The 144,179-nt window shown below is 42.2% G+C and overlaps 2 protein-coding genes across 4 annotated transcripts; both read right to left on the bottom strand.

The window, feature by feature from the left end:
* Nucleotides 1–81,832: 81,832 nt before the first annotated feature.
* On the bottom strand, nucleotides 81,833–83,009 carry LOC120895654. Its single transcript, XM_040299182.1, has 2 exons — nucleotides 82,690–83,009; nucleotides 81,833–82,608 (listed from the first exon to the last, which is right to left on the bottom strand). The coding sequence occupies exons 1-2, from the start codon at nucleotides 82,811–82,813 to the stop codon at nucleotides 82,259–82,261; spliced, it is 474 nt and encodes a 157-aa protein (XP_040155116.1). The 5' UTR covers nucleotides 82,814–83,009; the 3' UTR covers nucleotides 81,833–82,258.
* A 345-nt stretch (nucleotides 83,010–83,354) lies between these two features.
* Nucleotides 83,355–143,156, bottom strand: LOC120895653 (tyrosine-protein kinase Drl). 3 transcript variants are annotated; one of them, XM_040299179.1, is made up of 13 exons: nucleotides 143,083–143,156; nucleotides 141,363–142,019; nucleotides 126,763–126,890; nucleotides 119,218–119,455; nucleotides 116,914–117,082; nucleotides 114,255–114,403; nucleotides 113,666–113,823; nucleotides 103,907–104,108; nucleotides 102,974–103,133; nucleotides 101,169–101,318; nucleotides 99,342–99,558; nucleotides 96,780–96,859; nucleotides 83,355–87,212 (listed from the first exon to the last, which is right to left on the bottom strand). In XM_040299179.1, the coding sequence occupies exons 2-13, from the start codon at nucleotides 141,508–141,510 to the stop codon at nucleotides 87,101–87,103; spliced, it is 1,911 nt and encodes a 636-aa protein (XP_040155113.1). In that variant the 5' UTR covers nucleotides 141,511–142,019; nucleotides 143,083–143,156; the 3' UTR covers nucleotides 83,355–87,100. The 3 variants fall into 3 exon arrangements, with proteins under 3 accessions (XP_040155113.1, XP_040155115.1, XP_040155114.1); XM_040299181.1 differs by having other exon boundaries at nucleotides 143,102–143,151; XM_040299180.1 differs by lacking the exon at nucleotides 143,083–143,156 and adding an exon at nucleotides 142,975–143,068.
* Nucleotides 143,157–144,179: the final 1,023 nt, after the last annotated feature.

Genomic DNA, 144,179 nt, shown 5'->3' with positions numbered 1-144,179 from the left:
CATTTGGGACATTTTAAGATCTTATTGCCATGAACCATGGATTATGGATATTAACGTTCACCAAAACCCACAAAAAGCCCTGCACGACGCCATTCAACTAATTAGTTGCAGACACACTCCGTCACAGATTTAACGCTCCTTTTCGGGTGACTCTCAACATCTCAAAGTGATACACTGTATCGTTAGACAGAACACCACGCATGCAATAGTTAATCTGATAAACATCCATTCAACACCATGCCCATTGCTTGTGTGCAAGCAGCGGCATGTTTTCTCACTCGAAGCAAATCTAATCACCGTTCACCGTCGTTTCCTTTTGCAACTGGCATCCCCCCCTGGGTGTCATTTCGCATTCCGAGCGTGCACTTTCCGTTCCAAAAGCCAAATTCATCCCCCCCTCCCCTCGGAAAAAGGCAACGCAACGCGATAAATCGCTTCTGCTGCTGCTTCTCAGCGTATGTAATCGCATTCTGAGTACCGATTTTTCAACGATGCACACGTGTTTGCAAAACAAAACCTGCCGCGCTCTTTTGTGTACCTTACCCACTACCTTAGAAGTGTGTGTGTGTGCTAGTAGCGTTATCTGTGTTTTCACCTGCGATGCTCTAGCTTCCGATTCGATTCCTTGCGGGATTGGTGTTTTCCGTTTGGTGTTTAAGTTTGCCTTTTTTTTGTGTGTGTGCACTCCAAAACGTGTGTTTCGATGCGATAACAACAATGGCAATCTTTAAGTAAACGAGCACATGACAGCGCATCACCTGGGTGTCTTTCGCGTAATCCTTTTAGGTTTTTTTTTTGCTTCTGTTTGCTGGGAACAATCGTTCGCCGTCTGTCGAGCATTTCGCTGGCAGCTCCAGTTTCGGCAGGGCGTTGATGGGAAGATTGCGTGCCTGATTGCACCAGTGATCTCCAGCCTGACTTGACGTTGCACTTGACGACTTGCCAAAACCCAACGGTACCGGGTTACGGGGCGTCACGTACCACGGGACTGCACGTTAAATCATTATAAATCGCGGCAACGGTTAACGCACGGAAGAAAAACACGGCACAATCAATCCACCTTCGCAAGAGCGTGAGCGTGAGATGAATGCAATGAGAGCGCGTACGCCCAACTCACTCGCTCGCTCGCAGGGCGGTTGTTTCTGGAGGGTGCCAGGGGTTGTGGGTTGTTATGTGGCGGGGGTACATGAATGCGTATCAAATTACCTTCTTTTAACGAAGCGTTTCTTGTGCTCGCTTGATGGCAGGGCACGCGCTAGAAGGGAGGACAAAGACCGCCTTGTGAGTGATGCGAATTTATGCGTTTTTGGTGGGGTGAAGGGATTGTGTGGATGGTTATGGGTGGTTTGGGTGAAGGAAAATCGGTCGCAGGGTGTGTGTGTGTGTTTGAGCGTTGTTTAGGATTTCTTCCGGTGCGAGTGCACCCTACAGCCGTTGCTAGGCAAAAGGCGTCCAAGAATCGTGCATTCGTACAGTAGTGTATGAACAATATGTTCGGAGAGAATAAATTTATGTTAAAAAAGCCTTTAAATTAACAGAAATAGGTTTTAAAGAAAGTAGATGTGAACAAGAACACATTAGATGTGATGAAACACCATACATAAATAAACAAATAAATAAAATAAATACATAAATAAATTATCTATAAATTTATTTATCTATAAATCAATCAATAAGTAAGTTTTATGATTGAAGTTTGAATCATTATATTTCCATGATTCATCTTTAATCAACTAATCATTTCGTTTTGAGTTATTTAATAATATTTTTCGAAATTGCTTACTCTTATATTCGGGTTATTTGTGCACTTTCTCTTTTGATAGCATATTTTTACTTTTTGCTATATTTCTATTCTGTATTAATTTATTGGATTTTATATTTTACCTTTCTTAACTTGATTTAGTTCGTTTTTTGTTGTTTATTATATGAGTTATGTCTTTTAAAACTTTCTTCTTCAATCTTTTTTCATTAAGAGTATATCTTCGCTGTGCATTTGCTTTACTTTTACACTGTGTCTGTTTTATGTTTAGTATTATTCATTATTTATCATTATGTTTGTTAAATATTTCATTTATTGCAAATGTTTTATTATCTTCTTTCTTGTTTTTTCTCTGTTTCTTATTTTTAGTATCTCCCCATGCAATCGGAAAACTGCTTTTTTCTCGCCCCTAACTGTACCGGTCTTTTCACACTGTCAGCATATTTTTTTCTCTTCATTCGCCCAGTTGCCCTACACGTGAGGCAGAATCGACACGAAATCCCACCGTCACACCGTCGGCGGCTTTTTCTTCAACCGTTTCGTTGTTATTTTTTTTTTCTACTTCCTTGTGTACGAGACCCTCCACGTGTGTGTATGTGTCTGTTGGCGGCCCTGCCCAAGCATGGCACATAACAATGTCAACGGCAAACACGGCCTGGCTGGCTGGCTGGCTGGCTGGCTGATATTCGACCCTACCGCGTTTTTACGTGCACGGTTTGCGTTGCGATTGCGTTGTCGTCGCGTTGTTGCTAGCGACGCGTCCGAGAGGGAAAATCTTACGGACGGCCAAAGGTATGGCACACACAAGCACATAAGCGCCTTCTAATGCCACCGAGTGCCAAGGAAACGGGCTAGGGCAACTGCACTCCGCGCGTTCCGAGAGGGTTTAACCACACAGCAGCAACAGAAACCCGTGTGTGTGTGTGCGCGCACGCCTGGGACCGCCAATAGGAACCGCCAGCCCGAAGGTTGATGACTGTGTGTGCCGTTGTTTTTTCTTCTTCGTTCTTTCCGCCTGCCCATGCCGCTTTGTTGCTTTTGTTTCGCTTCGACTGGGTGAGTCTGTGGGTGGTGGTGGCGGTGTTGTTGTTGTTGTTGCTGCTGCTTTCCACCCTCCTTTGTGCCAACGGGAGGGTGTCTGGGAGGGTGGAGGAGCGGAACACAGTTTTAGTATCCAACAGCGATGAGTGAGACGATCGTTAGAAGCTAAAGTGCTTTTAGATTAATTAAAAATAAATCAAACAGAATGCTTTCGTTGTGTACTGCGCTGTAAAGTGTTTTTTTGGGGAGGATTAAATTTGAATTACGCCCAAATGGAGCACGCACTATAGAAAATTATAACGGGCCGAAAATGCGCCTTGGGTCACAGCAATAAGGGCTGTAAAGTATGATGAATCGGATGAATAAAATGGAGCGAAACCATAAAAAAACAACAAAATACAACAAACGTTGTTGTAGGAATATTATTACTTTTTCAGATGTGACCGCAACAAGCGAGTCTATCGCAAAAAAGTATCACTAACAGGTTTCGTACCCAAAATAACATTAAATTACAATACTGTATAACGGTAGGATAGTAGACTAGAGAACACTACTTGACTAATGTCCATGTCCAATTACACTTTCTTCTACGTTTTGTTTCCTACAATTTGATAGGCGTAGCAAAGCTCTGGACAACAATATGGACAAGAAAGAATACAAGGAACGAAGTCCAGGATCAGCATCTAAACCAGAAAAAGAATCAACCAGTAGGTGAGCTAAAGCCAGGACAAGTTTAAAGACACAGAGATAGCAGCTAGGATTAGAGTCGTAGCAAAACCAAAACCCTCTGTGAGTTAAAACTGATACCTAGAATAAGAATTGATAGCAATCATGAGTATAAATAGACCCTAAACATTACCCAATATAAGTCGTCTGATTGACAGGATGTAGAAAGAAGACAATGGAGATTATTATCAGATCTTAAAGGACTCAACTGTCATCCCGCGAGCTGACTAGTGATGGGAAAAATGAAGTTTTTGTCGGAATCGATTCCGGCTTGCTCCGCAGTTTTTTGGAATCGATTCCGGATAGTAGGTCCGGAATCAGTTTCTGGAATCGATTCCGGAACCGGCTCCGGAATCGGAATCGACTCCGGAATTGGTTCTGGAATCGATTCCAGAATCGGAATCGGCTCCAGGATTGATTCTAGAATCGGTTCCGGAATCGGAATCGGTTCCGAAATCGTCTCCGGAATCGGAATCGGTTCCGGAATTGACTCCGGAATCGGTTCCGGAATTGACTCCGGAATCGGTTACGGAATCGAAGTCGGCTCTCGAATCGGAAATGGTTCATAATTTAGAATCGGCTACCAAACGGAGTCAGTTTCGGCATCGCCATAAAAATAGGCGTTTGGGTCCAATCATACCACGTATTGATAACCGAAAAAATTCAAATTAACTTGTAAAAGATCCACTCTTATGTAGATTCCCGGACTGATTTCGTTCCGGAGCCAACTCCGGAATCGGCTCCGGAGCCAACTCCGGAATCGGCTCCGGAATCGGCTCCGGAATCGGCTCCGGAATCGGCTCCGGAATCGGCTCCGGAATCGGCTCCGGAATCGGCTCCGGAATCGGCTCCGGAATCGGCTCCGGAATCGGCTCCGGAATTGGCTCCGAAATCGGAATCGGTTCCGGAATCGTCTCCGGAATCAGAATCGGTTCCGCAATTGACTCCGGAATCGGTTACGGAATCGAAGTCGGCTCTCGAATCGAAAATGGTTCATAAATTAGAATCGGCTACGAAACGGAGTCAGTTTCGGCATCGCCATAACAATAGGCGTTTGGGTCCAATCATACCGCGTATTGATAACCGAGAAAAATCAAATTTACTTGTAAAAGATCCACTCTCATGTAGATTCCCGGACTGATTTCGTTCCGGAGCCAACTCCGGAATCGGCTCCGGAGCCAACTCCGGAATCGGTTTCGGAGCCAACTCTGGAATCGGCTCCGGAATCGGCTCCGGAATCGGCTCCTGAATCGGAATCGGTTACGGAATCGTCTCCGGAATCAGAATCGGTTCCGCTATTGACTCCGGAATCGGTTCCGGAATCGAAGTCGGCTCTCGAATCGAAAATGGTTCATAAATTAGAATCGGCTACGAAACGGAGTCAGTTTCGGCATCGCCATAACAATAGGCGTTTGGGTCCAATCATACCGCGTATTGATAACCGAGAAAAATCAAATTTACTTGTAAAAGATCCACTCTCATGTAGATTCCCGGACTGATTTCGTTCCGGAGCCAACTCCGGAATCGGCTCCGGAGCCAACTCCGGAATCGGCTCCGGAGCCAACTCCGGAATCGGCTCCGGAGCCAACTCCGGAATCGGCTTCGGAGCCAACCCTGGAATCGGCTCCGGAATCGGCTCCGGAATCGGAATCGATTCCAGCATCGGAATCGGCTCCGGAATTGATTCCGAACACGGAATCGGAATCGGGTAGGTCCGATTCCGAGCTCCCACCACTAGAGCTGACGCCTTTGGCGAGAGAACCCAAATTCATTTTCGTTTAGTGGAAGTGTAGTGTTATAGTTTGGTTCTACCCTTATTTAATGTATGAGAAAATACAATGTGTAAAATAGTAAAATTCTCAAACAGTAGTTGTGTAGTATCAGATAGGTTTCCCAATTTTTTTTTTTGGGAACACAGGGTTTTCAATGATTTTTACTAATTAGGATTTGTGGATGCTTCTTGATTTTTTTTTGTGTTCATCTCATAGTTCATTTACAGTTTTCTTAATTTGGTCAATTTGTCCAAAAATGTTTTTACATCCTTCGTTTATTTTAGGAACAAATTATTCTCAAAATGTCGAGAAACAGTTGACATATTGTGGGACCGATTGAAAGATGCGTAGGAAACACTTCACATATCGTAAGGTGGATTAAATAAATAAGGTAATATCCCGACATCCTTGAAAGTCCCTGAAGTGTGTCGTGCAACATGAAATTGAGTATCGATATACTATATCGCATAAATCTTCCATATAGGTACCTAATTACTCAAACAAAGTCATAAAGATCGGATATATTGAGTTCTCAATTGATTTTCAGTTACCGAATGAAAAAAATACTAATTAATTCCAACTCATTTCACCTTTCCTCAACGTATGCCACTTGCCAATGTTCTATTTTCCATTCCAAACCTTCTACACGCGATTAAATTAATTTACCAAACCGTTACACTTTGTCTCACTGAGACAACTGCACCAAACTTTCGATTAGAGTTCAGTTTGACACTCTCACCTTTCACAAAACACCTCCAGAACACTCTGCACCCGGCAAACGAGATAAACGCGAACGCGAGCACACGCGTGCAAAAAAAAAACGCAGGAACCAAAACAAAGTAAATGCCAATTTAAAATAGTTGAAATTAATTTGTTGCTCCGTCGACAAAACTTTGCCGACAACAAATCTATGCATTCAGCCTGTCGCCCTACCCTAATCCCTGTTCGTGCCATTGGAACTCCATCCCCCTTTGGGTTGTGTTGGTGTGATGGGTGAAAATATTTCAACACATCAGCGTTAACGAAAAGGATGCCCGGGGAAAATGTCCCCGTATTCGCAGCGCATTTCCACCAAACTGTTCTCTGTGTTTTTCTGTCTGACGGGGAAGAAAGTCTGCAGACACATATTTCGCTGCCGTAGCCCGGTTGCGCGATGATATCCTTTTGCAATAAGACATACTGAATAGGAAAGAAAAAACCCTCCCTTATCTTGCTGTATGTGTGCTGCGGCTGACTCATCGAGTTTCGTCGGGGATTGGTTTACGATTCTTTTCGCAAATTTGCATCCAAAATCGCGCCACAAACTTCATCGTTCGATCGTTGAAGACGAGTTTCCTTTGCTGCCGCCACCCAAGACTCAGTGTGTGCTGGGGGCCAGACCCGTGGGGTGAAGGAGAAGATTTCTTATCCGTTTTCTTCTACTCGACCGGCGGTTGAAAAGAATTGATCCCGGAGAGAGCACGATCTTTTACGACTTGCCCCGGCCGGTCTGGTGCCTGGTGCCACACACCGTTCGCTTTGCACCGTGTCCGCCAATTTATAGCACACTTCGTGCTGGAAGCGTGAAGGAAAGCGAGCAAAGGGGCACAAGCAAAAAGAGCAGCGTCTGGAGAAGCGTTTTTCCTTCGTCTCGGTGGTGTTTAAAATTTCTCACATGTGGTGTCTGGTGCCCCCTGGATATGCACCGAGCGTATTCGGCCCAGAAGTTGCTCGACACTGCCAGCTCGCAGCGTCATCATCATCATCATCGTCGACTGAAGGGCATCGCTTCTAGCATGCGAGCAAGCTGGGCATGGTTCAAATTTCACGCACATAAAATGGCCCTTTATGGAAGATGCGATACTTTGCGCCACAAAACGAACCATTGTGCTGGGTGAATCCAACTGCTCTTAACTCGATGATAACTCTCGGAGTTAGGATTTTTATTGCCGCTCGTGGAGTGGTTCTTATGCTAGGGGTTTTCTTTTTTCGAAATGATACCGCTCAAGGTATCATTCGTTTAACGAGAAATCTTTCGTAGAACGAAACTCCTCGCTGCTTTAGGTAGGAGCAGTAAGGTGAAAATTATAAACAGACTTAAGACAGAATTAAGCATATCGATGGTGGCTTTCCCGTCAAAGGTACGGTTAATAATTCGTCAAAGTAAGATCGCCAATCGCCGCGAGTGCGGGGAGATGATGTAATCCTTCAAAATGTTCACGGCTTTTGATGCGCGGCACACTTGGCTAACCCTCAAAGCTATCTTTGCGAGGCGACGACAGTGACAAAGGTCAGATTTATGGGCAAGCATGATCGTAAACTTGCTAGTGCAGCGTTCACGGTAGATTTACATGTACGATCGAGGGTGTAGGTTGGGCAATCTGAGCGTACAGAAATGACTTTAATAGCTGTTATGGTTGTTTTCTTGCATACAGCGAAGGATGGATTTAGTGAAGTAGAAGATATATTGTCATTGAATGTAAAAATCTGTATAAAGAACGTTGAACTTGAAGTAATAAGGTTATTGTGAGTTATTTTCTACCAAAGATCTAATGTTTATGAGCAGTAGTATAACACAAATTCTGAGCAAAACAAGAATGTTGGAGCATTTGATCTTACATTCATGATCTGTTTTTGACATATTTTCTTGAAGGAGATGAGTTTCATTAGCTGTCGTAACACTTTTTATCTCATTTTAAGGAATGTTGAAGTTGAAATGACACCGTTTCTGAAACTGATATACTGGTTCAGGTTATGAACTTCTATCCTATTGCATCATTCTTTTTCTGCAAAACATAGAATCTAGCATTATATCCTTGTTAATGTTTCACTGGGTTGATCACTGACCAGAACACTATCGGAGAATGCTCCGCTTTTCCTGTTGAATGCATTTGCGCATCCTGGGTGTAGGTTGAGACGTAGTTGTTACTTTCGTTAAGTGCAAGATCTATGCCTCGGTCACTGCCTCTGTTATATATCTGTATCTTATCACCCTGTGCATTCTTCGCTCAAATTTTGACTTTGGCCTTAAATCTGGCCTGTATTCTTTTAGGTCGTCATATTTTTGTCAAGCCATAATGTTTCAATTGATTCCTTACATAGGAGAATTGGTCCGTTTGTTTGTTCATCCAGACCTACAGCTCGACAGTAATCTATCTTCCTGTCTTTGTTTCTTCATCCGTAAAACCCGACCTGGTGTAATAAGTCTCGTCCAGAAAGTATATGGCTAATTAAACATTTATTTTTCCACAAGCTGGACCTCTAGCAGAAGGTCTTTATGTGATCGTCAATGAGATATCGTGTGTCTTCTTTGAGTCCTTTCGTGATCCATCATGAATATCTTTTAGGTGGGCTTCTTCATGATCACTAAGCAGAGCGAATAATTTATAAAAGCTTATTATATACTTCACAGAGTTTGAAGCAGTTGACCAGCTGTGATGTTCGGTGAATTAGCATTCAATCAAGCTGTAGTTTTTTATAATTCCATTGCCTCTTAGATGTTGAACAGAGCAGTTGAATAGATCAATCAATCGATATCGAGTAACATTTTATTGGGAACTGTTGATGACGATAGTTTGTAGGATCAGGCCACAAGGGTTAGATTCCCATCAGAAGAGGTGGTGTGTGGTACTGATGAGTATAGGAAACCTTTAATGCCATGAGTCATGGTCATATCTAGGACATAATGTCGAACGATAAGTATAAGAAGAAAGCAAAGGAAAAAACAAAAAACTAGAAAAGTTCAAATTTATTTGGTAGTTTTTATGACAAAATAAGTTGGCTTGGCTGCGTTGTAGAAAATGATTCGTCTGTAATATTATTTCAGACTCATTATCCTGTCAACCGAAACATCTGCTCAAAAAGAAAGAAGTTACACGCCAATCCTGCTGTCAGTCCGTCTTGTTTCTTTATTTTTGCAAATTATTCAAACTCTTTTGAGGGATTATGCGCCCTTCCCCCCACTTGTGAATTTGTGCATCTTTTGAAGAATTATTTTCATTACAAATCGGCCTAATGAGAATCCTCGCTTTGCATGTACGCTGTGTAATCCAGCAGCCATTTCTTTACCACCACTTTTTGGAAAATTTTAACACAGACAGCTATAAAGCATCCTTTCACAGCCTTGTCGAACACCGTGCGGCAAAACACAGCAATGTACCAGTGGTACCAACCCGTACAAGGGGAAAACACTGAACCCGATCCATTCCATGCCAGTGCTCACTTTCAATTATTGTTATTATTATTTTAATCCTATCCGCCCTCACCGCTGCCCCACTTGACGAATGCGAGATTGGAATAATAATGCCCAGTAATTAAAATTGAAATCCAACGGAATGCACCGATAATACCCGGCGAAAGGAAAGCCCGGTGCGGCAAAGAAAGCCGAGCAGCGTTGCAGTTTCGCGTTACGTTGGCGTTTTTGTTTTTTTTCGCATTCTTTCTTTATCGCTTTTCCCACTGTGTGAGTTAATTTCAATTAAATTGACGCCAATGCCAGAACTGTGCTGGTTTTTTTTCTCTGTGTGTTTGAGTGTGCTGCCCCTCCCAACCAGCTCGAAAAGAAAGCACTCGAGTTGATGTCTGGAATTCTTAAAACCGGAAAGAACCGTCGACGCGATTACGCGCCAGTAAGGAGCGGCTGGAGTGAAGCTTGGAGTGGCTCCCGGCAGCATAACCAATGCTGGTCAGCGCCGAAATGGAAGTGCGAAAAATGAGAAACAAATTGGATTAGCTTTCTTTATTGCATCAATCACTGTTGGCACCTTCTGGGCGGGTTACGGTCGCTCGCGTGTATGGCCGTCGGGCACTGATTTTCTTGACGCTTGATATTCGCGGAAGCGAAGCGAAGTGCTGGTTAATGAAATGAGGTCCAAAAATATGCTTCCGTTCGTTGCTTTTTTTTTGTTGCTCAGTGGCCGGGCAGAGAAGCAGATGCGAATGAAGGTAAAAATGGTATTCATTTATTAATTCAGTGATGAGGGGTCGTTTTGTAATGCAGTTTTAATTAAAAATATTATTTAAAAAAATGCAGTGCCTGATTGATGAAAGACAAAACGAGAATTTTATGCGTCCGAAAAGCTTTAAATTTCATTATAATTGTAAGAAGTAGTTGGACATAAACCCCATTTCATCACATGTTTGATTAAAACCTTTAGTTCGTTGTGAGATGCCAAAAACTACAAAACTTTTTGGGAAATTGACAATTTGATTTAAAACTAATGACAAAAAAAAAACAAATAAACACAAACGAACTCGTTGGTATTGCAATTAAACAAAAGTGAGCATGAATTGGAAACAAAGATTATTTCAAATGCAAAAAACTATCACTTCAAAGTTAAAATGAAAGATAGAAGTACAAAACTAAACCAAAGAATTAAAGATGTAACCATGCATATAAATAAAATGAAACAATCAATAACAGTAATAAAAATGACATTAATAATACTTTTAATATAGAATACGATACCAAATATCGCATAACTTTATAAGTTTACAAAAAACTCTCAAACAGTAAAATATCATTAAACGTGGCAAATCGTTTTCATACACTAACACTAGCTGAGTACACTGGAAACTGTTTCTTTAACACCACCGTCGATTACTTTCCCATTAGTTCACCGCTTCAAAGTAGATCGCGAAATGATTATCAACTCGCTGTTCAGCGGATAATCGTGCCTTGATCTCACCCTGTCTCTACCCATCTCTTCCCACGATCCTTTCCCTTTCCCCGTTGCCCACTGGGCACTCCACATCCACACGACGACTGTCCCTTTTACAAACTACAACTGGATGAATACGTAATTACTACCGACGTTAACGTGCTTTGACGATGTGTCTGCTGTCGCCCGTCATTTTCCACCCATTTTAAGTGGGTTGTGTCCTTCAGTGCTGGGTTTTCATTCTTTCTTTTTTTACTTTTGCTAGCAAACCTCCATCTTCCTTATCTATATACCACACGTACCACATCGCGCACATCATCTCTGCTATCTCATCATTTATTTTAATTGAATTTTCTCCCATCCTTCTTCATCCCATCCAGCGAGCTACTAACTGTTCGCCCATACACACGGCACAACAGCAACGAACGGATTCATTTCTAATGCATCAACAAAAGCTTCTAGAGGTTTGATGCGTCCGCAGCTCGAACGACACTATTCTGCTGTGTTTTTTTTTTGCTTTATTTTAAGCGAAGTGGCAAGCGATGTTGATAGTTGTAGCCCGAACTTTGAAAATGGTATTTTGCGTGCTTTTGCTAGAAGGTGTTAGGAGCGCGCACGGCCGTATCGCATTAAAACTTATCCCATTATGACGCTTATGAAGTTTGCTGCCGTTGTTGGGTGCCGTCAAAATGGGGCTCCAAGCAGGAACCCAAAACCCAACCCCGTTCTGGGTCGTTAACTGGTTTCAATAGATTGGTTGGCTCTTACTGCCGAAATAAAGGATCCAATTTCCCAAAAAACAAAGAACTTCTTTTCAAAACCTAACTCCCCAAACTGCTCATTTTCTTGCTCGATTTTTGCTCAAACCACTCAGCGTGTGAGTGTGTAGGGCGGGCACACCACCACAAGCAGCGTGTGAGTGTCCAATTCCACCTGTACTTAGCACAGGTGCATGCCAGCTTTCTATGTGCCAAGTTGAAAAGGTTAAATGGGGTTTGGGGCGAAGGGCGAAACAGGATTGGATAACATAATGTTCACCCACTCACCCACCCACCCACTCTCTGGTGCGCAAAACTAGTGGAAAATTCGTGGATTCGAATTTTGCAACGATTCCCACCGTATGTACAGGCAAAAGGCCACACCAAACGATGCTAATTTGCATGTTTCGCTCCGTGTTCTGTTTGTCTGTTTATTTATCCGTTCGTTTTGCTTGCTTGCTTGTTTGTTTGTGCTGTTTGTTTGTGCTGTATGTTTGTTTGCTTATTGCCTTAGTGGTTCGCTGGTTCTAGCTTTCGTTTGCCATTAGCGTTTTGACTCCGACCAAAAGCGGCGCTGTGCGGAAGGTTTTGTGCGGTGGCTTTGTCGCGCGGGTTTATCTTCATCATCTTGTGAATGCGTTTTCCCACTGTCCAACATTCGTCCCGAGCCCGAGAAAGGGACAACATAAATCGAGCCTCAAACTGCGACACTAAAGCACGACACGGGCAAGCAAAATCGCGCCAAACTGTGGCAAAAGAACAATTTGAAAGTTTACCCGCGGAAACACAGGCACATAATCACACACAAACACACAGACAGACATAAAGAGGAAAAACTATTATAATGCATGGAGACGGAATGGGGTGTGGATAGTAGAAAAAAAAAAACGACCCGCTGGTGGAAAACTGCAGACACAGCCGCAGTGAGCTGAGGATGAAAACGGATTATGCTCAACTTGGTCTTAATGATCCTAACCCTGCGAGCTTTAACGAGTTCATCAGCACCGTGCAAGCGACGGAAGCACACAATTTTTCTGTATGTATGGGTGTGTGTGTGTGTGTGTGTGGTTTTTTTAAATATATATTTCACATCCGATGTTGTCTGCTGTCTACTGGCAAACATTTAAAGGTAATTAAGCAATCGCAATCGTACGGAAAATAAAAGGAGCGCGTCGGATTGTTCGCGATTTAGCGTCTTTGCAGTTGAGTGCTTTCGCCCGGGTCGGATTAATGAGATAGCAGGGCATTTGGGTTTTCTGTTTTCATCATTTCATTTCCTTTTGTGGAACAATCCAGTGGAGTTTTGCATTGTTTGCTTTTACTATTCGAACGATTTTAAGTTTATTACTACATAATAACCTTTATAGAGAAAATTCATCTAAATTTTAGAAGAATAATTCACTAAATTTTAGTATAGAAATAATATGTTGTGCTGAACAAGCTAATGAAGTTTGTATAATTTAAATAGATTTTTATTTTAACTTTAACATAATTCAAAATGTTGCTGATTTATCCCTCTCTAATATATCCACAATTGAGATTGTTTGATTTTCGGAATAAGTCTCAAGATAAACACTCGGTATAAAAGCGGTATTTGATTGGGCTTATATTGAGTTTGTTGGGAACGATCATTCATATTGTAGTAAGTTCGATTTTGGATACGATCGCCAAGTAATCACTTTCAACTCGCGCTGGCAAGGATGGCCGTCAAACATCGTTAAGGAAGACCATCGTTTTTCCGAAATAGGCAGAACTTAGGGGAACACTGTTTCGAAGCGAACTTTTGACACTTCATCGTCTAGGCGTTCATATGACCCTATAAGAGGTTTCCCTTACTGGAAACGTTGGAGTTTAGAAGGCTTACTTTGGGTAGGGGTACATAACTAAACTCTTAAGATGAGAAGTCAATAGATTCTTCTACTCCTTCTAGTTTGCGAGAGGAGAACTATCCTCCTATGTCCTTCAAACGTTTGTTTGGTACAGCATATTCAGAGACTTACTCTCTCTATGGACTTCGACTGTCTAGTGTCATATGTCTTTACATTTTTAAAGTCTATAGATGTTGGATGGGTATAGTCCTATCCTGACGGTCCGAACGAATCTGACTTGTCATGTTCGGAGTTGGTTTTATTTATATTTGAAAAAAGTTATGACAAGAGCGATTATTCTTGTCACTAAGTTTCTGTTTTGGGTTTTAATACATATACTGTTCCTGTTTTGCGTTAAGAGGCATTAACTGTTCCTGTTTATGTTGGGCGTTTCGGTTGTGGCCTGAACTCTTCCGCGTGTGTTGCTGTGGTATGATCCGATTTGCTGAATGTGTTATAACCCAATGGCAAAGCTATCATATGGCTATTTTTCACAGCATTTCTCATTTCAACAGACGAAAGGCACATATTTTTCCAAAGCGTGGAAGACATTGCTTACACTTAGACGTTATTGTTCTATTTCTTTCTACGTCGGGTCTAGTGATGAGTAAAGTTGGTAAAAATCGGAGTTGATTCGGATACGACTTTGAAAGGTAGGTTCGCCCAACATAATCCAGAGCCGTCTGGAATCGCGTCTGGAGTTGGAGTTACTCAGAATCCTCCGAAGTCATTCGGAATCGTCCCGAGTCCAGAGTCGGTTCTACTCGACTGACTTCGCTGACTCTTCTCTGACTGACAGCTGACTTCGGACGGCTCCAGCCTACTCCGGTCAACTCCGGATGACTACGACCTCAGGTGGAACAAGTGGTTCCGATATTGCCAAAGCTAATCCAACTCTCGAGAGAGCACAAAACTAGTCTGGTTCAATATATTTAAGAGCTTCGACACCTGTGACTTCTAGGCGCTTAAGTATATATGAGATTTCACTCCGTTACGAGTATTTTGATAAAACATACGATGGGACCACATGGTTGAGATTGGGATTAAGGCTATTTTAGACCAATTTTAATGATGGAAAGAAATTGTATGCTATTGTATCGTTTACTTGCAGCTAGTAAGCAGTAGTTTATCTAAGCTTTTCTCATAGTTACAGTACGATTGATCCATAGAATAATTTATCAATATTCTAACACTCTCTAGTTGCCCAATATAAGTCCTCCCTAGAAACCCCTCTCCTTTGCTGTACTATTTACATTTTTCTATTCACATCTAACTATATCCCACAGCTGTGCTTTGCAATAGTAATGCACGTTTTTCACTTATTTTCACCACAGACAAAAAGGCTATCCATTTCACTCGGCAACAGATGGTCAGACTCGGGGTCAGACTTCAAATACGAGTCTACGGTACCAATTATGCTCCATTTTGTTTTCGATCGTCGGATTTTACACAAACAAACAAACCGTACCCGCAAGGGCCTTTTCCCTCCCTCGTAAGGGCGTGCATGTATGTATGTGTGCGTGTCCTGGGTAACAGTGAATCAAAACAGTCCCTAAAAGGGAAAGGAAAAAAAAACAGATATATTGGGAAAACCATTCCCGTTCCCGATCGCCAGCAACGCTGGGTGGGCTGAATCGATATCAAATCGAGCAGTGGGATCAATCAAATATCAATTCAATCAATTATTTTATTCAATTTTCAAATTCACTCCATTCCGTAGTCCTTTTTTGTGTATGTTCCTGGAAAAGGGCTCAGATCAAACTGTGTGTGAGTGTGTTTTTTTAATCGAGTCCTAGAGTCAGCAGTTAGGATCATGTATTTATACACACACACACACAAAAGGGAACGGTCCCAACTCCACACGCTTTTGGGTGTATTTTTTCAAAGCTTCAAATGCCCTTCTCGCTATCCCAGTTAGTCCTGTGTTACAATGAGACTTTCTGGGCCTGGTTTTTAACTACCTCCAAACCCAGTCGCCCCAGGCGCTACGTGTCTTTGGTGGAATACATTTCAGCGAATGATTACCATAATAATAACAAACGAGAAAGAGAGAGAGCGAGTGAGAGGGATAAAGCAAGTGAAAAATGGATGGAAAAGGGACAATTTCCAAATAGATATTCCACACCAGTCAGATAGCAGCGGCTGACACTGGAGGCCGCCGTAGTGTTTTTCATGCTCAGTTCAGTTGATTCTTGGGGAATTTTAACTCCAAACGGTGCTGTTAGTTATTGAAATCATTAGCAGGTGGGCGCAGCATTACCATTCGACGCACGTTTTACGGACTTTTTTTTATTGGGAGGGAAAGCAAAGAGAGATGCGCCTCCAAAGGCCTCCGCTCGGTCCAAAAAAATGGTTCATCAGCGTTTGGCAGGCTCGGGTGACGCTGTCACGTCGAAAGTAACACTTCCTTTCGAATGGAGTGAGCTTATTCCTTGTGGACATTGTCAGTGGAAATTATGTTGTCTTTTCCCATCCAGATCCCGGGGATCCATCCACGCTTCCGTCACACAAAGAAAGGACGAGGAAAATTCGGGGAGTACACACCGTCGAATTGAATAATATTAATTCACTTTACAATTTTATGTGTGCACGCTTGTCGTCCTTCATTTCTTTTAGGTCTTTTGTTTGCCTAGGTGAAAAAGATCCATCTGAACGTCCGCGTTCCAATACATCCTTCCGTGCAATTGTCATAAAGAGAATGCGAAAGTACAAAGACTAGCCAAATGGGGAGCAAAAAGAAAAAAAGGAAGTATCTCCACACTCGGAAGATAACAAATTCCGACGGAAATGAATCTGCCGGTACGCTTCCACCACTGCCAGGCGAGTCATGGGACACATAGAACAGCCACGCGGGACGAAAAGCTCTAAGCTTCCCATCCATTCTGGTTGCCAGACTTACTGCTACGGACACACAGACACGAACCATAAAAATGTCGTTATTATTTTACAAACATACCAACCGTGGTGGTCCATGTTCACTTTCGAGAGTTTGTCGTCGTTAGAGTGTGTGTGTGTATGTGTAAGTTGGTTTTTCGTCCGAAGCTGTCCCCAGTGCAAAATGCGATTTGAAAATGCATTCTCTGCCACGGCCCCGGTCTCTAATGCTGTCCCATCAGGCCGGAAAGCTGCATGCTGCAACAAAGTGCATTCCTGATTCAATTAAATGGCGAGCAATCGTTTTCGTTGTGTCGTAGTTTCGCTGTCGGCGTGTTGTGTAGATTTAAATTCTAAATCGTCCCCCCATGCCGCAGCTATTGGAAATGGTTTGCCGGGCTGCGGTGCGGGATGGTGCAAGGGGAATATGTAAATTGTGTTCAGTGAGCGTTCCGATCTAATACCGAAACTAGTGCGCCCGACCCGACCCAGCTGAATGCGGGTGGTGCGACTGTTTACGTTCACGGTTAGAAGTATTTCTAGTTTAAGTTCACCTGTTTTTTTTTTGTTCTCGGTTGGTATTTAGTTGGTTTCAGGTTTGCAATGCAAATAAAAAGGTTTTTTTTGTGTGCGTGCATTTGCTACAGTGCGATGTTTTGCTTCTGGGTTGGGTTGGGTTGGGTAACAAACTAAATTTCAGCAGCGATTCGATTGAATTTGACTCAAACGGTCCCGCTGCGTGTGCAACAATTGCGATTGCGTTGGATGGAAATCGTAATTTTGTCGCTCGGTGCCACAGCCGCGGTTGGAGCAAAGTGCAACAAAAACCCGTTTTCCGAAAGAAAATCAATTTAGAAAACATCAATCAGATTTTTGGCGATTTTGATTTTTCCTGCGTTTGTTTGCCGTTGAAAGCGCTGTTAAGATTGCAGTTTCAAAGAATCGTTAAAGGATTTAGAATTTGGCTATGAAGTGCATTAATTAGAAGAGATTTCTTTAAAATGTAATATTTTTCCTTTAATATCAAAACTTATATCGGCTATTAGAGAGTATTTTAACTTCGTAAGAGATGTTGTGCAAGTATCGATTTTGGATTGGGACAATTTAATTGCATGATCTTTTGCGTGTTGGCATGATGTATTTGTCAATTAAATGATCGGTTTAGTACCTTTTGAGATCAACATCTACTCAATTACAGGCTCGGTGAATGATTCCATATAAACTCCAAAATTAAAATTAAAATTTATTGTATATCATCGGATGTCTCATAGATCTTAAACGCTCTTTTATAACTTTAGGAAAATAGATCACAATTTACAATTTCTTCCAGTTACACAGCGTCATTGGGTTCGAGTTTCGATGGAATTTTATTATGTCATTTTCATTTTCAATTAACAACATTATCTTCAATGATAGATGGCTTCATTGCTTCAAGCTATTCATTGATCCAAGCTCCATTTTCTTTATAAAAACATTCTACATTCCATTTTCTACACTAAGCCGACATCATTTCATACAGCATAATAGCCTAAAAAGAGCCACATTTTATCGTGAAATTAATTTTCAACAGCTCCACCTATTGTGTGAAAAATAAAATAAACTTTCCATCCCCAACCTTTCCCACATCCTTTCCCAAAATTCCATTTAAAAATCGATGCTTGCTGGCCATCCCCAAAATACAAACCCTCTTCACAGCGAGCAGCGAACGGTCCGGAAAAACTTCTAAATCTTTGGTCAATTCAAACGCTGTTTCTCGGTCCGGTGGAAGATGCAAAAGCTAGCCAACAGAACGCCCCCTTGCATTCCAAGCTGGTCGTTGTTTGTGTGTGTATGTGTCTGTGTGACCAAATGCGAAAGCAAGGATTAAATATTATTGGACAAAAACGTTGGCAATAGTTAAGGCTAAACGCAAAAACCCCTAAATACGTTAAACGCTGTACAAGCTGCTGCTATATGCAACGTGATAAGGCGGGTTTGGCTGGGTACGTGGTACGACGGTGCTGTACAGCTCAAGTGGCCCGGATGGTTCTAAAATATTGGTTAGCACATGCAAAACTGCATGCATACACACGGACACCGCAAAAGCAACGCTTTAAACATTTTAAGCCCGTACCCACGGGAGACGGTAGGGTATTGGCCGGTAGTCTTAATCCACGTCTCGACCGCAAATGTATGTTTAACAGATAAAAACTTTACTTCCTTCCGGGCCGAAGTGAGCGAAACGCTTCAATATCCGTTGCACGGGTTTCCCCTCCGCTGTGGAACGAGCCAAGAACCAAGGGGTTCTGCTGTCCGAGGTTAGCTTGGCGTACATCATATGGCTAATGTGGCCACCACTCTGTTGGGACAACAGACGGGAAGCAGTAACAAGAGAGACCACACTAAGGGGCGGTAGTTGGAGGCTAGAAGCTTGGAGAAGACACTATGAAGGATCTTCGGGGAACTCTGAACAAACGAACTCGTTGCATCTCCGGCGACACGGAAGAGCAGTTGTTTCGAAAGCCTTCAGAAACTTGTGCTGTCCACACGAACGCATTCTTCCCTTGCCACTCTCCCGTGCACACACACACACACATGGTGCCGCGCGTGGAATGGTCAAATTTTAGCCGGAAGGATGCACAAGGATAAAGTTCCGCACAACAATAGTGGGTGGGAGTTTAGTTTTTGGGAGTTTTGCGAGTTTTCTGGAGCTTTCTTCACAAGTGTTCGCCCGGTACGTCCATAACGATGCTGCCAAGTGACGATTACATCCGGCTTGATCACGGATGACCGGCGCAGAGCAATGACGAGAGGGAGAGAGGAGGTGGGAGTAGGAGTAATTTATAAATCATGATTTCGACTTTTACGCTAAACTTTTTGACTCGATAAATCATGCATTCAGGGGGGTGAGTGCTGCCGGCACAAGGCAGGCCAGGATGGAATCGGGCTGATAGTGATGGCAATTATTAAATATTCTACGATAAGGGTGTGTTGTTTTGGGTTGTTGTTTTCGTGTCACTGCAGTTTACATCGGGCCAAGTTTTTGGGGCAGACGTGTGCGTGTGAGTGTTGGGTTTCATCGGCCGATGCCTGGTCTTTTGATGCCAGATTAAGCTCAAATCATTGTAAAACAAGTCTATTGAATGGACGTCACGCATCAGTATGACGTGTTAATCTTACACCCAAAGCCTGGCTTACAATTAATAGATATAGCATGGTGCATGAATGTTCTTGCTCGTATGGGAAAGATAATTATGATTTTAATAGGGACACACTGATTTATAATATAGTTAGCATTGCTCCGTAGTACTCCTGCAAGAGCAAGTTTCACGTAGTATCGGATTGAGGTGGTTAAAATCGAAGCATACTAGCATATCTGTAGACAGATAGATGTTGTTGTTGTAGAATTACAGAGGTTTTGAACCTCGTGGGTCTCTTTCGCCTCTTTGAAGGGGCTAGGAAGGAAAAAGGGTAGGAAGTTGACAGATAGATACTATGTACTATCGAAATAATTCATTACTTAAAAGCTTAAAATTGTTCCTTAAAATCACCCTACTGCTGCCTTGTTTTTCCTATCATAAGATATGCTTCTGTTGCTTGGATCTTCAATCAAACCTTCAGAATTAAGTGGTACTTAGAATACAGATCGGGCCGGTCTGGTGGTGCAGTTGTCAACTCGTACGACGTAACAACATGCCCGTCATGGGTTCAAGTCCCGAATAGACTGTGTCCCCATACGTAGGACTGACTATCCTGCTATGGTAACAATAAGTCACTGAAAGCCAAGCTCACTTCACCATGGGGTAGGACAGGCAGGCCTTGACCGACAGCGGTTGTTGTGCCAAAGAAGAAGAAGAAGAAGAAGAATACAGATAAATAATAACAGAGCCATACTCAATTTCCTCCTCATAGACACTTAAACAAATGTTAGGATTAGAAAGAGACGAAGACATCAGCGTGTATAGCTCTGTATATGTCTCTATGGTCTTCGTAGAAAACTTTTGTTTCTAACAGAATTCAAAAACCTGTCAATAGCTTCAGGTATTCAACTATCGATATTGTTTTTTTTATGACAAAAACTTCAATAATTGCGTAAGTGTTGTCGATATACCCGTCAACGATCTGAAATATTTTAGAAATGTGGATCCCATGTTTAAATAAATAAGATGATCATATTTTTATTTCTTTAAAACTATGTGAAGTAAGAATCCTCTGAAGTAAGGCATCGTATTTTTCCTCCTTCAACCCCTGAAAGTCTTGCAGCTATTGAGCCTATTACAGCCTTGGAGCCACGATGTAGACCTCAAACACAATGGTAAAACACAGGCAACAAGGTTAATTCCTTTGAAAGCGACAGTCAGGCTCAAAGTGTCCTCGTTTGGCTGAGATTTCGATCATCTTTAATTTTATTACGTTTGCCCATATAACAACCATCGAACTCTGAAACAGCAAAAATGTAGCCAGATAACAAAAAACTGCCATAAAATGACCGTTTGTGTGCGTTACACCATATAGGATGGGTTTTATGATCGGTATAGCATATCATATGAGAGCACAGGACTATAAACGTATTACCAAAGAGTGTAAAGCTAATTTCAGGACAGCATTCAATTTAAACTTTTTTGAAACGTTTATTTGTAATAAACCTAGGAACGGATAGTACGCATTCCTTATTAATTGATTCAAAAACAAAATTCTGGTTATTTGAAAAAAAAATGGAAACTTCTCTCATAAAAGTATGGATGTCACAAATGGCACCTCAACTCGTTACAAAATCGACCATAATGTGCCGTAACGATCGAATAAAATCTTTATTTCAAAATGCCCAGTTCAGCATCACACCATATCGGATGCATTTTTTTAAACCTTTTTATCTTTTTTTACACGCAACACACACATTCTTCTTCCTTCATTGAAGGCGCGCGCGTAAACAGCCCGGCCGCCGCCGCCGCTCAATAAAGTTAAGAGAAGCGACCATAAACATGGCTTTAACGAGGTGGAATTTATGTTTCCCTCTCTTCCATCCGTCATCACCCTTAATGTGCGGCGCATCATCCAGCCGACGTGCGTTTTTCTGGGTGCGTGTGCGTATGTAATTTAGCTTCAGCCCGAAAAACGAGGGGGGGGGGGATGAGTGGAGGTGGGCAGCATTGTGACGTGGCGAGTGTTCTCCCAATCACCCAATTTATGTTGTTCGATTAAATTAATTAATTTCATTAGACATCAGGCGACCTTCGATTGGTGTGCGCTCGATCGGTTCGATTACGGTGACTACGGTGTCCTCGCCGTTGTTGACGCGTTTGTTTGTTTTAATCTGTTTTCATTTATTTCTTTCCCCGCTCTCAGCACCACTCATCCCTCTTCGCCTTTGAAAAGGACGTTCAGGCTTTCCACGCATAAATCGGCATTCCTTCCATCAGCCTGCCAGCCTGACGGGATGCACGGATTGTTCCTCCGTTGATGTTGATGTGTGTGTAAGGGAAAATTTATCTTCTCATTTTCCCTGCAGCAGACTAGGAAGGATGAGGGGAGAGAGAGAGAGAGGACGAGCCATCACCTTCCAAGTGTAGTGACATTAAGCTGACACCATTCAAACCACCGCCTCAGGGCGGAAACCACTTTCTTGGGAGCAGTACATCACGCAAGAAAATGGAGCCAGCCTGATTATTTGGGGAGGGGGGCGGTTGAGAGTGGGAAGAAAGCCAGGTGGCCACAAAATCTGTCTGCCGCTGCTGACTTTTCACTTCCGATTAATGTGCATGCGTGTGTGGGTGTGTGTACGCCGTACGTTCCCCGAAGCAGCTGGGCGTGTGGAGTAATTAAATTAACTTGCCACCTTCGGCTAAGTAACTGGCTTAATAAGCCCGTACTTGTGCACATTACCGCTTTGACACCTTGGCGGCTGTGTCAACATACATGCAGCGCAATTTATTTATTCATGCCCGGGCTGCCAAGACACGGAGAGAGCGAGAGATGCATTACCAGAGATGCAAAGGGGGCACCGAAGGACAGGCTTACATCGTTATAACACAGCATCGATTCCCGCCAGCCCGTCGGACGCACACGTTCCTCACCCCGTACGCCGATATCGATGGCGAAAGATGCTGCTCGTTGCCGAACAGATGTTGCCAACGATGCTTGCCATAAACATTGCCGGCTGCTGCTGCGGCACAATGCGACAAGCAGCTCACTGGGCCGGTATAGATTAGACGAGTGAGCCGTTCCCAGCAGATAGCACAATGCATGTGTGTGCGAGTGTGTGTTTACCACCCCTTTGCCCTTTGCATAATGCAGCATGTACACACAATGTGCTACCCCAAAAATCCCAGGACTATCGGGAAGCCCCACATACACTGGAAGAACAACTCATTGTAACCAACTTTTTCGGCAGCCCCAAACAGCAAGCCAACCAGCAAGCCAACACAACACTGCTCCCCCCCGAAATACAATCTCCCAAATACAATCTCCCCAAAAAATCCCACACCCCCGAAAATGAGCCCCTCCTTCTTGTGCTGTGGGGAGGCGTTCTGCTGGGTGTGAAAGAAAAGTTTGGCAAGAGGCAGAGGCTGCAAACAGTTAAAAGGGGAAGAACGTTCTTAAAGTTTGTGTCCCCCTAACATTGTTGCCGACGGTGCCCCGTTCCTTCTTTTATTCTGCAAGAAGAAAAGCCCCGGGTTTTAAAGGAGCACGGGGCTGTAAAGAGGGTACGTCAAAGGGTGTTTAAAACCGCATCAAAGGACTTCTCTTGGGTAGGTGCGTGTGTGTGTGTGTGCCTAAGCTTTGGCACCAGGTTTAAGCTCCGGTAGGATAATAAATTGCCCACAAATGGGGTTTTCGGAGGAGCGTTGCAACGAGCAAGAAGCGGGTAACATTGCTTTAAGGAAGTGATTTGAAATTGTCCCAAAACGCACTAAACAAAGCTGAGAGCTGCTGCTAGGTTTGCTGGGTGCTGCCCAGCATCGTACCGGGAGCACTTAGCGCTATTAGTTTGGAGTTGAAATTTTGATTTGCTTTCTGTGGGTTTAATTTAAGCGATTGCGGGCAAAGTGTGTGTGTTTTTGGAGAGCTTTAAGGTTGGCAAGATGGTTGTGTGGATAAGAATAATTACATTTGTATTTCTTCCCTCATCGCAGCTAGGTCACGAGAAACTTTCGTTTTCTACTAAAGAATTTATTCTCATTCTGCAAAACTGTGCTGCACAAGGAATGAGAACATTAAAGCTAAAACCTAACAGAAATTGACAGGTCCAATAGTCAAGCTTAAAGATATTCACGTCAAACCAATCTTGCTTCTTCAATATTCTTCCCAGAAGGTCCCAGAAAAAGAGCCCTTCGTTTTGCAAAGGGAACATAATCCTTGTTGTTAAATGATGCATAAGAACATATCTTATATAAAGCTGCTCTCGGAGCTTTGGCAGCCTCACTTCATCTCGCAAAGCAAAGTGAACGTGCAGAAGAGCTGAAGATTTGAAAGGGGATCCCTTAAGTCCTGTAGCGTAAGTTATTTTTGGGGCAAGGGTTATTAAGTTCGTACCGTATTTGAATATGACTTGTTTAGCAACCGCTCTGTGAAGTGCTCTGAAAAGACAGCACAAGAAGATGCGTAAAGTTTCAATTAGAATTTTCGCCAAAATTTGAATGAAACAACCCTCAAGAAGGGAAAGCGAAATTGGCAAAGTAGACAAAGACAGGGGTCATTTCCTACGGTGCTGAAGATGGCTGTCGAGCTGGGAAGAACTTCAAGGACACTGCTATTAGTGTATGTCTTGATTTTAAAATAGAAAATAACATCAAGGACACGGCTGCTGAGAAGGAATTTAATTTATTAGCAAAAAGGAAATAAGGGATTTTCCAAAAGTTTACATGCAAACACTCTCATCAATCTTATTCAGTCACTTAATCAGCCACATGTTTGTTCCTGCCATATGGAGAACATTAACATTGAAGGGGAAAAAAAATACAGTACAACATAAAAGTATCTATTCCTTTTCCATAGTATAATGAGCAATAACGGGTTTCTGTGTGGTTGTGATACACACTTCATGAACTTCTCGTGACAGGATCTCATACAGAAACTGTACAGAATGCTTACCACACTCGTTGTAACAACTGTATTAGAAAGATATAAGAATTTTTTTAATATGAATATTTAAAATCTGTCCGCGATGTCAAACTTGTTATTCTTCTTATTTGACGCAACAACTTTCATCGGTCCTAGACGCCTACAATGAGCCATAAATGGACTTGGCTATTCAAAGCATCTTCAGATTTGAGACTCGGTCCATTCAACTTTTGAACTTATGTTGAATTCGTTGTTAAGTCGCACGACTGTTTGACTGTTCCATTAAAACTGCTGATTTCAAATGACTGTCCACTGTCGGACGAGTTTTACGACTAGTTCCCAAATTTCAAAGATAGCCTACTGTGCTGATAACTCAGTATGTGAACAACCACATCCTATGTAACTAATAAACAACAAACTCTATTTTTCTTTTGATGTTAACAATATACCAAGGTTCTGGGCATAATCCAGGTCCATTATATACATACGAAAATGGCTTTAGCCTGTACCTTTTTCAATAGTTGGTAGCCATTACGAATATCCCTATTCCTGTTCTGGTTGGTAACTTTATTACGGTCCTGGTCGTAAAAGATTTGCTTTGATTAAGCTACTAAGCTATAGTTAGCCCAAATCAACCCACTTTCTATTACTGACATTGGATCAGTACCGCTCTTGGTGTCGGTATTAGTTTTTATTGAAATTTTTGAGGTTGCAATATTATTCCTTTTTAACGAACAGTCTATTGCAAAAATACCATTTATAAAGAAATCAAAAGTAAATGTATTTAAAAAAGATAGCCTTAATTTGAAATGATCATTAAAATGAGCTTAGCTCAGTTAATCTTTTGCTCCTAATCCGCACAACAATCCGCATTATGCCGATTAACCTGTCTGATCAATAAACACTGAATACGTTATTCATTCATGTTTTCTACTTTAAAACCATTATCGTCAGCCACGCTTTAAGCTCTAAACATAAACACACACACACGCGCGGACATTATCGCGTGTAACAACACCCGCATCTAATGCCAGACACTCGGACACAACAACAACAAAAAAACACCCCAACAAAATCCTTCCTCCCCACAATAAATAACGCAGCTGATAACGCAACCGTGAACACAAAAATCATATCAAACGCAAATCTAATACGACAGGCTTTGCGGCTGCCGGATCGCGTTTGGTTTAATTTAAATGCAATCCTCCACTAAATCATGAATGAAACTTTTAATAAAATACCTTCCCAAACTTCTTCTCGTCCTCCTCGTCCTCCTCCCTCAATGTGGCAGTGAGTGGCAGGGATTTGTGTAGCGAAAGCGCATTTTAGAAATGCGAAACAGCGATGCGAAATGCACAGCAGCACCGATGAATAGGTGAGGCATAGGTAGCTATCGGAACAAACGGCAACACGGCTATAGAACACACAGCATCAAAAGCATGCTGCGCCATTCGCCTGTACGGTTGAAAAAGCTAACCGGGTTTGATGCAAAATCAATTGATTGAATACATAAATTGATTGTATGTAAATGGAGTGTGGGCAGGGTGTGTGTGAGCGTGTGTGTCTGTGTTCGTCTTCGGTGGACACAGGAGGAAATGTGCAGGCAAGCGTTTAATTCCCGGCTTTTTCCCGCTGCGTCTGTGTGTGGAGGGGTTTGATTGATGATTCACAGCCGGTGGTTGATTTGAATTTCAACATGTTGCTCTATCATTTCGCTTCGAGGTTCGCGCTTTACATGGAAAGGCGGAACGGAACTGTCCAGCTTCATACACGCGATCCGACTCAATCGTGCAAACCGGTGGCCTAATAAATGTTAGGTACGGGCGCGAGTTGTGCGACAACGACAAAAAAGAACACCGCATGAAACCGATCGAACGTGCAAATGGGTTCGAATTCTCGTACTAATTAAGAGCGCGCACATGTGGTCGAGCAAATTGTGACAGGATGTAGGAAGATGGGAGTATGAGATGAGCCAGTTATTTTTTTTTTGGGGTTTGGGTTGTTGTGCTCTACCCAGTCTCATCAAACTGTTGCACAACTATTGCATAAACCAACCTGCACCACGATGTCGCATGAACGTGACACCAGCATGCCAGAATAATCGACGTATTTGTATCCATTGGGCTGGGCGACGGCCGAAAACGGACCGAAAGCTAGGTAGGGACAGTTTTTCCAACGCCACACTGTGCCTGGTAGATAGAAAGTAATTTCAATCGTTTTTTTTCGCATTTTTTTAACCAATGTTGCCAGGTGAGGCCAGGAACAATCGAATCGTAATGCGACCAGGTGGATCGGGTTTCCGACATTCGAGCACGGGCGTCAGCGAGTATCCGGTTTTTAGTGCTGCCTAATTGGTGCTGGGTGTGTGTGTGTGTGTATTTTTTTCCTCCCTTTTTACCCCCTTTCAATCCCTTTTTCTATCGATTCGTGTGTGCGTGTGTGCGATTGGTGGACTTGTTTTGTGAACAAATTTGATTTAACTATGCACAGCAAACAGTGTGCCGTATGACTCTCGGTGCTGTTTGTGTTTGGGTGTGTGTCGTACGCTTTTTATTGAATTTTAGTATGTAACAGGTTGGAAAGGTTGTAAATAGGAGCTGTTGCACATAGTTGCACGTTACTTCTCAGTGTCTGAGTGCTACTGTTTATAACATATTGAATGATTTACCTTGTTTCTATGTACTTGGCTGTAATACGCATTAATCCTGGGTAAGGTAGAACTCAAGGAAGTCCATCAAAAACCCTGCTATGTAAGGGTGCCATTGAAAAAAGATGGAGTTTCCGTACAATCTTTAGTTTACTGTCTTTCAGAATAGTATTAATGAAGAAATTGCTTCAAAAATATCTTCCAAGCTAACTAATTTACTATACTTGGGATATTCAATGAACTCCATTTAATCCATAAGTTGTTTTTTGTGTTGTTTTTACGGTAAATTTCACTCATACGACTGCAACACTGGGCACTCTTCTCTAAAAGAGTTGGTTCACTGACTAATTATCGTCCTTCAATGTGAAGATAATACAAATATAGTTAAAAAGTAATACAACATAAGCCTAGGATAGATAGAGAGTATAGACCAGAAAACATCTTTTTCTACTTGGCGTAACGTCCTACGCGGACATGCCGGCCAATACAGGCTTTCGAAACTTATTCAAGTACTACGCAGCCGGATAAGTCAGTCTATGATCTATGTCTATGATGTCCAAACCTAACCTATCAGCAATATAATCAAGAATTGGGAAAAAAATAGATTTATGATTTCAATGTTTCATCAAGATGTCGAGGCTTTTAAATGTTAAATTAGGATTGCATCTGGTAGCTTCATAGTAAATTTCAAGAAAGCGAATAATGCTCCCATGATAATAACAATGCGAATAAAGTCTGCGGCCCAGGGTCTGTATCAGCTAAATAAACCATAATTCAATCATTCGCCCGTTAAGATCCTTTTGGAGACATTTAAATCCCAACTGATTGCCTCAATACTCACTCAAAATATGTGGAGAGCACATATTAGCTATAAAGTCTATGTTGTAAGGTTACATTTGAATGACGAGGTCCACACATCGGAGTGCGCAAACAGGATCTTACAGCTCGAAAATCTTATAATTATAGCCGTTCAATTATTTTGTGCCTTGACCTGAGAGACTCTAGTGACAGACGATCTTGGAATTAAGTGATTCCATAGAAGGGAAGAAAGGAACCTTTAGATCATCCAGTTCTCATTGATCGATGAAACTTCGTGCTGTTGTGGAAACTATAAGTTAACTATAAATTGAAATAAATCCGCTGATCTCAATGTAAGTGGTGAGCTAATATTATAGATGTGATTCAAATACCAAGAAGTCCTGTCCAACCATTTTTTAACATTGTACCTCATTTGTCCGGTAAATAAACAATGGCTTAAGATGAAATAATGTAACTATAAATGCATTTTTGTATTGTTTCTTAGGCCACTACGAGTGACTTTTCTTTGCTGGATATTCTTCAAAGAAGTTCTGTTCATCCTATCGCACAAATAAACAAATTACATTCAGTCCAAAAACTATGCTCAAATGCTGATGCCGATTTGGCTCATCCACTCTTATGTCATCTACAGTGTAACATCACTCCACCAGCACCAAAGCCGCACACAACCCGCATGTTTGTCCCGTTCCGATACCGAGCCCGCCGGTTTGCAAACCGTGCGGTTAATGTTGCGGTTACCGTGGATTGATTGTTTCGGTTCGAAACGATGGTGTACGGCAAGGTTTGTTTAAATGGCTTTTTTGTGTGTTGCTGCTGCTGATGCCACGACTCTTGAGATGCCCCCATTCATTTGCCGAAGCTTTACGCGAGCTTAACGCACAGCCACCGAGAAGAGCCGGGCCGGGCTTACGCGTGCGTGACGTTTGCATGTTTGCTCGCGCGGGTTGCTGTTTACGAATGCTAGTTTGAATACATTACTCGTTTTTTTTTACACCCCGTTTGGCATCAAGTCGGGGTCAACGAGTGAAACGAGTTGTGTTTCAGTCTGATGGGCCACCCAACGTTGTTTTTGTTGCGTTTGAACGCGTACGTCATACCTCAAGTTCACACATTAACCTCGGAGCAATGCGTCACTTTTCGCTAAAAACCGGTGCGAAGTATTTGTGTTACAACGGGCGTGGGATGGGAGGGGTTTCGCGTTACGTTTGCGTGCGTTATGCCCCGGAGCAAGATCACAATCCACCACCTCGCCTGGTCAAACTCTCCAGTTGAGCCGTTGGTCCGACTGGCGTGGCGTGGGCTGCATGCTGATAAGCAGTGCGAGAGAAGGAGTGCGAACGGAGCGTGTTTATTCCATTAAAGCTCATCATTTATTAATTTATCATCCAATTCCGATCGGGCCTCTGGTGGTGGTACCGAGTCCAGCCAGTGGACTCTCCGCTGCGCTTCGGCCCCCTTTACGCGCGCGCGTTTGTTTGTTTTGCCGCACCGGGCCCGGGCACGTCCGCGCACGGCGGTCGCGCTTACTCGCGCTTCCATCATTTCAGCAGGTTTCAGGCCCAAGCTTCTCACGGCCGATTGACTTCCCGCACCGCATGGGCCCACCGGCCGCTGTTCAGTTGCTTGTCCGCGGTCAATTCTGTGTCGTTTTTTTTTGTTGCTCTGTGTCTCTATTGCTCTGCCCTGACCCAGGCCCCTAACCGGAATGTCCTATCGTTTGTTTTCCGGCGCAGGAAACTCGACACCCCGCCGTTCGACCCAAGGGTTGGGATGCGTTTGTGTGTGCCCGTACGCTGGATGTGTGTGTGTATGCACACGCTGTCTGTTTTATGTTCTATGGGCTATCTCTTCCCTTCTCTCTCTCTATCACTCTTTCTGCCTCTCCAACGCTTGCTGCTCATGCCTAATTCTCTAATTTCGACGGCGGCCCTTCTATTTCGTTATTCTAATTCAATCGAGATACGGGATCTTATGCAATATAAATTATCGACAACCGGAAGCCGGACCCGCGCTCAATTGTGTGTGTGTGAATGTGTGAGTGTTTTAGGAGAGTTTTTTTACACACAAACACAAACAAAGCGGGTCCGGCTAGTGTTCTGGAGGTTATTTTTTTACTCTTCTTCACGTGCTATCCGATGTGCACGTTTTTGAGGGTCGAGTACTCCCGAACTCCCCACAGGATTAGGCCAATGGCGGTGGTGGTGTTGGTGGAGATGGTGTGGAGTCTTTCTAACTGCCCCACACCGGTAGCGAGGCTTTAAATAATTTAATCCGCAACTAGAACCAATGCAAAATGCAAACGGAACTAGTGTGCCTCGTTTATCATACATTTTTGTATTGCGGAGCATAACATTTGTAGCCACCGTGTGTAGAGCTGTATGGTGCTGTGCGAGTATGGTGCTGTGTACAAGTATGAACCACAATGCGCGTTACAATAGCCAACAAAAAAGGGGTAATAAAAAGGAACGACTACGAGATGATTACGTTCGCTAGCTGCCGCTGCTGCTGCTGCTGCTGCTGCAGCATGCTCATCCCTCAGTTCTAATCTCAGGTGAAGGTAAGTCCTCTACGTTGCTCTCAAGATTTATTGCTGTTTTCTCTTTGTGTGTTTTATGGCTGTGTTTGTGAGTGGGTTTTTGTTGGTGTGTGCAAATTTATGCAGCTAGGGAAAAAAACACAGCACATAGAGTAAGAATAGGAGGAGCATATGAGTTCATGGGTTTTTGGAATTATGTAAAATATATATGCCCCTGTGAAGGTATGTGAAGGTATGTGTGCTATATGGAAATAGATACACTTCTATTGAATTTCATTTGAATGATTTACATACAATATTTATTTTATTGTGCATTGGTTTGCTTACCTGGTATTTTAAAGGAAGGCACCTACCTATATTGGGTTGTTTCTTTTTTCCATGACGGTAAGATATAACGTTTGGATTTTAGTGTTTTTGAATACATTCGTTTACCTTAGTATTTTATTGACAAGTGACAGACAAATATTCTGAATATATGTCAAATTTATTTATTATTACAGTTTAAATTTAATAGTTTTTAGTTTGTAATAGCAAAAAAAAGTGAAGAAGACAAGGATATACACAGATTTGTAATTTATGTACATGACAATTTAGATGAATTGAACATTTGTTTGATATTTCATGACAAAATTAGCTTCTTGTATTGAACAATATTCTTATATTGTGTTGTAATTAGGCCTGTTCTAGAGTTTGCTTCAATTATATGGATACCAACTGAAAAATACAGCATTGAACGGGTAGAATCAACCTAAAGAAAATTCACACGCATCCTTTGGTAGCGTCTGAAATTGGTGTCGAGACGCTACTTATCCCTGCTACCGTACCATGTGCCTACTTTTTGGACTGAAATCCCTCGAACACAGGCGAATGCCGTCTCAGTGCACTTTCTTACATAAGCTCATTAGCGGATTAATTCACGCCCCGACCATTCTAAAAAAAATCCATTTTCCGGCCCAGAAGTTTAAGGCCGTGACCTCTATTTAGCACGAACTTCAGGACGACGGAATTTGACTCCAAAGACCCTTTACTTCTAATGGTCAATGCATATAGCTCGTTATACAATACTGTCGATCTTAACGTTAGTGTAAATAATCTTAAAATTCTTCGAGACACATATTGAAGATCAGAAGTATTAAGTTATTTATTTATATATTTATTTACCGTTCTCACTTTCGTCATAGCTACCTGTTTGTAAATCGTTATCTCCATGTTTTGTGTGATGTTAATTTCAGTTAGGTCCATTGTTAGTCAGTGTATTGAAAAATTGAGAATGGTTATGTAGGCCAGTATAGGCTACATATTAAATCAAATTACGATAAAAATCATTTGATTGAAGTTTTCTTGCTTTCGAATTGGTGAGTTCCTAAGCCTATGATTATATTTTTTCGGAATACACTATTTAGATGTTTTCCAGAATAATACAGTATCTACTTTATTGAAGAATTTGAAAGACTTCTTTGTTAATGAGAGTGCAATGTATGGAAAGGTTTATAAGTTCTTCTTGCCGGTTTATCTTATGAGATTCTATCAAGGGCATAGACATGGCAGTATGAGAAATAACGCTTCAAAACTTGAGACACTCAACGTTGCTTAATATTGAAGTCTTTCGGTTTTAAGCATTCTTCAAATGTAAAGACCTTCAAGATGAAAGAATAACGCAAAAATTAAAATAATCTAATTGACTATTTCACAACACAAGAAATGTTATTCTTCTGCAATATTCTTCTAGTGCTCAGCAGAAATCATTTCAAACCACAACCTCGCCGTCCCAATGATTTACGTACACGCCTCATTATGCGATCATTTTTAAGCCATAAAAAAGGCACAGCTTCACTTAAATCACGCAACAAGAAGCATCTCAGGAGTTGCACAATCCGAAGCGCGCAAAGATTCGCCAAATTTGGGGACTCGTTAATTGAATTTTCTGACAATTTCCGGCACGCTTTGCATCCAACACCGCTCAACCGCTTGCGTTGCGTTCTGTTTGGGGACTGGCTGTGAAGGACACTTGAAAGTGCCGTAATAAATTTCATAAATAGAACGAATGTCCCGAATTCTTTGCCGCATCAAAACTCTCTCCCTCTCTCTTCTTCTCTCCTTCTCCCACTCACACAATGTTATGCTACCCTTTTATTTATTCCAATGAAAAGTATTTTCTGCCGTAACGAGCATCTTTCCAACCAGCCAGCCAGCCATCCAGCCAGCCGACTGTGATGCTTGTCCGCCGTCCATCATCGTCAGCCAGGGATTGGGACGGATTTGGACGCTGAGCATACCCATCCCAACCGAACCACTGCCGAAAAGATGGGGTTGTGTGTGTGTGTTTTTTTTTTGTTGCAGGCATAACAAGATGGAAAAACGTGGCCGTGTGCTGCCGTGGTTGTAGCAAGGTGGAGCAGCGGTAGAATCCAACAAACCCCAACCGGTAGGTTCGGCTGTAAACTGTGTTCTTCCCGCGCTTAATTGAGTTATGAAGGCTGTGAGCAGTAAATCTCCGACACCGCTCTCCCTGCGCCAAGTTCCCGTTTCTATTGCCGACGCTTCCGGGTTTGAGGGAGTTGCTGGTGGGGCTGGTCGGCTGGGGGCAAAACTTTTTCCCATCTACACACACAAACCTCCACCATGGCGAACACCGACGCGTTCCAATTTCACCTTGAATTGCCACGCTCCAGACGACCGGTGAGGATCATTCCAATGTCTGTGAACTCTCGGTGTGGATTCTCGGCGTGGAGAAGGATGAGACTAGCAAGTTTAAAGCCATCCTCTGTTAAACCGATGCCGAGGCAAAGAACGAGATGCAACGACCCAGAGCTGCATTGGAAAGAGAGAAAGAAAAGCGTAAAGCACGGCGACCGGGCATCCTTTGCAACTTTCTAACCTCGAACGACCTTTCTTCTTGGTGAAACCGTAATGGACGCTCACACATCGCCGAGCCAGCGGGAAGGGAGTCGAAGCGTGAAACGAAGGCGGAAAAGTTCTGGTAGAAGAAATCTGCCATCTTTCCCACCGCCACCAACAGCACCACTACGAAGGCTGTATGGTTTAGGGGCTGCTGTCCAGAGCCCGCTGGTTCGACCAGTCCAGTTGGAATGCTGGCAGCGTAGAAGGGATTAATTTTGCTGGTGTTCAAATCTTCCGACACGGTTCCACGATTTCTTCGGAGCGGTTTTTGGCGGAATGCGCCAGCGCTGCCAGAAGGTGACAGAAGGCGTAAGAAATTATGTGCCAAAGTGTGCCCGAAGCAAACAGTCCAGATAAAGGTTTATTTTATTTGTGTTTCTTTAGCAGCTCTTTAACCCCGGGCAGGAGTGAAAAGACGGGGCTCCTACGGGAAGGATGGGGCAGTGGGCTAGCAAACTTTTTTTTTCTCCCACAGTTACTGCGCTGTGAGGGAGAAAGAGCGTAAAAGTTTGGTTTTATATTGGCGGTGTAGCTTAAGCCGAAGCGATAGAATTTTTAACGAGCAAAAAGGGTAAATAGACGCCTACGATAGGGATTGAACGGTTGAAGGCAACATCGTAACAGTCGTTACGATGAATATTAACGCTGTTTTGGGTAATTAATTTACCGCGTCATAACGAATTTCCAGCATAAAGTGTCCAGTTTTGAGAATAATTTTGATTTTATTGTATTTTTTAATTGCTCCAGAAAGTAATTGCGATGAATAGATTAATAGATGAGCATTAATAGAAGACTCTGGTGTGGTGGTGTATATAATTCACTGATCCTCTGTAGTCTAGTGGTTATAGTTCTAGATTAATTTAGACATCAAAAGTCAACTATAATTATGAGTATAATTCAGTCACTTTACCTTTATTGGTTAGTTGATTGCATCCTATTTTGTCATCACCATCATTCAGCCTAATTTTGAAGCTATATTAAAATTGTTCTAAACATTTTTGTAATTTTTTTAGTATATTAATGCTTCAAGCTCTCCCTTTGTACTACATATCATAATTGAAAGCTTTTTCTCTATCAACAATTCATCTGTTTTTAATATTTTCAGATGAAACCAACATATGTAACTATTGGTACAATTGATTTCCCATATCCAATGTATGTTTTAACTATCACACATTGATATCTTCAAAACAAAAGTGTTACGATTTGTATTTGTATTTTGGTGCTCTTTTATTCATTCAGTAAGAAATGTAAAGATGATATTGAAAATCAATTCCCAATAAGTTGTATCAAATTTCCAGGAAAAGTACACAAAATGTTAATTTTCCATACGTTACGTTTCTTTGATGTGATTTTTGATTATGTTCAATAATACTTTGGTGAAAAAAACTACTCCCTTAATTTAATTGAAGACATAGAAAAACTTAACCAAATAGCGTACGTTTGGAATAAGTTTCACATCGCTTGCTAAAACTCGCAACATCTTGTTGTCATTTAACACATGATTCACATGATGATAATTCCATCATACGGTGGCAGATTCAGATCTAATCTTATCCGAGTGCCTTAACTAATATTACCAAAATGCTGACCTAAACCAGTTATCCAAGATCTTCAAACATATGCCACATTGACCAAACCACTATGGTTATGTAAAGATAATAATGTCAAAATCATTTAAAAATACAAGAGTCAATCTGATTTCAAACAAACAAACAAATTCAACTCTACACTACCATTTTGACTTACCACAACAAAAACTTCAAACCTACCCACATCATTCGTCAAATTCAAATCATTAGCGCTGCGGCATCATAAAGCTTTCACTGTTAACTTAAGCAACTCTTTGCTCTTCGCAACAGCAAAGGATGCTAAATTTCATTAACTGACATGGCATTCTTTGCCCACGAGGAGGAGTTAGTCACAGATTGTGGGAGAAAACCCGCAGAAATTCGTGCTCTGTACATCTTTCACCAAGAGGGAAACTCGATCAGCTTAAAACTTTTGTTTCCCGTGCACTGTTTCAATGCGATTCGTTTGTTTACTTGACTTTTTTTTGTACATTGCATAGGAGAGAACAAAAAAAAAGCAAAATTTAACTTCCGGTTGTACCTGTCACTACTTTTTCCTCCTTAGACGTGCAGTACAAAAGCCAGAAATAAATGTTCTCTGTAAGTAAGACTAAACAAATCGAACAAACTTGTACCTGCCATTTAATCCTTCTACGGCCTTAGGAAACAACGCGTCAAAATTAGCTTTCTTTGTGCTTTGGTTTGGCGTAAGTTCTCTCCCTTCTGGCAACTGGAAGTTCAGACCACCCTGTGTCACCGTCAAACCAAAAAGGCAGAAAAGCTTTACTCGCACACCAAGAAGAAAAAAAACGACCAAACAATCAAACACTGCGCAGCGTGCAAACATAAAACCCTGTGTGTGTACACGGTTCTGTACCGCTTTTCGCGGTGTACAGAATGTTGCCTGCCTGCCTGCCTGACGGGATAAAAGTTGTGCAAAACTGGCACAAAAAGGGGCGCTTCTGTGGGTGAGCTCAGCTCACCGTCGTGCTTATCGTGCTGGTGCATTACCACCACACCACGGGCCACGGTGGAAGCATTTATCAGCGCACTTTATTTGCACCTGTAACGAGGAAAAAGCCACGTTTGTACCGCGTTTCGTAAAAGGAAAAACCTCACCACTATGGCACTGGGGATGAACTTTCCCACCCAAACCGTGGGTGAAACCGACGAAATATCGAACGAAATAATGTGATTGAAAAGTTTCGCATCAGGTAAGCGGGTCCGAGGACGGGGTAAAGAAAGAGGGATACATGGAGCATTCACCGCGCTGGGTGGCGTCAGTTCTGGTACTGGTACTTTAAACTTTTGCGTTGTTACGACACATTAGCCGAGCCGTGGTCTTTTTCCCCGTGGCGCTGTAGCCATACAATTACGGCCAACGTTCCCAACCCAGCTTTCCCCCGTTTGGTCGTGGTTTTATACTATATCGCTAGAAAAAAAACGCACACATTGAGAGTGATTATTTTGTGCGCTCTGGAGAGAGATTTTTGTGCCCTTTTTCCATCATCCTTCACATTGACGTACCGCGTACATTTTCTAACGGCAGGAGACGTGTTTTACCGACAAACTAGTTAATTAACTTCTGCATCCAGAGTATTATAGAATGTATGTATGTGTGTCTATGTACCAGTATGAACTTTCGCATTGGGACGCTTTTTCTCCCGATTTGCCACGCCACATGTGTGCATGGGCATGGGTGTATAAATTTCAATTTTCTATGCATTGCCTTTTTATTTTAATTATCTTGTTCACTTTAACTGCTAACAAAAAACGATTAAGTCCCACTTTTATGCTCATTTTACACCACTTTTTTTTTGTTCTTGCACCATTTTTTTCTTCTCACATCCACTCACTTCATGCTCGCTTAGCTCGCTCGCGGGGCGGGCGTTACGGATGACAACATTTTTGCCGAATGATTGCTGATGTGGTTTAATTTAATTTCGCCACGATTAAGCGGTAAACTGCTGGCCACGATGGGGCGTGCGATGGGGCGATAGAGGATGGAAAAGTAGTTTGATACCAAAACTGGGCTGGCTGGTTAATGTTTCAACACGCACGATGCACCATGCACGAAGGTACAATCGGATGTGTAACGTAAAGTGGAGAGTGGAAAATGATTAATTAGTTTCATTTACTTTTTTCTGTATCGTTGAGGGGTTTGTTTGTTTGTTTGTTTTTGTTTTTGCTTTTTTTTATCTCGTATCCTACCAGCCTGACTTCAACATCTACAATTTATCATATTGATATATTGTTGATAGATCTTTCACGAATTTACAAACAAATCATCCTGCGGTATGAGTCCATTGTGGGATGAATGATTTATGGCTTTAGTGTGGCATTCTTTTTAAACGCGCGTAAAGTGCTACAAATTTCATTCTATTAACAATACTGGGATGATCCAAAACTTAACGCATCTGCTACCAATGATTTATATTTGTTTTATGTAGTCATTAGTAACTATGGAACAGAGTCATCCTTTTATAATTTTTTTTTTATTTTTAAATGGGTTTTACATGAGAAGAAATAGCAAGTTATTGCTTTGCATATTGGTATATGATAAGGTTAACAACTCTGATGATGATCCTGGACTTAAAAATGTCCAAACCACCCATTAGGGTTGTTAAGTGTATGAGAATTTTGTTAACATTTCATGTAAGGCCTTTAGATTTTCAGAGGAGAAGATCTTCTTCTTGGACCAATAGAGATTTCCAACACTCATTTGTATCACGCTGCCGAATAGTCAAGTTCTTCCCTGGATACGATGATCCGATTGGGTAGCGATTCTGTTCTAAGAGCCATCCAATAGTCCACCGAACCCATGCTCAGGACCAGCAGCAGATTAACACGAGTAGAGGTCCAAAGCGCTGCACTACTGTAAGTCCTGTTCAAGTGTCTAGGTTCATGAAGAGTTTCGCATCCTTAAAAGAATCAACATTAACATGTGCTGTTGCTGGTGACCAAAGTGTGAATCTTACTATCGAAACGCTCAGACAACCACGGGCCGCTTAGTTTGGGTATTACTTGATCCGCCACTGCTCAGGACATTCTGTTAATGGTTAATATCTGTTGGAAAAGAATAGCCTGCTCAGAAGCTCTCTACGCATTCCTAGAAATTTATCATCGGTAAATCATATCCTTTTTTACTGAAGATTCTGGAGCACTGAACTGGAGCACATACAAGATGGAACTTGTCTCACATGAATGACCTGTCTTGTTTGTAACAATCAAAAAGGTGAAGTTCCTGAATGAAGAATGAATTTAAAAGGTCAAAAGCAAAAAACAGATAACAAGCGTAATTTGTGTTTCAATTAACCTCATTTACTATTGACAAGCGACAGTGAGACGAAGGACCTTGGACGTCGTTATCGCAAGCGGACTTGAGGATCTTCACAACTGCTTTGAAATTCTTTTTGTAAGACACTTTTTAACAAAGTTTCGCACTACTTTCTTCAGTCCCTTTCCTTAATCAATTATGACATCATTTAAAGTTTCACATCAACTCAACAGAAACCGCAACATCATTGCTATTCGTGCCATTTTGACTAATGGTTCCCTTTCCCAACAATTAGCTTCCCCAAAAACATTCTTCAAAACCAGATTGCCTTCAATTTAAAAACACATTTATCTACAACATTAAACAGCAATAGTCTGTCGTGGTAGGGGGCGCGCCATAATTTCTTCAAAATGTATGTTATTAATCACTCCGCAAACCGAGATCAATTGAAAGTATAATTGCATTACTCTCTCTCCTGCTCGTGGAACCAGAATCACTTAACACCATTGAAAACCCCCCAGTGCAAAAGTGCCCCAGCGATGATGTGATTAAGATGCTCTTAAATCTTCATCCCGCGGGAATCGTAAAAACAAAAATAGGAAACAACCACTCGAACGATGATTGTTTGAAACGCGCTGTGCTGTGCCAAAAACCGTGCACCAACAAACCCATACAAAGCGATCGATCTTTGCCCATCTTTCATCGCAACCAGGTTTGATAGGGTGGCAAATCATTCCCGAGCAGCGCCACCCGAGTCGGCCGAGCAAACCTAATGGCAAATCGCGGATAAAGCAAGTATGTACCGGAGGAGAAAAAAAAAACACACAAAAACAACCTCCATCAAATGAAAAATCGCGATACAGCACACCCACGTAGAGTGGAAGATGAGGCAAAATAAATCTGCTTCCTAATGCAATAAATCTTCCGCCCAAACTCCTCTACCCGCAGGGCTGGACGAACACATATCGCCCAGCAGGCCACTTTCCAGCAGCCGCAATGCCTCCCTCTACCTCGTTCGCTAGGCACGAAACAGCAACAAACAGATTCGAGATGCTCTTTCATGTCTTGATTTAATGATTTGTCTTAATTATTACCTTCCCTGCACAGGCGCCTGCCCTTTTGGGTTTGTAGAAAAATGCCGTTCCGTAGTTTTTCACTCCGGATGCTTCCATGGGAACGTTCGTTTCGATCGTTCGTTACCAATCATCGGCTTAGAGTGGAGTTGTGTTTTCCAATTTCCATACCATTCCGTACCAGTGTTTGCCACTTTGTATTGGCATGAAGCGAATGTGTGTGTGTGTTTTTATATCAAAACGTTGAAGTAGGATCAAACTCGCGAACATCCACTCCAACGAAACGAAATCGATCAATTTCAATCAAACCGCGGGACATTCGGGACACACCCGGAACACCCGCCCGTGCAGGAAGCGAAGCAAAAACGGGAAGAGCAGGCAACACTCGTGCAACAACCGGAACGACCGGAAAAGTAATAGCTTCAACCGGAAGCTTTATCCGACCGGTTCGCAATCGCTGTGGTGTATGTCCTTTACACACCGTGTTTCGATGAGTTCTTTGAAGATGGATGCCACCGGTGGATAGACCGGGAGTTTGTTGCCGGCGCAATATCAAGCGCACCGGGTTCCGTCGGGTTCATATCGTCCGTGCCTGGCGGAGACGGAGACCATGTGAGAAAGAGGTCATATAGTTCTGAAGGTGGGTTTATTTTTTCGTTCCTTCTTGCTTTATTCATCCTGTACACTGATGGACTCGAGTCCGTACACTATCTGCGCGCGACTGTATAAAGAGAGACAGAGAGAGTGAGTGAGTGAGTGTGTGAAGGATTCCGTGCATCGTGCAGCTCACTTGGCCGTGTTGTCTGAGCTGCTGAACTTCTCATACTTTTTCCCGGGGTTTCGGCAAAATGAAGGAGTTTTCCTTTCCAAACACGCAGACACCACGTGTGCACTTGTTTTCTTTCGGTCTCTTTAATGCATCTTGTTTCACACCGGGAACATTGAGGAAGCCCGGGCAAAGGAAGCAAAATAACACCTTACGATGTTGCTGGCCGTGCTGCTGCCGTTAGTGCTTGTTTGGTGAAAGTTTTCCCACACGATTCCCCTGCTGCTGGCTTCTGCCGACCAGAGTTCGATCGATCTATTGGAAAAAGGAACTTCGAAATTCAGACTTTGCTTTCCGTTTTCCAAATGGTTGCATTAGTTCCTTCCCTCCTCTCACCTCTTCTCAGCCTCACAGAAAAGTCCTATTCCTAGTTAGCACACACACACACACACACACACACACGAACGGAAAAGCAGCACAACGAAATCCCACTCGAAATCAAAAATTCCTCTTCCTTTTTACAACTTAATCTCCGTTACCGTACCAGCTCGTTTCGCTTGGTGTGTGTGAAGAAAACTTCTTCTTCTCTTTTCATGTGCAAGCTCTTTTTTTTGCTCATCACGACTTGGACATACATACATTCATGCTACGCCTTAACCGTAGCTTTTCCCCCGCATTCCAGCATTGGGTTCGGGTGAAAATAACAGATTGGAAGCGAATTGGCAAAAGGCGTACATCTCTTGGTGCGAATGCTCCACACCCGGGACCCCGGGACGGGGGTAGAGTTTGGTAAGGATTCCCACAGTCCTTTTTCCTGACTCTTCCCGCGTTGGTGGCTTCTGGCTGTGTGTGTGTTTTTTTATTACGCTCCTCGTTCGGGGAAAAGCATTTTCTCGGTGATAAATCTAACATGTCACTAGCCGTGATTGCCGTGAGCACGTCGCCGTCGTAGTACATCGCCACCTCCCACCCGGCTGGCGGGTGGAACACGTCAAAAGGCAGGGGTTCGGGGAGACCGGTTTGGGGCCGAACTTTAGACGAATATCGGCCCAGTTAGGCGATGAAAATATATTGTGCAAGAGTGGAGCAAGCGTAGGGCATAAAGGGAGAGAAAGTGGGGCTGCAAATGGAGGCGAATAAAAAAGAATTTGCCAACGCTGGAATTGTGGAGAAGCTGTAAGAGAACAAGGGGGCAAAATGGCTACGTAGGGACATTTTATGTGATATTAAAGATGCGCTTCTTATTTAATGCTTTTGGTGCTGTTCGGTGTGAAAAAGCAATCATGATATACTAGATGAAGGATGAAATCGGTTTAAAAAATGTAGCAAATTTAATTTCCTAGGGTCAAATTATGCTATAACTTCCTCTTCCACATTCATTGTATAGAAACAATGTTTGAAATATTAAAAAATATGCATCCTCTAATGTGCTACAGGTGAATAATTGTAGTGTTTTTTTCAGTTTTTTTTATCCTTCTATGAGTAGAAATAAGTCACAGAGGACGATAAGTTCAAATAAGGGATTGTACAGGCCAAAGTCTATACTAAATAAAAACCGTTAGTTTTGAAAGATGATTGTGAAAATTGGTTTATTTTTAATACTTTCAACATAGACTCTTTCTCTCGTACTGTCAGATTTTGCTCATTTTGTTGAATGAATTCTAAATCAATTCTTTTCAATCAATTAATAGCTTAAAATTGGGATGATTAGATGATTTTTTGATGAGCTAAATCCGCAGGAACAAGGCTGAATAGTCCCATTCTTATCTGAAACTCATCCTAACATGGCAAGTCTAGTTATCCTAGCGTTTAAGAATGGAAAAGAATATGACCATATTTAACATCTCTTTAAAACGTTTGATTGTGACAGTATTCTTATTAATTTATTCTAAAATGGACCACTTTATCTCACCAAGCGCTTCCTAATTCTCTTTTGTTTACTGATACATTGAAGTTATGCTCTACAAATTAGCTTAATTTGTTGTTCTTAATTTCATGATTGGCATCCATTTCACTACATCAGCTGACCATCCTGCCCAGCTATACCTTTTTTTGTTGCGAAATTGGAATTAGAAAATCCCCCATTTTAAATCCTCGGTAGGCATGGCAGGGAAGGAACAAAAGGACGCTCCACCGGTGAGTGATTTCTGATGTCGTCTGTCTGCGAGAGGGTGTGTGTGTGTAAGTGTTGGCTATGTGTCTCTAAACACAAACACACACACATACATACAGACGCTGTGCGATCGCGTAGGACACGTGATGGACGTATCTTTCGTCAGTGAAATGACGTTGTTCGGTGCTGTCGGTTAAAGTTTGATTTTTAAAGCCACCGCCACCGGTCGATGTCGTTTCGGTGTCAGTCACTTTTTTGCTCGCCCGTGCCTCTAAACATCTATCCATCCAATCCCTTCATGTTCATTCGAAAAAAATAACAAAATACAACAACCCTTCCCCAATGTGCATCCCGTCCGCGGAGGCCGTGGATGGAGTTATTTTATTTTATAACGCTAACGCACGGCTGCACTCGACAAATATGACGATGCTCGGTGCTCGATGCAGGCAAGCTCGGTATCGGAGCTTTTCCATGCTGGAGATGTCAGCCTCCCTTTCCCAAAGACATGGGACGACATCCGATGCACTTTGATGGTGTGTCGGTCTCATCTCCATCGTCTCCAGCCAGTTGCCTGAACTGATCGACGTTTGCCAGCTGGTGGAAATCGATGGCACTGACAGAAAAGGACACGCGGGACAAGACCATCGGCGGAAGTGCACGGGAAGCGCAATGGAATGTTATATCTTGTTATGTTACTTTAATCTCCGGCCAAATCCGAGTGTACGAGTGACATTTTGCTTGCGAGATTCGTTTTTTTCGCTCCCTCTTTTTTCGGGAGGGAGAGTACTCTCCATCTTGCAAGCATTCTCAACACTCTGTGATGGGAAAGCGGTTCCGCATCGTTCGGAACCATGTGCCTGTAAAATGTATTTGCGTACCATTTCGGAGTGTTCTTGCATTTTCGGTGAGCATTTGCTTACCATCCTCTTGCGCACACTCTTCCCCAAACGTCGGCGGCAATTGATCACGTCTTCAATAGGGCGTGGAAAATGGGAAAAAGACGCCGATGCGAGAGCGTTCCCTTTCGTGCGATCGATTTTCTTCACGCGAATGCACCTTTCACCGAACGACGCGTCTTGATGTGAGCTTCACACACACACACACGCTTTTTGGCACAAGGCAGTAAGAAGGAGTGCCTGTTTCGACGGACGGCCTGTCGAGCGCAAGAGGGGACCGTTTTGAAAAGTGCAATTATACGGTTGACAAATTGATACCGAGCGGCAGACGGCTGATTAATGCAAATATTTACCCATTCATGGCGCAATTGTTGCATGGTGTAGGGTAATTAGGGGAATCTTTTCTTTCCATTTCTATTTTCCCCGTGCGTTGTACGTGTGGCCCAATCAAGCAGTGCAATTTGATTGCCTATAAGAAGCTAGGGTGATGTATCGATTATTTGTCTGGTAATGTGCGTTGGGGGTTTTTTCCTTTACCCGCCAGACATTATTATGATTGATGATGTAAAAACAGTAATGATATCGTTATCATGGTTCCTATTTTTTCTTCCTATTCTCCAAGGAATTTCTCTCGATGCGTGTGTGGGTGTGTTTCAGACAGTTCGGTGTAATAGCTTCAAGAAATAAGCACTTTATCAAACGCTGCCTTCAACATTAAACTGCAATTAAATTAGGGTAGAGCATAACGTTTTGCAAGGTATGGTACATCCTCAGTGATTGAATTTAGATTGCGCATGATTGTGCTTTGTTTGCTGTGTTGCCTATGAAAAGACACATCAACTGACAAAGATTGTTTTTATATCATTTTTTACATTTACTTACATTTACAGTCGCAATTTTTCTTAAAATCTGTGTAGCAGTTGTCGTGTACTCTTACTCTTGCTAAGATCCCGGACTCCTCTATTTTCTTTAATTACATTATTTTAGTTTTATACCCTTTTGCTTGTATTCATTTATTCACTCATTTATTTATTTGTTCTAAAAAATAATAATTATTATTTTTACTTCGTTTACTTCGTTTACTCGTTATAATCTGCTTGTATTAAGACAACACTACAGTAAATAATAGTGGGATTAATAAAAACTGCTCAAGGAAGCGTTCAAGTCAAGTTGGTTTCTGAAATCAATGTAACTATCTAGATGCTGAGCTGTTTTCCAATACATTGCAATAACACGTTAGTTAAGTATGCAATAACATTAGTATTGTCAAGTGAGACTGTTGACACACCTTTCTGACTGTTTCTGATAGAAATCCGTAATATTGCATGTAAAAAAATAAGGTGCATAGGATCTAGAAATTACGTCAAAACTTACATGTATTCTGAGAAACCGCGTTGTGTTATATCATGTAGTTATTTTTTGATTTAAGATGTGAAATTACCTAAAATATAGTGTACAAGCATGTATACCAAATATCGTGTACAACTATGTATAGTATAGCATGTACATGCAAACGGCTAAATATTGACATCACAACTGTCATAAGAGCCTTAGTGCAATGGATCATACTCCCAACTCACTTGTTCTTCTTTCAAAGTTTCTCATATTTTGTACCAATGACGTTTAATATAGATTAAATGCAAATCTAATAAATCAACCAGCGGGTTTCAAAGTTCTCTTTAACAAACATCATATTCTATTGCAAAGATAGTAGCGCATCACGCATGCTTTCGTTCCGGCCGTTTGTTACAATTATTTGAATCAAAATTCAACAGCACAATATAGCTCCGAAAAGGCCTCATCTCCACCGAAACGCTGTCGAGATTTAAATGATACCAATTTAAAATAGGGCCCCGGCGTGCACTCTTAAATCTTCAACCGGAACACTATCGGGCCGGGCCGATCATTAAATCGATTTTTCATTGCCCTTTCCATCAAGGAGAGGGGCGGCATGCCAATACGCCATTTTTCCCCTTTGGCAACATTCAAATCAGTCCGGGGGCTTCAATTTTCTAGCCTGCAACTAATGATGGACTTCACTTCACATTTATCTTTTAATCGAATGCCCTCCCCCCCACCCGTTGGGCCAACACCGTATTTCACACCGACTCACTCACTTTATCATTCGCAACCGAAGGGATGGTCGGATGCTCTGCCGGATTCGATTTCTGGTATGAATATTCAAGATTATTTTATTTAAATCAACCCATTTGCTGCTCACTCACTCCTCCTTTTTAGTGTGAATATATGAGCGGGTGTGTGTGTGTGTGTGTTTGTGTGGATGTTGAATTAGTAGCAGAGACGATATGTTGCTTTCAATTTAATGGTAGACAGCATTTCTTTTCCTTAACCCCTTAAGAGGAACGTCCCGTCGGAAGCTCCTGGAGCGCTCCGGAAGAAAAATCCCGAACCGAAGCTTCAGAATGAACTGCACCAATCTTCTTCCTGTACGGTGTGGCGTGGCTGACCATTTGTTGGTTTGTTATCTATACCCGGTCATGCTTGAAGACGAGCTGGCTAAAAGTCAACAAGCAGAAAACATCGTACAATATGAATATAAATGAATATACATTTAAATCGGTAAACCTCATTCGGCCGTTGCGGTGATCGAGGGGAAGGGTAGCAAAGGGGGTGTGGAATAAAAATAAGAAAAACCTCCCATCCCTTTCTCCCACTGTCCTGCACTTCAAGAGAGAGAGAGACAGACAGAGAACACAGAGAAACTCATAAAGAGGTGGTGAACATTCCTGTCCGAGCTGGCAGTCCCATCCACCGGTCGGAAATTACCCCGACAAAATAATTGCTTGAAATTGCTTAAAACACATTCAATCATTGGCAGTAACGATTGCGAAAGGTCCATCGTTTGTTACCCCCCCACATCGTGTGTGTGTGTGTACTCGACCCCTTAAGCAAGAATGGGTTCATTTATGCTGTGTCCTCCAGCTCGTCCAGCGGCTCCTTCCAAGCTCTCGGCAACCCAGCGAGACGATGTTCGGCACAGACACACAAGCAGCACAGTTTGGCCGTGGCCCCCCCAAAACGTGCCGGATTCCATTATCACCGGGAAAATGGCATTGTTCCTTACATACAACATTTATGTATACGGTACGGTTTCGGTACGGTATCGTCGTGCCTCGTGCATCGGACCGGACTGGACCGGCAGACGGACGGCGAGGTACAACTACAACACCAGAAAACCGGTGTTGGTCATGTCTCCGGTCACATCTAGGGGCTGGGTCACATACACTCACACGGGTGTACTTGAGCGTGTGCCCCATCGTTGTCGGGCTTTTTTCTCCCCCATCTGCGGAGGAGCATTCCCGGGGCCGGGAAGATGGTGGTGGGAAGATTCGAGAGCGCACTTCAACTATTAGTTCTTGCACGTCTTCTATGCTGCCACTACCTAAATGTGCTGTGCGGTGGCTGGCGCTTGCACGGGACCGTTGCAAGCAAGCCCCGAACATGCTCCAGGATGTGCTCCGGTGGTACTTTCATTCTTTCTTTTCGCTCAACCCCATCCCTCCTAAAACTGCACCACCCAAAACGGGATGGCTCTGGGTGAATGTGTCGAAGCAGAGAGTATGGAGCGGATTGAGGGGTTGAGAACTCCCGCTAAAGGACTCCGGAGCAAACCAGCTGGGAATGTATGAACGACTTTGCTTTCATCTCCGTGTGTGTGTGGGTACCGTCGGTTCCTCCTCCAGCTGCACTTATTCCTGGGAGGAATCTGTCAACTGGCGTTTCAATCAAGCCAACCAGCAAGCAGCCCCGGCTCGGATAGCGTTTCGAGATGCGGTCAAAAAGAAGCATCCGAGGGCGGGCGGTCGAAAAGCATTCATCTCGCCGAACAGAAGCACCGAATACAATTGGGAAATGAAAATGAGGGAATTGCCGCTCGCTCGCACTAATGATATGATAATGTGTGTTGTGGGAAGGGAGGAGACCGAAGAGAAGGAGTCTTTTTTTTTCGGGGTAAGGAAAAACTCCCAACAGAGCGAAGCGGAAGAAGAGGCAGCAATATTAATGACACATAATAAGCACACCCCTCGGCGCTAAATCTCGGACTAAATTCATCACCAGTCGAAATTAAATACCAGAAACACGGGAGGGCAAAGTGTGCCGTGGTAACATCTGCCATAAGCTTGCGTTCGTATACGCAACCGTACACACAAGCGCAAGTGATTATTGAGGTTTTGGAGCAGCATGGAGCAGACGGTTTTATACAAGGAAAGAACCGCGAAAACTAATCCTTTCGCTGGGGAAAAGTAATAAAGAACGGTTTATTTCGAGGAGTTTTCAAGCAAGTTCAATGGCGTATTGTGAGATCTCAATTTTAATTGCTCTTTGCATATACAACGTAAAATACTCAAAAGAAAGGATTCAAAATGATTTCAATAAAAGTTTGGCAATTATTTAAAACACCAAGAACAGGGATCAAATTCACCTAAATCTATTTCTACAACAAACATCTGAAATGTTACAAGCTAAATTTTAAGTTAGCCTTATAGAAACAGGATAAGAAATAAAAGTCTTACAAAGGAGATTGCATTAGATGTAAAGATCCAGATTAAAGACATGTTTAAGGGATAAATGAAGCCACTCGGTCCAATGTTGCTATAAAGATAGACACATAGGACCGATGTTTATGCAGGCTCAACGGATTAGATATCGCCCGGATTCTCAGATTACTAAGGTAATTGATCCAAGGGTTGTTTTATTGCAGCATGTTTGGGTTTTTTTCAGCTACATTATCTGTTTACACCCTTGTTTTCTTAATTTGTATACATTTAAAAGGAAAATATCGACAAATTGCTGAGAATTTCATTGGTTTTCATCACGAGGGTATTGTGTGATAACAGTTTCGCATTTCAAACCATTTATTTAGTACAGCATAGTACTTTCCACTTGAATCGTTATTTAGACATGATAAAGACAACTAGAACCTACTATAAATGACATTTAACTGCAAAAAACAACAACCAAATTCTCTAAAAAGATTTTGAAATTCGAAGTGAGAATCGTTTCAAGAATCGAAGAATCGATTAATTTGTGTATGAAGTCTACAAACAGCTGTGTTTTGCATGTAATTTTAAGTGTATTTTAGACTTTAGAATAGTTCCTAGCTCTGAAGATAAGTAACAGTATCTACTTTTAAGCCTTTTTTAAAGAGAATAAAGTAAATTATCATTAAGATGCCATAGAAACATACATTTTAACATTAGTTTGTATATATTTCATCAGTCAATCAATCAGCAGGTACTCCAGAAGATCTTAGTAGAGCGTCATTTTCATGGCAAACATTACCAGAAAATCATTAAATCAATGCATAATGTCATCCTAAATGAACTGGAGATTGTTGTTTATCTAATAATAGCATCTATTAAGCTATGGACTCTACTTTTTACATTGAATCAGTCTAGAAACTAAAGCAATCCCCTACTTAAAGCCTCATGCTAGGACTTTCTAGACAATAATCCTCTTTTTATATGATTAAGTATTTAGTTTTCCATCATTTTGCACTTCAATCAACTTCAACCAAACTTTTGATGCCCTTTTTTTGCATGCCATATCCATCAGCCGTCTTTGGTGCTGACGGGTTGATGGGTCGCTTTTGCATACACGGGCGAGCGTATCAGGCACACAGCGGGCACACGCCACACAAAAGCCCGGCTGGCTGGCGAAGGCTATCCGAGATAAGGCACTCCACAAACTGAGTTGGCTGTTTGGTCTATCCGGTTTTTCGGAAGAGCCCATATATGTTTGCTTTGAAGTGATGCTGCGTGTGCCGTGCTGCTGTGGTGAGTACATAAAACAGATATCCTTTAATATAGTTTCAAATTTTGGAATGAGAGTCACGGGGCGAAGTGGGACTCGAAGGGTAATGGACAAGAGGTAGGGAAGCGATTCCAGTTTTTGCTGTGTATGGTCGGCTTTACCATCGACGAATTTGTTTAAATGATTTCAACTTCCAACCCTCCCAACGTGCGCGAGTGTGTGAGTTACGGGTGAGAGGCGACTCACATAAAAGGACTCATCCCCCCCGTTTTGGGTGAGTGTCCTGCTGGCGATGGAAAAGGTTATGCTTGCTGCTGTTTCAGCTGTGTAAAGCAGTTTCTAACGGTTGAGCAAGGGCCGGTGGTGTGTGCCGGGGGGTGGAAACCCAGCAGACGAGGTGAGTGGTTGAGCGATGAAAGAAAAAGTAAATAGAAGGAGCAAAAAACACGCCACCGAGCGCGCGCGCTCTCATTTTTTATGTTTCTTTCCTCTGTTTTGGGGTTGGGGTGAGTTCTCGCTACACCACCCGGTTCGATTCCGGGGAACGTTCACCCGCATGGAAACGATAATGGGAGCAATCGGGAAAAGGGAATGAGGAGCACACACACACAATCGTAGCAGGGGGAAGAGAGGGAGCGAAAGGGGGTAGATGTGAAAGAAGGAAAAAAGAAACACAAGCGTAGCGAAATGAACTGTGAACTGAGGCTGAATGTTGCTGCGAGCTGCTTAGTTGATGCTTTCTATGTTGCACTCAGCGCCCCGTACAACATTACATGCTGCTGCTGCTGCTGCTGGCTTGCATACACTCTCACAAATACGCGCGCTCGTTCGTTCGCTCTCTTTCGCACTATCGCCGTTCCCATCGTAGCCGATCCTTGAGGAGCGCATCTACCGCCGGAGGGTGTTTGGGGCACGTTTTTGAATAAGAAATGCTAGGGAAACACGAAGACGGTGAGTGCCGGAGGGGGTGTTGCAGGCAGGGGGTAGCGCATTGGTACCGATATGGGTGAGAAAAAAAGACTGAAAACTGATGGTTGGCATAAGGGTTGCGGCAGCGAGAGAAAGAGAGAGAAAGGAACCCGAGGGTGCGTGGCAATAGAGCTGGCGGCACGAACAGCTGAACAGCATTTGTAAGCTATTGTAGTGTGGATGTGTATACGGTACATCTAATGGTGTGTCTGTGTGTAAGCGGGAGAGAATGTGCCCGGTTCGAGCGTTAGAGCAAGCATGCGCGAGAGAGAGAGAGGGAGAGAGAGAGAGAGAACGAATGAATGAGATTTGTAAATTGTATGTGCAAGCGATGGAGGGTTGAAGACGGTTAAATGGGATTGTAGAAGAACGCACGGTGGTGTTGGTGTTGATGGTGGTGGTGGTGGTGGTAGTGGAAGCACACTACTTGAAATAGCATAATATGACGATCACGAAGCGAGCTGCGAGTGAAAATATTTCAACAAATTCAAATGCTTGCCAGAGCGTCAGAGCGAACCCGAACCTCCCTAGCGGCGGCAGGGATGCTTCAAATTACGACGAGTTTGAGGAATAGGTATATCATCTATATTTTGAGCCTTCTATCGTTTATGTTCCATAAACGTGCTGATGTATGTAAAAAAGGAAATAGCTTATGCAAAAATGAACAACAATTATAAAATATGAGCTTTTCAATCAATTTTAAAGATGCTAAAATGAGTCATTTTTCAGTAGTTTCAGTTGTTTCAAGTAGTGAAAGAGTAGTTTCAGTTATTTCCCAACAACTCAGACAATTGTATTCAATTCTCTGTTGAGCTTTCGCATTCGTTGCCTTTATTATCAAAAATAAAAGTATTAAAAGGCATTTGTGGCAAATTATTGATTATTAACGCAGAGGTCCACTTTAAAAGTGTTAAATAAAACATTAGTAGTTGATTTAACATTTGTTTATTATACTTGATATCACAAATTATTTAAGCCAATTATGAAAATACAGTTTAAATAAACTTACGAAAGTTCAAATGATAAGATGAAATTCTTTCGAAAAACCAAAATTTAATAAAAAAAATGTGAAAATATACGATAAAGTAATATTTAATTATACTCCAAAATAAGACAATTGTTTCAAATATTTTTCAGTATTTTTATTACGTTAATTTAAATGTAAATTAATAACATCTAGTCATTACTCATATGTTTTACTCGTATTACTATATTTATTACCAATCTTCTTGAAACTGCTAATTGCTCAAAATTAAGGTTCAGATCCCAATACTTTTCCACCAATAGCTTGTTCTCATAAGCACGGTACGAAGGCTTTGCTTCAATGTGCTGCTAAATCCCGCAGCTTTCAAACGGCAACTCTGGGTACGAAAACTGTAAGCAAACGCGTCGCTGCCCGCTGCCTACCGCCGCTGCCCAAAAACCCGGTCACATCCACACTTATCCGCACGCACCCGTAAAACCTCTTTGCGCTCTGCACCCTGCATGCATGCTGTCCATGCTACCGCGCGGTTTTCTATGCGAGCCGCTCAGCAACGGTGCTCTGGAGTATATGTATGTGTGTGTGCGTGTATGTAAAAGAGAGATGTAAAATGTAAAAGACAAGAAGGAGAACGAGAGAGAGAGAGAGAGCGATAGAGAAGGCCAAACGAAGGCTCCGGAGGGCTCAATACTACTACCGTCCGGTTTTATGGGCACAAGTGACCGCGCGGACGTTCGTTAGTTGCACGATCATCATCATCATCATCAGCAGCAGCAGCAGCAGCAGCAGCAAGACTACGTCATGGGTATCGTCAGTGGCATCATCGTCATCATCTGGTTCGATGCTACTATGCAAACGTAGCATCATCCCGCCGTAACACGGAGAGCCGTAAATGTGTGCCGCTTATGTATCCCAGCACACCACCGCGTTCCCTGGCATTGCGGAGAGCGCACACGGTGGCACACGGTGGCGTAAATACCAATTATATTTTGCTTCGGAATATGCGTTCCCCATTCCACGTCCCGTCCTTCTGGCATGAGAGGCAGTGTTCCTCAAAAAGGAAGGAGGAGTACATAAGCGAAGGCACCCGATATTAATCGCTACGAGGCTTCGGACGCGCACATATGGGACCGGCTTTTCAGGCCGGCTTTGGCCACTGGAGCTACTGGGTGGGAAGGGGAAACGCACGCAACCAAACGCAGCAGAACATAATAACGCACATTTTCTTCTCCAGTTCGCTTGTGGGGTTCTCCCCGGCTTCCTATTTCACCGCAAATAGCGAGGGCGACTGTTCGCTGTTGTTTTCGTTCGCCGGGAGCCGGGGCAAGGGTATTGCGGGTGTGTCACAGGAGAATGTGTACAACATTGTTCGCGAGGCTGAGCGAGGGGTTGAAAGGATTCGTCCCAGCCGGCAAATGACTCGCTGGCAGGCGCAGCGGCTTGCTTCCAAGCGCTCGCACTCACGAAGCGTGTTTGGAAAGCAAATTGCTCACGGTGCTTGGCAAGGGGGAAAGAGGCATTAAGATAATGAGGAAGCAACGGGAGGGCGAGGAATTGGAAACCTCACAACTGCTGAGGAAAAATATATAATCAAAGAAATGGGCTTCGTACAAGTGTTGCTTTGCCCCGAGGGGTTGAGTTGAGGAAGTTAGTTAAAATAAGTGTTTTGATATAAAAGGAAAAATAAATTAGATTTATTTTAAAATATATGTATTTTTAACAGTACCTCCAATAGAACTACCCTAATAGAAGCACTAAAAAGGCGCGCCAAAAACCGTCCAACAAACGAGTTTTACCAAATCCGGGTGTGTATGTGTTGCGGAAAAAAGCTGTTGCGCGTCTGCGTTTTGCGTAGAGTGAGGCGAAACGGTCGTGACAACATGGTCAATGAAGAAGCAGAGAGAGAGAGAGAGAGAGAGAGAGAGAGAGAGAGAGAAAGTGAGAGAGCGGGTTGCAATGATGGAATGGGAAAAGAGGGTGAAAAACGGAAGGGGAGGAAAAGGAAAACGACGGGAGAATGAAAGAACATAAAAGAAATAGAGTGGAAGCACATAAACACGCAGCGAGCATAGGAGCTCACCGCTGCTTTCATGCTACGGTGGTGAGTGATGAGTGCCAGGCCGGCGTGTAGTGAGAGCCCTTCACAACCAGCGGAGTATCCTGTACCAACTGAGATCCCGTGGAGTTGAAGTTTTTGGGGGAATTTAAAATCACTTCCCAATTCTAACCCGCGCTCAGGCGGGCAACGAAAACCCGGAAGCCTGTGGAGACCGTGGGAGCATTATTTATGATTTCAAAAAGCCTTTAAACACACACACACTCATGCACAAGGCTATAATATCACAAAACGCGTCTGGAAGAGCCCCGAGAAATGCCGGCGTTCGGGTCGGGTGTTGGAAATGAAGGTAATAAATAACAGATAAATTAAATCATGCGATCGAGGCATTGAGGTGGATTCTTTCCAGCCAACTGCCGCCACGGTCGTCTGCCAGAAAAACGATCAACAGGATCTGGAGTTGGGGCTTGGGTATGGGCTTGGGATCCAGGGGACAGTACATGGGGTAAAGGATTATGATTATTGGTGCCATTATATGCTCTCAGCGGCCTGTACAGCGTTGGTGCGTTTTATGTTGGTGTGCCATTCATTCGACGGAACGGAATAAAATAAGCTTTTGTGCGCTGGTTTCCTTCATCGAGTTTGGAGGACCAGGCCCGGGTGGCTTTTTAATTTATGTCTTGCGAAAAAATGACTGCATCCGTTCTTGTTGTTCGCCACAAACGCTCTCACACACGGGCCCCTGATATCCATCTGTTTGCATACAGAAGGTACGGTAAATAAGCTCATTCTCTCTCTCCCCCTTGGAGCCCTGTGCATTCGCCAATCGATTCCCGGAACGAATCGTGACTGATCGTGGGCTATTTGGCTAAATTTTATTAGCTCACTTTGGTTGCAAATTTCGATTCGATTTTCTTCGAACGGCCTAGAGAGCGGCAGCATAACAACAGGAAGCAAAAAACGCACTCGGAGCAACATAAAACAGGATCGTCCGTTCCGTTCGGCGCCCTGCAAAACAGGCCTCATTTGAACGAAAGCCATCAACCGACGGATCGATGCCCATCCGAAAGGTGGCCACAGTCTGTGTGTGTTGGTGATATTAATCTTTTACTGTTACCGCACCAAGGTTCCCCCCTCTGATTTATGGGGGCCATAATTTGCGTTAGGCTGACAGTCGAATTGCTGATTGTCGAACGGGATTGCTCCTCCGGCGGTGGGAGAGTTGGAAGGATTTCACCCCAAAACCCGAGTTTATGCTCGGGCGGGCGAGTCGTAAATATTAAGATTTGTGGTGCCAAGTGTTATCTCACTCACTGTGATGGGGGAACGATTGACAGTGGGTGTCGTAGGGGGTGTTGTACTGGAGATGCTTCGACGTGTGGACAAAAGGTGTTCGGTGGAAGATCGTTCATCAGATCGGGTCACAAAGGGATCGATCTGAAAATAAACTTTCAATACCAAATGTCTAGCATTTTATTTAAAATTTCAGATTGCGCAGCTTTGAATTCTTCATATGTCATAAATTGAAATGCCTTCCTTTTTTAAATTAAATGCCACCTAATCTTACTTATTCTTCTCCTCTTCCTACTCGAACATCCAGTCCAGTTCACTCGGCGAAACCTTATCGTATGCTAGCTAGGCAGCCAGTTATGGAAATGACTTCAACCAGCAGCTGCGAGCGATGGTTAATCATCATTTTCATCAGATTGTGTGTTGATGCCTCAGAATGCCAGTTCTCACGTCAGCATGACTCATACGACTGGGCTTTAAATTAGCAAAAGCATGCCAAGTGAAACGATTGCGGTGAGTCATGGGTTTGCAAATTGTGAGGCCAGTAGGAGCAGACTATACAACTGCTCTTTGTGTAACGCAGAATCACATCAGAATGCAGCAATAACTTTGAGTTAGAAGAAATGCATGTTGCTTACATGAATCATCTTGTAAAATTGCCATTTTGAGTAATTTCGTTTTATTTTGGAAGTATTCCTCATCTTTTAAAATCATTTACCCTAATACAGGCTTGCACATTAGGATTGGCAACGATCATTGTTTGTGCAATTTACTTCTATCAATAACGAAGAAGAATATTTATTGAGGAGTGCCAGATACACGCAATCTGGTCTCATCATTTAGGGCAAGTTTTTTTTGTCACCAATATAACTTACTTACTTACTTATCCGGCGCTACAACCGCTTTGCGGTCTTGGCCTGCCTCAGGAGTGTCCGAAACCGCTCACGGTCTCGCGCCTTCGGCTGCCAGTCCGTTATAACTAAAAACACCAATATAACTAATAGACGATAAATTTAATTTTTCACATACAAGACTATCTTTCACGTCACTCCTCACACATCACTAAAAGCAGAACGGTCAGTTGAATTCATTTTAATAGAATTATGGTAGAATCAGTTTCCCTAGACTCAATATTCGAACTATCATGCGTCATTTTGTTCGTCTTGTTCAAGTTGAACATTAATGGGTATTATGTTTGTAATCTAATACCGTGAAAATACCTAATAATTCATATTAGAGCAACTATCACAACGTAAGATGATACGCACTATTTTGTATGAATGAACGATATTTTCCGTATAGATGACCATTACGATTCCCCCATTTTAGCTTGTCTGATGCGCAGTCATATTTGTTTCTTCTGACGGGAAGAAAATATTTGAGTCATGATGAGAAGCTGAAGCTTTTTCGATTAAGGAGTTATTTCAGCCGGCAGTTTCTATTGGATGGAAGGTACTAGAATGCGCAATTTGTACGACTATTCCAAGAAATAACTAGCAATACCCGACACATTAGGGTTACAGTTCCCAGTTTTAAGACATATTCCTCAGAAAGAAGATGTTTTATTACAGAAGAATAACCAAGATGTTACCCAAGCTCTCAGATTGTATGCTCTCAGATGTAGAACTCTGTTATGAATTACCGATGAATGTAAGCATAATGATAAAAATATCGAAAATATCGAGCATCGATCACCTAACCAAACATTACAGTTTATTAAAATATGTTAAAAATCTTCAAAGCGGGCTATGTACATGTTTGCCAACAGTTCTAAACTCACCCTGCCAATTCATACCAATGTTTACGATTCGATAGTTTTCAATTACACTCATTCCGTGGCAAACTATTTGTTGAATTACTTATGCCTCGCGCAAAGCACCCGCGTCCCACCATGGCGGAGAAGCGTTTGGTTGCGGAGTTGTTTGCGCGCGGCAATCACGGTGCAATTTGAAAAGATAAACATCTAACTAGCAAAAGCTTGGCGTATTTTCGCCATTTCCAAAACTCCCCCTGGTGGTGCAGCAACTATACGCCATATACGCTTTATTTTCTAGACAAATATCAAAACACTACGCTCCGCACCAGTAGGTGATTTCCACCGGCACGTGTGTGTGTGTGTGAATTTGAATATTCGCTTGTTTACTCACAAAACTGTAGCGCTCATCCTCCGTGCCTCTTTCACCACCACGCACTGTAGATCCACAGCAATCCTACCCGAAATGGGATTGCGGATTAATTTTTAACCAAAACACCGAACCCGTACCCGAACCGACCCGGTTTCCATTCTGTAATACATCATCCAGCAATGGGAGGTACCTGCCACTACAGCAGCACCAGGTGAGTACTGTCGTCTCCCCCTCCCTTTGTCACGTGGCGTGTAACCGTAGAAATCAACTGGTGTTTTGAATATTTAACGACTTGTTGATTGCATCCATCCTGTACCACCGGGCCGGTCGAAATCGTACCGCAAAAGCGATCACCCGGGCAACCCGGGCGGCTTTTTCGCCATTTTGCCAAACCGACCCGAAAAAGTTCTGCGTTACTTTCATTTTTATGCCACAGCTTTAGGACCCTCCGTGTAAACAAAACATGCATGAGCACTATTTTCTTGCTTGTTTTTGTGTTTGACTCAGCTTCCCATTTTTGCTTATGAAATACATTCTGTCCAGGGCAGCGTAATGCATCGCACGGTTACTTTACCACGCGGCATGCACCGTCAGCAGAAAAATGTTTTCCCACGCTCACAGTGCAGTCAGCTGGAGCGCCGGACGGAAGAGACGGGGTGGTTTGTGGGGGACATTTTTGCTGTGTTTCAGGTCAGGTTGTTAGGCCAGGTTGTTGAACCGGGGAGCTTGGTTTGAGTGAAGTAACCACCGTACACGAAACCACCAACCGCTCAGGGACGGTGCGTACAGGCTTTTTTCGGAGGCTTTTCCCATTACTGTAACATGAAGTTGGCGCTGGATGGATGCTGATGTGCGTGGTGCAGCTAACTGACGGAATATCATGCACACGGTTACAGATGTAGACGAATTTTATCTGCAGTTATTGTGGATGTAAAGATGTTGCGTTGTTAATTTTTCACGCCGATTGTTCAATCCAATCGACTGTGCGTGTTCTTTTTGATTACAGGTACAACGAAGCATTTAAGAATGTTCAAACTCAATTGAGACAGTGAGATTCAAGGCTGGTTATTCTATTAAAATCTCCACCACTCATAGATTAACCTACCCTATTAGACCAAAAATCAGTAATTTGTTTTACTCTTATTTTGAAACTATAGGGCATTTGCACTGAAAGAAGTATAATTGAACATAGATTTTATAATGAATTATAGCTGCAACGAAGGAGCATTTCTTCAAAATTCGACAATGTCATTGGTGATTAAAAGACCTGAAATGTTTCAAATGCTATCCTTTAAAGGTAACAAATATTCCAAAAAATACATCTCTTCAGTCTACTAAAACCATCATAAAAATAAGGTGCCTATAGTCGATACATTGTGTTCTTATACCAACACCATCACTCAAAAAGTCTTAATTTGAAGCAAAACACAGTTTTTTTTTTTATTTTGTTTTCTCAGAGACTTGAACCTTTTGGTTGCATGGAACATTTTCTGTTAAAAAGTATTGTATACAATTTTTTTAAATTATAGTACATCAACTACGGTTTCTATGTTACTCTAAAATATCGAAATAGCATTTCTTTCATTTCCTATGAAGAAAGATGCTGCCATATATAATAAAATAGTATAATCTGCCAAAATGGAAGCATTAAACGTTATATCAAATTGAATAAGGAAGAAAACTTCTTATGTTATTGTAAATAATGTAATTTATCTAAATTTGACACATGGAATACATCTATGCAATGCAACCACTGTTCGCATGGTTATCCTATCTGTTAAACAATTTATTTTAGTTTATTTGCATTTGGTCTTGCATCCTTTTCTGATAAAAATCATTCAAATCATACAAAAAAGTAGCAAAAAAACCGAAAATTTAAATGTTTTTTTGGAATACACTTTAATCTCACGTAAGCGCTATTCTCAATTTGTTAGTATTTTGGCAATTTTGCGAACGATTCTTTTAAAGCGCTTTTAAAACATGCCCTTCTCTACCCACACTTTTCAACTGCTGCTGACCCAACGGACCGAAATAGATAAGCGCGTTTAATTTTCCACCCTACTTAACGTTTAATACGTCTTATCTGATTCGCTAAAATTCGGGCCCGCACTGTAAGCAGCAGCATGCAGTAGCACCGGGCACCATGCCAAACACACATCAAAAGATCGCCATCGCTAGCACGCACACAGCCGTCCCACTTCAAAACCCACTTCTGCCTCAGCAAAAGGGACATTTTTCCTCCCAAATGCTCATTCCCCTTTTGCTGTTTGTAATTTAAATATGTATATTTTGTTGAACAGGGACACAGAGTGCGGGCAGAGCCATGGACGAGAATGGAAAAAATAGGGCGTGAATATTGTGACAGATTCCGTCCGGGCACGGCCATCCACGGGATTTTAAGCCACCACTTTTCCTTCCATACTCCTCCTCTGCATGTCACCCTGTATGATGGAGAATGGCTATTTACGCGGGCAGCCTTTGGTCCTGGAGGGTCCTGGGAATGGAAAAAAGTAGAAAGAGACCAAAAAACATATCTCTCACTATCAGGTGTGCCTTGTTGCCATCTCGTGATGGTACAAAATCCGGTACGATTGTGACATTTCTACTTCCGGGCCAACGGCTGTCTGTGTGTGTGTACGAGAGTGTCCTGTGGGTGTGAACATTAATCTGTTCATATGCAAATTGTAGTCTATTGAATTTTCGGTAGAGATATTTTGCGCTCACACCACACCACGCGGCTCCCGGAGGGAACTAAAGTCTGATTCCAGCAACTTCCAGAATGGAAAAGAGTTTTGATGGTTACCAATAGATGATGGGAATGAGGGAGGGAAGGAAGGCGAGAGTTGAGCAGTCGTTTTTGGCATGTCTCCAGCCCGCCCCGGGATCAGTTCATCGTTTCCAGCTGACCGATTCTTGACGTTTTGTCTGATGGACAAAATAAGTTGCCACTGAACCACGATCCGCAAGGGTCGCATCCCTCTCGGCGGCACTGTGTCCCGGTCCGGACCACGGCGAGGAAGCCTGCTTCCCATCCCTTCCGAGAGCAGGATGTGTCACCATTTGCGCATCACACGTGGGAGGACACCGTTGCACTTGGGCGCAGATGGAATTACAAATTGAACAACCGGGAGCTTCTTTGCAGCGCAACTCCTGGCGGAACGGTTTTCGGTTCACACTAACCAGTTGTGACCGAGAGGTTTATGTTTCATTCATAGTGTGTTTGTTGGAGGGTGCAGCGTACAAAATCGGGGGATGTACTAGGGAGACTCAAGCGGGGAAGTCCAATTGGAGAATAAATCACTCCCGGGGAAAACGATTGGACAGGGCCAAGCGACACAGATTGAACAGTTTCGGTTTCGTGTCGGGCGGCAGCCGTTCGAAAGCAGTTTGAGCAGTTTTGCAATTTCTCTCCCTCTCTCAGGGGTGTCCTTTGCAGTACCTCTACCCCCAGGAACCCCCGCCCCCTTTGCTACTGGGTGGACAAAAGTCGTAACGGCCAGGCTTAGTCGTTGCGGTTTCGGTCTTCATTTCCATAACCAAATACCCAAATACCACTGTGCGCCTTTTGGGAAAGGGTACAATGAATGTAAATGCAATGCATATTTCAGCACACACACACTCACACACGGTACGGGAGTTTTCGGAGTGCAGTTTAGTGCAGCAGTGCATTGGTTCGACCTGTTTGCTCCACCAACACTGCGCCTTGTCCTTGTTCAGTGCCACTGCGGTCGCTGTCAGTTGCAACGACGCTGACGGTTTGGGTGAGGGCGAGGTTTGAGTTGGGTGCCTCTCACTCTCTTTTCAAAACGAAAAACCACAATCAATATCCAGCCGTACGGCCCCCCGAATGCAATCGATCGATTGAAGGTTTTATTGTTATGCTTTGCAGGTGCACCACGATGTCCCGCATGTGTACCTTGAACCTCTGGCGTGCTGCTCTCCCACAGTCAGCCAGCTTCGTACCGATTAGAGCAAATAGTGCACCGCTGACATTGAGCCGAGATGACCTCAGCAATGAAAATATTCCATTACAAACCCTGTGTGTCCCTCTCACACACAGTCCCGATGTGATATTAAGCAAGCATATTTCGGCTACCAATCCCGGCTAATGGGATGGAAAAATATTTGAGTTCTGTTATACAGTTCCCTCCTTCCCCATGCACAGACTGGGAGACAGGGAGGGTTTGAGTTTTCGCATCGGTATTCATTTGAACCTCCACCAACCTCCCACTCCCCTCCCCCATCGAGCCATCTCTTCCAATTTCAGACAGTAGTAACTCAATTAATGCGGACAATTTGATGATGCGTTGAGTCGTGCACTATTCGAATGCAATTTTGCACAACTCCTCTGATCCTCCCTCCAGCCTTTTTGGTGCGTTCCAACACTGCTGCAGTGTTGTGTTGATTGAATCAGTCGAATTAAGCTGCAAAGCAGGGCGAGTACAGCAGGGCAGCGATATTCAGGCGATTGGTTTCAGATTAGACTGGAAGTGCTTTGCATCTCGTCTATCTTTTTTTAAAGACTTTTTGCTGGTTCATGACTTCTTTTCGTGTGGTTTTGTGCTACAAGATGCAACTCGGCACACCATCGCCACCTTTCCGATCGTTGCTCACCCTGCTCCTCCTTGTCGTCGTCGTCATCGTCTGTTTGCTTTTCATTTGCAGATGTTTGCCAAGACGAGAGCTTTCGATTTGCAAAAGCAACATGAGAACTGCGTTTGCTGTTCTTTCCCATCAAGCAATTAGAGTGGATCGTCGTTCGTCTTAGCAGTAGTTTTTTTTTGGGTTTGCTTTTGATGTTGGCTTCGGTTTGTTACGTTCTTTATTTTTCTACCTGTGCACAAATGAAGCTATCGATTGCAGGGCGGTGTGGGTGTGTGTGTTTTGGGAAGTAAATTTCATTTAAGGTTTCTTCATAAGATCTGACCTTGTTGAGGAAGAACTTATTTAATTTGTACTGCCTTACTTGGAGTAGTCTCTGTATAATGAGCTTATCGAGCGCGGGTCGTGTGTGTTTAATTAATGTTTACTTAACATAGCTTAACGTGGAATAAGTGTGAGATTCATAGTTGGTGTCGTTTGATAAAGAGTAGCGGAGGCTGCTGTCTCTGTTATGCTGTTTTTACTTGACAAATAGCTTCAAGCTGATTATCGTGTGTGAAGTTTGGGTGTGGTTCTAGAAGTACATCTCAATGTTTTTGCAGTATATGGCGTACACTTGATATATTTCCACTTGACTCAATTGTGTGTGAAGATTCTTCAAATAATACATTTTTTGCCTAATATTATCGCATTAAGCCATTTAACTAATAGTAAGGTAAAAACATCTCACTAACACCGATACACTCATTAGAAATGTGTTATGGGCAGGTTTTATCATCTTTAAACCATTTTTGTGCATTTTCAGAACCATTATTCTATTATTTAATTGAATATGTTGAAATAAACTCCTTGATATCAATACCTTTGTTCAGTTGCTGCAGATTAACTTTTATATATTTATCACATAGACTCATAAACACCTCCACAGAAGCTTCAAAATAAATAAAACTAACAGTTATTCTAGTTAAGCGAGACTACTTAAAGTGAGGGATCTGAATGAGGTAGAATTTGAATGATCCTTTAAACATGATTTATAAAAAAATCTAAAGAAAAACACGCAGTGTTTGTGGAATGAAAACACTCCTACTGGGCAATTATCAGTGTACAAGTCGAATTCATTTATTTATTTATTTAAAAATAACTTCGAAAACGCATATAGGGATAGACTAAGGCAACACTAGGTATGCTGTTGCTGATGGATCCTCAGTAGGAGGAAGCATAGGAGGAAATGTACAAAAGTACTATACAAATATAGCTCAATAAGCAGCCTGTTGCTAAGACCTTATCCTATACTATTACTTATACTATTTCAACCAATATTCCTATTCGCCACAAAAATGTTGTTAATTTCTATAAAACAAGCATCTGTTCTTCGTGTGAAACGTTCAAAAAAACATCAGTCGTATCGAAAGCTAATGACAGAAACCACCACTTGACTGAAATTGGAAAACATTATACACTCCACCCACTGCTGTCACCCCGAAAAGCTACAAAAACCATCAATTCTAAAACCCTTTCCCATACGGGCGGCGCACTATTCACCGAGAATATTATTAACTAATTTCTCATTTCTCAATTTCAACTTGAGCAACAGCTGAAATCGAGTTCACTTTTTTGACACTCGAAAAACTATCCCAGCGCAGCAGCGCACATCCACTAAAAACATCTAAAACTCCAAAACACCGGGTCCGTGCCGTTGCCACTCTCGCTCACATTCGAGTTAATGATTGCACTCGAAGCTGACGAGTGATCAATTAAGGATGCATATCATTTATCACTATCAGTGTCCGGAGCGGGACGAAAGAAGGTTAAAGGACAGGAGGGGGAAACTACCAGTTCCATGTGCAGCCTCGGTGACAGTTTGGAAATCAAAGGCTGGGTAGAATCGACGGGGTTTGAGTTTGGATCGTTTTTCAAAATATGGTCACGCGTTTTGCTGCTGCCAAGGTAGAGAAGGGCCGTCACACCGCCACACTGTCATGTTTCGGTCAAATGCGTTTGAGTGGTAAGGATTTTGATAAATTATCCTTTTCGGGTGTGTGTGGTTAGTTCATATTTGGTTGAAGCTGGTTTTTTTCTTAAAGCCTTCAAGAATGGGCATCGGCAAGAAGCATTTGATGGTAATGAATGGAACCACCCGATACGTGATTGAATGGCTTTAATCCTTCCCCTGGAGTTGCGGCAATGCGGCTAACAAGCTGCACAATCATCTGGCATAAGAAAACGAGGTAAATTAAATATGAATGAATTAAATGCTTCATCTTGTGCTGGTCGAATTGAATTAAGAATGTGGCGATCTTGGAAATAAATTACCCTGAGTAGAGGGCGCCACCATCTACAACGGACCAGCGGCTAGTTGTCTGACCGGTCAGACACTGGTCCAGCTTTTGCAGACAGTGGCAGGGAAATTAGAACCGTAATAATATATGTAGAATAATTAGTAAAATAAATAATCGCACTGCAACCCGTTGCATTCCTGGGACGCGGTGCACTGCTATCCGTCGGGCGGGCTCTTTTGCGCTCGGTTCTTCAAAAGAGAGATAAATTAATACGCATTTGTAGCAGGGGCTTTCGATTGAATTCGTTCGCAGTTTGCACACGGAAACGAATGCATGTCTTCCCATTTTCCACATTAAAGAACCCCGTCTACGGGCTGCGTGTGGAGCATTGGTAGAAGGAGGAGAGGCTGAACACGACTCAAACCGGGCTTGTATCTTGTTCGCTCGGCAGGTCCATCTCCGGGACCGAAACCGAAAGGAAAGTCTACCGCCTGCAAAGCCGTTCCTTCGCTTCCTAAAGATGGATAGTACAAATTGAACTTGCGGTTGTCTCCTCGAACATCGTTGGGTGCGTCGTACTACCCAGTCCAGACGAATAGATAATGTGTGCCTGCTGGTTAGAAAGCGCACGCCGCCCGGTCCACTAGCTCGGAACGGCTACAAACTAACTCGAAGCTCGTCCATCGGAGACAGAACAAATTTGAACTTTGGAGGTTTTGGACTCCGGGCCCGGCTGCCGAATACAACGGCACCACTGGCATCTCGTATCGTAGTACATGCTCTGTGGACATTGGAGCCAGGGCCCTGCGGATTGATTGTGACAACAAATTCCGATGCGACATAGAGCGTACAAAGTGTGCACGCTGCAGCATACGGGAAGCATGATTCACGACGACGGATGCGTTGCGGTTGCGATAAGATGTGGCCTCCACTGATGTGTATGGGTGGCCGTGGCCCCCCGTACCACCCAGTTCTATTTACTTTTGATGCCGAACGTCGCTGGCCGGCATGTGTGCAGTAGCGTCCGTTGCACTATTGCATTATTGAGAGTAAAATTGATGAGTGTGTCAAACGACGTTTCGTATGAGGGAAATGGGAAAAATGGCCATGCGGGTAGTAGTTTGGGATTGCGTCGGTTCGGGGCAGGGACAGGACACGGGTTGGTAGGTTGGGTTGATAAGGAAGGCGATAAATGGGATGATTTTGAAAACGGGATAGAAGAGCAGCGGTGTTTGTGAAACTTTAAAGCTTTCTCGGTGGAATGGGAGGAAAGTTTTCATTCAAGCATCGGACTTAAGTTTCCTAGTGGACAGTAAGAAAAGAGGCCTTTGATGTTGTGTTTCATCAAAGAGGTTAGATGAATGTATAGATTCAAGGGGAATAGATTGAGTGATGCAGCAAATGATAATGTGCATTGCTTCAATTAGGTGACCATGACTCATTTTTGAGTGGATTTTGTTTCTCTTAAAGCATTGGACTGCTTAGGATTTAAGACATTCTTTGACATGAAGTACACAGTCTTGGTGAAGAGATTGGGTAGGCTTTAACTCAACAGGAAGCAAAATTTCCGTATTTTATATCTTCTCAGTTGGTTCTAAAAGAGTGTTAGATTGTATAAAAACCAGCACACAGTTTTCAAGCAAAACAGGGCATTCCTGGCTAGGTAGTGTTCAATAAAACTTTCTGTTTAGTCTTGTGTAAATGCTAACAAACTCTGAGACTAATTGAATGGAAAACTACTGTTTCAGTTTTATCCATCTTTTATCTATTTTTTTTTTAATAAATATGTTACTAAACCAGTATTCTATAAAAAATTTATGAGAAAACAGCCTATCTTTTGGTGGGTAAATTTATTTTGTATATGTTACCATCTAATAAATCCTTTCCTCTACTTATCAGAAGTTATTGTCTCTGTAAACTATAAGATGTTATAGGTTCCATTAATGTAGTGACACTTTAGTAGTCTGGCTAACCATTAAATTTATTCTATTATGGCAATTCCAATGAAAAACGTTCCTATTTGCTACCTCTGACCAGCTTCCATTGTTGTTATCGAGAGCAGCAACGGACGGCGCCTTGGTAGTGTATTTGATGCAGAATGGGTCTCAATAGCAGCAGGGACCGTATGATCGGTTGCGTGGTAAAGCTAGTGAAGAAATAGGCATAATCGCGTAGGTCGTTACGCCAAGTATACAGAAAATTAAGAAGCTGCTACTGAATGCACTCCAAGCGTCTCGCGATATATTCTTTGCAAACAAAACAAGAACTAAGATACACTTCGATATAAGTCGACAACAAGGCCGGACCGTAGTAGGTTAACAAATAAAAACAATACATAAAACAAGAACTAGACAAATACGTTTAATCCTTTCAATCTGATGATGTTTGAAAGAATATATCAACCAGTAATGTGGGGTGTTCACTGCGAAACCTTTCAGTTAACTTATTCTAGATTCTTAAAATTTAATTGCAGACGTTTGAAAATACATCTAGATCTGATTCCTAAGTTTCATGTTCTTTTTAGGACGCTTCAACAATTTAGTAAAAAGCAGTTATTATAAAAATTAAGTACATGTATTTTGAATTATGTTCTATAAGTCTGAATGTGACGCAATAAACGGTTCAATCATTCCAGTTAATTCTGTCAATATGATTGCTGCTCAACCATTCCAATCAATATTCAGCTACACCGATTAGTGCTTCAATGTTTCCTACAGCATGTAAAACATCATCTAATTTAGCTTATCCCGGAAACTCAGCGTTAGCGTACCTTTGTTTTGAAATCGGTTTCCAACTCATTTAATCCATTTCAGTTTGACATATCCGCTTCGTCTCTACATCATTATTGCTCACTATTTTTAGAGCCGTCACCCCAAAACCAGAACCATTCATTTGACAAATGATGCCAGCGCATGGCTTTGGCGCTCGATCACCAGTTACGAGATTTCAATCAGCCCATTTGCATTTGACGCCCCGCTAATCGCTCCTTAATTGCAGCCGGCCGTAATCCAAAAATCAAAATAAATAACTATCAAACAGCCGCGTCACCCGGGAGTCGAGGGTATCTATCGGCACAACTATGAAAAGAATTGAGGCATATAGAATACAGCAAAGTAGAGAAAAAAAACATGAACACAACATATGTCCGAAATGCCCCACTCGTCGCCAAACCTCAACTATCGAAACACATCAAAATCCGTGATAATCCAAATCAAAATGTTTGTTCTCGTCAGCATTCTGTGTTCGCTGTGTAAGCGGGTGCTTCGTTTTTTCTCCTTCCTTCATTCCTCTCCCATCACGTTTTAGGTTTCATATTGAACCATCAAGAGGGGCAGCACACAAACGCCCACTGGTCCCAGCACGGGGACACACGAACTTCGGCCGAACAGGGGCCAATAATATTCAAATTCTATTCCGCCCACCTGGGACGCCTCGGATCGTTAGGCGTTCTAATGTTTGAAGAGTGTAAGCGCGCTAGCGTAGCGTAGCTGCGGCTGACTTCTAATCCTCGGCGAGGGTGAGCAGAGCAACATAAAAAAGCCAATAAAAAAGAATAAATAAGCTGCTGATCAAGGCAAACTCCGGGAAGTAGTCGACGGACGCACAACACACACACGGGCCGAACGTACGAACGAAACGAACTGAACGGTTGAATGAAGTCCATACGTGTCATGTCAAATTGGACGTTTTTTGGATGCTGCATACCCCTCGCTCTCGCTGGGCAACTCGCTTACCGGAAAGTGAAGTTCCCATTGGGAGACGGTGCGTTTGAAGGATGCTTCCAACGCCGAGCAACCGGCGAGTTGTCCGACGAAAAGGTGGAGTTTAAAAAAAGAAACAGAGTAAAACAAGAAATATACGTAACGTACGTACGTACGTCGGCACACAGAAGATAAACACACTCATAACGAAGACCACTGATTAAGTCGCACTCTGGCCGTACGCGCCGGTACGGCCTTATCTGCCGTGTCGAAGGTCTTTCCTGCTGCGGCAAGGCATGAGCGCGCGTGCCCGTGTAGAAGCTTCAGGCAGTAATCATCTCATCAACATAATAATTGAATCGTTCATCTCTCACTCGGCAGTGCTGTCGTTTTTTTTTCGGAGACCGCGAGAAGAAGACGATACAAACAATGTTGAAAAAAAGACGCGGTCGGGAAATAGCCACAAGGTTTGGTTGGTGTTACAAAAAAACAGCGCGCGCTGTCTCCTAAGTAAAACACCAAAATAAAGCCACTGAAAGAGAGAGCGGAAGGTCTCCCCTAGGGAGTATGTGTGGGATGAAATGATGAAGAAGACTCCAAACACTTGCCAAGCCGAGGGCAGAATGTGTCTCGTCATCGCTCATCGTCACCCGAGCGAGTTGGCTGGAGTTGGTAGAGGACAGGTCCCTTAGTACATAGGCCGGTAGTGTGTAAGCTTGGTAGAGCGTTTACGTTTATACCTTTCCGTTCCAGACTTTGTGTACTTCCTTCTCACACTCTCTCCCTCTCCACTTTGCCACTTTTATCGTCATTTATTTCCTTTCTATTGGTCCTCCTTCTGGCGCGGCCGTCCTTTCCAAACGCCTTTGACTTCCTGACGGCCTGAGGTTTTGCTGGTCCACCGCTGCACTGGGAAAGGGACTTGAATCAATGAGAGGATTTTTTTTGCTTCTTTCTCCCCCTTCTTTCTCTCTCTCTCTCTTCATCCTTTTTATTCCTTCACATTTCTCACCGTACATTTCCTGTCCGTCAAGGATGGTTGTTCGATGTGGAAGGATGCTGTTGCCTGCCCGATTGCCCCAAGGGGCTATCCCAGGGACGGGGGAAATTTCATCAAACTCTCCCATCCACTTCTTTGGGAGTTTTTGTGTGTAATTTTTCTTCGCAAAAAATAAAAGGAAACAGCATCCCCTGGTAGAAGCAAGAGGCACACCAACAACCACACGCACACGAGGGACTTCCTGGCCGGCAGCAGTATCTACGTTCTTCCGCATTTTACATCGTATCACATTGAAGCTTCACTGCCAAGTGACTGATGTTAGCAACAATTGCACAACGAACCGTACCGGGCGAATGGCAAAAGTATTGAAACGCGTACGGTACCCAAAAACCAACCTCATTGGCCGGTAACCGGAGAATGACACGACTGACTCTGGCTCTGGCGGCTTCTCCGGAGCTGACGCGAAGCGTGCAGGAAAATGGGCCGCGAAAAGTAATTTCCTGTCCCAAGAGGTGGGAAACAAGGGAAGGCAAAGAGGCGATGGTTATGGAGGAGTAGGGCGGTAGATCAAAAGTTCCAATCGATTGGAATAGTAGAACGAGGGTAGGATGTTTTTTCCTGTCGCTGGTTTTTTCTACATTCTTTTGGAGTGGTGTTTTTGCCTAGCGTTTTCATTTTTCCCGCTGGAAATATGGAATAGTTCATAATTTTGCTTCTCTTGGTTACGTTGAAGCATTCGGGTTAAGAACCTCATGAAAGGAGAAATTAATTTTGATAAGTGATAGTGAAGTGTTGCAGCAAAATTGATTAAAGTGAAGAGTTTTCGTTCCGATGTGCTATCTTCAATAAGTAAGGAATGTTGAATCCATTTAAGATCAATGCTACAGATACATGAAACCATTATTAAACTAAGTATATTGCATATTTAGTGTACCTCATAGAGGAAAAGATAAGCAAAAGATTTACTGAACGATAGCTGTACCAGGTTCCAACAATAAATCAAACTTGCTCAGCGGTTGATGCTACTCCAAAAGCTCAAAAAGACACCGAAGCTTACCAGCAATGGCCAGACAACGTAGCAAACTTGAACAATTTTTCATAATTTTCTCCTCCCTTCCCTCCTTAATGATGCAATATGGTTCCAAAATTGTGGTCGCAACGAAGTTCTTCACGTCTGTCGCTTGATCCTTCACGGTTTACTAAAACCCACCCACAGACTCGCGATGCCACAAAATGAAGTCTCGGAGCTGAGATCTCAGCACCGTTGATCCGAGAGATAATCCGCTAGCGAAATTTGCTTGCTCCTCGTGTAGAGTCAAGCAGTATCGAACGGAACACCGCTAAAAAGCGAAACATACTGCTTACTACAACTCAAAAATAGCCCAAAAAGGTGCTCTTTTTTATTATTCTCTTTTTTCCAAGCTACCAAAACCTTACAAAACCCGAGAAGCTGCTGCTACACTCCAAAAGTCTTGTCATCGTGGCCGTCGTTCCTCCCGGTTTGCTACCCTGCGGTGAATGGGCACGTAATAAAAACAGCAGTTTGCTAAAAAAACACTGCGTCTGCAGAGAGCTGCGATGCTACATTACGATGCTTACTGGTGCTGCACACACTCGTACCACATTATTCAATCACTCTCGCACTTGCCCCATGGCACTGTCGTACTGGGCAGCTTCAACCCCGTTGTCGAAAGAAGGTGAGAGGGGGGTGCGGCAATGATCATCGTTTGGATCAGAATGCTGACGTTTGGAGCAATGTTGCAGTGTTTCGCGAAAACCCCCGTGCGCAGTGCTAACAATTGCACAGTGAACAAGTGAGCTGGCGGTGCGTAAATTTGGTATTGGTATAAAATAAAGAAGGTTAAGGATTTTTGTGATGTCATGAACTTTCGTTGTAAAAAATGACAAAGAATGACAAAGTAGTTTTCCACCAACTATTGACCTAATATAATGGCAATTCTTTTGAAATTAAGCTGCATTTTGAGCTGAGTGAAAGCCTAAATAAAGCTTTTTAAATATGAGCTAAATCTGCGAAAATTCCAAGGTCAAGTAGAGCAATTACTTTAATCTATTCATATGTCAATAACTATATATAATCAGGAAGTACATGCCTAGATCAAACTATTAAAGTACAAACTCACTAAAAAGGTTGAAACCATCATCTAAAGTTGATATCAAAAAAGAGAAAAATGAAGTTTATAAAACCATATTTTAATTCATATCATTACAATTGTCATGAAATAAGTTAGACATTTATTTAAAAAATAAATAAATAAATAAATAAATAAATAAATAAATCAATTGAAAGATAAATACCAACATTAGCATGACCTAAATAGAGCCTAACGGGCTTCATATTGCTCCATACTTGTCTTTAATTTAATATATTTAGGAAATATTGTATGAGCTATTCCTGGAAATCATAATTATCTTAAATCCTTCGAAATATTAAAAGTATTAAAAATACATTATTCACACGATGAGATAGCAAAGAAGTCCTGGATCATGACAATTGCCTTGATGAAAGCGATCCTCAACTTATCGTTTATTAACGTCAAGAGTGTTATTTTCACCTATGATTCGTATGACTTATTAATGGACCCATGGAACTTACAACACTTCACTAACTTCGGAAACAATTTGGGATGAAATATTCTTTCAAATTTCAACCCTTGAGGGACTTCTTGAGAAGTCTGACCGTTCAAAAGGCATCCTAATACAGTGATGCCATTCTATCAAAGGTGAATTCGTTTTGTATAAAAGAATAATTAAATAGAATAAACTTCAAATATTGTTGCTTATTTCAGAGCAAAATGTTTACCTTGTCCCTTTTTCCCATCAGAACTGCCCAGTGTTCTCTTCGACCAATATAAAGAAACGTCATCTATTTACAAGTTTTGTTGCAATTGCTGCGGTGGCTGAGGTGCTTTCGCAACAACCTTGCCGATTCTTCCCAGCTCGTTGGCACTATCCCTTCCACACATTTTGCATCCCCTAACATGCAAGCGCGCTGTGGAGTCATCACTTTCTCACTACCCAGCGTGAACCGTTCCTTATGCTACGCCGCATACAGCTCCGTTGGCACCCCGGCGGCTATCTAGCGCTATTGCAAGGGATGGCTCCATAAAAAAGCTCCAAAGTATGGCTCGGTAGCTAGGGAAAGGCTACATAGTGAACACACACACACAAAAAACACAAACACAAGCGTAATACAAAATAGCTACAGAAGAGTTGTAGCCTCAAACAACAAGACCACATGGCGAAGATCGTTAGGTACGGAGGACCTCGGAACCGAACCCAAAAAAACAGACTGCGAACCCTGGGCTATTCCCTGGGTTCCCAGGTGGGATAGGGCCGGGGTGGTAATAACGGGTACGACGCCGATGGAGACATACCGCAACAGTGCGGTGTGCCGAAAGGAATTGAGAGAAAATTAAAAGAAAACTTGGCCGGGCTTTGGAGCCCGAAAAACTGATACAACGCGGCAACGTCGTCTACGATGAAGGTGGGAGTGCGATGGGAGCAGCATAGCTGTAGGAATTCATTTGTTGGCGGTTTATGATGCTATAAAGCGTGTGTTTTGGTCGACGGATGCGTCACAACCGATAGCCTAAAGCCTTTTTTTGTTTGTTCGTACAGCGAGTAAGCGAAAAAAGCGGCAATCGCTTGTGAAGCTGCTGCTATGTTTTTTTGCTGCCAGTGCTGCTGCTGCTGCTACTGGTCATGTAGACCGGACCGGATAGAGCGGATGCCAGTGGAGCTAGATTTATGAGGAGTAAACAGAACGTAAAACAATATAAAAAGGATAACGTATTTGATGAGGAGGGGGCTACAAGGATGGCCGCAGGGAGCAGGAGATGGAATAAAAATGCTTTTCTACCCTTTTGTTATCGGTAAATTTAATTTCTTTTTTTTTTGTATCTGTATGTATGTGCACAACACACTCCAAAAGAAGGTTGCAAAACGGGGGGATTTCAGGGTTTTGTTTTACTCTCCTGTTTCCCCAACTCCATCAAACTGCTCCTTAAAGGTTCCCTCGTCGTCTAGGGCTGTGCAGTGCTGGAGTGCTCCGTGCCGCATCGGAATGTGGACAAAGTATTGCAAAAATGTTTAATATTCCACGAACGGGTTTGAGTGGAGAGTATTGATTTTTTATCACAGTATCATATCATGTCGCCAGCGTCGTTGTCTTGTGAAGGCTGCAGTTCTTGTAGTTCGCTTTCCGCTTTATTAGAGCTTTCGTGCTTTCGCTGCAGCCACCGCACAACAGGGCGCGCTCTTCTATTTGATTAAGATCATTGTTCGTTACGGTAGTGACCGAACCCCAACCCCCGGTGGTGCGCTGGACGTAGTGGTACAAACGGCATAATAAATTAAATAAACTCCAGCGAATTAATCTAAATTTCATCGGGGTTTGAAAAAGTTTTGTTTAGCTGGTGGAAGAAACCTGAAGGGTCGTTCGGACGAACAAAGCGCAGGTTCCCACCAACTACGATGCTTTGTTCTGGGCTAAAACAAAGAACATAAAACAGTGGAAAGCAATAAACCAATCGCCCTGACCGGTTAATTCAATTGATTTTTGAAAAGTAAATTGTAACTTTTTATGAGGAGTTGTGCTGTTATTAGAAGATTACCGGTAAGCCTGAAGCAATTGAGTGTTGGAAATATGAATCAACATCGATTGTTCTTGCTTAGATTTTGAGTTTTTAAACATTTTATAACATTTTTCTCTTCACTGGCATGCAAATTTTTTGAGGTATATGAAAAACCATGCCGTACAAGTGCCATTTTCCAAGTATCCAAGTCCAAATTCGTCACTAATTTAGCAAAATTACAATATGTCCTATGCTTATTGTTTAATATCGTTCAATGTATTCATATATCGTTGATGTTGGCAATGGAGAGAAGTTCACTGGGTACCTACTCACAGATTCTAGATTCTAAGGAGGAATTTCTGGAAAAGATAAGTATCTTCTTTTCCAGAAATTACACCAACACCATTACAAGCCATTAATTAAGATGAATCTTGTCCATTAGCAGGTTGAAATTACAATGCTCTTTGAAGTCTACAACATAAATGCACGTATGGATAACATGGTCATACGGGGTTCTATCCTGAAATCCGGAATAGACTTCTCTTGCCATGGCAAAATTCAGAGTTAGAAAACAGTATGACTCTGGAATGTTTAATATTTATTCTTCTTCTTCTTCTTTGGCTCAACAACCGATGTCGGTCAAGGCCTGCCTGTACCCACTTGTGGGTTTTGGCTTTCAGTGACTAATTGGTTCCCCACCATAGCAGAATAGTCAGTCCTACGTATGGCGGCGCGGTCTATTTGGGGATTGAACCCATGACGGGCATGTTGTTAAGTCGTACGAGTTTATATTTATTCAGTTTCTTCTAATACTGCTTGTTGTATCCTCTACATACTTTAAGCTATATTCTTTGATGATACATATGGGAAACAGTGAGCAAGATAAATCACATCAAAATCAATTTCAATTCAAATTCCTCCGCCAACGCACATGCGACCAACCACAAGATACTTGTGCTCGATGCTCGCGCACGCCAAGGGCCCGCCAACTTCGCCGCATACGCCTACTTTGATATCGATACGCACGGAGGCCTTGGGCGTTGAGTGATGCGAAGCGCGAGCATTGAACTGGCACATGTGGATCGATTCGAACCGGAGAGTTCAGTACCGGCGATCATCCGGAACGTTTACACTCACTCGCGGTCTGTGTGCGCTAGAGCCTAGGCAACAAAAAAAAAATAAGTAGGAACACAACAGCGTGCAAAAATAGACGCGCGTACCAGCCGAGCAATTCTATTAGTTTCCAGAAATAGTTCGCCGCTCGATTGATGGATGAATTCAACCTCCAAACGTGTAAGAGTGTTTGTATCTAATCGAACTTCCTTCTTGCAAATCGCCATCGCTCATGTGAGCCGGCATGAGTCAGCAGCAGACGCTGAACGTTTATTTTCATTCCACATTGAATGAAATCCTCCTTCACTCCCTCTCTCTCTCTATTCTAAAGCTAGCTGTTTACACTAAATTATGCATCAACGCCTTCTGCTGATTGCGACAAACAGCATCACCACAAACAATTCAAAACTTATTCTTACCAAAACAAAAAAATGCACCACGAAAGGAATAGATTGTTTGTCTTAAATGTGACGACAACAATTAATCGCACTATTTTGATGGTGGTGTGGAGAAAACTTCGCCTGCTGCAAAAAAACTACAGCATCCGGCTGGATATTAATTATCGTTTAAATTTACTTTCTTGCCGTTTGTCCGTGCCACTGATAAGCTTTTTTCCACTTTTCCATCCACGCTTCTTCCTCCCTAGGTAGGTGGTAGATTGTGGGCATTGTTTTCGTACCATCCAGAGAGGTCGTCCCTTCGCTACGCTTCGATAATGAGAAAAGTTTATGACAGTTTTGTTATTGCCCTTCGTTCCTTTACCGCTACACCGTCGCCTTCTTGAAAGTAAAAAGAATTTAAAAAAGAACTTGCTCAGAAAAAGTAGACTAAGGAAAACCCTAGAACAACCTTGCCGAAATTGAAAACAAACGATAACGATGGTCAAGTAAAAACCATCAGCCCCCCAAATCGAGCCACTGAAGCTGAATCGTTTGAAACGCGAAGCACGTTAAAGAACTGGCCAGCTGGCCGAAGAAAAGGAATAGTGAACGGCAAGGTGAGAGCAGGGAGAGCTCACACATTCGTTGAGGGGATAGAGGAAAAAGAATACGAAGAAGTAAAAAACACATCGTAGAATAATTAAATGACTTGGCAGGTTTTTGAGGCGGAATTAAAATTGATCGTTTGTTGGAATCGTTCGCAGCACCGCGTTGGCTTGGAGGATGTTATTTTCATCCTCTTACACATTAAAATAGATAGCAAATAGGTTGGTGGGGAAGGGGGACGAGGGCAGTGTTGATGTAAGGGGGAGATTGCAAAGAGGATGTGAGGACCGTGTCGATTCGTGTGATTTTTCCCATGGGAGTTGTTATTTGTGGCCTGAGGGGCTTGGATCATTGGTGAAAATTCTGGGAATGTAAACTTACAACAGGCGATGTACATGCGATGAGGCGATGAACAAGTAGGCAACAGTAAACTCAAGAATCGGTTTTTTTTAATTTATCTGAATTTTATTCCCTTGCATTTGCTTTTGTTTTCTGCTCTTTTGAAGTAGTTGTTATTTTAACGTCACTCCAGGCAGTTTAGGGCATGACATTTCAGTGAGTCGATAGTTCATTCCAATGTATCAGTGAAATATCTAGTCAAGAGCAAAACATGCCTTTTTATTTAAAATTTGTATTTTTTGCTCTTACGGATCCTTGTTCCATTGTATCTTCTTTTAGTTTCAAGTGTTTTACGAGCAACGTTTTAAGTTTTGTTTACATCCGTTTGTTTCAATGCAATGTAATAATCAAACGTATCTTGTTAATATTTGTGGTTCATTTCAATCAATTCAACACTTACTTTTAGTAAAGTAAAACCAACATTTTATCGTTGTTGGTTGTCTCTAGTTGTTCTATGGTGTATTTAGAGCCATTCAACTGCATTGCTGTTTTTCGGCTTTAAATATCAACTATTGTTACTTCTTATTTTATATTCTACTTTATGTAAATGATTCTTTTAGTGTACTTTTTAGGATATTTTTTTTTTTTATTTGCGGTAGAAAAGGTCAAACCCATCTCTAAGTTCTCAGTCTAAACTTAATTCCATTTCCTGATTACCAATGATCTATCAAACACAATAAATCATCACACAAAATCATGAATACATAATTCACGCTAAGCGCGGTCGAAAAACCGTCCACAGCAAACTTGAACGCTCAACCAACGAAGCAATAAAACTTTCATTCCATCGTCCATCCGTCCACCCAAAAGGGTAAACAACACGGCCAACAATCGACGCGCGAAATCCATCAATCAGATCATGAGGCGCGATCATGATCAGCAGCGTGCGTGTGCGCTCGAGAGCGCACTCGCCTGGCCGCGGCCTTCGAATATTAAAGCAGGCAATCTTAAAAGGCTGTACGAGTGAACGTGCCAGTGTCAATAGGTGGGAAAGAGATGGAGCCGTACGCAAAAGGCCACCAGCTTGGAGTCTGGCGACATCCAGTCGCGCTCTGGGGCGACGACGCCGCAGTGACAATTTTTCCTCTGTCCGCTGTATGGGGGTACGACCTCGCGAATGGATTGAGACAATCGAAATTCAATCCAGCTTCAGGTTTAATTTGTTTCTTTATTTTAAATAAAACTGACCACTCACATTAGGGTGTATAGAAAATTAGAATTATTCAACAAGTGGTTAGTACTTGTCTTCTTCTCTTAAGCTCCTCTATCCTTTAAAGCCAGAAAAATACCCACTTTTCGTTCTCTTAATCGTGTCGATCTTCGTATCAAGTATCAAATTACGCACCATAAACTTCCACTGTGCGCTGAAGCATTTTTGTACGCAGCAAACTGTGATGGTATTGGTGGGTCTGTACTGACGGTGTTACAACACCACAAAAAATGCGTGCACACGATTGGTGCTCAGGGACGCGAACGGATGCGCTGTTGCCGTTGTTTCGATGTGCAAGTCGCTTTGTTATTGGAAGTGTGGGTCTTTTCGTGGAAATCGTCTCCAATTTGTTTTGTTCCATTTAACAACAGATAAGCAACTGATAAGATTGGAGAAAAAGTGTTATCTTGCAATGTAACAAGGTTTATAAGGAGGGTTTTTTGAACGATCTATTCATAAAATTGTTTATCTTGGCAGCATTTGGTATGAACTTTGCGGAACTTGCAAAAATTATGTGTAGAGAAAAAAGCGTTACAACAAAATTTAAAAGTAGATAAAGAGGTATTGCCTATCATTAATGAAATGTTGAAGAAAATAAATATGCCTTATGGTAGTGTAAGCTTATTTGAGTTGTTATTTTTTCAAGTGAAATCATCACGCCCTTTTTCGTCCGTATGAACTCATCGGTACTCACGCTGAAGTGAATTTTTTTGTGCATGCGCATATATGCTTAGGAAGAAGAAAATGCATGATTTTATATAGTAAGATATGCAAAATAATATCGTCAGCATATTAAAGAAGCTACAGGCATTTGTGTTTCATTTTTATATACTCTGATCAGTATACTTAGGAAACGTATAATATTATTTTAGTAATTTCTATGGCCAATACTGTATGAAGCCAGAAGGTTTATTACAACCCAGATGACTTAATAAAATAAATATGACTACGAAATACGCTACCCAATTGACGATTGCTCATAACAACTAAAAATAACTTTATTCGACTAAAGTAGACAAAAAGTCTGCAGTGACCAGCAATATTGGTTAAAAAATAAGCTTATTTTAAGATAAGGTTTATCTCAATTCGATTTAAATGAACCTTAAACTTAAGCAAAACAGCGATGTAATTAATAAGTAGCGACAAAATAATGCTTTTCAATAGATTTCGTTCTTCAGATGTCGTATCTTATATAAAAAAACTATTATAACAAATGTAAAATGGTGTCAACTCTACAGAATATTTGCCCGAGCCAAGCACCATGGACCATTGTATTCTCAAAGGGCCTATTTTTGTATTTACCACAACGGCAACGTTGTAAAAATTACCTATTTGATGTTCGATTTTTCTGAATTTTTGAACAATTTCGTCAAGATTTCTCAAATTCAGTATGATATTTAGTTTCTGTTGTATTTTTGTCATAAAATTTCATCGTCAGATTATTGAAAACGAGCTAAAAAAAGGTTCAAACAACGCAATTTTGCGTCTATTTCTACTGAAAAGACGCACCCAGCTTAGTTCAATTAAGGGTTTCTGCCGCTTGCGGGCGATCAACGCACACTGCCACAAGATTGCGCCCCGGTGCGAGTGTGTGAGTAAATGAGCGTGAATCAGCTTTCGCTGTGTTGGTTCGTCGAAATAGGCCCGTTTTAAGGCCAGAGTTGAAAGGTTCAGTTTATGCATTGCCTTAAGTATTCGTAACATATTTTTAAGCTCAATTTCATCAGTTTTTGCAAGACTTGCAGTAAACGAGAGATAAAATTATATTACGCTTTTACATTAATCTGATTCAGCAGCGCATAATACGTTTATTTGAGTTGTTGAGCGTTAGTCAGCGTGTACTGACGTGTTTGTTGGTATGAACTCATCGGTACTCATCTATGTAGGGAAGTGAATAATAAACCATAAAAAATTAAAATAATATGATTCCTCGAAGCAAGGTATGTCCATTGATTAGTTTTTGGTTTGTATTATTGTTAAATATGACAAACTCAAACCATGTGTAATATTTTTTAAGCCAATCAAACTACGGGTAGGATTCATCTGTATGAACTCATCGGAACTCAACCTTCCAGCTGGTGGAAGGTCTTGTAAGTGATAAAATCAATACTTTATAATTGAATGCTTAGAATTAAATCCAAACAAACGCGAGCATATTTCGTGTGATATTCAATTACATTATTTTTTTATGTAAAACTGTATGTATGAACATAGATAATTTCAGACAATCTCAAATTCATTATTCTATATCGTATGTAATCGACGAAGGTTTCTAAGATAAAAAGCTTATTGAAAATTGATGTAAAAAAGAAGCCCCACAAATTGGCCAATCCGAGTTGACGATGTTGTAATCAAAAACTAAGATATGCCATTTGACTTCCCTCAGATTTCGGCTTGATATCAGGCTGGATAACGTATCGATTTCCATATAAACCGTCTTACATACGCCCATCTCCCAATGTGATGCAGTAAGCATTTAAGTTGTTGAAAACTTAGTTAATTCAAATAAGGGTTAGACGACGACGGCAACTACAAAGTTTAAGACAGTTTTGGTCCCAAATAAAAATAACCATAAGGATTTTTGGACAAATTAATAGAGATAAACGAACATATGGCTCTCATACACATGGAGTAATATTCATAGGTTTTATGGATCTGTTTTTCTTCCAACGTATCAACGAATGGATTGTTTGAGTATCCAAATATTTTAGAAATCAAATATATATTTCCCGATATTAAAATATGTTTGTCATACATACAAAAGAATCACATATTTTTTAAATATAGAAACCTTGCATCAACAGTTCTCATCGTAATTGTCGAATAATGAAACAAAGGGACCTACGCTACACAAACAACCATTTTAAAGGTAAAATAGTTTGAGCTAATAGTAGCAATAAATTTATTCTGAAGATGATAACATTATTGTTGTACTGCATTTATAAATATTGGAAAATTGTTTAGATTTAGTTATAGTTACAGAGCAAATATTAACATGTAAGCAAATATCAACTCAGACGCAATATACAACGAAGTAAAACAATTAGTTACTACCATACAAAGATTTTCTTAATTATAATACTGTGTAAAAAAATAAATGGGCGTTATATTATTATGAATCTTTACATACATTTTTCTCACTTCCTGTCATCCGTAACAGCAATAAGAATTACAAATTTTCGAACGCAAAGCGAACGTATGAACTTTGCGGAACTCGGCTGCATGAGAGTATTTTTAATTTCGGAGGAAACAGAAATATGTTAAAGTGTAAAGTGTTTCTTCCTAATACAAACGTCTGCAATACACAAAGCAGAAATAAATTTTACTTGAAGATCTATATTTTTCACAATGATTTAGTTTTGTTTGTATTGTCCGCTGCTAGGGACTTATGAACTTTGCGGTACTCACGTTCAGTCAAATGTATGCCGGACAAAGCGTATACAATTTAGTTGATGAATTGTTTAAAGATGACTAAGACTGAAATGTACCTAGGGTTTTTGTAAGAAATGCTTTTTAAGTTTACAAAGTATTTATTGGAATCAGATTTTCATCACTACTATGCGCTCCATGCGCTTCATAAAAAGCAAATAAATGATTGTAAACTATAAACTCAACTAAATTTATCGTTTAAGTTATATGAATTCACACTCTTTCATCATATGGCTAAAACACATACTAAATTTATGTACTAATCCTCAGGCTTTTAGGTTAAGTAGGTGATATTTGTTAGCTACTGGGAAATAGTAAAGAAGATACCACAAATGTGTTATCAAATAATATTTTCACATTTTGCACAAGTATTGCAAACATTATTTACATTAAAAAAACGAAATTGCTACTCGATTGTAACTGAACTCGAAAACATTGTGATTGAAAATACCGAATGTTATACTAAAAATTGACCGTCGGTTGATGATTTAAAAATACAAATATTATATTTTCTTCAACAAAACATTTAAAAAACGAATCTACCAAACATTTTTAGTACAACAAACAAACTGATCCATTTTACATAGAAGTGATAAGTTTAACAAACATTGGCATTAACATAACCCCGCGTTGAACAGTTATGCTATTTAATTATTTAAGTTAAGAATTTAGTACTGCAGAAGTATTCGGTATTGTTGGCTTTCTCGTTTGACTATAGTCATCATTCACAGTCTACTAATACGCCTGTATTATCATAAAAAATTATAATATTATTGCACAAGAAACTACCCAGCGCGCGCTCAAATACCATACCAAATAATGAGTGTTTAAAGCATTTGGTACATTGACACATAACACAAAATGTTTTATGTTTTCTAGCTTTTAACTAAAAATCGTAATAATATCAAACAAAATCTTGGATACTTAATAGGTTACAAAATGTTTTATTTCGAGGCTCTTTGTAAAAATGACATCCAAATATTTTTTATAACTGTCTTTTTTTCTTTCTTAATTTTGTTACGCTCTTAGCCTTCGGTTTTTTATCTTCCTTTTTCAATCTCATGCTCGTTTATCTTTTCCTTCTCCTCTTGCTCATCAGCATGCTCGCCATCATGTTCTCCTTCTGATTCTTATTCCTTTTTTGTGCTCCTCTTCGTCATCATTAGCACCATTATATATGTTTGTATAGTTGTGCAGCTTAGTTTTCTTGGATTTCTTACTTTTTTTTACATTACGTTTCACTATTTCATAGATATTTCTATTTGATGTGTTGGGAGAAATTGCATTATTATATGTGTGCTTTATGAAATAAAATCAATTTGTCCAGTTTATAACTATTTGAACCCATTGAATAGCTGAGTTCAATCGATTCATAATAAAATGTCTGGTTTTCTTGTATATTGTCTATCTTTTTCAAAACAGTTCTTGCTTCAACTTTGCATCTGATGATGATGAGAGTAATATATAGACATTTTGTGCATTCTTTCTTACGTTTACCGCAAAGTCCTTTTCTGAACAAGAAAAAAACCTGTCATACATGAAAAGTTGCTTAACACGTTCAGCCCAAAAGCAGTCCCCAGGGACTGGCGGAACGGAAACCCTAACTGGTGCAAGTTATGCTAAGTTGAATGTGTTTTTTGCCTCCAAATGTTGAAATATTCGAAGTGTTATGACTTCCCGAACGTACGAATATTATTAAGTTTATTATTCATTATTTAGTTTCAGAACTATGTTTGTTGATTGATCCGGGTTACAATTATGTAGCATTTGAAACGACAACCCCCACTAGAACCGTCCGAAATCGTCCAAAATTGTCGAAACCCGTCGGAATCGACTGGAATCTTCTGGAATTGTCCGGAATCATTGAAGAAACAGAATTGTTATTTTGCTGTTTTATGGCTTGTACTTTACGTGTATGTATAGTAACCAAGCCAGCAATATTAAAATTGCTTCGGATTGCAATAAAAATAGAAATTTAACTTCCTTCAGAAATTGATTTCAAACAAATTTAACATTCAACATCCCATCCGATGAAACCGATGTAGAAAATATAATAGAAAAGTAGCAAGTCGATGAAAGGTTAAGTATTAGCAGCCCTGCATTATGATGCATCGATCCCATCATAGTATAGCGCGTGTTAAAGCTCTGTGCATTTGACGCATAATATGCATAATTAATGCAAATAACTAAAGAGGGAAATTAAATGTATTAATGTAGGAGTAAAGGAAATTAAAAGTATAGCAATCGTAGTAAAAGATTATTTTTTCTGTATTATGTCATTTTATTTTGATTAGACCATTACCAGTACAATTCCCGTCCATTTTCATTTCTTTTAGTTTAATTCTAGTGTTTTCTTCTATTTCTTTTAGTGTCCTTCTATTGTGTTAGCAATCATGTCGCGTAATCAAAATTGAAACTTCTTTGTTTTATCTGGATTTGCACCAGACATCCAGCGATTAAGTTCTAATACAGAAGCGTTTAGGACAAAAACCATTGCTTGGTACTCACATGCAACTAGGCCACAGTAGAGGGCTTGCCGCTACACTGTACAGGAGCAGACCCACCAATGAAGAAAATACAACCAAAGTAGCGCATGGTTTGGATTCTGCTTCCTTAAAAAAACGCGAAGCTAAGCAGCAGCAGTAACAATGGCCTGGTCGGATCAATTTGTTACGTACTCGGCTTGGGTGGCACTTTCAGCAGCGTTCGGGCATTTTTCGGCACCTTCAAGTTTGTTTCCTTCCGCAGCAAGGCTAGCAGTGAGTTTAGTGCAAACCGTCTCTGGTTGGTAGAAATGGCCCAAGCACGAAGTTTTTGAACAAACGTATTTGATCCATAGTCTTCATCATCTGTACTGTCTTCAGTATCGTCATCAGTCTCACTGTATGGATCAGAACTGTCAAAAATGCTCCATTCGTCTTCGCTACTGACGTCGACGTCGCTTTCCTCCAAGCTATCAGTGGACGGTACAGATTGCTGCGGTACACCTTTCGAAGCTTCCGCCATCGTTACAGGTTTATCTTAAAGTAAAGCATATAAAAAATTATTGCTTCATTCGTACAAACCTACACAAACTGCTCGTTTTTAGCCAGAGAACATACCAGGTGCTGGAGAGTTGCTTGTCGGTGCGATTGCACTTTCCGGACGGAGTTTCGTCTCCCGTTCCTCCGCATCTAGCAAACGCTTCCGATTGCTGCCGATTGTACCATATCCACCTGGAGCCATTGATTATTTGATTCGCACCTTACGAAATGACAAAATTATCGCACTAGCTACGGGCTGGATTTAACTACTCAATTTTAAAACAAAAGCCGAACGTGATCCCCCGTGCCGTGTGCGATCAAGAACACGATGGTCAGAGAACTGAAGTTAAAATTAAAGAAAAGAGATAGGACGATGTACCGTTCGTACGCCGGAATGAAACAAAGGACACGTAGCAAGTGTCCACTGCGCGTATGAATGTGTGAGTTTGGTCCAATACAAAACAGAGCTTTTTCGTAAAAAAGCGCGTCAAAATTTTGCTTTGGCAGCTGTAGTTACCAACTTTCAAAACCAGAGGGCGCGTTAGGGCAAAGATGGATAGATGGTGCTAATATTTGAATTGAACGTTAAACTGGTATAAAATGGAAAATCAAAAATGAGTTGAACTTTCACGACAGCTTTTAGCTGAAATCTTTTAAAATGAATGTAACGCATGCAACCACCAACTGATTTCAATTAAAATGAATAATGCTTTCGGATAATCTAGACAAAAAATTTGCCGATGTTGGGTACAATCAACATTTGAGTTGATAAAGATTTTGTTTCTTTATTCGTCACATTTCATGGTACGGCTTCTGGTGAAACGCTCTGCCTTCAACATACAGCTACAGCAAACGGATATCTGCATAGCATCGTTTAACATCCTAGCTCGTGGTAACTTTCCTTGCGTATCGTGTTTTCCCCTTCAACGTAGTGGCTTTTGGGCAGCGCAAGCCCTATACCCCTTACTGGCGGTGCAAATGTGGTTGAGCTACTATAACCAAAGTGGTTTCATGCATCTCCTGCCCTTCTTACTTCAATGAATGCAGATGAAACAACGATTAGATCCTAGGTGTAGATGTAGATGTAGCCTACCTTATAGCAGATACGAGAAGAAAATCGACACGAAAGAGTGACACATTTTGGGCACGACAAACATCGATTTTAAGTAGTTTAAAAAGTGGTTCGTTTTTTTGTTGTTTCCCGTTCAATTATGCTACCGCGGCTGTAGTACACCTTTTTTGCTGTTACATTTGATTTCCATACCCGCGCAGAGTAGTTTAGTGTTTTGATTGGGTGCGTGTGCGAGGTGGCTATGGTTAGTGCATGCCAATGTGCGTAAGACATGTAAGAAGAAACGTGATTTTTCTCCAGATAGACTCTATAGATCTTTTGTATGAGGGTTAGTTTTGCTCTGTATTGTTAGCTACGGTAATATGTTCTGTTACTGCTCAATTTGTTTTACGATGTTATTTGCATGGAACAGGTTGGTATCGAAAATGTTCAAAACAAAGGCATTTGAATAGGTTTATCTTATAAAAAATACACAAATTCTAGGAAAATACATACCGATCAGACTCTAAAGGAAAGGTACAAACACATAAACAAAAATGTATCACAAACTATAAAAAAACTAGAATAATAAACATGATAATATTTCACAACAGAAAAGATCAAAAACAATCAAAATTGATTAGCAGAATAATAAAGAACATAAATTCAATAATGTAAAACTCACTGTAGACAGACTTATACTATTTTACCAGAGTAGACAAGTCATCAAAAACAGCAAGCAAGCCATAAACCAAAGTAAAACAATTTTAAAATTGATGAATAAACAAAAAACACGAACAAATAATAGTGCAGAGGAAATAGTAGCAAAAGAAATATAAATAAAATAGAAAATAAGCAAATATTTAAAAAACAGAATGATCAAAGAAAATGAACCTCAATAAATAACTGCATATCAAAATAACCAAATAACAATATCAGAGAGAAACAAACACATTAAATGCTATTTTAAGGGAAAGAACAAACCGCAAACAAGTCAACTTCAGCAAACAAACATTCAAAATAGAATGTGCTTTTTTAAATTCGGTTTTGTTGGTGAGCACGTGAAAAGGGGTTTTTATATCACAAAATCATTATGTCGAGTAAAAGAAAACTAAAAACCATCCAATACATTCGCCGCCATTACATGCCATTGGTATATGATAGTCTAACATCTAGAGAGGTTTGGAAATGTTTCAAATTCGTTTTACGTACATTTTTTTTGGTAGAGTGTGTTTTCCATTACATTGGGAGAGGGTTTGGTCAGAGGATGGGGAGTCATATTAGGCGCATTATAGCAATATAGATTTAAGTAAGTGAGTGCTAGAAAGAGACAGAGTGGCTTAAACGCTTAAAGTGTGTAGGTTTTGATTTGCCCTTTTCGGTTGCGATGTATTAACTATCTTCAACTACACAGCGAAATAGTTGGGCGCGGTACATTTTAGTGTTTTTCCTCGTTTTTTCCCCCACTTTGAATGAGAAAACTGCCCATTACAACATACTCAATTTTTTGTTCAGTAAACAGTGAAACAGATGAACTTTCTTCGTTTTGTTTGTTTGTTTGTTTGTTAAACCTTTAGAACTACTACCCTGTTTGGCTCCAATAGTGTGGTTTGATTTATCTTATTTTTTCCATGTGTCTTAAATTTAGTTTTCCATTTTGAAGCAGTGAAAATGGAAATATAAAGCGACGAAGCAGTGAGACGAGAAGCGTGGAAGAGGAGAACCTGCCATGCCATTGTGTTGTGTTGCGTTCTTGCGTTTTCCTGATCTTAACTGGCATCATTATGTGGCGGTTTGTTTTTTGGCATACAACTTCATTTGGAAATTGTGTGTTAGCTCACAGTGAAAAGTTTATTAGCGGTGTAAAGTTGCAGTGCTGTTGCTTGCGCGAATGCTGAAGACGGCATTACAGAGTAGAAAGGTCACGGAAAGGTAAGCCGCTAAGGCGAAAAATCGGTTAACGCAAACCAACAAAGCAAGAGTGCAAACGTAAACGAGCGAAGGTTTTGGTTAGTTTGATGAAAATAAATTGCATCCTACTGTGCAGTGCGCGTGAGGCAGGAAAGGAACGAAGCAAAACTAACACCACGAACGTAAATGTAGCGCGGAAAAGCTCACCAGCACCAGCAGGTTCTGCACATTTGTCACCTGGATTTTCGGTTTTGGTTAGTTTTTTTTTGAGGTTTTGTTTTGCTTTGCTTTGCGTGTGTGTGTTTTGCTAGTTAGGCTAGTAGCTCTTGTGTGAAACATTTTTCTTTTCCGCTCCGCTGCCGCTGTTACTGCTACAGCTTTTGTAGCTTTTCCTGATTCGCGCTCTGTACGTATTTGCGTGTGACGCTTGGCTACGTGTGTTTATACATGTAAAAAACTTACTAACGTAACAAAATATGTGTACATCTTAGTGTAAACATGTGTATATTTGTTCGATCTTTAGGGGCGATTTTGTTGTCTATTTACGGTTGTTTTCTAAGTGTTTGTTTTGTCTTCTTTACACTGTTTTGATGTTTTTGCTGTTTGTTTTATTTTTGTTTTTCGATTTTGATTTTACCGCTTTTAAACTTCCACTTTGTTTTATTTGATTTATGTTTTTGTCGTTTGTTTTGATTTATCACTCATTCGCTCGGATATTCTCATAGTCGCTTCGTTTTGTTTTTTGTTTTTTGTTTTCATTTTCACTGCTTCTATTTTTATCGTTTTACACCACTTTATTTTTCTTTAACGACATATATAACGATTTTTTGTTACGTTAACTTAACTGCTATTTCTCAATCGAGACACGATCGATCCACTCAAGCGTACCTCGAACTACGTACGTACCGTGTGTGTGCTTTTTAAACTGGACAATGTTGCTTCCGGTGCAACATGTGCTACACGACCACCACCACCACCGTCATTTCACTCGAGTTTAGTTATACGTGCTAGTTTCTGACGAAGGTTTGGGCCGGTTTTTTTTTCTTGTCTAACCCTTCCATTTTTACCATTAATTGAGGAACATTCTCTTGGTGCTGCGTTGGCCTGAGTGTACACGGGTTCGCCTCCTCCATATTGCATCAATTCCGATGCCACTTCTTTGTGTATTCCCCCAGCAGCTGCGTTCGCAACCGACATGTTGCGCTTCTTTTTTTGCGAATCGATCGGCGGCTACCATTTTGTCACGTTTTGTCGCCGATTGCTCTGCTGTGTGGCAATGTGGTAAAACTCTTCTCATCGCGACGCGGCGGACGTCGCGTTGATGTGCTGAAGTGTCTTCCGTATGCATGCACCAGCCACAGACGTGATGTGGAATTTCACGGACGACTCCAGCCAAAACGGGACGAACCATCGGGGGCGGCCATTTGTTTTGTGCCACTGCGCTGCTTGTCTCAATCGAACGCTCGGGGGCTGATCGAAACTTGGCTAGCCCTGGAACCTGGCGAGGTGTGGGGCAGCAGCCACACCCTAGATGTACTTGCCCAGGTCGTCATGAAAGTCGTGCAAATAGGCAATTAGCTGGGGGAACGATGGCCGCTGCTTGTAGTCCGCAAGCCAGCAACAGGACATTACCGTGTAGCTGCCGAAAGAGACGGGGAAAAGCATTAGTGAGAGCGGTTTGTGGTTGGAGGGTGAAAGAAGAAGAAAAGAGAAGCATAAAAGAAGAAAAACGCCATCGTTAGAATTCTTCCCCCTTCCCGTTTTCGATTCCTGGCTGGCTGGTTTTTTTTGGAGGAGCTGAAAATGGAAATGTTTTAAGCTTCAAAGTAATTTGCATTGTACACCATCGGCAGCCAGTCGAACCGGGGAGGCTCGGTTGGTAATGCAATTTAATAACGAAATGACATTTAAACGATTTCTTTTCCCTATCTTTCTCTCTTTCCCTATTCGCTCGAGCTGCAGTTTCCGGGCGATAATTTATTCAGGTGTTGCACATGTGTAGCGCAAAGAGGGAAGGTTTCAAATTTAAATAAATTAATGAGTGAAAGAGGGGAGAAACTGGGAACAGGGTGAGAAAGCAATAGCGGAAAGCAAAATGCTGACATTCAATTAAAAGAAAGGTTTAGGTATGGATTGCGCTTCAATTGCGACAACAAAATGGTGCGCATCATCTCATCGGTTGGTTGGAGAGGTTAATATTGATTTTGAAAACTATTCAAATCAAAAGTTTAGCTTTTACTTAGGTATAACCAACTTTAAAACTATCATGTACTATTCTAAACTATCACTAACTATCTTATCAAGAGCGTCAAGTTGATAAAAAGAGCTAGTAGGTGATTGTAAAAATGATCAATTGGGCGACTAAAATCAGAATACCCATATAATAGGCTAAAACTCCAAGACATGGACAACAAGGTGCTTATTAACCCAGTCGCATAGGGACATCAAATAAATGAACAATAATCAAGTACTGACCGGACAAACGATAAATAAAGGGTCTTTAGACAATGAAGAATGGATATGGTAGCTGGGTGACGGTTAATGAATCCTAGAATTCTATGGGCTTTGCTGATAAATGTTTCATATTTAACACAAAATTAGAATTTGCTGTCTTACTCGACTCCTTTGACTCCTATTATAGATGCGAGCGTCCTAGTGCAGCACCTAGTAGCTTATAGTCTAATATCACAGGAGGTTTTTAACGATCAAAGGACATCACGGTACATTTCTGGACTGAGATCGTCAGGCAGTTTTTACGACACCAAACACTAAATCTGTCTATTAGTTTCTGTAGTGCAATGCAGTCAGAAGTTTAGGTTCGGAATGTTGAAGTTTGGATAGCATTTGGAAGAAGTCTGCACTGTTCAATGCTCAGCCTTTAAAGTTTTTCGATGAATGGACTGATACTGATAACATATTAGCTATTCATCAACAGATTATGGAATATTGGTTCAAATAAAATTTGAAAAATCCTTATGGTGTAGAAATAAAGGCTCATATTCATCACCATATCTATTGCATCTTCAAGGACCAGAATTTGGAATTTGAACTAAAAATAGCACAAAAACGTCCGCAAGAATAAGGGTTTGGGAAACAAAGATCACTTGTACATAGTTTCACGAAAGGGAATAAGCCGCCCAAATTTTCCACGAAAAAAGCCAATGTTCTTAGAACATCCTGTCTCAATAAATGCAGATGAACTACGTTGCACTGGATCTATGATGCTAGACTAGACAGTAAGGCTTGGAAATGTACATGAAAAAGAATAAGTTTATTTCATGATTGGAATTAACGATGCACATGATATTATTACACTCCACTCGTCGAAAGTACCACGGGGACAGCTTATGATCATAATGAGATCTACAATAAATTAAGCGCTCTAAAACGACAATCTTTTTGACGTAAATGTCCTATATAGACTATGCAGGATTTCGAGAGCTACAATGCAGCCCTTAAATTGCTAAACAAAAGCCTTATGCTAAGATAATCTATAGACCGCATTCCATTACGGCTTACACCAAGCTTAGCATTTTATGAACAGCGACACAGCGTCACTGTCAGACGGATAGTAAAACCCCAAAATTATGTTCAAATAAACCGTTCGCGCGAGATGATAATCATACGTCCACTCCAACCCTCCAACCAGCTGGGACAATTTTATGCGTCACTCAACGTCCCAAGGCTGGCAAACGCAATGGACTCGACTGGTCGGTGAGATGAGATAAAATTTATTAGCACAGACACATACAGTGGAAACTGTCCGAAACGCTCTTCATAAAGTGTGCGGTTCTCCCCTCACGAGAAGGCGCGAATCGGAACGGATGCTACGATAATTGAATTAATAAATCTAAAGTGATTAATTTGTCTTTCAATTAGCTTGCGGACGACATACACTTTGGGCTGGTTGCGTTGGTTTTTTCTTCTTGGGTGGTTCTTTCCTTGGAATGGAAGATAGTTTTGTGTGGTTGTTAGCTTTTCTTGCCGCTTTCGACGAGGGGAATTTATTTATCTCAATTACTTCCCCTACAACAACTGGGTGTAATGACCAAATTGTGGCTGCTTCTGTATCCCCGACGGCCCCGGAAGTCTGCACTCGATTCAATTGAGTCGAAATGATCTACGACACAAACACACGTACCCGAGCAAAAGCAGAACCATCGTCAGGCAGCGTTTGTTAGTGAAGGATACGGATGTCTTCTAGTGACACAAAGCGCAAGGACAAGATCAAAAACCATCTTCCACCCGCCAGTGCAACTGTTGTGTTCTTCGGTGCTGCTGTTCATTTTTCTTCGATCCCGTTGGACAGAAGGACAGATTATAATTTGTACGCCATTTGGCTTATCCTTTTCTTGGGCCGTTCCGGAGCTGGGGCAGACCATCCGTTCCGCTAATGTTACGGCGAATGGAGGGGGAGGGACGGCCCGAAAATATGACGCAAGTGCTTAAGCATTCATTATTCAGCTGACTCTGCTTTGCATAAAGCTGTAAACAATGGTCAAGTGCTTAAGTGGCCTCTTGAAGGCGAAGGAACAGATACGCGAGAGAAGGGGAGACACCGCCTAAAAGCCGTTCCGTTGGTTTGGGCCAGAACACAACGGCCAAAAAGGATTGGCGTGTTGTTTGCTTTGCTGTCCTCATCTCGTGTTTTTGGCTGCTGCTGGTGAGCATTGTTTCGTTTCGGTGGCGTGAAGCATCTGCAGCGTTCTAATGGAGCAGTTCGCATTTCATGCAGCTTACAAAAAAGAAACTGTGAACATTCAAAAAGCCAGCGAGTGGCGGCATGGGGCGAATTATTGCAGCTTAAACTTTTGTTAATTTTATGCTACATATTTGCACAATGGCACCAGTAGGGTAAGGCTTAAGCGATAGAACAACATTTGCATTACAATAGCAGAGATTGTTGGTGCGACAGTGGACAAAGCCAATGGTTCGTTCGACAAAGCGGCGAGCAGTGTTCGCTGGGTGGCATATGTACTTTATTTTATGAAGTGAATAAGAAATGCATGTAAGAGATACATGTAGGAGCCTTACTTTTTTGTAATTAAAAATACAGTGATTTCATATTGTCTTGTTTGTTATGAATTTGTGTTGTAATACTCCCTTTGTTTTAAATATTTTGTATTGCCAATTGCATAGAAACGAACTATGAGACTAGTTCTAGCTATGTGATATTTTAGGGCCCCTTCTAGGTTAGCCTAGAGAATAGCCTCTTTTAGGTTGTCCAAGATTTTATGTATCCCGGATTGAAGGTCACTATCGACAGCAGCATTCAAACTAAGCTATACCGTTCAATTCAAACATCCTGTCACGACTGATGATCCTATGGCACATTTATATAGTCACACACATCTACATTCCAGCGCTCAGAAAGACCTCTGGGATAGGGATACGGACCAAATTTGACGAATGCTAGTCCCAGCCGTGTTCTGGATGAAGATGATTGTCTCTTTTAAGAACTCTATGGAGCTGATCGACCAGTCCTGTAAAGTCGTTTTAGGACATCTTCAAGGAACGAGAGTGCAAGTTGAGGGAGCAGGATGCCACGATGATCAAGCAAATGAAGCCGAAATAACGGATATCGCGAGACCGTAAGCAGTTTCGGACACTCTTACAGCAGGCTCCAATTTGCCTCAATTTGCCAAACCTAAATTTTCTAAAGTGGAGGTGCTAAAAAGCTGGTCACAGAATATTATAAAATACTGAAATTCAAACTCCACAGAAACATATTACTAGAGCGTCTGTAAGTTTCATGATATTCTCAGCTGTAGGTACCATCACAACGATCGAATCAAGGAAAAAAGTATATATCGGTGTGATACATGTAAATCAATGCTTACAAATGGCTAACCAAACATGACACCAACAACAAACAAACAATCCAACTTCAAACAAAGTACAATAAAACGCCATCGATATAAAAACAAAATTAGTGTCGCCTAAAAAAAGTACTCCACAGCTCTCAAAACCAATAAATCAAAACAGCAACGCACATCAAACCGTACGAAGAAAAAAGCATATCGCATCCAATCTGAACGCCAACTCCCTCCCATCACCTCCCATAATATGCATCCCTTGTCCGTAAAGCTGTCGTAAAATGAGGTTCATTCGCGGGCGACAAAAAAACGAACAACTTTTCCCTTAGTTTATGCTTCACTTCTCCTCGCGTTTGTGCGCTCTCGCAGACACGGTGAAGGCTTTTATTTGCACTTTATGATCCCGAACACAGCGGAAGTGGGCGACACTTTTTGGCCATACTTTAGTGGAAACTTTTCCCATCGAACGTGTGCCACTCGAGCGAGAGAGTGGAGAGAGCTAGTGGGGCGGGATGTAAAACGGACCAACTTGGTGATGCTGTGGGATTTTTTTCTTCTTCTTCTGCTCAATGTCTGTTTGTTTGTTTGTTGTGGTTGTGTCCCTGTGTTCCCTGTGTTTCCTTCTCAAAGGCGCTATCGGAAGGAAATAAAGATTGGCGACATCGTTACATCGCAAACGGCAGCCGCGATCCTTTTCGTCGTGTTCGTGTTTTGCATGCAGGCTAGCACTGCCCTTGTGTGGTAGTGGTGTCTTTATTTAAAAAAGTTGAATTATTCAACTCCATTAGCCTGCAGTGCACGCTTTCATGGGGAGGGAGAATTCCTGCTGGATTTATGCTTGCCTGTGCAACGCGCGCGTTTTTGCGCGCCTTGCCCAATGTTGCGCTTGTCGCGACATGAAACCGTTTCATCCGCTCTGCAGTGCGATGCTGAGAGGTTGGTTTCCGGGAATGAGGAGCGCTTTTGGGTAGAATCGCTTACAGCTTTTTCCTTACAGCTAATGGCATTTGGTTCCTGCAACCAACGGGGTGGGGGGGTGTTTTGTTTTGCCATTTCCGAGCTAGTGATGAGGCGTTGCGGGCGGATACTTGGAATTGAACCACGCGATGCACAGCGGCACCAAAAGGACGTGAAGCGTCTTGGGCGGTGCATCAGGGGGGAAACTGTTTTGGCGAGATGGCGTTTCCCAGAATCACCGATAATGGGCGAAGCTGTGCGGAATAAATGAGCATTAAATTCCAGCCCAGTGATGGTTTGTTTTGCCTTTCTCTTGCACAGGAACTTCCTTCCCAGCATCGTGCGATACGATAGTAGTGAACTGTCCTTGCGATAAGGGTATATAGACAGATGCAAGTACGATCTTTTGATAGTGTTTTCCCGCGTGGAAGATGCGTTGCATTGCGATGCTTCGATGGGTAATGGGGCGATGCGGTGGGAAGATGCGGAAATTCTAAGAGGAACTGGCAAATGGGCTGAATGTTTTGACAGCAACAACACGAGCCGTGAATGTCGGTCGTTATTTTAAGCACCCGCCATTCGGTTTGCTGGCGAGGCGTAACGGTATGTAAATGATTTTTTGTGCAAGGAAAAACAAAAACATCGAGCAAAGCGGAAGTGCAGAAGGGATGAGTCAGAATAGCTATGTGCCGGCGGGCACAAGCACAATAATAACGCGAGAAGGACACTTGCCTAAGGGCTGTTTGTGGAGTTGTTTGTTTGTGAAGGGTAAATATTTAGGTTAGGGTTATGCTGACAACCGTTGTGGGTGAAACTGCAAGTTACTAACTGGGGTAATAGTGATGTAGCTTTGGCTATGTTTTGTTAGTGGTTGATGCTGATATAGCTGTCCTAATGTTGCTAAGTTCTGTTCGAAAATCTGTTGATTTTAACGATTTTTCAAACATTCTGGTTTTGTTCGATTGTCGCACAAATTTTGGAAGTAGTTTGCTTTACGTCATTCTACGTACTTTTTTTCGTAATAAGCTGAAGTTGTATGAGAAACATTACTCATCAAACAAATCTGGACAAGTAAATCGTTTATTTTTTGTTAAAATGCAAACTTCAATTGATCTTGAAATGATCATAAGTTCCGATTTATAAAGATATCTTACAAAAAGAATCACATTCAATTTGGACCGAGGCCTAAAATATGAAACTATATTTTTTAATAGGAACTCTAAACATACTGATAACCATTCTTATCACAAAGCATTATTAATATAGTTCTGACGATTAGATCAATATACACATTCTAGTACACTCCTGGGGTAATGCTCGTTACATTCGTTAGACATTGCTATTACATTACGCATTTCATTCGTCAGGTCCGGGAATAGTTTAAAGGCCAGCCTGGGAGCCTGCGAGGATATGTTCCAGAAGATATAAAATGGGATTATATCCAGTCCAGGAATGGATTTCGGATCGGTTCCAAGACTAAGTTGGCTCCAGGAGTAGCTCTAAACATCGTTGATGAATTCAGAAACAGCTCCAAGATAGTTATGAAATAAGGATTTGTTTCAGTGTCGGTATGGTTTTGAGGGGATTAGTCCTAATATTTATTAATTAATTAACTATTTATTTAACTAGTATGATAAATTTACAGCATTAACGTATACTTAATTCTACGATCAATGAGTTTTAGCTATCATTTTCCTTATTCACATGTTATTTGTCTTTACAAGACTATAGTTGAAATACAAAATACTACAGACGCGGTGCGAGCTAATATGGTAGGTTGAACAGCATAGCTCATACTCAAAACGACCTGACAAAACGACAAGAGAACGACCAAAAACACGCTGTATTTTATACATTTTTGCAATTAAAATATCTGTTTTTTTGTTGAAAACTATTAATAAGTTCCATAACACAAGTTCATGGACTATGCGAATAAAACATGCGTATCCTCCATACTTTCATAGACATTTTTAACTACAAACCATACCTTTTTCGTTTCGTTTTACTTTTATTTAAACCCAAAATCCACAGATCCGCTTCCTTCAAAAATCCACAGTCGCTTATTAGCCATACCATACCCGATCCATACCCAGTACCGGTAGCCATTTTCCGCCGGAGGTAATTTTATTCATAAACACCTCGAGGGCTCTTCGGTCGTTCCCGGCACCCACAACATCTGCCTGCCGCACCATGTGCATGTGTGGCAGGTTTCTTTACGGTCGTGCTAAGATACGTTTTTATGGGTCGACATAAAGTGCAACTTTACAACCGTTACGGGAAGCACAATCGTGCTTACAGAGAGGTGAGTTTTGTGGCCATTTTTCCCCCTCTCTATCTCTTCAGTGAAGCGTGCGTGTTTGTGCTGACTCTCTTGTTCCATGACCATGCGGAACCAAACGCGCAAGGTAGATGATCTTTTTCGCTAGTGTTTAACAACCTGCAATTTGATCATTTACGCCACGTTCCGTTGATGTTGGTGTTGCTGTACATTGTTTCACGCAAAGTCATTCCTTCGCCAAATCGCCTGTGGCAAAAGCATATTTTGCGAGGTACAGCCTGCGATCAGCGTGTTTAAAAGATTCGTATACGCGCTTTTGGGCAAAGGAAGTGCCACGATTAGGGAAGGCTCATGCAGATGAATCAAATGATCTGAGTCGTGGGAGTATGGTTAGGACAGATAGAGGAGGACGAAAAAAAAAGAATAACAAGATCATCGTTCCAATTTCCTTCACATGTCGGCAATGGCTGCAGCGTGGTTGTGCGCGAACCTGCACTCTGCGCCCCGATGATGAAGGATAAACATTTTACGATGTGTTGTTAGCGATTTTATTAGGGCAGCAACATGGCGGCAGCAAATTGATCGTTCACTGTGCTTTTGAACAGAGACGCCTATACGCAAGCACGCACACATGAACAAACGAGTAGCGGAATTAATTTTTCGGCAAATTCTGCTGATGAGAGCAGTTATTTGGCGGGGCCGGCAGTCGCTCGTTTAGAAATGGTATTGAATTTTTACGCCCGAAACCATCAGAACGTGACGCATAAGTTTAACATGGGAGGGAGAATATGATTCAGGATGCTACTGGGAAATGGTGCTGAAATGGTTCGTTAATTATGAGGATAAAATGGGGAATGTTCTTTTTTTTACGTTTCTGTTTTATAATTCGGGTTACCAGCAGCAAAATTAATAATGAAAAGCTATAATGATGTAACAAAGGATGTATTTGGTTTTCGTGAGTGATTCATTGCATTTGAGTGTTATTTCGAGGTGAATTTATTGTGTATGGAGCATTTTAATGGTGGTTTCTATAAAAAAGGATGCACAAGATCCCACATGGTCGAAAATGGATCGTTTCTTATTCAGACAATCAATCCCTACCTAACTATTAGTGGTGGACAGTCGAGAGTATTTGGTTCTGCAAACATTTCTGGAGCCGATTCCGAAATCCATGCTGAGACTAATAGCTCAATTGATTTTGAAGTTTATTCCCGATCCGATTCCGATTTTTATTACAATTTAATTAGATATTCTTATTAGATTGAAGAGGAACATCTCTTAGTACAAATTTCACAAAATTTTTACAACATCGTTGAAAGTGATCCAAATTTAAAACCTACCCTGAGTATTGAAACTAAGTTCAATACAGGAACGGATTCTGAATCCAGAACTGATTCCAATTGAAAGTTCAGATCAGATTTAAATTTAGGAAACTAACTCCAGATCTACTCTCCAGAAAAGTTTACAGACTCCATTTTTGCAATAATTATAGTGGTCGGTCTCGTGGTACAGTCGTCAACTCGTACGACCTAACAACGTGCCCGTCATGGATTCAAGCCCTGAATCGACCGTGCCCCCATACGTAGGACTGATTATCGCAGCTCATCCTGCTATGTGTAGCCAGCAGCAAGTGGTACAGGCAGGCCTTGACCGACAACGGTTGTTGTGCCAAAGAACGAGAAGAAGAAGTAACTATACACATAGAATCCTAATCAATAACTTTAAATTTGCTTTAAAAAAAATCACAATTAATGTTTATTTTTTATCTGGTAAGAGTAAAGTAAACTTTGGAGTGAAAACCATGAAGCACATTTTAGTCCAACACCATTTAAATCAGTTCACAATATTATAACTCAAAATTGACACCCATAAACATCCATCATTCTACAGCTACATTCGTTTACGACACAAACAAACCATCTTCAATTTAGTGTACCCCATGGAATTGTTCAATTTAGTGTGAAATCGTGCCCCCCAAACCGTGTTGAGCTAGGTCATCCATATAATCAAGATCAAGCAAAGTGTCGCTTGTCCAATACTTCCATAATTTAATCAGTTTACCCTTCCTCCTTACACACCCAAAACCAGCCATAGTCGTAGAATCAAAACAATCGTGTGAAAGGAAAAAAAAGAGTAATCAAGGGCAGATACTTACAACTCATCCGGACAGTTGACGGGCTGTGCTAACCGATAGCCATCCCGTAGGTAAGCCGATAATTCGAAACAGTCCACCTCCTGAGAAAGAGAGAGAGAGAAAGAGAGAATACAATGTCGTTTCAGTACAGTAATGCAGAACGACACTAAGCGTAATCCTTTGCAATGCCAGCTATTAAAACGACGATGGGCAGCCGGCAGCCAGCAAGGAAGGACAAATCTCCACGCGCAAATGGGACGGCCCAACGGAAAGAAGAGCGCGAAGTGGACAAAACATTAAGGACAATCCATCCATAACGGGGATGCGTTAAGTGAGTGTGAAAAGCAAATAAAACTCTCGTGTAAGGGACTTATCGGGACGCAACGGCGGACAGACCTTCCCCGACAAACGGCAGAAAGGGGTGAACATTATAGGGATGAAACGGAGCAAAACTGTGAGCGCACGAGACAAAACAGAAAGGAAGGAAGGGATCAAAGACAATGAAATAATTTAGTCCCCAAGCCACCGTACCATCCACCGTTCATTGTGCGGCAAAACAAGGCGATAGGGGAAGAAATCTAATATCTTTGCAACAGTGCGAATGGGGAGGAAAAACAACATTCAAAAAGGATGGGAAGCGTGTGCGTCCACATTTGCTTTGCCTTCACTCTCCCTTTCAGGGGGTAGGGCGCATCCCGTCCGCTTCCCATTCCATGGCCCATGATCAAAGAAAGGAGTGACCATCGGAGAAGGGAAGTTCTGGAGGATGGACGAAAAGAGAGAAAAAAATCCCGGAAAATGGGATGTGTTTCGCAATTATGCTGCTGCTGCCGCCCGGGAAACTCTCATAAGAGCGGGAAAAACGATGCTCATAATGGCAGGCAGACTGTCGGGGTGAACAAAACATTATTGCCTGGGCCTAAATATTTCGCCTGACCATCCCCCCCCCCCTCCCTGTAAGGGAATGAAAATGGTACGAATTCTTTCCTGTAATGAGCTGCGTAATGGGCAATGTAAGGAATCATTTTGAGGGATAGAATGAGTGGGAAGGGATGAGAAAGAGAAGGGAGAGAGTAAGAGAGTTTCTTCAAGCTGTGAGTTTGTTGTAAAATTTGTTTTGCTGCATTGTTTTCCTTGCCACAACGTAGCGGAAAACAAGGATGAGAAGTGAACAAAAAAGCAGCAGCAAAAAGTATTCCCTTTTGCCCATTACTGCCCATTTCAGCTTGGATCCCGAGTTTTGAGGTATGAGTATCGAAGCTGGAAGACAATATTCTACTGAAGAGGCTAGTAAATAAAACCGGACTGGCCAGCTTATATAAAACTCGGATCTGGCAAAGGACCTCGTCCACTCCAGTGCACATGAAGAATTGAAAACGATTAGCCGGATTTATGAGCCGCCGGGTTGCCAGCGACACAATCACGCTGATGCCATCGGAAGCGGACGGGAAGCAAGCGCGAAATGATTATGATTATTGTTGCGCTTAAAGTGTTATTACCACGCTGCCTCCCGGGACCGTCCACTGACCCGTCCGCTGGGGGGTTAGGATCTGCAGCGGAGAAGAAATCCCACAAGGCGAAATCCGCCGAAGCTATCCGATTGCTGCAGGCACATTTTCGTTTCGCGTCTGTTTGGGTTTTCGCAGAGGGTTTGGTGTGCGGGGCACGAAGAACCGCGGAAAGAATCAATTTAATTAATTGACTGTTATTTATTATTAATTCATAATCAATGTAATGGCTACACACAAGCGCAGCCTAATGCCCATGGTGGGCTTTTCGGAAAATGCTTAACCGAAAGCCTATAAAACACAACCACACATAGAGAGACGCACATGCGACGCAGCTGTGGTGGAATTGAAATTGGAACTTGAAGGCAGAGACGGTAACACATTACCAGAGAGCGAAAAAAAAACAACCCCAAATGTCCTTACTGACTGGCTCCTCGGGGGAAATATATCGTTCAAACCAGACCAGACCGACCAACCGACCGAAGACTGCTGTTTATTTTGTCCAATATTTCCAAACGATGCGGTTTTGTGGTCTTTGGCCAAACCGGTCAGTTTCGATGATTTGGTCGCTGGAATGTGTGTGTGTGTGTTTAGTGTGTATGTGAGAGAGGCAGGACCCATCAAAATTACAGCACTCGACAGTGTGGAGGTACCGAAGTATGGCGCCGACGATGAGTGCACGATCGGAAATAGGTCAACGCCATCGCCATTATCGCTAATGGGGCAGACTTGAAGGGTGTCCCGTGGGTGACTATCGGACTACTCCACCAACCGCTCTGGTGTGTCATTTCATGCCGTTGAAGTACGTTGCGTTGCGTTCGTTCCGGTGTTTCGAGAGCCCGATCCGGGCGGGTGTTTGTAAGTGACGAAATCATAAATAAACAGACAAGCCTCTAGCCATTAGTGTGGCGCACGCTGCAAGTCCCCGTCCGGGTAAGAGTAAATATAATATTTTAATGTACCGCAACCGTTCACGCGAACTGGAGCAGGTGGGGGGATTCTGATTGTGATTGATGTAATGTTAGCATAAACGGTGAAGTGGTCACTGTACCCTATCGTCTAACCTGGCACTTACCTCGAACGGCATCGCGGCTAGCGTCGCGAGCTCCCAGAGCAGCACCCCCAGGCTCCAGATGTCGCTCGATGCGGTGAAGAACTTCTTCTCGAGCGTTTCCAGCGCCATCCACTTGATCGGCCGGTTCTCGTTGTCCCCCAGACAGTGGTAGTCGCTCGGGAAGACGTCCCGGGACAGGGCGTTATCACAAACACGAACGTTCAGCTCGACGTCTAGGCTGTTGGGCGGTTTTTTTGTGGTTGTGGTTGTTGTGGGAATGGGAAGGAAAGACAAAAACTGAATCAGATTTTTTTCTGCGCTTGTTGTTGCTTGTGCGATGTGCGGTGAAACTCGAGGTGGCTGGTTCAATTCCCAAAGGAGTCATTTTCGGGCAGGATGAATTGTGGTTTCTTGTTAGTGTGCGTATACTTTTGAAACCGACTTACGGGCCCATTATCTGCACGCAGATAGATGGCACAATGTGGGATGCGGCAAATCGGTTTAGAGTCGTTTTGTTTGACAAATGATGCAAAATCCCTCAGCAATTTTGATGAAAACAATTCTTAAATAAGACAAAAATTGAATTGACAACAAATGTGTGTAAACCATTCCAAGAATTACAAGGTATTTGGAAACGCATAACATAAATATTATACTTCTCCAATTAAGCTGATGTTCGTTATGTGAGAAGCAAAATTCAAGTCTTTTCCAAACAAAGTAAATCAAACGTCCAAATTAAGGATAATCAAAGATTATAGAGCAAACGCACGCGTACTAAAGAATCAAAGATAGTTCGTACATGGTTATGCAGTGTTTGACCTAGTAAATTGTACATAATTAAAGTGATCTAAGACACACAAGACAGCGATAATGAGAAAATTCCACTGTTTCAACTGTAGAATTGGATCAGTTTTCTTTCAGTTAATTTAGTAACAATTTATGGAAAAATGTACTCTAAATGTTTCACAATTCGTGTTATTACTTCACACTCTTTCTAATTTCTGATTCCGATTAGATTAAATCATTTCTCGCTGAAAATTTCATTTCATGAATGACGTTAACATACTTAACATAAAACATAAAAAGTCTTAAAAAGTAGATTATACAAATAATAATAAAATAGTTGAACAAAAATGGGTTTGCTTGATAAAGATTACTCATGTCATGATGTTTTGAGATGTTTTTTTTTCTAATTTATATTGTATTTTTGTAAAAAAAACTCTTCACTGGTTGTATCCTTCAAATGTTTCATGTTTAGAAAATACAATTCAGAAAGATACAGGCAAACTGAAGCTGTTTTTAGTTGTTAGTACGTTAACTATTCAAGCTATCTCTATCATTCTACAACAAAATCCGTCATCAAAATCATTGACAAACAAGTCAGCAATAAACTGAAACTGAACTCAGTCTCCATCCATTCTGTCAAACCTTAATGAAATGCGTGGGACGTTTTTGCTATTCCATTGAACATTATTTGCACCATTTCTTTGCCCACTCAGTCTATCAGTCTCCAAGTAACGCTGTGGCGCCACCGAAACCCATCCAGAAGCTTTCAAACGCAGCCTCCACCGACAGCGACAGAAGCAGAAACATAACCGAAAGCCCAAAACAAACCCAGCACCCATCATTCTTCACCCCCTAAGGGGGGGGGGGTTTGGAGATTCGCCCCAAAATTTTGTTATGTTGTTTTGGGACCAGCGCTCCAGTTTTCAAGCCCGCCGGCAAGAGATTTGATTTCCCACCGCTGCACATCAGTTACAGATGATGGTGATGTTTATGTGACTTGCTTTTATATCCCCCTCTATTTACCCCCCCCTCTCTCTCACCAAACCCTCCCGTATTACTTACACACAGTTCCGGGTAGCGATGTCCTTGTGCAGTACGCCGAGCGAGTGTAGGTGCGAGATGCCACGGGCTACTTGCAGCCCAAACTCCACCAGCTGTCGGGTGCTGAGCTGCGAATTTTGAATACCGATCTCCCGGCAGCTTTGCAGGTAGCTGGACGGAAAAAAAGAAACAGAAAGAAGCAGAAGAACCGAACGGCAAAGCGTGGTTCGCGGTCAGCCGGGATGGTAGATTGGCAGAAGATTGGTTTTAAATTTATGGTGATTTGCTTTCTGAGGTTTTGCGCCCGGGACAAACATACGCTGGTGGAGGTTTGTTTTTTCTGCTTACTTTTGACGAGTTGGGGGGATGGAGATAATCTCGCACTCGAACATGGAGCAGACCAAATTGTGAGGTTAAATATTGACAGAGAAAAATTGGGAAGTACTTGTACGGGGTGTATCATGCATATGATCGTGTGAGACCGAAAGGTTTTTGTTACACAAAACGATTTATCAGAAAAGGAACTGTTTGTTTGGCTGGTGGAGCAGAATCCGGATCCTTGGCAGTGAACACGATATTCTGCCATCACGATTCAATGTAATCGTTTCATGTGCTCAATAATCACTCAGAATTCATTCCACCCGCATTGCTACACCAAAGGAAGGGAGGTCCCTTTTTCTTGGAGCTCAGCCTGTGTGTTCTTTGAAAGCGAGCCTACATCAAACCACGTCATTCAGCGCGTTTAAGGACGGCATATCGGTTACTCTAAAGATGCTGCAACCCAAAACCGTAAAGGCAGAACATGAAAAGTGAAGTAAAAACAAAGCTGAAAGTAAAACGTGTTATCCCTTACCCCGAACATCGGTTACCAACATTATGTGGCATGTGGCTGGTAAAAGGATACCGAAACCGGTAGAAAACATTCCAGCGCGAAGGATGGTGCATACCACCGTTTGCCACGTGGAAAATGTATGATTTCTTTTCCAGCGTGGGCTGCTTGTGTTTGAGCCGTTTTCCTCCGAAACCTTACCATTCTGCCATTGGCCTTTTATCCCATCGACAAAAGGTTCTTGCCACTTTGATTTCTCCCAACGCTAACGGTTTGGCTTGCTAATGTCTATTTGATAAATGTAGCGCCGTTCGATCGGGTCGACAATGACGGGGGACAAATCGGATGCCGGCAAAGAAACGGCAGAGCAGAGGTCGGCAGCCTTATTGGAGAACGCTTTTGCAACCTGGCAAGTGAATACATTTCCTGTGCCTGGTTGGAGCAATAAAAGAAGAGAATAAAGGCCGCTGTGAAAAAGAATCCAACCGAATGACATTTTGTTTGTTGCTTTTCAGACGACAGTGGCTAACACAAAAAGAGTTACGGAAAACCTTTGCAGAAAGATAGGTGGCTCGTGTGCCGAGGGTTTCGGGGTCATTCGAACGAGGCACCGTCTTGGAACACACAGCTCGGTGCGGCAGATTCTGAAATCGAGCCCAACCGAAAAACACAGGTCGTGTAATGTTTATTCAGGAACTGATGCGAGGTTGTTTCGTCGTGTCTTTTCGTTTTTAAAAAGAAACTCGACATTGTTTTTCCTGCTGGTGTTTCATATTGTCTTGGCACCAAAAAAAAAAAAAACTCTACGATCATGATGTGTTTTGCAAACAAACCAATGGATGCGGGAAGTTGAAGCAATGGAGAACTAAAGATTGGACGTAGTAGTATATAAATCTTGTTTTTACGTTTGCTGTGCTATTGGCGTACGTTTTGGGAGTGACGTTTGGGACAGTAGTGGAGCGTTCGGTAAGCAGGGCTCACAGAAGACATTACTTACAGTTTGAGGTTTCCTTTGGCCGCCAGTGGGTAGGCGACTTTCGGTGGCCCCGAAAGCTCGGTAACGGCCGCCACCGGGAACAGGATGTTGGGATGGGAGATGCCACACAGGGTCGATCCTTCCGACAGCAGATAAGCCACCTGGCTTAGCGAGGCACCGTCTGGGTGGGAGAGAAAACCACAGATGAGAAGAAAAGTCATTTTGGATCATTTTATTGGAAAGCGAACGGTACAGCTCTGGGCATAGTTTGAGCAGTAATTTACGTTATGATAGTAATAGAACTGTTTGAATTAAAATGAAGAATGAATAACTATGAAAATGTAAATTTATGGCATCAATACTAAAACAGTTAATTCAGTTGAGAAGAATTTTGTAAAAACAATGTCAATTTTGTAGCTATTTTTGCTTCAAACGCCTCAAATGTCTCCATATCATAAACTTGTAATTCTTAGAATCTTGAAAAGCGCATCAATTCAGAAAACTGTTTGAAGTTTTCAAAAATGGCATGAAAATCGTAAAATTTTATTCATGAAAAACTTTTTTTTGTAACTCAAAATGGAAGAAACAACGTAAAAACAGACTAAAATAATGATTTATTGTTGCAAAAAGTGTCTTACACACAAACCTTCATGAACATAACGCAAAACTAGAGAACTTAAAAGCAAAAACTACCACTCCACTGCTAGAAAAAGGTGCTTCAAAAGCGAAAATGTGTTACTTGGAGGCCAAAGTTAGTATAAATGACTGTAAAAATACAAATACTTTCCCCTTAGGAACCATCTCATCTCTAAAGTTTATGTTCAAAATGCGCTCCTTTGTGTAACTAACTGCCCAAAGCTGCCCGCGGTGTATTAACCTTTCCCCAACGCAAACGATCGTGTTCCACGTGCACTGTACCTACCCATGCCCGCTAGAACCACCCTCGGTACTTACCGACCACGGTTTTGATCAGCACGTCACGCGTTTCACCGAGCGGATGATGCAGGATGCCGCTGTAGATCCGGCCGTACGTGCCCTCCTGGACGAGCTGCTGGCAGAGGATGGTACCCGGGGACACGGCAATCCGTCGCAGCTTGTCCTTCGGGTTCGAGCCGTTGCTGTGGATGCTTCGCGCTGGCGTCGATAGGCTGTAGACCTGCGAAAACAGCAACAGCGGAAAGCTCCATTAACGGTCTAACGTCTACGTGGGCCACCGACGTTCGATGGGGTTCGGATTGGGTTGGGAAGTAGCGTTATTGCAGCGACAAACAGCACCACCGAACGAGGGATTTGTGGAAAATCTCAACCAAATGAACAATAACACCGTCGCACTAAAAGATCTCACACGCGCTGGTGCCTTTTCTCGTTCTCTCGTACTATTCTCAAACTGACGTTTCGGGATTTTGGGGTTTCGTGGTACGGCCCTAGAACCAAGAACAGGCATCCGGCACATCCGGCACCCAGCCAAGTCGGACAAAAAGCATAACCTGCCCAAAAGCATTCCGAGTTCTATCACGCAGAGCCTACGCAATTACCAACACGTCAAGTCGTTTCGCCCGGGCTTCGGGTTCACCTTCCCGGTTTCCCGAGCAGCACCAGCCCCGGACACAAAGACAATCCTTTTCTCGTTTTGGAAGGTGCCTCCTTGCGTTGTCTTTTTTGCTTTTCTGCCTATTTGCGTCAACGACTGTCATTGCTTATTATGGGGACATTTGCTTGCTGCTTTCGGAAGCTCCGGTGACTTGAGTCACCAGCGTGAAGATTGCGTGTCGAAGAGCCATTTCACGCCGTGCCGACCGACACACACACTATTCTTTTGTTTTTGGTGGGCGGAGGTAGAACATGAAATTTCAGGCCCGACTGCACAAGAAAGCCCAACGCAACGACTGTCCTACTATATTGTCCTACCGGAGGAGTTGATTCTTTACTGTTAAGCTCGAACGGATTCGAACGGACCACAAGATTTGGACTTAGGCCCCAAGAGAATTGGTATTTGCCCGGGGTCTTGATATTGGACATTGGCACGGTTGGAGCAATGGGGGTTCCATGTTTATGGCGCTTCATTGATGATTAGAGAAATTTGATAAGCCAACGTAAAGCTCCGCTAACAGAATCGATACGGCTGCTTTGGAAGGGGTGAAGGTATATGAGCGTGTTTATCTCGTCGGCAAATCGGGCGACCGTCGTTGCTGTCGAGTTAATATGGTTCGGCGGTAGGCGTACGCATTACTTTCATTAAGCTTCGGATTAGGTTAGCACTTTGAAAGGATTGGCGAAGGCATCAACGAGCGCTAGGTGATAAAGATTTAGGACAGATTTAAGGGATTAATTTCAATCGGGGACGGGTTCGATTCTGGGGCAAAATCCTGCAACATATCAGAAGCTAATCGATCGCTTGGTAACGTATTGATGTCAGTAAGAGATTTAGAACATGTTTGAGATAGATGGGCTCATCAAGAATAATATTTAAGAGCTCTTTTGGGGCATTTTTATGTGTGCTTCTAATAGATAATGAAAATGAAACAAAGAATTCGCTTAGTTAAAGATGCACCCTAATGAACCATCGATTTAGTGCGCTATCATTCCCACTCCCGTTGAATTCCAGAACTAATCGCCCCCGCTCACTCGATAGCATCTCGATAATTGAGAGCTTTTTCGTTGGCGAAAAATTGCGATTGCATTGCATAAAGCCGACCGGGCCAGATTTCTTACCCTGCGCTTGTGGATCCCCTAAAGCCTGCTGAGGGACTCACACCTCCTTGCTCATGTATAAAAATCGTGGTTCGTTAGCAACGCGCCCCCGTGCATTTGCGCAAATATTGAACAGTGCGGGAGAATGCGGAAGGTACCGACCGAGGTTGGTCGTTGTGCTTCTGGTCTGTTTCTGCCTGCTGAATAAAACATGGACCCTGAGCATCCAATGAACGTCGTTGTTGGGTGGTATTCATTCGAAAAAGGCGTGAAGAAATAGCTGCACAAGAAGTACGAGCAGCATCCCAGCGAGAGCAGCATCTCGAATCGCAGCCGGTTAATGGGTAGGACGGGGAGATGCGGCACAGGGAGACCCGGGTTGATAAATGGATGGCAGAAGCCGCTGGTCAAAAGGATGCACTCGCGCAACCGGGGGAAACTCTATTGTCAGTTTGAACTCCGGTTTCCATCCATCAACACCCGGGCGTTTGTTGAAATCGGCGAGAGAAAAATTGTACCTCACCAGCATTTGTACCGGTGCTAGCGCGCGGGTGCTGGAGCGTTGGGTGGATGGAAAAGTTGTGCGAAACTCTTTACTCCGTCCTATTTAATCTTTAGTTGTGTCATCAGATGACTCGTGTTATATTACAATTATAGTTCTCTGACTCCATAAATTGAGTGGATACACTGTACTGTACCTGATAATCATTTTCGGAGAATTTTAAACAAATGAAAGTAGTACACGAAGGACATATAGAACACAAATAAAGAGAGTTGAAATTGCTTGCAAATTGTCTATAGGGGTGCTTCTAGACTTTTTTTGCATTGAGTTTGACATCGGCAGGCTAAAATGACGCCAACACTCCATACAAAGCAACAAGCCATCACTTACTTACTTTGAGTGCGTTCTGACACCAATCTAACAAGACATTAAACTCCAACAATCGTATAGGATTTGACAGGTTAGCGGACGTCTTTATACAGGACAAATTAGCGGATGCTTCAACGCCATCTAGCCACATGAATAACTCACAACTTTTCGACACACCCAACAGTGCTCGCCAACCAAAGCAGTACAATGAATTGCTGTTTCGAAATTCTTTCAGGAACAGGATACTCTACTCAACGGGCAAGCACCATCAGCAGCAGCAACCGGCATGGTCAGAAGCAAATAAAAAAGAAAGAAAATGCTCCACAAAGTAAAACGAACTCAAAGCTCAGCAGCTGAACATTGCGGCAGCACGTTGGTAGACGGAGATGAAAATATTGCAAGACACTGCAGTGAAATGGTCGCAGTGTAGTTCGTACGTCACCGGATACGATTCAGCGACAGTGAAGGGAGATGATTGATACAATGAAGCGGTTGGAAGCTTGGGATTTTTCTCTCACAGCTCACTGCCGCTTGTTACAGTTTATGGGAAAGCTCTTTGTCTCGTGGATTACATTGTGAAAGGGTTGTATGTGTTCCTAGAAAAATAAAGAAGTTTGCGAAAAATATTTGACAAAAAACTGTTAGAAAAAATGTCATGATTTTGTAGAGTGATTGGGACTAGAAACGACCCCGTTCTACATGTAACCTTTAATCGATTTTAAACTGACCAGTTCAAGTGAGCAAGTGTATCAAAGGCACCAGCACTAAAGGCACGAACAAGCACTCTCGCTGGAATGCAATAAATTGAAAGCAAACGTTCCGAAAGTGACCAGCTGGGTTTGCAGCTGATGGGATGATGGTGAAAAACGTGCCACACCAGTGTGGCCAGTTACGTTACGGTAAAGATCAAACGCTAACCAGTGTGCTAGTGCTCCTGTGTGCATGTGCCTCCACTCGGGGATTGTGTAAAACGTCAACGATTACAAATGTCGTACCGAACCGTACTCAACAAGTCCCGGTTTGGCCGGTTGCCAACGAAATGGAATGCGAAACGGGCAGTTGGAAAAGAACAACTATTCGCAAGGATTTTACCAGTGTGACGTTGACAGCGTAGAGTGGGCTGCTGGCAAAAGGCGTAAACGATAAAACGCTTGATGATTAATTGCATCAATAGTTCACCGTGACCGTGGCGCGTTACAATCAATTACAATCCCAACAGTGGATAAAGGAACACAACGGCTAAGAGTTGCAGCAGGGTTTTCCAGTCGATCCCACCGCTAGAGGGAGCTATTAGCCGCCATATTGTGCTATTTAGACAATTATCCGTACCCAATAAAGTCTGTTTGATCATTTATTTAAACCGAAATTTCTTTGATCTATGAACGATACCGTGCTCGTTAGGGTGGAAAAGGATTCGTGAAGAAATTTATTAACAAACGCTCCGGTTTCTAAGGTGTTCCCCTCATTCTTTCCACATGCGTCGTATGCTCTAAAGGCACATCATTTAACCATGAAGCATTTCATTTTTAGAGCACAAGTTTACCGCAGCATATTTTTCACGTTTTTGCTTCAACCAGCGGAACACCTTCGCAACTGCTTCCCTCGCTTGCCGAGGGAGAATGTTTAGACGGAGATATTTTTGGTTTCGGAAACCAAACCACACCATGACTTTCCCTCGCTGACAGCAACACAACACAACGGAGAAGCAAAAACAAAAAAGTACAACGAAGGTTGTCACCTTCCGGGGCGCCGGCAGCCGGGATCTCATTTCCCGTAAAAAGGGTTGGGGCTGGGTTTGCCCCGTTGCTGTACTGCTCATTTCTTCAAACACCCCGCGCCACGAAATATTGTCTCGTTGACTGTCTTTCGCCCGGTGCGAAGCTGAAGCCGGTCAACCGATAAGGGACCACACGGGTGCTGCAAACGATGAAAGGAGCTGCTGAACGGTTTGTTTCTTTCCACCGGTGGAACCTGTGTCAGCCAGGAAGGATTAAAAGACGGAGTGCTTCATTGTCGTAGGTGTGCGTAAAGGGGCGGCATGGTTTGCAGCTATTCAAAATTAATGATGAAAATGTCATTAAAACACACACACACACACACTCCCGACAGGCAGGAGAGTAGTGCTGGAGGGTACTGTACTCTACTTGTCACCTCGGTTAGGTGCTGATGCCTTTTGTGTCCTGCAGGACACGGGAAAACTTCTTCATCTGAGCATAAACAAAACTTTCCCCGCCGCCTGGGTGTCGGGCTGTCATTAGCGAAAGAGTAGGTGGCAAATGGAATGTGAAGTATGTGTGTGTGTGTTGCAAATGGTTCGAGTTAATGGTCTCATGTGTCAAAAACTGTAAACTTCTCTCGGAAGTGTGACATTCCACCGTGATGATGAGCGTGAAAAGGCACAGGAAGCGGGTATTGGAGACTGGAGCATTGGGGTCAGAATGAGGTAGTTTCTTTCTAATGTTACAAATCCAGGCGTAGTTTCACTTCAAAATGATTTTTTTGGTTGGATCATTACTTAAAAATAAAATTGTTTTTATTTTTAGTAAAAATCCACTAACTCATAGTTATTTACAAAGGACTTTGCTGAAAAAGGGTTTTTGTATGGATAAAAGTAGTGAGAATTGAAGTGCATTTTGATTGAAGTTAAAACTCTCTAGAACTAGTGTATTTTACAATAGGTCATTGCATTTCAGATGACGTTTGTTTAATCAAAACATAGAAATGAGGACTTCATGTAGCACTGTACGGTCAATGTAAGTCACCGTGATGTATGAAACTTCACAACATCAATGCCTTCTCAGTGCAACTTCGCACTCTAACGAATACGTATACTCACACTCAAGCTAACTACAAATGCACAATTGATCCTTGAACCTTTCATGTGCGCAATACAGCCCCACACTCTTCTGTAGCTCCACAGAGTAAATGTAGCTCAGCACCAAGTATGTCACTTCTCATTCTAAATAGATATAAGTTTCTTAATTTAACTCTGCGCTATTACTGCCATTATGCACTCTTAATGTATCTCCATATGTTCCATGAGCCCGTGAACTCTTCTTGAGCTCAATGTAGCTCCACACTCTTTTGTAGCTCCGTACGCACCTTCGCGAGCTCTGAACACGCACAGAGTTGCATAGCAATCAAAACTATTATTTGCGTTTAGAATGAGACTCTTCATACTAAATTAATATTTAATAATAATTTCAATTTAATATTCTCGGATTCTGTCGACACAGACTAAATATAAAACGATTAAGCGAGCTCTGAGCATTTTTCTAAAGGAGAGAGTTGTGACTCTTGTACTCCTTACACCTGCATTCCTGTCCGCAAGAGCTGCAAATTTGAGCACGAAATAGTCGGCAAGAATAACATGCTCGTTTGCAGACGTAGCGGTTTGGTAGTAGAACTGTTCTACTATTAAACTACTATAAAGCAGAGGAAATTCTACAAGCTCTTTTGGTGTGTTTTTGGTATGAAGATATGATATACCAAAAACACACCAAAAGAGCTTGTAGAATTCCTTCAAGCTCAGCTTAACTTAATTTTCCAGGACTCTCAAGATAAGTATATGTAAGTCTACTTGAACCGTCCCCTAAAGCCATCATTAGTGCAGATAATGTTATCTCAAGTTATGATAAATGATCATTTTCTAACGATTTGCAGGCATGACTATCACATTACTCCATCGTCATCGTCAACGAAGCGGAGCATCAACATGAACACACATCCAGCTAATGCTCCTAATTTAATTATTGCTGTATTTAAACAACTACAGATAATTGATCGCAAACCGGTACGACCAGGTATGCAGGTGCGAAAAGTAAACATAATCACTCGGAAATGCTCCAAATTTAGCACTATGCGAGTGAAATGCCACAGCTTAAGCCCGCTCTTTGCCACGAACCGAAATGCGCGCCGCACCGCATTGCCCGGGATTAGTGCGAAGAGACTTATGTATCATTTTCTCACCTTCCGTCACGCGCCATGCTTTTGTTTTAGAGCTCGCTGGGTGGGTTCAAGGAAAACAAAACAAAAAAATGGAACTCCCTTTACTACGCCCTTCCTTTGCCGCATCGCTCTGGCGCACGGTGAAATATCTGGTTACAAATTGTGTGCCCAAGCTTATGTTTTTGCCGCAAGTACGCTTGTCGGTGGCCGCAACCTTTTTCGCTGTGGCCCCAGAGCCGGTGCCAGTGGCTTCCTGAAGCCCGAAAAGTGTCACCGTGTCTTTTTTTTTCTTTTCTGCTTTGTTTTGCTTCCTGCTCGCCCCCAGTTTGTGTCTCTTGGTGGACGTTAGTATTTGCTGATAAAAGCTAAAACCGAACACTGCAGTGTGCCGCGACTGGCTGTGCCCGGTATCAAGGGGATCATTTTCCCATCCATTTCCTCTCCCATACCTTTGGGCCTGGACGCAAGAGGACGTCGAAGAAACGGGGGGGCAAATTTTGAAAAGGATAAAGACTAAGGAACCGATCTGCCACGATGCAGACACGGACACGCAACGGGAAGGTAGCGACGGTGGGGAAATTTCTTGTGAAAAATGGCTGGTCTCATCTTTCCGGCGCTGCGACAAAAGAGTCTCATTATTGTTATTAATTTTTAACTAACACCTCTGGCACCGGGCACAAACGGGACGGTAAAATCGAGGGCTCGGTGTACCATTCACTCAATTTATGTGTCCGCCGGTGCGGTCGGGGCACGGTTTGCGATGATGGAAATGGGGTATATTTTCCCCACCAGGCTGAGTTCGTGACCGGGGTGGCGTAGTTTTGTGCACGCTCTTCATTAAAGGAAGGTTTCACAAATTATGATGCTTTTTGAAGATTGTTGGTTGGTGTATTAGGGTGTTTTTTATGTCGGTTTGTTTCTTAATTGTGATATTATTGTAGAAATTCTAACACCGTTTTAGATACATGACACACTACTGCGTTTTACTAATTGCTGCCTTTGCAAGAAGTTTTGAACATCAAAGCTTTTCCATTCTTTTATCCTCTAAATCGTCCAACGAACACCTTCAAATTCGATTCATTAACTCCTCCCTGTCCGTTTGCTTTAAAATTTAATCTCCAGCAACTCCAACCCAGCCAACCAACGGTACCCCAGCTGCCCCAATATCGACCTGCTGTCCCAGACAATGGTGCATGCTTTTTCCAACCTGTGGTAGCTGCTGATTGACACTTTTCTACGGCACGATATTGACGAGAGGAGTGGAGAAAATTCACCATTTTTGAGTCGGGGTGATCGGGATCGAAATTCACCTCCACGATACGCTTTCTCGAACTTTAAGCGGAGCGGATGAAAATGGAAATTCCTACTTTTCTATTCAAATTGCTTAATTTTCAATTCGGTGACAAATTTTCGATACGCTGTTCACGTTACGCTCGAGGTGTTTGAGTTTGGGAGTCCGTCCCGGGCCGCTTTATTGGGGGGTGATTTGGGGGAAAGAAAAACGCCCCCCATTTTGGCCTTTATCTTTCAGACACGGTAGATTACAAAGGAGAAAGGAGCTTTAGAGTTTTCCTGTTTTTCTTGTTTTTTTTTCTTTCTTTTCGGTTCGGTATCATTATTTAGGCGCATAAGCGAAACTCATTGTTGTGCGGAATGGTTGGGATGAAAATGAAAATTATGTTTTTTTTTGTCTGCTTTTGCGATGAATAATGCTACGGTCATTATTGATTTTTAAAGGAAAATTATGTCCTGCCTGCCGAACGAAAAATAACAGATGGGAAGGTTCTTTTGTCCCCGCTTTGATCTGGTTTTTGAGGTGTTCCAGCAATGGTGTCGGCAGCTAACGCAGAAACATTTTGATGCAGTGTGATGTTTCGTTTTAGAGGGTAATATTGGATATTTAAAAAAAAAACTCATATATTAGACATTAAATAATGTATCACAAATATTGCAAACCAAAATAAAATAATAATAAACATGAAGTAAATGCACCAACAATTCCCCTAAGTATTACAAGATACTTCTACGCATTATTAAGAATGTTTAAGGTAGCAGCAGTGATCTGAAATATAATTAATAATTATTGAAGGTTTCAAGGAATGGTTTTTGGATGTTCTTGATACCTAATTCCTTCAAAGTGAGGAAGTAATTATTATTGTGGTAAGACTTTCATCATCGTTCTTTGTTAGCGATTCCAAATAAGTGTGCTTTTTCGCTGTCTGCACCGAAGGCAAAAACACCAAAAGCTATCGTCTGCTTCTATTATTCTACTTCTATTTCAATACAGTTAAACATCCAATGCACTATGAATTTACAATATTTTATTGTGTTTAAAAGCACACTGAAAACGATTTTAGGGTAATTAATCTCAAAGACTGATTTGATATGAAACCTTATTACTTTATGTTAATTTACCTCACAAAGCTGTACTTATATGTTTATTAAGGAGGAAGAAAGTGAGCGCTATTTCATATTCAGAGTTGAAAACTCGAATATGTAAACCCTGAATGGCGTAACGTTAATGTCAATTGGGTATGGAAAATAAAAACCAGATGATGCATATCGCTAAACTGGCTGACTGAAATTTCAGCTTTCTAACTTAAATCATAGAATGCACCAAAATTGCTGGCTGACAAAGTATACCATACGGAAAAAGATGTGTTAATGACATTTATTTAAAAATTATAGCAATGCTTTCTTCAATGCGTTTAATTTCGTTTCATTGTATTAAAGAAAATAAATATTTTGACTCAATTTGAAGCAATGCAAGAAGTATTAATGCTCAATCTCCGCTCCTGCCGGTTAGAATTCCTTTATGTGTAAATATTGCATATTTTGCGCCCCTTGCAAACACGAGCCCATCCGTACTTTATGGCTGCACGATAAAAGATATCAACTGGGCCTGGTAGTAAATCAAAAAAATGAATAGACCGTCCTGTACAAATGCTCCAGAGTGAAGAGTAAGAGGAGCGAACGAGTGAGAAAGGGAGAATGTGTAAGGAGAGCTCTCCAACACCTCCTGTACATCCTGTACTTGGCCTGCGTCCTGCCTCGAAAATCAGAGCTCGTATACCCTTGTCAGACAATTTCAACAAACCATCGTAGTGGTAGTAGCCGTAGTAGTAGCTACACAAACGCTCAGCAGTAGGGCGTTGCACAGGCACAGGGTGGATTGTTTGTCGAGTGAAATGGACAGCGCTTACCTGAGTTAACTGGGATGAAGCGTAGTAGGACACCCGGGATGGACAGACCGATTCAGGCTTGGCGTAGACCGACTCCGTCCCCGTTCCGGCGGTACCGTTCTGCCCGAGGGGCAGCAGCGCTGTCGCGTACGGCGACGGTGAAGGGGTGCTGCGAAACCCTGCAAGTGAACGTGAACGCCCGGAAGCGCAATGCGAGAAACACAGCGATTGGTGTCGTTTGTGTGGTGTGGGATGTCCATTTAGATACGGTTCATGTTTATATTCGCAAAAGAGGGAAAAAACGGGGGAAGTGATGTTAAACCATACATGCAGGGTTCGTTTTTTTGTTTGGAGGGGAGATGACGACGACAGGACAAACAAAGCGACCAATACGGAAATAAGGTGTACAATGGGGTGGCAGAGGGGAAGCAGAAATCAATTTGAAACTTAGAAACATTTAATTAAAGTAAATTTAGCAGGAAGCACAAATTTGGCGCTGAAAAAGGATCGCGCCATTTGCCTAGAACTGGGAACGTGTTGAGCGGACATCGATAGAACATAAAAGAAGGGAGTGGTGAAGGGAAATTCTCTCCCCAAGAGTGACACTTACACGACTTTTTCGACTCACTGATGGGATATTTGTTGAGGCTCGCTATCGTTGCGTAGGAACCACTGTTCGCGCTGGGCGGCCGTCCCAAGGGATCCAGCCGGATGAACACATTCTGGTGGCTACCGTACGCCGCAGTGGTGAAGCTGGTGCTGGGGAAGGGAAAAGGAAAGGGACGAAAAAATAAAAGCATTAATAATACACCGTACATCGAACCCACTCGGGTTTTAGAGTGGAAATATTTACAAACTGTGGATGCCAACGAATCGATTGCATCCTGGGAAAGGACTGGGAGAAGGGGAAGGATTGTCACGACAAGGCACAACGGTTGCATCGACTGCACGGCAGGCAGGATGGGCGAGACATGGGCACAAAAAATAACACGAATATCGATGAAGCATAAATTCCCTGTCATCCTGCGTCCCTCCCGAAGCTACCGGAGCTTCGGAGCAGTTCGGAGAACAGAAAAGGGATTATCTGCCCGTGTGTCCCGTGTGTCTTGCGTTTCAAAAATCTGTTCTGGGCGCCCGGGTTTGGGGTTTGGCTCGGTTCGTTGACAAGACGGTACTGTTTTTCGAACAGAACGGAGGTACCCGGCGTTTTTCTTCGGCGTTCCTCGTCGAGTTGTTCCGTTGCCACAGCTGGGTCTGAAATGAACATGTTCGGACATGTGTTACCAGCCCGGCGGATGGTTCGGAGGGGGTCGGCGAGTGGACGGCCGGTGCAACGCGACAACGCTGCTGAACGATGGTGCATGTTTTCTGCTCCGAGAAACAAGACCGATATTAGCACGTTGGTCGGATGAGATTGCAAAACACTGGCATTAAAAGTAAAGGGGACATGGTGGTGAACGGGGGCGGTGGAGGACGGGGTACATGGGTAGGAAAGTATTAGGCCGCGGGGCCATGGGGATTCTCAACGCTCATTTTCTCAAGCACTCATGAGTGCTTTTGAGAAAACCTCGTTCTCAGCGTTTGTCGAATCGGAACAAAATCGGTTTTGAGAATCTTTGAGAATCTTTGAGAAAGTTGACGATGCAGCGATCGGCTAACTGAAATATGGAGAATTGCGCTATTTGTTTATCGGAAATCACTTTGGAAAATGTATTCAATGTTTATAATTGAAAACGTTAAAAAAATATGCGATTAAAAACTGTTTTTCTATTTAAAGCTCTAAATAAAGCTTGAGTGTCTATATCAGTTTCTCAGAGTGAGAAAAACTGACGACGGCCACGGGCTTGAGTCTGAGAACAAGTTTTGAGTGCTTGAGAAACTTAAATGAGTGCTTGAGAACGTTTTCTCAGCTTGAGAAAGCCCCGTGGCCCCACGGCCTTACAACGTGCCAGAAAACCGAAGAAAGGCAGGTTATTGTAACAGCCGGCGTACGGCGTATGCACTTGTGGGCTGTTGAATCGTGTTCATCTCCTGCGTGGTGGAATATATGCTTTTGATTTATTAAATATTTGATATGTTTGGTAGCAAATAAGCGTTTGATGGACTCTCTCTCTGTCTCTGATTATTAGCTAAGAAGTGTTTGTTGATCGTGAGAGCTTCGCAGCAATTATTGAAAATTTTATTCAATTTATTTTTCTAAAGTAATATGCTATTAGATATAGCGTGATTGTGTTTATCTAGCTTTGGAATAAAATAAGAGCCCCAAAACTTGTCATATCAAAAGAAAGAAGAAATAGGATGTGAAAACCGATAGAATTTTTTTGTATTTTAATGGTGACTCTGTTAGTTACAGTTCAATCTCATTCTTCTTATCTAGACTAAGTAAATAGTAATTCTGCATTAAATATGAAGCTGTTATGTTTTGGCAGCTAACCAAACAAATTGTCAAATGAATGGAATATGTAATACTCATCCTGTGACATTTTTAAACTTCAATATACCTTAAATTGATTTACTTTTGAACGTTGTTTGAAGAAACAAATTAAATCCTTTCTTTAAAAACCGGTGTCTGCGCTGAAAAGTCTAGGCCGGAGGGTCTAATAAGGTCCAAGGCGCGAACTTATGATGAGCAGTTCAAAAGTCTAACTGATAAAGATTATGACCAATTGTAGTGCGGCGAATATTTTTAGTTCAAAATGTTTAATGGCAACTCCAAACAGCTGTGTTTTGGCAGCGAATCAAGACACAATTTAAGCTCTCTTCTCTATATGACGCGTAAATTACGTTTGATATAGTTATTAGGATTTAGATTATATGAGATTATGTTGCAGATATTGGAAAACATATCCGCGTTTCTAATCAAAATTTATCACCAATTAGAAAACGCAGATAAAAGGTAATGAATTTAATAGGTTACTTTGTGATAAGGTTTTTACTTTATTTGGGTCGTTGACTATCAAGAAAGATTTGGTATTGAACGTTTTTCAGTTTTACCCAAAAGCAACCAACTTTTGTTGAATAATGCAGAATGTAGAGAGAAAAAAGCATTCTTATCACTCTGTAAGTAAGTTTATGGACATTATTTGCCATATGTTCCCAGCTACCAACAGTGTTCTAAGTATGCTGGACCATGAAATTGCATATTTATTATTTTGCTCTGTCGCTTATGTATTTAAAATATGAAAGAAAATTAGGTTCTATAAAATATATCTAAATTCATTTCAAATATAAATACACTCATAATTACGCCTAGAGTATGGGATACGTACTGCAGCGAGTCCTGCCGAATCTGCTTCCGGGCACGCACGTACATCGCACTGGCAATGAGTCCGACGACCAGCACGAGCCCCAGTGCACAGGCAGCCGCTCCCAGTAGAGCCGGTCCTTGCTGTGGTGCTATTTCAGCCGCCGGGAGACGATTTCTTGCCGGATGCATGCCTGAAAGAAAGCAGAAAAAAACACACACAGAAACCATAACAGATATGTATGCTTAGTGTAGTGTAGTACAAACGAAGCTTGTTTGTTTAATAGCGCTACCCCGACACCCCGCTTGACACACATTCCCAACACAATCGAAACGCTTATTGCTTCATAAAGAACCTGTTGTTGGTGAAATTTGTCACCAGCATAATTCATGGTGCGGTTTTTAAATTCTTTGGCGTTTTTTTCAGCATAGTTTCTTCGGAACTGGTAATGGCAGCTTTTAAAGGTTGTGGAATTTATGCTCTCATTTGCTGCTTGTTTGCCTTGCCGGGAGGTTACTCCCGACGTATCGCCGATAAGCAGCAAAAACAAACATTATTTTTTATCGACAACACGCGAGACCAGGAATTAGAAGGCAGGGCAGGCTTAAGTCGGTGCTGCTCCGGCTGCCCGCCACATAATAAACTCGCGAGAAAACCTCGATTAATACCCGGCCTAGCTGTGGTTTGCGCGAAATGCGGAAGCGTATTTAATGTTTCACTGCGTCCGCTTTAGCTCGCGAGGGGAAGTTTGAGAATTTCTTTGTTTGTTCACCAACTAGGAAGCAACGGTTTGGTGGGAATTAATTGAAATTTATCACATTCCTTCGGTGGGCAAAAGTATCGCGAGGCGAAACATTTGAACCCGCCGGGTGGAAGACGAACTCGCGAACGCACGAGGCAAGCAGAGTTTGCTTAAGACCAGCTCAGTGAACTGAAGCAAATAGTGTTTTGCTCTTCTTTTAGGGCTTATCTTGGATGTATTTTGGTTTGGTGGCTTTTTTAATTAAAACAATATATATATAGACAGATTTTATGTCAATAATAAAGCAATGGAATGATGCTTGCGGAACCATTTCCCGAAATAAGCGGGAATAAATTAGTTTGCCTACCCATTTTGACTGCACAATGAAGCGCACGCAAACGGCCAATGCAAATCAAACCCCTTTTGGAAAACAGGCGTACAGTGGCTGTGGCTTTTTGTGATTGTATGCGTGTCAATATTTTATTCTAAATAATCAGTTCTAAATCGGTTCTGCTCGCTGCCATTCATTGCTGGGTTCAAAAATTGCGCACTCTGGCAGAAAGGAAGGAAGCAAAAAAGGAAGGAAACCAGCAAATCGAAGCCATCAATTTGCATTTTATGCCGCATCGATTTGAAAAGCGATATCAACCGTTTTCGGGCCTCCTCCCAAAAATAGAATTGAAAGGGGGAAAAATAGAAACGGACAGGGAAGATAGGTTGAATGAATATGATGCTATCAACATTCGATAGATTTGGGCCGAGCGTTGGGGTCGCACAGGACGGTATGGCGTCGTGTGTACGAGTTCGGGGATGGAAAGTTGCGAAAAAAGGACACGAGACAGGAATGAGGCTTTTCCATCCAGGTTGTTGAAAAGCAAACGGGGGAAAAAAGGATTGCAATAAAATATTTGCCATTTATCTGCATGCATTTTGTGCACACTGTTTGGTGTGTTGATAATCAAATTATGCGAGATGTGTTCGTTGGAAATATGTTGAAAATTTCAGTAAAATTTCGTTTTCTAATTAAACATTTTAGAATACTAATAAGATTGGAGATAAAATAAAATAAGGAAAAGGAACTTCAGACCGGAGCTTGAACATATAACAAATCATTATTTATAACTATCAATTATGTAAAGATCAATCAAGAAATGATTTTAATGCGTAGAAGAACTAAAAGAATAGTTATTTTGGAAGTTTTGAATTCGGAAGCTTAATAGTCAATAATCAAAGTAATACTAGGGAAAGGATCCTAAATAAAATAATATTTTATCCAGGTATACGAATTGCATACCTTCAGGCGCCTTAAGGATACAGAAGAAACATGATAAGTATAACAGAACGAGGTGTCAGAACGATGCTTAATAAGCATTAAGGCCTTTGAAAATTTCAAAAAGAATGGAAATATAATAAAGAAAAAGAGAATAAAATGGTCCATAAACAATAAAAAAGACTTAGAATAGCTTAAAACAACAATATTACTATTTTCATTTTAATACGGAAATATTCATCTTAAACACTATTTCCCAATGAACGTTTAAAGTCTTGCATAAGGAATGTTCACCCCTCACAAAACGCTTCCTCACCTTTGATGCAAATTTTGTTGCGCTTGATAATCAACTTCGTGTCGTTATGCTTGGGCGGGCCCTCGACGTGCAGATGGATGCCAACCGGCACCTCCTTGGTCACGTTGCCCCAGCAGACGAGATGCACGGTGAAGCTTTCGACCGTCATCGGGATGATGCCGCTGGACGGAATGTCCAGCTCGGGATGCTGCAGCGCTCCCTCGTTGTCATCGTAGTGTACCGATATCGTGTAAGGAAGCTGGCAAAAAAAGAAGAAAAAAAAGAGCCATTAGATACAGATAAGAGTGAAAGCTCGGGCGAGAAAAAGAACACACCAGCTCGTTGCTGGAGTGTTCAACTCGAATGGAACATCCTAATTGATGATAATCGAAGCGATGTCTCTCTTCTTGGCCCGGGGACAGTAATCATCGCCGGAACGGACACCCGCTCAAGAGAGTATAAATTAATATTCAATATTTAATCAGCACGCAGTGCTGATCTATGCCCTTTCCCTTCGCATAAATACGTTCGCGATAATGATGTATCGCTGCTGAGCGAAGTGAGGACGGCGCATTTTTATTCCAAGCAGCGCGTTTAATGAAGCGATATTATCATTTGTGCAATCAACCGGCAACGAAACTCGACTGGAAACGTTGCTAGATGAATGGAATGATGGACGTTTTGCAAAACTTTCTTTGGCAAAACTTGCTTTTTTCTTCACTTCCAGCCAAGTAATTGTGGATGGGCAGAAAGTATGTAACGATGCTTTTAATTAAAATTTTCGTGACCCACTTCGCGTGCAAGCTGGGGGTGATTGATCTTTGAAGCGCCGTTGATTGAGTTGGTGTAGTTTGTGTTTTTGGGAGTTTTCGGCGGGCAAAAGGTCGCTCTCGGAGACGAGAAGGTTAATGAAGTGAAGCAATTTTGTGATCAACTGAAGCACGAACGAGGCAATTAAAATATTTCACTGTCTGTGCGCTTTTTTCGAGCTTGGAAGAAGGCATTCTTCTAATCAATCGATCGAGCGCTTCAGAAGCCAACCTGGGCAAGCCGAACCTTCAACCGCTTGTAAAACGTTGTGAAATAAATTGTGTAAAAATTAACAGCAGACAACTCAATAAACCACTGTATTATTCACATGCGCATCTCCTACCAAACAACTCGAAACCCCAGGCACGACCACTCATCAAGCACTGGTACGGGGGCGAGGGAGAGGGCGATAAAACAATCGAGCCCTGTCTGACACTCTCGGAATCTAATTAAAAACAACAAAGAGAACTAATTGATTCCCGTCTGCGAATCCCGCCGGTAATCGCATTACGGGTGCAAGCAACAAATAGCCTCCCGGTCCCAGTCTGCAGCTCTATGGGGAAACGGGGAATCGCTTTTTTGGTCCGTGTTCGTTTGCGGAAGCTGTGTCGAATGGTCGAGCTGGACCAAAACCGTCTGTGCTTTTCAGTGGACACCGAAGAGTGTTACATGCTTTGTAGCAGAATAGGTTCTTTTAGGGATCGAAATAGGAAAGTAGTTTGGGGCACTACCGTTGTAAAGGACCTGGACAGACAACACATGTTCGTTGTGATCGTGATGTTCCTTTACATCGTAGTTTTGAGTCGAAAACATGAAAAATATTTCCTGTTTTAGCTTATTAAATAACATTTATTTTAACAACCTAATTTGATTGACCGTCAATTTTGATGCTCCATTTTGCATACGGGCCAGGGCCCATCTCATACTGTCCCCAGTTTGGCTAATTTCTCCAACCCAATCAGGATGTACTTTGATTGAATTTTGATTCCCCCGAATGGTCGTATCGTTTGTGCCGCAAATGGAACTCTGCGAGACACTTACTCTCAGTGCTTAAAAACCAGACATCGGGCCTCACGCCGAAAAGTCGATTGATTAATTGAGTTTACTTTTGGGCAGATTGGTGCTGACTTCGGCTGAAGACCTTTGGCAATGTCTGCTCTATCTCTCTCTCTCTCTCTCTTGCACTGACAAATTAAATCATTGCCGAAGGATGATTTAAACCCACCCCGGAGAAGGTCATTCAGGGCAAGGACGACACAGGACAGGCGCAAGGCGATATCGGTTTGATTGCATTAAGGCAGCGTGGCATGGAAAACAGTTTCCACCGTTTTCACAAGCTCGCTTTCTCTTTCTATCTCTCTCTCCTTCGCTCACAACGTCATCCAACAAACAGGACGATCGCTCGCTCTTTGCATAACTTTATTAGTTCCCGTCCGTTTATGGAGTTTACTTTCGCTAAAACTGACTGACTGTAGCTCTGTGCCTTTATTTCTGTTTAGCCAAACTCCTCCCTTTACATCACTGTGGATGAGAGGATGATAAAGAGTCGATGCCCGAAAAGAAGCCGAGGGTTTCCATTAGCGTGGCGAAAGTTGTAAACCGTGCCCCTAATGGCGTTGCGTGTAATTTTATTACGGCGGTGCGTTCCGAGAAAAAGCGGCACAAACTTTTATTTACCAGCGCAGGACAAATTACAAAGCCCAGATGAGGACGAGTTGAACCTGACAGCAATCCTTTTATCCACGCGGGCATGCTAATGGAACGGTGGAAGTGATGCAATGATACGGCGGCACCTTGTTTGCACCGCTGTGCGTGTACACTTTAAAATTTGAAAGATTGTACATTATCAAGATTTATAAAGGCAATCAAACGGAAGCGGGGAATCTCTCCCTAACATCCTCACCCTGGCATATACCATCACTCCCCGTGTTTGTGTGCAATTCCTGAAAAAGGTGGTTGGGGTTTCGGTAGGAAGTAATACCGTTTTCACCGGCTTGAATGATGTTCGGCAAGCTATTGAGAGATAAATTTTCATTCCATTCGGTTCATTCTGCCACCAATTCCCCAGCGAGGGGGTGCAGTTGCTCGGCAAAGCAGACCACACTGGCCAGACCGAGCATCTGTTGAATGAAGGGTTACTGTGGTCCAATCGTAAAGTGGGGAATTTGCCCCCTGCCCCTCTCTCTCCGGAAGTCCGCCATGCACAGTCAGCACAAAGCAAAAAAGCACCGACACTGAAAGGAAGAAATTCATCGCACAGGATCCGCTTTGTTGCAGTTGGCTAGGCATGGTGGCAAACGGTTTTCTAAATTTCCGTTCGAATGCCACCAATCGTGCAAACAAACCGCACTTTGGGGTTTTCACACACAAAGGAGGGCCTTTTTTTTGTTGCTGTCACTTTTTCCCGTTCGTTTTTTTTTTTTTACTAGAATGGCACTAAAAACTGACCACTAGCAGCACCCAACGGTCGCGCGGGGTTTGTTCGATCCGATCCGTGGTTCGAATGAAATTGAAATTTATGGCCATTTGTTCAAGCGGAACTGTTACTGTATGTTTGTGTGCGTGTGTGCGTTTCCTTTTTCCCTTTTTGCTACATGGGTCTTGTGTGCGATTGCGTCTGTTTGCAGTAAAGAATTGGTTCTTGATTTAAATTAATCCACTCCGGGTATTTGAGAGTAGGAAAAAAGCTGAGAGCCATATTTTCCTGTTAAAGGGGTTTCTTTATGTCCTTTCCGAGAAAAACAAACGTAGTTTTTAAAGAGGTGAAAATGAAATATCTATATATGTGTGTGAGGCATTCTTCTCGGATTCTTGTCCTTACACTCAAGAACATTTTTTTCTGATCGCGATTTAAATTTATTATCTTTTATTTAAAGCGAATTTTTATATGTTGTACACATATTTGTATCTATTTTTAATATTTTTTCAATGTTGTAAGTAATTTGTTTATTTTTAGTTAAAAAAAATACAAAGATTTTTTTTAAATAAGTGACAAAAATGTTTTGCTTCCATGCAATTTTTCTTCCTTTTAAGGGTTTACAATTTGAACAGTAAAAAATGATGATGGTAAAAATTTCATAATGTTTAATTATTCATAATTGCACAGCTTCTGACGATAATCAAGGCCATCCAAGGAGTAGTTATTAACTACATGCTTTGCCGTAAGATCAATGAATGGTTTTACAACGATCCCATACATGCTTAATCTATCTATTTAGCGTAACCACTGTATGCCTGTCTCAACCTGATATGGACTTGGCTATCTATGACATGATAACCTAACTCGTGTCGAAAAGTTTTGTAATGTATACGAGAGGCAAACACCACAAGAGATTAAAACCCTTGACGAGCATGATGACATGATGATAGATCATAGGATATGATGGTTGTATCACGATAAGGGATTAATTATTGACCTTACTACTTACTTATCCGGCGCTACAACCGCTTTGCGGTCTTGGCCTGCCTCAGGAGTGTCCGAAACCGCTCACGGTCTCGCGCCTTCGTCTGCCAGTCCGTTATCCCGGCCTTAATGGCGGACGCCTCCACGCCATCCTGCCACCTCAACTTGGGCCTACCACGCCTCCTCTGTCCTTGTGGACGGCCTAAAAAGACTTTACGGGCTGGGTCGTCCGTTTCCATGCGTATAACATGGCCAGCCCACCGGAGCCTGGCGAGCTTTATACGCTGTACGACAGTGAGGTCGCCGTACATCTCGTATAGCTCGTCATTATAGCGGCTCCTCCATTGTCCTTCCACACATACGGGGCCAAGTATCCTTCTGAGCATCTTCCTCTCGAACGCGGCTAAGAGGGTTTTGTCAGATTTGGACAGTGTCCATGTCTCAGAGGCGTATGTGAGCACTGGTACTATATAGGTACTATATAGTCCCAGCTTCGTTTATTAATTATTGACCACAATCTATTAATTAACGTGAAGATTAAACATTCGGTGTTCTAAATTCAAACAAATTCTTACATTCGTTGCTGAATTCTGAGTTTAATAAAATAAAATACAGAAATTGTGAACATCCTTCAATCGGAATACATTTTGAACTAACTGGAACATAAATCGTAGGGCCAAGTGGCTTCAATAGATCAAGCAAGTGTCCCGCTGTCATTGATTCAAGCTCCGAAATCTCTGGTATCCTCAAAATGTTCAAGCATTTACCGTGAAGTGTTAAAGTAATTTTTACAGATTATGAATATACATTGGATTGAACTCGCTGTAAACCCACAGTATATATGAGCCGATCTCTTGGTACAGTCGTCAACTCGTACGACTTAACAACATGCCCGTCAGGTGTTCCAGTCCCAAATACACCGTTCCGTTATACCTGGGACTGACTATCCTGCTATGAGGGGAATTCACTGGTGGAAAAGTCACTGAAAGCCAACCCCACAAGTGGTACAGGCAGGCCTTAATCGACAACGGTTGTTGAGCCCAAAAGAAAAATAAACCCACAATATCAGCGGTAAAATGTTAACATTACGAGTTATTTGTTCTAATCTTGACATTTGGTCGCTAAATATGGAGTATTATTTTTAATAAACTTGATACAACATCGTTCAAAGCTATCAACGCCATAGAAACTTCTCGCTTTTTCTTATCTGCGAAAGTTTGCCGTTCTCCTGCTCGTCGCCACCGATGATGCGTGTTCTGCCGTGCTTAGCCCTTTCACCGAAGGTAAGAAACTACGTTTTTTTTTATCATCAAATGTCTCTATTCATTTCGCGTGCTACTACATTTCCACTGGCGCTAAAACCCCAACAAAAGAAAGGGCGGAAAGGGCTGGATCCTTCCCCAAAACACGGCCCACGGAACTGTCATCGAATAATTTGCATAAACGGAAAACTGCCAACGGCACTAATGGAGCACGCTCGCCACAAACGGCAGCCCGTGAAGAAGTAAACAAAATTAGAATAAAAGGAGAAAAAAAAAGTTTCCACCATTTCAACAGTCGCTAAACAAATGCAAAACAAAGTGTTCAAATGAACCGCACACCGGGTTTTCCTGGCGATTGGCGAATGTTGAAGTTTTTATTCACCTTCTCCGGCACAAAACAAAAAAAAACAGGCGCAGTGGGGCGAAGGGTGTTGTAAAAACTCTTGCAATCCCAAGTACCAATCGACATGTAAAATGTGAGTGAAAAAGAATATAAAAAGAAAGAACCTTGGGTGGGAAAGAATTTGCGGCGGTTTGAGACGGTAGAAAGTTGTCATTTTCCCACCCTTTCCCACTGTTTTCGCGAAGTTGTTTGCTTATCAGAGGATTGCGAACGGAGTGGGGGCTGTTGTTGTAGTTCCTTTGCTGTCCTTAACCAGCACAACGTACGGAACGAACGGCGTGTTCCTTAAGACTCATTCACTCTTTGTCTCCCAGGTCAGAGCGCGCCCGTGTCTTGGCTTAGTGATGGTGTATTTTGTTAACTTCCTGCCGTTTCGTTCCCACAATCGGCAAGCGGCGGTGCAAATTAAGCTGACCCAGTTTGTCGTTTCCGGTTGAAAGTTTTTGTTCTGTCCGTGAAGGAAGTAAAACGATTTTCCTTTGCTTCCAGTGCCAGGAACGAACGATTGTGCCCCCAGGAACGATTGTCATCTGGTTCAGGTTGTAACAGCTGAAGGATATGGTGATAGTTTGTAGCTTTTTGTGTGGGTTTTGCGCTTGTTGCAGTGAAGTATGGAAATTTTATCGATTTAAGGTGGAATAATGTTTCTGTATTTCCACAATCCATGTCCACAATCCATTTAAGAGGTATTCATAACTAAACTCCAGACTCAGCTTCATCCAAATCCGTAGGCTTACTGTTGGCAATGGGTCTTAGGTGTCCAAGAAAAAAATGTTCCTTTTACACGCACGGTTGCAAGTTTTTCGCTCATTGTAGCAAAAACACGATGTACAAGCAAGGAAGAATGAGCCGGGTTCTCCACTATTGCTGGCACTTTCTGCAAATGATGCTGAAAAACCGCCACCAACAAAAAATATGATGAAGAATGGCAAAGAAGAAACTGCCAACCTTTCGCTCAATTTCCAATCCTCTTCATTGTAATGCAATGCGCTACACTTCCTCGTGTACCGGTTCGTGCAAGCATACGAGCGGCCGAGTAATCCACGTTGCTCGGGATCAGCGCCAAAAGCATGCGAACTAACCACAGTCCTCGGGTCCAGACATGATCGGGCATCAGCAGCGTTATCCGCAGTATCTTCTCCGGCGGGCTATCGCATGAAGGGAAGGCATTTTTTCACTCTCTTCCAAGCACTTTTCCCACCCAGCTCAGTGGATGCAATTCCTGCTTAATGGTGCAGAATCGGTATCCATTGTTTACGCTGCGTATACGCCGCTCGTGTTTGCACAAAACCAGGCGCTTTTTTATTTGTAAAAAAGAACAAGGAGCAAAAACAGCCTCGATCAGACATCATAACCGTGATGGAACGCAAAAATTTGCGGTTATCGCACGAACGATTGGGCTTGATGCGGTGTACGGTGGTGGGCGATCTATTGGCGAAAGCTCGGCGAAACGTTGTGCTGTGTGCATTCCGATCGAATAACGCACCATTGCACACTGTCGAAGCGAATCGGTATTATGATGTGTGTGTGTGTGGAGAAAGATGTAGCGCATGATTGAGTTGATTGTTTAGTATGTTGTGCAGTGCCATTGGTGAGTGGTTTTGTTTTTTCTCGAAAACTAAAAAATTCTCTTTTTCTCCAATGTTTGCAAACACTTTTGAGTTGTTTTCTTGCTATCCAATACTTACCGGGTAGGTTGTACGGCTTTGCCAGGAAAAGCGTAGAAAGTCTATGCCGGGCTTCATCGGCACGACGAAGCTCATGGCGTAGTCATTGATCGCACCGTCCCGCACGTAAAACAGATCTGCCTCGATGCCTGAAAGTAAAAGAAAGAATTTTAAGTTGAAAATAACAATCCATTATCACTACAAAATGTACTAGAAAGCTGACAAATCTTTGTATGACAATATGGTAACGAAATGCAATTTGACTAAATACTTCCTTCACCACAACGGAACTTCCGAGAGGCAAATTGTCAACCACGGAAACCAGGAAAGGGAATTAATGGAGTGCCCCCTTTTGTGTGGGCACGCTTCGCTCGCCCAGCTTTCAAATTTGTAATTAAAATAAAATATCTAACCCCTTGTTAGCAGGTAATGAGGTTCGGAAAGCTTTCCAACCCCCATCGCCGGAAATGTTTGCTGACGCGTCGCAGACGTGTCCCGGGCGTTGCGTAATTGTTGCAAAATCCTCGGGAAGGGTTTATGTGCAGCAACAGCTCCGTGATGTCGCATTCGGTCGCTAGAATCAGCACAATGTCAGCCAGCTTTTAGTAAACGTCGGCAATGTTGCGTTACTACACACACGTACACGGTAAAGGGGAGAAGGTTGGTCCATAAAATAGAATGACAAACGACACACGTATGGGAATGTGGCACAGCCAGCACCGTACATGTCTCACTTGATTAAGCAACAAAACGTGGCACTGTGTGTATGCGTGTGTGTCTGTTCGGTAATGTCTTTGCCGAAGTCGACGAGGTTATTAGGGTACGGTGTTGGTAATTTAGCACGATGGGAAATTCGGAACAACAAGCGCGCCCGGCAGTAAGCTAGTACAAGCACCCTTTTCCCCGCAGCCAAGCAGGTTTAAGCTTATGGGAGCAAGCACGTCACCCACAGCGGCAAGTACAAATGCGCCCGTAAGTGCGATGAATCTTGAGTTGAAATTTCTCATTTCCTTATGAAAGGCGCCACCACCCTACAGGCAAAGAGAGCGATATTTACAGGCGAGGGGCATGTAGAAACAGGGGGAAGGGGTTCGGTCGATTTTGTATTGGCCGCCATAGTCGAGCCGCAGTGATTTTTTTCCGAATTGAGAGTGAGCGCGCGCAGCGCTCTCTCGCATGCCTTCAAATTACACGGGGCGCTCTCGCTATACAAAACAGCTGATCAGCTGATACCCCCTCCCTCCCGTTTTTTTCCTCTCGCGATGCGCGGATCAGCTGTTCTTGCTCTCTCGCGTTTCTTTCGGTTTGCGCTGCGCTGTTGCCGCACTTGCGCGCTGCGCTGAACACCCCCTCCCGTGCGTTCTTTTCGGTTTGCGCTGCGCTGTTGCCGCACTTTGCGCGTAGCGCTGGACACCCCCTCCCCCACGTTTCTTACGTTGCGCGGTGTGCGCTGTGCGCTTTCGTTCACTTTGATTTGCAGCGTAATAAAATCGCATGCATCGCGCTGTAACTTAAACACATCAAACTCGTTTGATATTTTAACACTTTATTGAAACTTAAGGCACAGTTCCACACATCGCTAGCCACAATCTTGCCACAAAGCCACACATTTTTTATTATAAATAATAAAATAAAATCGTCACTTCAAGCACCCGATTTACTGCCTGTATGTTGTTCTTGTTGAATACTGTAAAAAAAGCATTGAAATAAAGCAGCGTAATTTACATATTCACGTTGAATTATGAAAGATTATCGCAGCTTTATTTCAATGCGCACAACACTTCATCAATTGAAAATACGGCCGAGGCCGTAATAATGTGAATTGAAATAAACAACACTTCAACACTTCACTTCAAATTACATCGAGCGCCCGGGACTTAGGCTAAAACGCGCGCGGCCTCACACTGCGAAGGCTTGAGTTGTACTGACGATTTTGTGTGGTAGCAAGAAAGGGAACGCACGAGGAACACTCGCTGCACTAGTGCGAGCGAGACACCGACACCAGCAAGCCGCTGCGAGAAAACCAAACTGAGCGCACTGGCTGAAAGTGAACGCACACATTCACACATGTGTGATTGTGTGAGTGCGAAAACTGTGTAGAAAGCAAAACACGCTCTCGCCGCCGCGTAATTCCGCGTATTTCCAACCGTCTCCTCCTGCTTCTACATGCCCCTCGCCTGAAAGACGCACACTTTTACATTCTCATTGCTAGTAGGGCAGGCACCACACCATGGGGATATAGTTGCGAAAGTTCATTACACTGCTCGTGATGGGAGTGGGATAGGGTTTAGGGCAGGGAATTGAACAGGCAAATGGAATTGCTCAGTGGTGCGATGGGATTGTATGTTTCAAGAGCGATTTTAAGCGCAACAGCGAATGAAAGTTTAGCTTTTTGGATTAATTTGTAAAGGTAAAGTTAGTAAGCGCCAAATGTAAGAAGAAAGGTGAAATGACATGTCTTGAAAGTAATAACTCGGAGTACATTAAAGATTAACACTCTTATATCCAACAATTTGTTGTTACATAAAATAGCTGTGGATATACATCTTCTAACATGCAATGTTTCCAGCTACAAAACTATTTCATAGCACAAAAGGATTAAGGAATCTTGGTTCATATAAAACATTGGGTTTTAAATATCATACAAACTGAGAAATTATTATATGAAAAGTGCAGATTACATAAAATACAATAATCGGTTAACATAAAAGTATATAAGAATCAGTCCATACTTCAAGCTAGGACAAGTATCTTTACAATATGAAACTAAGGATGAATCACTCACATTGATGTTTCTACAAGTATAGTTAGATATCGTCATCAAAGACCGAAATAAAGGTTCTATGAATGGGAGGAATGATAGGCGTAAAGTAATAAAACGACTGAGATTAGAACACTTCAAACCCAATCAACGGTTAGATGTATCAAACAAGGTCAAACGAAGTTAAACAAACACAGCCTTATGTACAATTTAAAGTATTGTACAAAAGATTACACAAAATTCCTGATAAAAAGGATGCTAGCTACAAAGAACTTAGCGCGAGGAAAAACAACATCCAATACGTAAAAACATAAAAAATAAAATCTAATTCCTTTGGATTGTAAGAACAGGATTGTGAGAACAGGACCATTTCTACATATTTCATTTAAGGTCTTTGAGTTTTCTCCTACTTCATAGCTTTAAGGAAAGGCCTCATAGCTTCAAGATACAATTTTAAAACATCTTTCTATTCTAAATGTCAAAGGGTTAGCTAACGCATACTGAATGTTTCTCCGAACTCAATAGATCAAACGTATTGCAATGGCAGTTCGGAGACATTTCAACATTCCTTTTAACGGGAGGAGCTTCGTGTCCATTGCAATACGTTTGCTTCCAACAGCAACTTCTGATGTCATCTGATGTCACGATGTTCAGCAAGCCTTTTAACGAAACAATGCATTGCTGCAATAATTCTTTGTAAAAGATGCAATAATATCACTAAAAGGGAAGTCTTTCTAGTACAACAAGCCTACAATACAATTCTTGAGAATAATATTATGATTATGTGATGATGTAAAAGTCTTTCCATTGAAACGATCAACATCTTGTTCGAATCATTGGCTCCTTCTTTTCAAGGGCCATACTGTGGCATTTCTACTTATGTGGTATGTAATAGAATGGAAAAAATAATGTTGTGTACCCTTGAATAAGGGGTGGATGCAGGACTTTCAAGCCACTTTTAGTGATGTTGCACGGATGGTCCTATCAAGACATTCGAAAATGGCCGGTGATCAGGAGTTATCAAACGCAACACTAGCATTAGTAGACTTACTTTAACAACGCTATACGGGTGATTAGCCCTTCACAAAACGCATTAAGCAATGAGCAACAGACAAACCTTTCCCCACGTTTCGAGTCTGTATTTCAGGTAAAATGAATTATCATTATGTTCTGAATAAATGTATAACTCATTTGAAGTAGTATCTCACTTTATTTCAGGTTCTGCTGTAGATATAAATCCAAGCGATATTCCCAAACCATCGCTTCACCGCTAAAGTGTGACGACGCAAAACTTACTTTACAAAATTTCACCCTCTCACCGTATAATTTCCGGCTAGCGCACAAAAGCTCAAAAATGAATCAAGCAAAGTAATGCGGTCGAGATGGCGCTCTACAGCGGAAGAAAACCACACTCTGATACATGGGGAACCAACGACGAGAACGACGATATGATGGAAATTATGTTAAGTGACCAACTTTTGTACCAACTATTACCATATTGATAAAATGTGTTCTCTTGCCATGTGTGCGTACACACACACAGCGCACTCACACACAAAGTCACACAGTCTGGGTTGGAAGCGCAGCGGAGCAAAACTTTTGAGTGGCACAATGTGAGAAATTGCGAAACATTCGCACCGGAATGCAATTATCATCATACATCCTAAGGGGTAAAAGTTTGCCAGTGGACGGGCATTCGATGGTACGGTGAGATGTGTATGTGCCCGTCACCGGTAGTTTCGTGAAGCCATTCAGTCAGTCAGTTGAGCGAAAGCAGCGAACGTCCAACACTCAGACTCAGCCACTATCAATTTTATTTATCATGAAAATTGAATACAGAACGTCTCGTTTTTGCCGTCTTCTGTGCAGTGCATAACATGTCCGCAAGATCCGAGTCTGCTCCAGGGGCAGAAGATGTTGCAAGTGTGTCCTTATTCTTCGGGATGAGCTGCTTCCGTGAATCCTGAATGCTAACAACTGCGAGGAAGCAAACACAGGCTTAAAGAAGAAGTAGCTTGACTCTTTCTCTCCTATCACCACCACTTGCATCCATGCTGTAGGTAACAAATCCCACAAAAACTTATCTGGCGTCTGGCACAAAAACCCCGCCAGGCGTTAACCTTCCGGCAGAAGTACAGAGTTGTGTGTGGCTTCCAGGGCGAGATATTTCCAACTGAATACACACGCATTGGAATCAGCCCAAGTACTCGTCCAAAATCATCCACAATCGTTCTATCTGTACAATTGAGCAACCATTCAGAGGAGGTTGAGGGAGAGTGAGGTTGCGTCCTGTGGGAAACAGGGCAGCACGTTGCTGGCGGTTCATCTTATCGCGCGAGAGGGCGCGAAAGAGCATCATCATCGGGTGTGTGATGCGTGCATCAGAGGAATAGGAGTGTAGGAATGGGTATGAAATTAAACAAAGCTAAAAATGGGAACCAACCCACTCAGCCACAAAGCGCTCTCGGGAATATAGGGAGAGGATGGGAGCGACATTTACAAAGCCAGCCAACGCACTTTGATTTGAGCCGTCTTTTTTCGGTTGTTTGTGACTTGGGTAAGGGAAGGGACAAATCTAGGCACAGGAAGATACATATACAGCCACTCAGGAGCAATTCCCCCTTTTTAAAATTTGGCCATCTTCTTTTTTTATATTGCAAACGAGTCATGTAGAACGGAAGAGGATTTACCTTCATTCTTTCCATTATTTGTTTTTATCTTTTTCTATCCAACAGTTCCATGAGAGTGTTGGGCAGGGAATTAGCTGCGTACTGCACAGAAAAGGCAAAAGGGGAGAAGTTTTTCAAACGTAACACACAATGGTAGACTGTTGAAAATAATTCCATTCAAGTACTGCCAAACCTAAGGGGTGCGTTGCTATTGGTGACTGAGCGAGGGACTGGATTTGAGACAAAGTAAGTCGCATGGCAAAAGTAATATGGAATTATGGAGCCCCCAAAATTAGCTCCTTATCGGAGCGGGTGGGAAGTGTTTGTTGAATAAAAAAAGGGGGCGAATATCTCCCAATTTAAACACAAATTACTTAACCGGAAACTCGCAAAGGAGGATAAATTCCGTGATATAGTACTTAGTAAAAAAAGTCCCTCCAAAACCCCTCTGTGATGAACTCGAAATGAACTCCAGCATTGCCCGCGTTCCCTTTGCTAAACGCGCCCACTGCTAAGACACTGCCACAACTACCGCCACAAACAATCACATGATGAGTTGGTGGTTGCTGTTTTTATTTTTTATTTTCGGCTGCTGTCAAAAGCATAACCTTCCGCTTGGCTCCAAACGCAGAACATCAAAGCCGTTGTTTTCCCACTACTCACATTAAAGAACTCGCGCGCGCCCGGTTGTAGCCGGCGGCATGTGTCAAGCATCACGGGGGAGGTGGTGAGCCAAACCGTTTATTTACGTTTGATCATTCTTTTAAAATCATTTGTTTTGTTACGCACCAAACAACAAACGGCGCTTGGCATTGAGGATATGCGCAAGCAAAAGCCAACGCAAAAATGAAACAATCATCCTCTGCAAAGCGGGAGAGAAAAACCGCTCAGACGCAGCAGACGGAAAAAGCATCAAAAACAACAGCGAAAAACGAACTGCATGAAATATTCAGATTGCGTTTATGATGCGTGGAGACGAAAAATCCTTCCCCACAACCTCCCCCAGACAGTGAAGAACGACGGACGGAGGTTTGCAAAGAAAATGCGCCAAAAACTTTGGGCACTGAGCGCGATAGCGCTCTAGTGAAAGTTCATAAAATTTCAACGTTGCATAAAAGGTTTTTCTTCCCTCGCTGTGCTGGGTATTGCTATGGTGATTGGAGGCAACCAAAAATGAGAAAAAATCCTTCCCCCAGTATGTCCCTTTTGGCAAGCATCGGAAAACTCGCACACATACGAACGCTTCACTTGGAGGGTTTTTTTGTGTATATTTTGACTAGCATTGGCCGGAAAAAAGAGATTTTTTTAGAGAGATGCGTTGAAGCGTTTGTACCGGCATTTACGGGTAGGTGGATTTGGTGTCGTTACTGTTCCTGTTCATAAATTGCATTTAGATAACGTTTAATGGGCTCTCGCTTTCGCTCGAAGGCTGGCGTACACGTTTGTAGATGTGCCGCCCGCTTTTTTGTCTTTAAGATTTACAGAAGAGTAAAAAGTAGTTGATAGTTGTTGCTAGAAACAAGGCTAACAACTACGTGTATGTCGGCTGCAGAGATTCGAGACGTTCTTGGGGTTGTTTTTGTTGCCACCCAGCTTGAAATTATGTATTCAATTCGTTCATGTTGGCACGCTGCCTATCGTGAAAAATTTGCATCAAGTTGGGGACGTCAAGCCGGAACATCTCCGAATAGTTAGGTACACAATTAGCGCACATAACAGAATAGGCTCTTCGTGTGATAAGACAAGTTGGTGTGTAGCCAACGCATCCCTTCACTTAGCTGTCGTTTAAGTAGTTGCAAAATTCAATTTGTTGGACACTATCAAACAGATTCCTGATTTGCAAAATAAGCTTCTCGAATTGTGATCAAACATAAAAGAATAACATGCATGTAATTTCGCAGCGCCAACAAACAGTCCAGGTCGCAGCGCTTCGCCAATATCTTCCAGTGTTGATTCCATTGCAAAGGCACGGTTACGCTTATATGATACCGGTTGCAAGTATCTTCCAAGAATTCATTCATGCCGTCAGGTTCGTTAGCTTGGCACGGGGATGGGGTACATCGGTCGTCACACAGCCCATAGACACTAGACACCACTACTAGGCCAAACTCAGCTCCCAAAACGATCCGGTTGCAGTACCAGAAGCAGCAGCAGCAGCCGCTGCCATGCTTCATAAATTCAAGAACTGTCACGATGGTGCAAGATAAATTTTGGTGCCATCCAACACAAACATCCGCTTTGTGATTTTAGCATGATGACACAGAGCGAAGTACCATCGGAGAATACCCCCTCATTCTTCTTCCTAAACAAACTATTCACATTTGACCGGTTTTTGGGCCGCAGGTTGACTGAAAAGCGACCGTCTACAGTGGGTCGAGTTTTCGTGTTTCGGGAGAGTGCATAAACCCTAAACTGATGCAAGATATGGTATGTTTTTAGGTGTAGTGATATTATGTAGCCAAACTTTGATTGGTTGTGGTTTGTAATAGAACTTGTGCTTATATGTTTAAACAACAATTGTATTCAATACTGAGCCACCTATTTTACTTTTCAACTCAAACTGTATTTTAACGTCACGGGAAGAATTCTATAGAGCGCTGTGCATCGCGGTTTGAAGTGACATTTTTGTGATGTCATGTCTAGTGACACGGAACGATGATGATATTTGGGAAAATGTAGAAGGATGGTGATGAGAATGGTATAGTTCGGTCCATTGTCTTGAATATAGGCCATATGTGCACTAATGTTCTTGTATGTCACCTGGATGGTTGGATGTGTTCCACAGCCTTTAAAGAGCATAATTTAACGTGCCTCTAAATACCTTAAAGCTCATTATTATACTGGTAAATAGACAATCTATAGAGTTTTGGATTTAATCATTATCCTTTCTAATACTCCTACGCAATCATTGCTCTTTTGTTTTCTTAACCATCGTAGGACATCGAATAGCTTGTAGAATATTTCATAAAAGAGTATTTTACTCGTCTAGGAATAAAATAAGATATGAAGGAACAATTAAAGACCAGTTCCGATTCCAGCCAAAACTGTTCAACTAAAGAAAAAAAACAATATTCTTAAAATTGAGTTGTCAATTGCGAAATAATTAGAATAAGCCAGGCTGTAAAATTGCTTTTAGTAAAAAAAAATGGTTTATATCAAACTAGAAAAACTGATAATCGAAAATAAGTTGCTAATACGAATTTAAGTACTTGCAGCGTATAAAACGTGGAAACGTGGTAAGAAATAAGAGATAAATATTATGTCATGATAAATATTGTCTCATTCTACCACAAGTAATTGGTTGGAAGTAAATAATGGAACTTAATGCTTAAAATAAAATAAGTAAGAGTAGTGTGTATTTATCATCAGTCGTTTCGCTTAAATGTCTTAAGCTTTACTGCAAACGTACAATGAATATTTTTATTGCTTCTGCAATATGCTGCATTAAAGCAAAATGCATTGCAACACCCATCTGTTGTATCTTGTATCTCCAAATGCTTTTCTTCCTCATAATGTACTACACGATGTTTATAAACACAATTTTCACTAAACAGCAACAGCCAGACCGGTAAATCATTCCGCACGATAAGTTTTAAATTGTCCTGCGAAAACCGTATGGTTTGCACATTATCAATGAGAGCGAAGGAGCGCAACAAAAAAAAATCAATTTCTACGAAAATAATTTCCTATTTCTTTCCTTTCCCAACCGCAGTATGTTTTTCCTTTCACTGCACGCAATATACGTACCAAATACGTACGAGCGGAAGCGGCAAAAAAACTTTACAAAAGATGCTCCGTGACCAGTATTAACATTCTGTTTTTTTTGTCCATTTTCGTTTACCGATCCTTCCATTTTGCTTCCGTTGGCTCGATGTCTCAAGACGGTGGATCACTGGACAGGGAGTAAGGCTTTCGCGTACATGCACTCACACACACACAATCCCATTGCACTATAGAGCCAAGCGATGGATGGTTTATGGGACGCTATTTTCGCCCTGCCAATAAATATTTATTTATTTATTTATTTCATATATTGGCGGATAATAAATTGATTTCAAGTGACATTTATGTCGATTTATGGTGAAATAAGATGTATGACGTTTGGTGAAAGCTGTACCCGACGGTTGTGTTGGAGGAAGAGAAGAGGCAACGGGGGACGGGAAGACGGAAGTCAACAACGGCCGTCATTGGCGCTTTGGGGATGGCTTTCGGTTTGGCTTTTTTTTCCGATCGTGCCTGTCTGCAGCGGAGAGTCGCATTGCAGTGCGGTTGTCTTGAACTGTATTAGTGATGTTTTCAATTGAAGCATTTTTCTTTTCATGACGCGACGCTAATCATGAAGCATACAGTTTTTGTCAAATTTATTGAAAAAAGGAGTTCAATGCTAAATTAAATTATTTAAAAAGAAAGATTTCAACAGGCACAGCTAAAGCTTCCCATAGCTTTAGATAGCGACTGATGGTTGATTTTGTCTTATTGTCTTTGACTGCTGTGCCGAGTTTCTCTTTATCCGATCGGCCACTGTCTGCTCGATTGATTTCGTGCAAGCTAGCAAAAAGCAATCATGAAATTATGAGCTCGTGTAAAAATTTATGAGCCGTGAAATTGATAAATCGCCCGGATAACTGGACATCATCATGACACTCGTTGTCATCATTCCCGGTAGGAACGAGAAAAAAATGTCGCTTTTCTGAACGGTTGGAGTCGAAAAAAGCTTCTGCCAGAGACGGTAACGGTCGTAACCAAGATGAGTTATTTTTCGACAACGAATCGACCATATTGTTATTTCTTTTTCTTGAATTGCACAAAAATGCTCTGAATCTATCCCCTGTGTCCGGGTCAGACCAAGACGACTTGCGCACATCCAAAGAACGGTTTCACTTGGATGGGTTGCTGAGCAGGGATATGCGAACCATCTCTACAACTCGCACGCTCCCAGCCTGAATCCCCATTTACGGGCTTGCTAGGCGTGAAACGCCATAACTGGCAGATTTGTGGCTACGGCGTCCAGTCACTGGTACGGGCACGAACTTTACTCCACTGCATGCGGCCATAACGTATTTCTGGTGGCGCTAGTTGCAACAGACTCAACGCATCACCGAGGGTTGTTATCCGTAGCTGCCAAACATCATAATGGTTTGAGAAGTGTTTCGCTAGGCTTGCTACGACATGACGCGACGGCATACGAGCGCGTGGTCGTTATGGGAAATCGATAACGATTCGACAAGTATTTCGACGTGTGCTTGTGTGCGAAGAAGGCTTTTAAGAAAATTGAGACTTTCCAATAGCTCAAACTCGCGTAGGATTGTTTAATACAGTCATTTCAATGCGGGCAGTGTTTCGATGGGTGGCATAATTTACGATCCACCAGGCAGGGATTTAGTGTGCGGCAATGTCTGTAATTTACATGACCTTTTTTGCTCACTGAACGCATGATGTTTGCTCTCTCTCAAACAATCCAATCAGCAGAACGACAGCAACGTTGCTACACACAAGTGAAATCGCGGGTGTAATTGTTGTCAGTAACGTTTTCCGCTAATGGTCCTGGTTGCTTTTTAGCAACAGCTTTTTAGCTTATGTACATTCTCCAAATCTACAGCGTAAGCGTTCTGAGTTCTGACATCATAAACGACTTTCCGCACGGTTTTGTTGTTTGCGCTTATTTCCCAACAGTCGTTAGCGAGATTGTATCGCTAAACACCTGTTCATTGTTGAGGGATGGTGCAGAGCGATAAAATTATCAACAAATGACTTCCTGGGAAGGAGAAAGTAACATTGTTAGACGGTTTATGGCCGTAACAGTGTGGTGCGAGTGTTTCCGATAACGGTGCACTGGGTGGGCTGTGTAAAATCCGACTTGAACCCTCTCAGCTGATCGGATCTTTTAAAATTCTTTTCCGATGGAGAATGAGAAGAAACTTATCTTCATTATTTAAACAGAATTTTATGACGAAATATGGTCATACATAATTCTGTTTTAACTGTTGTAAAATCACACTTGAACGCTCTCTGCTTTTATAGTTGCACAATGATCTAGGGTTTTGTTTTTGCAACAGGTGTAGATCTACAAGAAATAAAAACAGGACAGGTGTAATTGAGTCGAGGAGCCTTTGGTAATACAGGTCCTTTAAATATAATCGGCATAATAAATGAATCTCGTTTAGGCCCTAGACGGACTTGAAGCAATTGTGTTGAATGAGTATAAAATACTCTAAATTGTGTGTACCATAACGGATCGGAATGGGTACGCAGAAGTTTTATAAATTATTTACTTGAAGCTTCTTTATGATATTGAGTATAAATTGATGTTTATCACAATTCAAATGAAATGGAATTACCCTTACTTTTTCACACATATGAGTCAGTAGAAATGGGATAAATTCATATTGTAATCAAATTGGAACACAAAAAAATGGTGCAACTATGAAAATGAAAGCCCTTTTTTTAAAACCAAGCTAACAAATATAAAATATTAGTTTTTCTCCAATTTGTATTCTAAGGACGCTTAATGTATTTCAGAATGAAGCTGACGAATGTATTTTATTCAAAGTAGCTTCGAAACCTTCTCCTTCCTCTTATTTTCTTCGGCGCCTTCTTCTTTTAAGCCAGATTATGATTATTCTTCATTCTTCGTTATTCGGCGCTACAACCATTGTCAGCCAAAGCTGCACTGTTATGATAGAGCTAGCTTGGTTTCAGTGATTGATAAACCAATTGCGAGAAACACGTTCGGTAAGGGGAAACTCTCAGGCATAATGAGACTCTTACCAAGACGTCATTGTTCGACTAGTACGTGGATCGTGAGACTACACTTTCGGGATCATACCCTTTCGAAAATACTAATGAGTTGAACACTAGATTTAAAAAAACAACAGAGGCCGCAGGAGCCGCCCAGTGATCTATTCGATGGATACTCTTAGAAAGAATAAACTTTCCTGTTACGTGGTACTAATAACTCTGGCGATCTGTACAGACCAGTCAGAAGAAGACATTAAAAGCAATACATCTGCAGTTTATTACGTAAACTAAATTGCATTAAAATACAACCTAATGAATAAAGTTTATATTGTGTAGGTTAATAAGCCCTAAGGAAGCATGAGTACCTCAGGAAATAGATTTAAAGATACGATATTTGCTAATTGATTTTTTGTCAGATCAGGTTACTTTAAAACGTAGCATAAAAACGAAAACACTGACTTAATGTGTGAAAAAGTGTTAAATAAATATATGAAGAGCATCATTAGAAAATATAGCGCAAGGGTATCTAAAAGATCTCTTCGGCATAAAGTACTTTTCAATAGTTTATCTAAGCTGTATTCTGATTACAACTGAACCTTTTGATGCAATAAATTAAATGAACCCTTTGTAGCTTATCTAACCAACACAACAAACCAAACCTAGTTGCCTCTACTAATTTGATCGAACGCAACGAGACGCACTTTAGCAGTTCCCATTTCTCTCCGTGTTCGGATTTCGGTAAACGTAAATGCGATGTTATCCTGTGGCTTGTGGCATATACATTAAGTGGCCTCGGGCATATGCACACTCCGTCTGTCTGCCATGGCCCGGGCGAAAAACGGATTTTTGTGTACGAATGCTTAATATTGTCCCCATCCCCGTGTGGTGACAGCGAAATGTGTTTTGTGGTCAGGACTATTAGCATCGTAGCTAGTCGCAGGCACCCAGACTAGGCGCGAGATAAAGGGCACAATGCCGCCCTGCCGAGTGGCCGGCCGGGTGCGTGTACGTGTTTGTGCGGTCTGACCACCGAGCTTCACCGTCGATAATGATGGGAATCGGTTCAGATGGCGTGCGTTGCCAATCCCACAATCGGCGTGGTTTTGGAGGGCCTGATGAATATTGATTAGGGCATAATTTATGCAGCAACGATTCATTTGCCCAGTGCGGCGGGAAGATGAGGGAAGGGCAGTCGGGACGGGCTCCATAAATAATTCCTCACCCGTAACGAGTTATTAAGTGTGAAGTTAAATTTCTGGGAAAGTGTCCTTTTTACTCCTGGTTGGGATGGATCGAAGTTTACCCGTGGGCAGGTTCGCTGGGCTTGAGGCTTAGTGGATCGTCCTGGGGGAGTGTGGGTTAGGTAGGCAAATCGGAAACTTAAACATTCGTCTTAACCTTACCTCGCTTCACAGTGAGGATTAAATTAAAAGCGAAAGAATGAAACAGGTCTTATCAAAAATCATTTCAGGTCAAGGTTGTTTGAACCATAAACAAGTTAAATTGTAATGTTTTCTCATGATTCGTAATTTGTACTGCATACATATTCATTTTATCGTGAAGCTCTTTAAGCATAAATGGGAATTTTCCATTGCAAGGTTTTCAAATTCTTGTGCAGAGTAAATCAAAACCGCTAAAACTGCCACGAAACCAAACATTCCAACTCTTTAACTCTTTCACCCCAAATTCCAGCAAAAATGTATGTAAACAACTCTATACGCGGCGAAGATTTATCGTTTCCTTGTTTCGGTCGGTCGAGCGACGGCTCAGCACCAACAAAAATTCGTCTAATGCTTTAAGCGCCGCTGATGGCTGAGGTTAAAGTGGAGTGAGTGCCCACCTCTTCCATCGTGGATGGACAGGAAATGTCTGTACCCTTTTATCTCTAGGGAGCCCCCAGTTTAGGGTGGGCTAATACCCGAAACACCACTTCCTCGCCCCCTGCTCTAACGTTCAAAACCAACAGGCACTGACCGGTGGGTTGCGTTCAGCCATCCCTTTAACATTAATTTCCCTTTCATCTTCCAAAAACGGTCACAAACGAACCCGACCGCCCAGGGACGGTTTACGGGGAGGGGGCAAGAGTAAAGGAAATCAAAGTTATGAAAATGGTTGTACCTTTGGTTGATTGATTTCCATTTAGAGTAAAAGCGGGATGGGGGATATGAAACTAGATTTATTTCCCTGCGGTTAAAAGGGCCCAAAGGGCGTGCTGGGGCCACGCAAGCATTTGCTGATTGTTTCGACTGCTGAAAGCTCACGCCCCTCCCCTATTGGGTGGATTAATGTTGAAGGTTAACCGTTACTGTCTGACCCGCTCATACAAACAAATTGAGGTAATTGTTTGTGAGTGTTGAATGTTTGTTGTGTTTTCCATTTTAAAGCCACCACTTTGAATCAGTTTCCTGAAAACAGAGTCCGATGAAGGGCGACCGGCACTGCCAGGAACTTACCCATCAGTTTGATCACTTCCGAGTGGTTGAGAAACAGATCGAAGTAGCCGGTCACTGGCGGGGGTAATCCACAGAGCAGAACCGTCACCAGCAGCAACCGCCAGGCGATGGACGAACCGATGACGCTGCGAAGTGGCCGAAGGGACATGGTGCCGGTCTCGTGGAGCAATATTCTAGCAGCAGCACACAACAGCGCGAAAGGCACACTCACACAGCACAGCCGTTGCACCGTACTGCTACTACTACTACCACTACACACATCGCTTCACCGGCAGGATGCTGCTGCCATGGCAACTCGTACGAAACACGATCGAAATGGGACAGGTGGCGATAAAGAACGAGCGAGCAAGAACGACCAGCGGGTGGAGAACGATGCAGAATCTCCTCGCGCACAGTAAGGGTAAGGATCCTGGGAAATGGAACACTTGTCACAACGGCAGCAAAACACGTAAGGAATTCATTTCCTACTTTATGCACAGATGCCGCCTCCCGCTTGATGAACAATAATATTTGCCGATAAACACAACCGGGATGGGTTTTGCTGCTTTCGCAGATTAGAGAAACAATTTCCTTAATTTAAACTGCTGGCATGGTTGCCACTTGACGCACCTGCGAGTTACCTACACCATGCACATAGACTACAACACTCAACTGCCACTAAAATAATAATAAAAATATTATATTAATTTTCACCAAACCACAGACACACTTTGAGCAATTATTTTTCCCTTAAAACCTCACAATTTCACCCACTCAATTCGCGTCAACCAACGATAACCAAGCAGCATTCGGCCCTGAACTCGACACTTGAGGCTTTGCGGCATCGCGGCGACAGGCTTTTAAATTGGTCAGCGGAGACCACTTGCCACGGATTTGATGGTGCGCCTAGCCACAGCGCAATTGCAATTACGCACCAGCCAGCGTGTGATGAATATTCATCGTCGATTGGATTAAAATTTTGAAATTTTAATTACCATCATTTCGTTGCCCCCGGACCACACACACACACACATAATCCAGGAACGGATGGCGCCCCGTTTCCCTCGAGTCTCGTCCAGCCACACACGGCACACAGATACGATGATATCTCCTGCACGGAAGTGCAGCACGTAATGAATTATTTCACTCGCTCACGACACACAGAACGGGCTAAAACGACCTGGGAGGCAAACGTGGAGCTGTGGAGATGCATTTGACGAGTCTCTGTGGGCCATCACATAGCACACCACCGTTTTGGGTTTGTTTTCCGTCCGTCACCGTTCAATTAGATATTAATGCGTACGCCGCTTTTCCCGCGAAATGATTCATTTGTGTGTAATTTGATTAAAAAGATACTCAGAATGGGAAATTCGTGGCCGCTTCAGCGCTGTACTTTTGTACACCATTTCCTACCACTTTGTATTTATGTGTTGTTGACAAACAAGCGCTTCTAAGTACGCCATCACCACGGCAAGCGCTACGAGTAATCCGTTTGCCTGCGCTTCCCAATCCAGCCGTTGCCTGGGTGACGGGAAAACATCGCCCGTGTGCCTTTCTTGTGTGCTACTTTCCACGCGCTTCACTTCACTTTAAAGCCAAACCCGAACGTATGAAATGCTTGTTTTTTTTTTACTTCACTTCCTTCCCGTAGATCGGTAGACGACAATACGTCTGTCCCGGGTTCGATTGAAAATCAAATACACTCTCACTAAGGGGAGAAAAATAACAGAGGCCACTCTACCGGCACCAAAGACACTGACACCCAACAGCAGATTGTGCGGCCAACTTGTGCGTGACCCTTCCGTTTTCGCGTGTTTTCAAACGATACACGAGCGGACATTCGAGCGGCATTCCAGACCTCTCACGCGGCGGAACCGGAGCCCGTCTACGCATGTGCTACACTTCCGAGCGTTGCAAGCTTTGTGCTAGCTGAGCGTTGCAATTAACCACCAAATAGCGGGTTAGAGTGAGAGTCGGGTGTGAGAGGTGTGTACAAACTTGTTGATCTTACAGCAGCTTGGGGCGGCAGTTTTCCACCTTTTTAGACCACATTCACCCACAACATTCTATCGGTGCAAGTGTTCCCGTCCCGCCCTTGAAGTAATAAACACCCCCAGGTCGCTGCAGGACTCGTGTTTACATCGTACATTCTTTCTAACCCATGGACGAAAGGGTACAGGTAAAGGGAAGAAGGAAAACACAAGAAAAAAACGCACGTGTCAGGTTTCCGGCATTTCGCTCGGTTTGGTGTTAAAACGGCATGGCAAATCGGCACCACCGTGGTGCTGCGGCGCGCGAGAAGAATGCCGGTGGTACATTAGCATGCCGCTTCATACCGGGCGGCTGCGTTGCAGCGTGGCTTGTTGTAAATTGAGTGTGGTGGACCGTTGGGTGTGGGGGGTTGGTGGTGCACGGTACGTATCCCTTTGTGTATTTTTGTTGCGTTTCTTTTTCTTCTTTCTGCTATCGCGTAGAGTGGATAAATAATGCAGCTTTGCTGAGTGAGCGGGAGAGGAAAAAATCACAACACCAGCTACGTGAATCGACAGTTTTTTTTTTACGTTAGTGGAAAATTGTTCAGAAACGATGGATAGCAAAAAAAAGGAATTGTTTTCATTTAGTTGTTTATTACTCCATCGGTGTGATGGCAATGAAAAATCTGTTCGGAATGTATCCACACAGTACAGCGTGATTTCAACATGTGTAGCTAATCCTGCGTTTTATGTTGATTAGTTTGGGAGTTTTTAAATACATTTCGTTTATTTTTCATGCATCTACCATGACATTTTTTTTAAGCAGCTCATAATTACTACAGCTATAACACAGTTAACAATTTAA

This window comes from Anopheles arabiensis, chromosome 2, assembly GCF_016920715.1.
Source record: "Anopheles arabiensis isolate DONGOLA chromosome 2, AaraD3, whole genome shotgun sequence".
NCBI lineage: Eukaryota > Metazoa > Arthropoda > Insecta > Diptera > Culicidae > Anopheles > Anopheles arabiensis.
This window is presented reverse-complemented; position numbering and strand designations above follow the sequence as displayed.

Bases quoted from the DNA above. Each gene is read 5' to 3' on its own strand.
- LOC120895654 (XM_040299182.1), bottom strand. From the start codon at position 82,813: ATGGCTCCAGGTGGATATGGTACAATCGGCAGCAATCGGAAGCGTTTG. The intron at 82,609-82,689 runs GTATGTTCTCTG...CTTTACTTTAAG, and splicing joins AAGCAACTCTCCAGCACCTG to ATAAACCTGTAACGATGGCG.
- LOC120895653 (XM_040299179.1), bottom strand. From the start codon at position 141,510: ATGTCCCTTCGGCCACTTCGCAGCGTCATCGGTTCGTCCATCGCCTGG. The intron at 104,109-113,665 runs GTAAGCGCTGTC...CTGTTTTCGCAG, and splicing joins CTTCATCCCAGTTAACTCAG to GTCTACAGCCTATCGACGCC. The intron at 87,213-96,779 runs GTAAGTATCTGC...CTCTTTCGGCAG, and splicing joins GTCAACTGTCCGGATGAGTT to CTACACGGTAATGTCCTGTT.